This window comes from Cygnus atratus, chromosome 2, assembly GCF_013377495.2.
Source record: "Cygnus atratus isolate AKBS03 ecotype Queensland, Australia chromosome 2, CAtr_DNAZoo_HiC_assembly, whole genome shotgun sequence".
NCBI classification, from domain to species: Eukaryota; Metazoa; Chordata; class Aves; order Anseriformes; family Anatidae; genus Cygnus; species Cygnus atratus.
This window is the reverse complement of record NC_066363.1, coordinates 159531212-159646774: the sequence shown is the minus strand read 5'-3', so window position 1 is coordinate 159646774 and position 115563 is coordinate 159531212. Positions and strand designations below refer to the sequence as shown.

Genomic DNA, 115563 nt, shown 5'->3' with positions numbered 1-115563 from the left:
CTACCTGGGCAGCCTGCTCTAAGGAACCTGCTTTGGCAGGGGGGTTGGACCCGATGATCTTTCGAGGTCCCTTCCAACCCCGTCAATTCTGTGATTCTGTGATATTGAACAGTGCTGGCCTCACTGCCGAGCCCTGGCCTACACCGCTAGGGCCTTGCCTGCAACACCGCTCTGTGCCACTCAGCATAGCCTCTGCACCCAAGCAATCGGCCACTTTTCAGCCCACCCACTGTCCCTTTATCTATCCCATACTTTGTCCGCTTCTCTATGAGCGTGTCATGGGAGCAAGCGTCAAAGAAAGCCCTTACTAAAGGCTTTACTGAAGTTGAGCAGCAGCCACTGCTCTCCCCTCCTCCACTAAGCTGGTCACCTCAATTTAGAAGACGCTGAGGAGGCTCACGCGTGGACTTCCCTCTCAAATCGTGCTGACTACTCCCCATCACATTCCGGTTCTTCGTCTGCTCGACAGTGCTTTCCGGGAGGATTTCCCTTAGAACCTTCCCACGACTGATGTCAGGCCAACCAGCCTCTGGTTTCCCACACCTTCCTTCTTCACCTCCTTGAACACAGGAGCGCGGCGAGTCTCTTCCAGTCTTCGGAGCCTCTCCCACTCACCATGACCTTTCAAAGATAATTAGTAGTGGCCTCGCAAGGACACCACACAGCTCCCTCAGCATTCGTGGCTGCAACCCAGCAGGCCTCACGGAACAAGGCGCACCCAGTTGCACAGCCCCCTTCCTACCTTGCTTCATCTTCCTCAGCAACAAGCGCTACTCACCTCAGCAGCAAGCCAAAACCACCTCAGCCGAACGGGAACAGGCCTTGCCACTCGTCAGCCATGCCCGGGACCACCAGCCAGGAGGGGCTCACGGCTGCAGCCCGCGCACCATGCATGCCTCCAACTCCCTGCTGCAGGGACAAACCCTGCGTCTGACCATCAAAGCCTAGGCAGGGAAAGGGCCTCACCTTGGGCGCTCAGTGCTGAATAAGACCCCAAAAGCTCTGCCTCAGTCTCCCTGCCAAACCACTCCCCCTCAGCTCAGGGCTTGCAAGCTTTCAACGAGGCCTGGGAGGACAACGTCTGCTGTCGCAACACAGCTCTCCTCTGCTGATCAAACTACCACGCCACGCCTGCCGCAAGAAGAAAACACGCAGACTCCCTTCTCCCACCCAGGACCCTCCAAGCACAAAGGCCACCAAGCCACCGACCGATGCAGCACACCCAATGGGAAAGACGAGGAATAAACACAGGCGTAGGGAGTGGGCATTAAGGCAGGGAGGGAAAGAGTGCGATGCCAGTGCCAGCGCCTCACGCCCAGCACATCTGGGAAGCCCAGACCAGCCTGCATTATGGCGAAGCCAGCAAATAGGGCCCCCTCCTCACAACAATGCAGCCGCAAGCCGCACCGCACGAGTGATACGCCATGACCTCACTTCATAACAACCCACCTCTCTCATGCTTTGGCGCGTCTGCCGACTGCCCTCAAACGCACTCGCCATGCAAATCCATCCAAAGAGCCACCCTCACTTAAAAGCTGCCGCCAAGGCCACAGAGACACATCCTCAACAGAGAAAAGAACACGAGAGCGTTGTGGAAATGACAACATGCCCCACCTCATTACTTGCCAGGCTTTAGCATGTAAGAGCAGCTCACGCCAAATGCTGTCATGCGCAAAGGCTCTCTCGCCCCGCGGGCACTCACGGACCAGCATAAAAGCCGGCCCTGCGACTCGCACCCTCACACAATCTTCCGACGCCTTCTCCCCTGGCCCAACAAGGTGAGCCTGAACCCCGCTCCCCTCCTTCGCCCACCCCACCAGGCCTCTCTCTCCACACGCCCTTTCCCCTTAGCCTCAGCAGCCCTTCTTCCTCCCCCGCCATGCTCCCCACAACCCAGGCCTCCCCACTCTCTTGGCCTCCCCCAGCACTAACTGCTCAAGCCCCCAACACCCTCCGCCTTCCCAACACCCTCCGCCTTCCCAACACCTCACCTTCCCAACACCCTCTCTTCCAGGGACCCTCCACACCACAGACATGTCTGCTACGACATCTGCCGCCCTGCGGACCCACCCCGCTGGCTAACAGCTGCAACGAGCCCTGTGTCAGGCAGTGCGAGGACTCCGCGTCGTCATCCAGCCTCCGCCGTTGGTTCACCCTGCCAGGACCCATCCTCAGCTCCTTCCCAGAACACCGCCGTGGATCCTCCGCATCAGCTGCCGTGGGCAGCAACCTTAGCGCCCAGGGAGTGCCCATCTCCTCCGGGGATTCGGAGGCTTTGGCCTTGGAGGCTTTGGCTTCGGAGGTCTGGCTGCATCAACGGCGGAAGAGCCTGCTACCCCTGCTAAGGACCCACGCCAACCCCTGACAGAAGCTTCCAACACCGTGCAAGACAGCTCTCAGACTGAGGAGCAACCTCTGCGCGTTCATGGCACGCGGGCTCACAGCCGCGACTCCACTTTCCACAGCACAACAAAGCAAGCAAGCAAGGAAGGGGCCCAGCCCATGCGTCAGGACACATGGCCAAACATACCTCCTTCTGTTTTCTTTCTCCTTTATCATAGCACACCTTCTACGAGACTACACTGACAGCAATGCGCTATTGCTCACTAGCACAATCCGTAATGAGCACAAATCGGGAGACCGCTCCTCCCACCACGGTTAGGGAGACTTGGGGCGTCTGGGAAATCTGCTCTATGGCAAGGGACAATGTGTGGTCGGTTCGCCCCCCAGGCACACCTCAGAATGTGCACCTTCCCACTTGACGCTCCCTATTTTTTCATTTTTCCTCAATAATCCGCACTGCATCCCATATCCTCAGATGCCTCCTCTTCCTTTCTTCTCCAACGCTCTTCCAACTTCACCCGACAAAAAGAAGAAAAAGCAGCGCTCAAGTGGCCATTAGGGCCCAAGCCTCGGTGGTGTTCAAGAAGCATTTGGACAACGCTCTTACATAGCTCCTTGTCACTAAAATGGAAAGACATGATGGGCCACTCAGCAGACAATGAATTGCCCGCAGGTCACATACCAAGAGTTGCGTCAACAGCTCGGTGCTCAGGTGGAGACCAGGGAGGAGTGGTGTCCCTCTGGCGTCTCTAGTGAGGCCAGTATGATTTAACAGAGTTGTCCATCACACGGACACCACACATATGGTGCGAGACTCCTCGTGGATTGAGGATGCACCTTTGTGCCGTCGCTGACCCACCGGGTCTTCAGCTCCACAACCACGGCTATTTCTCTCAAGGCATGAACCAGAGAAGCAAGGAAGTGGGCTATTCCGTGATGTTTGGAAACATGGCCGACTTACATTCTACCATTCTCCCACTTCTTTCCTTGACTTGCGCTGTCTCGTATGTCTGGTTCTCTCTGCTGCTATGACGTGCTCACCAGCCAAACGCCACCAGGGATCGACTACCTCTCTGCTGCTCCCATCACAGGGCTGGAAGATTTCCGTGCTCCGAGAAAATCTTCTGCGCACAATGATGACGTTGTTGGTCACCCTACAGTGCATCCAAGACCCCCGGGGATGTTCCACTTGCTGCTCCTTCCTTTCCATGCGCTTTCCTCAATAAAGTTCTCAAGCATGCCAGCCTGACGCTCCTCCTCTTCCCTTCTTCTCCCAGTGCCCTTCCCACGTCTCTCAGTAAAAAGGCAAAGCTCAACGGGTCATAGGGGCACGTCGAAAAGGGCCACCACACCTTCCAGCACGTCACACAAGACCTGCACTTGACCAAACAAAGGCTTGGGCACGCTAAGGCTCTTCTGCACATGCCCTCATGAAACAATCTCTCCGTGTCAGCACACACTCGACTGCTTTCTCACCCAGCGCATTCTCCCGCATTGACAACAGATGCAGTCACAGAATTCCCTTCAGTTTGGAAGTAACCTCTGGAGACCATGTACTGCAAGCACCCTGCTCAAGCAGAGTCAGCTACAGCAGGCTGTCCAGGACCATGTGCAGTTGGGTTTCTCATATCTCCAAGGATGGAAATCCAAAACCTCTGCTTGAGGTCCACTGCTTGACCACCCTCACAGGGGAAAAGGCTTTCCTTCTCTTCCAAGGCAATTGCATCTCTCCTCTGTGGCGTCCACTCACCTCTGTCCTGGCAGCAGGCAGTAACTGAAAAATAGTCTGGTTCCCTTGTCTTCATTCTGCCCATCTGGGATTTAGAACAAGGAGGAGATTCAGCCTGAGCAGCCTTCTCTGAGGGTTGAAAACACCCAGCTCTCTCACCTTCTCCTCATATTGAAGAGGCTCCAGGCCCTTCAGCATCTTGGTAGCCCTGCACTGGAATTGCTCCAGCATGTCCGCTTCCATGTTCCACTGGGGAGCCTCAAACTGGACAAAGGACTCCACAAGGGGCCTCACCAGTCCTGAAGAGAGATGACGGAGCACCTTTTCTCATCGTGCTGGCAACGCTCTTCCCCATGCCCTCCTGGAGCATGGTGGCCTCTTTTGCCGCAAGGCTGCATTGCCGACTCATCGTCAGCTTGCTCTCCAAACAGCAACACAAGGTCCTGTTCGGCAAAGCTGCCTGCCACTCTGTCGGACAACACCATGTTCTGCTGCCCGGTGTTAGTCCTCCCCAGAGGCAGGAATTTGCTTTGCCCCTTCTGCAACTTCATGATGTTCCTCTCTGCCCTGTTCTCCAGCCTCTGCACATCATTCTGAATGGTGGCCCACGTTCATCACGTGCATCAGACGCTCCTCCCCGTCTCGGGTCATCTGCAGAATTCCTTCGGGTCACTCCATCCCATCACCCACCTCACTAATGGGGATATTATGGCCACAAGATAGAGCACAGGAAGTTCCGCACCAACATGAGAAAGAACTTCTTCACAGTGAGGGTGACGGAGCACTGGAACAGGCTGCCCAGGGAGGTTGTGGAGTCTCCTTCTCTGGAGATATTCAAGGCCTGTCTGGATGCCTACCTGGGCAGCCTGCTCTAAGGAACCTGCTTTGGCAGGGGGGTTGGACCCGATGATCTTCCGAGGTCCCTTCCAACCCCGTCAATTCTGTGATTCTGTGATATTGAACAGTGCTGGCCTCACTGCCGAGCCCTGGCCTACACCGCTAGGGCCTTGCCTGCAACACCGCTCTGTGCCACTCAGCAATAGCCTCTGCACCCAAGCAATCGGCCACTTTTCAGCCCACCCCACTGTCCCTTTATCTATCCCATACTTTGTCCGCTTCTCTATGAGCGTGTCATGGGAGCAAGCGTCAAAGAAAGCCCTTACTAAAGGCTTTACTGAAGTTGAGCAGGAGCCACTGCTCTCCCCTCCTCCACTAAGCTGGTCACCTCAATTTAGAAGACGCTGAGGAGGCTCACGCGTGACTTTCCCTCTCTAAATCCGTGCTGACTACTCCCCATCACATTCCGGTTCTTCGTCTGCTCGACAGTGCTTTCCGGGAGGATTTCCCTTAGAACCTTCCCAGCGACTGATGTCAGGCCAACCAGCCTCTGGTTTCCCACACCTTCCTTCTTCACCTCCTTGAACACAGGAGCGCGGCGAGTCTCTTCCAGTCTTCCGGAGCCTCTCCCACTCACCATGACCTTTCAAAGATAATTAGTAGTGGCCTCGCAAGGACACCACACAGCTCCCTCAGCATTCGTGGCTGCAACCCAGCAGGCCTCACGGAACAAGGCGCACCCAGTTGCACAGCCCCCCTTCCTACCTTGCTTCATCTTCCTCAGCAACAAGCGCTACTCACCTCAGCAGCAAGCCAAAACCACCTCAGCCGAACGGGGACAGGCCTTGCCACTCGTCAGCCATGCCCGGGACCACCCAGCCAGGAGGGGCTCACGGCTGCAGCCCCGCGCACCATGCATGCCTCCAACTTCACGGCATGCATGCCTCCAACTCCCTGCTGCAGGGACCAAACCCTGCGTCTGACCATCAAAGCCTAGGCAGGGAAAGGGCCTCACCCTTGGGCGCTCAGTGCTGAATAAGACCCCAAAAGCTCTGCCTCAGTCTCCCTGCCAAACCACTCCCCCTCAGCTCAGGGCTTGCAAGCTTTCAACGAGGCCTGGGAGGACAACGTCCTGCTGTCGCAAACAGCTCTCCTCTGCCTGATCAAACTACCACCCGCCAAGCTGCCGCAAGAAGAAAATACACAGCCTCCCTTCTCCCACCCAGGACCCTCCAAGCACAAAGGCCACCAAGCCACCGACCGATGCAGCACACCCAATGGGAAAGACGAGGAATAAACACAGGCGTAGGGAGTGGGCATTAAGGAAGGGAGGGAAAGAGTGCGATGCCAGTGCCAGCGCCTCACGCCCAGCACATCTGGGAAGCCCAGACCAGCCTGCATTATGGCGAAGCCAGCAAATAGGGCCCCCTCCTCACAACAATGCAGCCGCAAGCCGCACCGCACGAGTGACACGCCATGACCTCACTTCATAACAACCCACCTCTCTCATGCTTTGGCCGCGTCTGCCGACTGCCCTCAAACGCACTCGCCATGCAAATCCATCCAAAGAGCCACCCTCACTTAAAAGCTGCCGCCAAGGCCACAGAGACACATCCTCAACAGGAGAAAAGAACACGAGAGCGTTGTGGAAATGACAACATGCCCCACCTCATTACTTGCCAGGCTTTAGCATGTAAGAGCAGCTCACGCCAAATGCTGTCATGCGCAAAGGCTCTCTCGCCCCGCGGGCACTCACGGACCAGCATAAAAGCCGGCCCTGCGACTCGCACCCTCACACAATCTTCCTGACGCCTTCTCCCCTGTGCCCAACAAGGTGAGCCTGAACCCCGCTCCCCTCCTTCGCCCACCCCACCAGGCCTCTCTCTCCACACGCCCTTTCCCCCTTAGCCTCAGCAGCCCTTCTTCCTCCCCACCGCCACGCTCCCCACAACCCCAGGCCTCCCCACTCTCTTGGCCTCCCCCAGCACTACTGCTCAAGCCCCCAACACCCTCCGCCTTCCCAACACCCTCCGCCTTCCCAACACCCTCTCTTCCAGGGACCCTCCACACCACAGACATGTCCTGCTACGACATCTGCCGCCCCTGCGGACCCACCCCGCTGGCTAACAGCTGCAACGAGCCCTGTGTCAGGCAGTGCGAGGACTCCCGCGTCGTCATCCAGCCTCCTGCCGTGCTGGTCACCCTGCCAGGACCCATCCTCAGCTCCTTCCCCCAGAACACCGCCGTTGGATCCTCCGCATCAGCTGCCGTGGGCAGCAACCTCAGCGCCCAGGGAGTGCCCATCTCCTCCGGGGGATTCGGAGGCTTTGGCCTTGGAGGCTTTGGCTTCGGAGGCCTTGGCTGCATCAACGGCGGAAGAGCCTGCTACCCCTGCTAAGGACCCACGCCAACACCCCTGACAGAAGCCTCCAACACCGTGCAAGACAGCTCTCAGACTGAGGACGCACCTCTGCGCTGTTCATGGCACGCGGGCTCACCAGCCGCGACTCCACTTTCCACAGCACAACAAAGCAAGCAAGCAAGGAAGGGGCCAGCCCATGCTGTCAGGACACATGGCCAACATACCTCCTTCTTTCTTCCTCTTTCTCCTTTCCATAGCACCACCTTCTACGGCCGCTACTCTCTGCTGCAATGCCTTGCTCACTAGCACAATCCCTCGGGAGACCTTCTGGGGCTGCTCCCACCACAGGGTAGGGAGACCTTGGGGCTCTGGGAAAATCTGCTCTATGCAAGGGACATAGGCTGGTGGTCGCCCTCCAGGCACCTCAGAATGTGCACCTTCCACTTGACGCTCCCTCTTTTTCATGTTTTCCTCAATAAAATCCGCCTGCATCCCATATCCTCAGATGCCTCCTCTTCCTTTCTTCTCCCAACGCTCTTCCAACTTCACCCGACAAAAAGAAGAAAAAGCAGCGCTCAAGTGGCCATTAGGGCCCAAGCCTGGTGGTGTTCAAGAAGCATTTGGACAACGCTCTTACATAGCTCCTTGTCACTAAAATGGAAAGACATGATGGGCCACTCAGCAGACAATGAATTGCCCGCATGGTCACATACCAAGAGTTGCGGTCAACAGCTCGGTGCTCAGGTGGAGACCAGGGAGGAGTGGTGTCCCTCTGGCGTCTCTAGTGAGGCCAGTATGATTTAACAGAGTTGTCCGTCACACGGACACCACACATATGGTGCGAGACTCCTCGTGGATTGAGGATGCACCTTTGTGCCGTCGCTGACCCACCGGGTCTTCAGCTCCACAACCACGGCTATTTCTCTCAAGGCATGAACCAGAGAAGCAAGGAAGTGGGCTATTCCGTGATGTTTGGAAACATGGCCGACTTACATTCTACCATTCTCCCACTTCTTTCCTTGACTTGCGCTGTCTCGTATGTCTGGTTCTCTCTGCTGCTATGACGTGCTCACCAGCCAAACGCCACCAGGGATCGACTACCTCTCTGCTGCTCCCATCACAGGGCTGGAAGATTTCCGTGCTCCGAGAAAATCTTCCGCGCACAATGATGACGTTGTTGGTCACCCTACGTGCATCCAAGACCCCCCGGGGATGTTCCACTTGCTGTTCCTTCCTTTCCATGCGCTTTCCTCAATAAAGTTCTCAAGCATGCCAGCCTGACGCTCCTCCTCTTCCCTTCTTCTCCCACTGCCCTTCCCACGTCTCTCAGTAAAAAGGCAAAGCTCAACGGGTCATCGGGGCACGTCGAAAAGGGCCACCACACCTTCCAGCACGTCACACAAGACCTGCACTTGACCAAACAAAGGCTTGGGCACGCTAAGGCTCTTCTGCACTTGCCCTCTGAAACAATCTCTCCGTGTCAGCACACACTCGACTGCTTTCTCACCCAGCGGCATTCTCCCGCATTGACAACAGATGCAGTCACAGAATCCCTTCAGTTTGGAAGTAACCTCTGGAGACCATGTACTGCAAGCACCCTGCTCAAGCAGAGTCAGCTACAGCAGGCTGTCCAGGACCATGTGCAGTTGGGTTTCTCATATCTCCAAGGATGGAAATCCAAAACCTCTGCTTGAGGTCCACTGCTTGACCACCCTCACAGGGGAAAAGGCTTTCCTTCTCTTCCAAGGCAATTGCATCTCTCCTCTGTGGCGTCCACTCACCTCTGTCCTGGCAGCAGGCAGTAACTGAAAATAGTCTGGTTCCCTTGTCTTCATTCCTGCCCATCTGGGATTTAGAACAAGGAGGAGATTCAGCCTGAGCAGCCTTCTCTGAGGGTTGAAAACACCCAGCTCTCTCACCTTCTCCTCATATTGAAGAGGCTCCAGGCCCTTCAGCATCTTGGTAGCCCTGCACTGGAATTGCTCCAGCATGTCCGCTTCCATGTTCCACTGGGGAGCCTCAAACTGGACAAAGGACTCCACAAGGGGCCTCACCAGTCCTGAAGAGAGATGACGGAGCACCTTTCTCATCGTGCTGGCAACGCTCTTCCCCATGCCCTCCTGGAGCCTGGTGGCCTCTTTTGCCGCAAGGCTGCATTGCCGACTCATCGTCAGCTTGCTCTCCAACAGCAACACAAGGTCCTGTTCGGCAAAGCTGCCTGCCACTCTGTCGGACAACACCATGTCCTGCTGCCCGGTGTTAGTCCTCCCCAGAGGCAGGAATTTGCTTTGCCCCTTCTGCAATGTCATGATGTTCCTCTCTGCCCAGTTCTCCAGCCTCTGCACATCATTCTGAATGGTGCCAACGTTCATCACGAGCATCAGACGCTCCTCCCCGTCTCGGGTCCTCTGCAGAATTCCTGCGGGGTCACTCCGTCCCATCACCCACCTCACTAATGGGGATATTATGGCCACAAGATAGAGCACAGGAAGTTCCGCACCAACATGAGAAAGAACTTCTTCACAGTGAGGGTGACGGAGCACTGGAACAGGCTGCCCAGGGAGGTTGTGGAGTCTCCTTCTCTGGAGATATTCAAGGCCCGTCTGGATGCCTACCTGGGCAGCCTGCTCTAAGGAACCTGCTTTGGCAGGGGGGTTGGACCCGATGATCTTTCGAGGTCCCTTCCAACCCCGTCAATTCTGTGATTCTGTGATATTGAACAGTGCTGGCCTCACTGACGAGCCCTGGCCTACACCGCTAGGGCCTTGCCTGCAACACCGCTCTGTGCCACTCAGCAATAGCCTCTGCACCCAAGCAATTGGCCACTTTTCAGCCCACCTCACTGTCCCTTTATCTATCCCATACTTTGTCCGCTTCTCTATGAGCGTGTCATGGGAGCAAGCGTCAAAGAAAGCCCTTACTAAAGGCTTTACTGAAGTTGAGCAGCAGCCACTGCTCTCCCCTCCTCCACTAAGCTGTCACCCTCAATTTAGAAGACGCTGAGGAGGCTCACGCGTGACTTTCCCTCTCTAAATCCGTGCTGACTACTCCCCATCACATTCCGGTTCTTCGTCTGCTCGACAGTGCTTTCCGGGAGGATTTCCCTTAGAACCTTCCCAGCGACTGATGTCAGGCCAACCAGCCTCTGGTTTCCCACACCTTCCTTCTTCACCTCCTTGAACACAGGAGCGCGGCGAGTCTCTTCCAGTCTTCCGGAGCCTCTCCCACTCACCATGACCTTTCAAAGATAATTAGTAGTGGCCTCGCAAGGACACCACACAGCTCCCTCAGCATTCGTGGCTGCAACCCAGCAGGCCTCACGGAACAAGGCGCACCCAGTTGCACAGCCCCCCTTCCTACCTTGCTTCATCTTCCTCAGCAACAAGCGCTACTCACCTCAGCAGCAAGCCAAAACCACCTCAGCCGAACGGGGACAGGCCTTGCCACTCGTCAGCCATGCCCGGGACCACCCAGCCAGGAGGGGCTCACGGCTGCAGCCCCGCGCACCATGCATGCCTCCAACTCCCTGCTGCAGGGACCAAACCCTGCGTCTGACCATCAAAGCCTAGGCAGGGAAAGGGCCTCACCCTTGGGCGTTCAGTGCTGAATAAGACCCCAAAAGCTCTGCCTCAGTCTCCCTGCCAAACCACTCCCCCTCAGCTCAGGGCTTGCAAGCTTTCAACGAGGCCTGGGAGGACAACGTCCTGCTGTCGCAAACAGCTCTCCTCTGCCTGATCAAACTACCACCCGCCAAGCTGCCGCAAGAAGAAAACACGCAGACTCCCTTCTCCCACCCAGGACCTTCCAAGCACAAAGGCCACCAAGCCACCGACCGATGCAGCACACCCAATGGGAAAGACGAGGAATAAACACAGGCGTAGGGAGTGGGCATTAAGGCAGGGAGGGAAAGAGTGCGATGCCAGTGCCAGCGCCTCACGCCCAGCACATCTGGGAAGCCCAGACCAGCCTGCATTATGGCGAAGCCAGCAAATAGGGCCCCCTCCTCACAACAATGCAGCCGCAAGCCGCACCCCACGAGTGATACGCCATGACCTCACTTCATAACAACCCACCTCTCTCATGCTTTGGCCGCGTCTGCCGACTGCCCGCAAACGCACTTGCCATGCAAATCCATCCAAAGAGGCACCCTCACTTAAAAGCTGCCGCCAAGGCCACAGAGACACATGCTCAACAGGAGGAAAGAACACGAGAGCGTTGTGGAAACGACAACATGCCCAACCTCATTACTTGCCAGGCTTTAGCATGTAAGAGCAGCTCACGCCAAATGCTGTCATGCGCAAAGGCTCTCTCGCCCCGCGGGCACTCACGGACCAGCATAAAAGCCGGCCCTGCGACTCGCACCCTCACACAATCCTCCCGACGCCTTCTCCCCTGCGCCCAACAAGGTGAGCCTGAACCCCGCTCCCCTCCTTCGCCCGCCCCACCAGGCCTCTCTCTCCACACGCCCTTTCCCCCTTAGCCTCAGCAGCCCTTCTTCCTCCCCACCGCCACGCTCCCCACAACCCCAGGCCTCCCCACTCTCTTGGCCTCCCCCAGCACTACTGCTCAAGCCCCCAACACCCTCCGCCTTCCCAACACCCTCCGCCTTCCCAACACCCTCTCTTCCAGGGACCCTCCACACCACAGACATGTCCTGCTACGACATCTGCCGCCCCTGCGGACCCACCCCGCTGGCTAACAGCTGCAACGAGCCCTGTGTCAGGCAGTGCGAGGACTCCCGCGTCGTCATCCAGCCTCCTGCCGTGCTGGTCACCCTGCCAGGACCCATCCTCAGCTCCTTCCCCCAGAACACCGCCGTTGGATCCTCCGCATCAGCTGCCGTGGGCAGCAACCTCAGCGCCCAGGGAGTGCCCATCTCCTCCGGGGGATTCGGAGGCTTTGGCCTTGGAGGCTTTGGCTTCGGAGGCCTTGGCTGCATCAACGGCGGAAGAGCCTGCTACCCCTGCTAAGGACCCACGCCAACACCCCTGACAGAAGCCTCCAACACCGTGCAAGACAGCTCTCAGACTGAGGACGCACCTCTGCGCTGTTCATGGCACGCGGGCTCACCAGCCGCGACTCCTCTTTCCACGGCACAACAAAGCAAGCAAGCAAGGAAGGGGCCAGCCCATGCTGTCAGGACACATGGCCAACATACCTCCTTCTTTCTTCCTCTTTCTCCTTTCCATAGCACCACCTTCTACGGCCGCTACTCTCTGCTGCAATGCCTTGCTCACTAGCACAATCCCTCGGGAGACCTTCTGGGGCTGCTCCCACCACAGGGTAGGGAGACCTTGGGGCTCTGGGAAAATCTGCTCTATGCAAGGGACATAGGCTGGTGGTCGCCCTCCAGGCACCTCAGAATGTGCACCTTCCACTTGACGCTCCCTCTTTTTCATGTTTTCCTCAATAAAATCCGCCTGCATCCCATATCCTCAGATGCCTCCTCTTCCTTTCTTCTCCCAACGCTCTTCCAACTTCACCCGACAAAAAGAAGAAAAAGCAGCGCTCAAGTGGCCATTAGGGCCCAAGCCTGGTGGTGTTCAAGAAGCATTTGGACAACGCTCTTACATAGCTCCTTGTCACTAAAATGGAAAGACATGATGGGCCACTCAGCAGACAATGAATTGCCCGCATGGTCACATACCAAGAGTTGCGGTCAACAGCTCGGTGCTCAGGTGGAGACCAGGGAGGAGTGGTGTCCCTCTGGCGTCTCTAGTGAGGCCAGTATGATTTAACAGAGTTGTCCGTCACACGGACACCACACATATGGTGCGAGACTCCTCGTGGATTGAGGATGCACCTTTGTGCCGTCGCTGACCCACCGGGTCTTCAGCTCCACAACCACGGCTATTTCTCTCAAGGCATGAACCAGAGAAGCAAGGAAGTGGGCTATTCCGTGATGTTTGGAAACATGGCCGACTTACATTCTACCATTCTCCCACTTCTTTCCTTGACTTGCGCTGTCTCGTATGTCTGGTTCTCTCTGCTGCTATGACGTGCTCACCAGCCAAACGCCACCAGGGATCGACTACCTCTCTGCTGCTCCCATCACAGGGCTGGAAGATTTCCGTGCTCCGAGAAAATCTTCCGCGCACAATGATGACGTTGTTGGTCACCCTACGTGCATCCAAGACCCCCCGGGGATGTTCCACTTGCTGTTCCTTCCTTTCCATGCGCTTTCCTCAATAAAGTTCTCAAGCATGCCAGCCTGACGCTCCTCCTCTTCCCTTCTTCTCCCACTGCCCTTCCCACGTCTCTCAGTAAAAAGGCAAAGCTCAACGGGTCATCGGGGCACGTCGAAAAGGGCCACCACACCTTCCAGCACGTCACACAAGACCTGCACTTGACCAAACAAAGGCTTGGGCACGCTAAGGCTCTTCTGCACTTGCCCTCTGAAACAATCTCTCCGTGTCAGCACACACTCGACTGCTTTCTCACCCAGCGGCATTCTCCCGCATTGACAACAGATGCAGTCACAGAATCCCTTCAGTTTGGAAGTAACCTCTGGAGACCATGTACTGCAAGCACCCTGCTCAAGCAGAGTCAGCTACAGCAGGCTGTCCAGGACCATGTGCAGTTGGGTTTCTCATATCTCCAAGGATGGAAATCCAAAACCTCTGCTTGAGGTCCACTGCTTGACCACCCTCACAGGGGAAAAGGCTTTCCTTCTCTTCCAAGGCAATTGCATCTCTCCTCTGTGGCGTCCACTCACCTCTGTCCTGGCAGCAGGCAGTAACTGAAAATAGTCTGGTTCCCTTGTCTTCATTCCTGCCCATCTGGGATTTAGAACAAGGAGGAGATTCAGCCTGAGCAGCCTTCTCTGAGGGTTGAAAACACCCAGCTCTCTCACCTTCTCCTCATATTGAAGAGGCTCCAGGCCCTTCAGCATCTTGGTAGCCCTGCACTGGAATTGCTCCAGCATGTCCGCTTCCATGTTCCACTGGGGCGCCTCAAACTGGACAAAGGACTCCACAAGGGGCCTCACCAGTCCTGAAGAGAGATGACGGAGCACCTTTCTCATCGTGCTGGCAACGCTCTTCCCCATGCCCTCCTGGAGCCTGGTGGCCTCTTTTGCCGCAAGGCTGCATTGCCGACTCATCGTCAGCTTGCTCTCCAACAGCAACACAAGGTCCTGTTCGGCAAAGCTGCCTGCCACTCTGTCGGACAACACCATGTTCTGCTGCCCGGTGTTAGTCCTCCCCAGAGGCAGGAATTTGCTTTGCCCCTTCTGCAATGTCATGATGTTCCTCTCTGCCCAGTTCTCCAGCCTCTGCACATCATTCTGAATGGTGCCACGTTCATCACGTGCATCAGACGCTCCTCCCCGTCTCGGGTCATCTGCAGAATTCCTGCGGGGTCACTCCGTCCCATCACCCACCTCACTAATGGGGATATTATGGCCACAAGATAGAGCACAGGAAGTTCCGCACCAACATGAGAAAGAACTTCTTCACAGTGAGGGTGACGGAGCACTGGAACAGGCTGCCCAGGGAGGTTGTGGAGTCTCCTTCTCTGGAGATATTCAAGGCCCGTCTGGATGCCTACCTGGGCAGCCTGCTCTAAGGAACCTGCTTTGGCAGGGGGGTTGGACCCGATGATCTTTCGAGGTCCCTTCCAACCCCGTCAATTCTGTGATTCTGTGATATTGAACAGTGCTGGCCTCACTGACGAGCCCTGGCCTACACCGCTAGGGCCTTGCCTGCAACACCGCTCTGTGCCACTCAGCAATAGCCTCTGCACCCAAGCAATTGGCCACTTTTCAGCCCACCTCACTGTCCCTTTATCTATCCCATACTTTGTCCGCTTCTCTATGAGCGTGTCATGGGAGCAAGCGTCAAAGAAAGCCCTTACTAAAGGCTTTACTGAAGTTGAGCAGCAGCCACTGCTCTCCCCTCCTCCACTAAGCTGTCACCTCAATTTAGAAGACGCTGAGGAGGCTCACGCATGACTTTCCCTCTCTAAATCCGTGCTGACTACTCCCCATCACATTCCGGTTCTTCGTCTGCTCGACAGTGCTTTCCGGGAGGATTTCCCTTAGAACCTTCCCAGCGACTGATGTCAGGCCAACCAGCCTCTGGTTTCCCACACCTTCCTTCTTCACCTCCTTGAACACAGGAGCGCGGCGAGTCTCTTCCAGTCTTCCGGAGCCTCTCCCACTCACCATGACCTTTCAAAGATAATTAGTAGTGGCCTCGCAAGGACACCACACAGCTCCCTCAGCATTCGTGGCTGCAACCCAGCAGGCCTCACGGAACAAGGCGCACCCAGTTGCACAGCCCCCCTTCCTACCTTGCTTCATCTTCCTCAGCAACAAGCGCTACTCACCTCAGCAGCAAGCCAAAACCACCTCAGCCGAACGGGGACAGGCCTTGCCACTCGTCAGCCATGCCTGGGACCACCCAGCCAGGAGGGGCTCACGGCTGCAGCCCCGCGCACCATGCATGCCTCCAACTCCCTGCTGCAGGGACCAAACCCTGCGTCTGACCATCAAAGCCTAGGCAGGGAAAGGGCCTCACCCTTGGGCGCTCAGTGCTGAATAAGACCCCAAAAGCTCTGCCTCAGTCTCCCTGCCAAACCACTCCCCCTCAGCTCAGGGCTTGCAAGCTTTCAACGAGGCCTGGGAGGACAACGTCCTGCTGTCGCAAACAGCTCTCCTCTGCCTGATCAAACTACCACCGGCCAAGCTGCCGCAAGAAGAAAACACGCAGACTCCCTTCTCCCACCCAGGACCTTCCAAGCACAAAGGCCACCAAGCCACCGACCGATGCAGCACACCCAATGGGAAAGACGAGGAATAAACACAGGCGTAGGGAGTGGGCATTAAGGCAGGGAGGGAAAGAGTGCGATGCCAGTGCCAGCGCCTCACGCCCAGCACATCTGGGAAGCCCAGACCAGCCTGCATTATGGCGAAGCCAGCAAATAGGGCCCCCTCCTCACAACAATGCAGCCGCAAGCCGCACCCCACGAGTGATACGCCATGACCTCACTTCATAACAACCCACCTCTCTCATGCTTTGGCCGCGTCTGCCGACTGCCCGCAAACGCACTTGCCATGCAAATCCATCCAAAGAGCCACCCTCACTTAAAAGCTGCCGCCAAGGCCACAGAGACACATGCTCAACAGGAGAAAAGAACACGAGAGCGTTGTGGAAATGACAACATGCCCCACCTCATTACTTGCCAGGCTTTAGCATGTAAGAGCAGCTCACGCCAAATGCTGTCATGCGCAAAGGCTCTCTTGCCCCGCGGGCACTCACGGACCAGCATAAAAGCCGGCCCTGCGACTCGCACCCTCACACAATCCTCCCGACGCCTTCTCCCCTGCGCCCAACAAGGTGAGCCTGAACCCCGCTCCCCTCCTTCGCCCGCCCCACCAGGCCTCTCTCTCCACACGCCCTTTCCCCCTTAGCCTCAGCAGCCCTTCTTCCTCCCCACCGCCATGCTCCCCACAACCCCAGGCCTCCCCACTCTCTTGGCCTCCCCCAGCACTACTGCTCAAGCCCCCAACACCCTCCGCCTTCCCAACACCCTCCGCCTTCCCAACACCCTCTCTTCCAGGGACCCTCCACACCACAGACATGTCCTGCTACGACATCTGCCGCCCCTGCGGACCCACCCCGCTGGCTAACAGCTGCAACGAGCCCTGTGTCAGGCAGTGCGAGGACTCCCGCGTCGTCATCCAGCCTCCTGCCGTGCTGGTCACCCTGCCAGGACCCATCCTCAGCTCCTTCCCCCAGAACACCGCCGTTGGATCCTCCGCATCAGCTGCCGTGGGCAGCAACCTTAGCGCCCAGGGAGTGCCCATCTCCTCCGGGGGATTCGGAGGCTTTGGCCTTGGAGGCTTTGGCTTCGGAGGTCTTGGCTGCATCAACGGCGGAAGAGCCTGCTACCCCTGCTAAGGACCCACGCCAACACCCCTGACAGAAGCCTCCAACACCGTGCAAGACAGCTCTCAGACTGAGGACGCACCTCTGCGCTGTTCATGGCACGCGGGCTCACCAGCCGCGACTCCTCTTTCCACGGCACAACAAAGCAAGCAAGCAAGGAAGGGGCCAGCCCATGCTGTCAGGACACATGGCCAACATACCTCCTTCTTTCTTCCTCTTTCTCCTTTCCATAGCACCACCTTCTACGGCCGCTACTCTCTGCTGCAATGCCTTGCTCACTAGCACAATCCCTCGGGAGACTTTCTAGGACTGCTCCCACCACAGGGTTGGGAGACCTTGGGGCTCTGGGAAAATCTGCTCTATGCAAGGGACATAGGCTGGTGGTCGCCCTCCAGGCACCTCAGAATGTGCACCTTCCACTTGACGCTCCCTCTTTTTCATGTTTTTCTCAATAAAATCTGCCTGCATCCCATATCCTCAGGTGCCTCCTCTTCCTTTCTTCTCCCAGCACTCTTCCAACTTCACCTGACAAAAAGAACAAAAAGCAGGGCGGAACTTGTGATCAGGTCCTAAGCCTGCTGGTGTTCAAGAAGAATTTGGACAACGCTCTTACATAGCTTCTTGTTACTAAATCGGGTAGACATGTATTTGATATTTTAGAATAATTGCTGAAGATGACGCAGTGAGGCTAAATAGTTGTCCAACTGTTTAGAGAAGGTTCAGTGTTGAGGAAACTTTTAGGCTCAGATACGGAGGATATGCAATGAAGTATTTACATGATGTTCCTTTGGCAACAAAGCCTGTAACCTAGGTATTGGTAACACCACGTAATCTTGGTGTGCTGACTCTAAGAGACATAGTATGGAGAGTGGGGCAGAGCGAATACACTGGCCAGACTCTGTGACGTCCCTTCAGGGATTCGGAACCGGACGGTATTGTGGAACTGACAGACTGTATGGGCAGCCCTGACTCTAACTGATAACCAAATTATGGCCTTTTGGCGACCTTATAATCTCATTATAATTCCAAACACACCTCCATCCCATAGGGTACCCACCTCCAAGGTGTGAGTACCCTTCAGTGAGCATGTGCCCTGCATTTCTGAGCTCATACCTTTAAAAAAAGGTTTAAAAAAATATACCAATCACAACAAAGACTGTATGACTAGAGTCACTGATATACCACCTAAAAGTAAAAAAAATTGTAGAAAAATAGACTGGGATCAGTTGATGCACCGAACCTGTCTTTCCCCCCATAGTGTGGAAATTGCCTATTGGGTGAGATTCAAACTCTCGCTTATACTGAGAGCTTCGCCAGGAAACCTAACATTGTCCATAGAGTTGTTTCATAAGTTAGCACAGGTGTAGTTGGTTGTGTTTGTCATAAAATTGGTATTTGCACATGCTTTGCAGACAATGTATTTATCTCCGGCAATCCAAAAGAACTTGTACTCCTGTTGCTTCAATAAACTTCACCAGTCATTTACTAGACTGAAAGTGTATTGTGCTATTTGTGAATCTGTGACCATGATTAATGCGACTGTGCTTATAGTGCTGAATGCACTAACTCTGCATCCGTGATCGTGATAATTCAATATACATTGAATGTAACTGGACTTATAGTGGCAGGCAGCTTTGCCGAACAGGACCTTGAGTCAGTGATGTAGCCTTGCGGCAAAAGAGGCCACCAGGCTCCAGGAGGGCATGGGGAAGAGCATTGCCAGCAAATTGAGGAAGGCACTCCGTCATCTCTCCTCAGCACCGGTGAGGCCCGTTGTGGAGTCCTTTGTCCAGTTTGAGGCGCCCCAGTGGAACATGGAAGCGGACATGCTGGAGCAATTCCAGTGCAGGGCTACCAAGATGCTGAAGGGCCTGGAGCCTCTTCAATATGAGGAGAAGGTGAGAGAGCTGGGCGTTTTCAACCTGCAGAGAAGGCTGCTCAGGCTGAATCTCCTCCTTGTTCTAAATCCCAGATGGGCAGGAATGAAGACAAGGGAACCAGACTATTTTCGGTTACTGCCTGCTGCCAGGACAAATGTGAGTGGACGCCACAGAGAAGAGATCATAGAATCATAGAATCATAGAAACACAAGATTGGAAAGGACCTACAAGATCATCTAGTCCAACCGTTCTCCTATCACCAATGCTACCCACTAAGCTATTAAACCATACCTCGTTGCACCTCGTCCAGGCGCTTCTTAAACAGTGCCAGAGATGGTGACTCCACTACCTCCCTGGACAGGCCATTCCAGTGCCTGACAACTCTTTGAGAGAAAAAGTTTTTCCTGATATCTAATCTAAATCTCCCCAGGTGCAACTTGTGGCCATTTCCTCAAGTCCTATCATTAGTTATCTGGGAGAAGAAGCCGACACCCTCCTCATCCCAGCTTTCCTTCAGGAAGTTGTAGAGTGCAATGAGATCTCCCCTGAGCCTCCTCTTCTCCAGACTAAACAATGTCAGCTCCCTCAGCCATTCCTCATAAGATTTGTGCTCCAGACCCCTCACCAGTTTTGTTGCCCTTCTCTGGACACGTTCCAGGGCTTCGATGTCTTTCTTGTAGTGAAGGGCCCAAAGATGAAATTGCCTTGGAAGAGAAGGAAAACTTTTCCCCTGTGAGGGTGGACAAACAGAGGAACAGGTTACCTATGTGTAGTGGGTTTATGTGGCAAGGTTTTGGTAGCAGGGTGCTGCAGGGGTGGCTTCTGTGAGAAGAATCCAGAAGCTGCCCCATGTTAGATAAGGGCCAGTTTCATCCGCATCCCCCATCCGGGACTCACTGCTGCTGCTCAGAGCCGAGCCAATAAGTGATCTTGTTTGTGCCTCTGTGAGAGGCCTCTGTAGAACCCCTCTTGGAACAACTCCAGGCTGGAGCGGGGCCTACGCAGGAGCAGGTGATCTGGCAGGAGCTGATACCCATGTGGCACCCATGTTGGAACAGTTTGCTTGTGATCGATGGACTCCATGATATGGACACATATTGGAGCAGTTCTTGAAGAGTTGCTGCCTGCGCGCAGCCCATGCAGGATCAGTTCAGGAATGTCTGCATCCCATGGGAGGGACCCCACTTTGGAGCTGGGAAAGAAAGGGAGTGAGAGAGCAGTTGTGGTGGAGCTCAGCTGCCCACCTGAGTAAAACCACCACAACAGACGATTAATTTTTGGGTCCTCATCCTTGGAGATACTGAAAACCCAACTGCACATGGTCAGAACAGCCTTAGTGTACTGTGGGAGTCCACTCTTCTCCTGCGCTTGACATAAGTGTGGCAGAGGCTTATGAACCAGAATAGGCCTTCCTCGACTGGCACGAGTCCAAGGAAGGTACTCTTCCTTGACATCAGAGTCGAAAAACAGTTTGACTACGTGTCAATCACTTTATCTTATAAATATAGCAGCCAGAGAAAAATGTGGTGGAGTATATTTTTCTCCAACTCAGCTATGGTTTAGGATTAACTAATGTTACATCAGTCCTCCATTGTCAATGGGCAACAGGTATAAAGGGTGAATACAGTCAGGCACTCTCTGATCTTCTCTCAGACCCTGCAGCCTGGGCTCTGGAGAGTACCAGCACTGTACATTCTAGAATACCAAACTTGCCTTATCTGAACCGTAGCCAGGATGGAAAATTACCGTCAATCATCTTGTGGTCCTATAAATAGTAGTCCTAAGCAAAGAACCCCATGAGCTCTCCAGGGGTTGCAAACTCAATCTCTCCCTGAGCTGGGATGCCTCACAGCATACCCCTGAGGGAAAGTGCATCTCAGGGCTGACTCCTTGAGGAACAACCTCAGATGCAGACAAACACCAACAAGGAATTAGGGTGAGTAATTCACTCTTGGGAGGTATTTTGGAAGCGCATGACTGAATTTAAACACCCCCAAGAACCCTGCAGTGAGTCTCAGCTGAACCTTGCCATTCTTGAGCCTTTAAGTCACTGTTTCTATTGTAGCAAATCCCATTAAAATAATTCTGTTAAATTCTCTGGTGATCAAAGGCTGATTAACAGCTGTTAAAAATCATACCATCTGTACCTCAAAAGTATAAAATAAATCCTAAATTGCTGCTATATTAAAGCAGTGTAAAATCTAATTCCACGACATGTGCCCAAGCCTTAGTTTGGTCATCTGTATGTATTGGATGACGGGCTGGAAAACCAGCTGGTGCCCACCGGTGTTGTTGGTGATGACATCTTTGAGAGGGGAGGTTCAGTGGCCCTTTACAACCCCACCTGATGGCCTCTTGAGCAAAGCTTTAGTAGCAGGTGAAGTGGAAAGAGCGTTGGGTTGAAAAAAGGAAGACGACGAATGTCAGGATGGGATGCAGGTAGATTTTATTGAGGGGAAAAAAATAAAAGGAAGGAGCACCAATAAAAGCGCCAGGGTCTGAGGTGCTATTAGAGTGACCACCAGCTGCTGTCCCTTGTCTACAGCACATTTCTCCAGGGCACTGACAACTTCCTGTGCTTTTGAGAAGAGTAGCAGAGATGGGGTCAATCCATGGTGGCATTTGGCTTATGAACCAGTCATAGCAGCAGAGAGTAGCGGCTGTAGAAGGTGGTGCTATGGAAAGGAGAAAGAGGAAGAAAGAAGGAGGTATGTTGGCCATGTGTCCTGACAGCATGGGCTGGCCCCTTCCTTGCTTGCTTGCTTTGTTGTGCTACGGAATGACGAGCCACGGCTGGTGAGCCCGCGTGCCATGAACAGCGCAGAGGTGCGTCCTCAGTCTGAGAGCTGTCTTGCACGGTGTTGGAAGCTTCTGTCAGGGGTGTTGGCGTGGGTCCTTAGCAGGGGTAGCAGGCTCTTCCGCCGTTGATGCAGCCAAGACCTCCGAAGCCAAAGCCTCCAAGGCCAAAGCCTCCAAAGCCACCAGAGGAGATGGGCACTCCCTGGGCGCTGAGGTTGCTGCCCACGGCAGCTGATGCGGAGGATCCAACGGCGGTGTTCTGGGGGAAGGAGCTGAGGATGGGTCCTGGCAGGGTGACCAGCACGGCAGGAGGCTGGATGACGACGCGGGAGTCCTCGCACTGCCTGACACAGGGCTCGTTGCAGCTGTTAGCCAGCGGGGTGGGTCCGCAGGGGCGGCAGATGTCGTAGCAGGACATGTCTGTGGTGTGGAGGGTCCCTGGAAGAGAGGGTGTTGGGAAGGTGGAGGGTGTTGGGGGCGTGAGGAGCGGTGCTGGGGGAGGCCAAGAGAGTGGGGAGGCCTGGGGTTGTGGGGAGCGTGGCGGTGGGGAGGCAGAAGGGCTGCTGAGGCTGGGGGCAGAGGACCTGTGGAGGGATAGGCCTGGTGGGGCAGGTGAAGGAGGGGAGTGGGGTTCAGGCTCACCTTGTTGGGTGCAGGGCAGAAGGCGCTGGGAGGAGTGTGTGAGGGTGCGAGGCACAGGGCCGGCTTTTATGCTGGTCCGTGAGTGCCCGCGGGGCAAGAGAGCCTTTGCGCATGACAGCATTTGGCGTGAGCTGCTCTTGCATGTCAAAGCCTGGCAAGTAATGAGGTGGGGCGTGGTTTTTGATCCTGCAACACTCAATTTTCATGTCCTCCTCTTGAGGACATGTCCATTTGGCAATGGCGGCACCTTTTACATCAAAGTAATTATTAGAGGCCAAACGATTTTTCTTGAAGGTGCATGTCAGGGCGAGCAGAAGACGTGACCCAAGCATAGGAGAGGAGCGGTGTTTTCAGTGAGGTCATGGTGCTGCTCTCATGTGGTGTGGTTGCGGCTGCATTGTCAAGAGGGGCTTCCTGGATGTGCTGGGCATGAGGTGCAGCCACTTCCTTTTATGACAAGGTTACCCATCTAATTGACCAAAGGAAGGCAGTACATGCTGTTTCTTTGGATTTCAGCAAACCTTTTCATACTGTTTCTCACAACATCCTCCTGGACAAAATGTCTGGCACGCAGGTAGATAAATACATAACACAGTTGGTGGACTGTTGGCTGACTGGTCAAGTTCAAAGGGTCATAGTAAAGGGCGTTACATCAGACCTGCAGGGTCACTAGTCACTAGTGAGGGTTTACCAGGGCTTCATTTTGAACCCAGTTCTCTTTGATGTTTTTGTAAATGATCTGGATACAGGACTCAAATGCATACTAAGTAAGTTTGCAGATGATAGGAAATAAGGAGTTGCTGTTGTCTCCCTCAAGGGTGGAGAGGCTGTGCAGAGAGATCTTGACAGACCACAGGGCTGTGCAATCACCTATCACATGAAGTTTAAGAAGACTAAGTGCCAGATTTAGCACCTGGTACAGGGCACCCTGGCTATATGTACAGAATGGGGGATGAGATGCTGGAGAGCTGCCCTGCGGAAAGGGATCCGGGGCTCCTAGTTGACAGTAAGATGAGTATGAGTCAACAGTGTGCCCTTGCAGCCAAAAGAGCAAACCATGTCCTGGGATACATCAAACACAGCACTGCTTGCTGGTCAAGGAATGTGATTGTCCCGCAGTATTCTTGTTGACATGCGTCTTTAGCAGGGATAGAATACTTCCACAGCTCAGGTGGAAACCAAAAAGGTTGCACACGTGAATGCTGATGGAGCTCCCTCACGTCTTTGTGAGGCAATTCTCAATTACCCGTCAAATATCACAGGATTTGTGAGCGGTTCCTAAGGCCTAGAAGTGAGTGATACCACTCCTTTCTAAACACAAGGCACTTATTGGTCAGACAGTAAACATTTGAGACAATACATATTTGTGCCTCTAATTTTTTTCACTCCAAAGGAGCAACTAGTTTCAATGGACACATCGTCAACAGGAGGAAATGAACAGGTAGAGTTGTGGGAAGGACACCACACCTCACCTCATTACTTGCCAGGCTTTGGCATGCAAGAGCAGCTCTTGCAAATGCTGTCATGCGCAAAGGCTCTCTCGCCCCGCGGGCACTCAAGGACCAGCATAAAAGCCGGCCCTGCGCCTCTCACACTCACACAATCCTCCCGACGCCTTCTCCCCTGTGCCCAACAAGGTGAGCCTGAATCCCGCTCCCCTCCTTCGCCCGCCCCACCAGGCCTCTCTCTCCACACGCCCTTTCCCCCTTAGCCTCAGCAGCCCTTCTTCCTCCCCACCGCCATGCTCCCCACAACCCCAGGCCTCCCCACTCTCTTGGCCTCCCCCAGCACTACTGCTCATGCCCCCAACACCCTCCGCCTTCCCAACACCCTCTCTTCCAGGGACCCTCCACACCACAGACATGTCCTGCTACGACATCTGCCGCCCCTGCGGACCCACCCCGCTGGCTAACAGCTGCAACGAGCCCTGTGTCAGGCAGTGCGAGGACTCCCGCGTTGTCATCCAGCCTCCTGCCGTGCTGGTCACCCTGCCAGGACCCATCCTCAGCTCCTTCCCCCAGAACACCGCCGTTGGATCCTCCGCATCAGCTGCCGTGGGCAGCAACCTCAGCGCCCAGGGAGTGCCCATCTCCTCCGGGGGATTCGGAGGCTTTGGCCTGGGAGGCTTTGGCTTCGGAGGCCTTGGCTGCTTCAGTGGCGGAAGAGCCTGCTACCCCTGCTAAGGACCCACGCCAACACCCCTGACAGAAGCCTCCAACACCGTGCAAGACAGCTCTCAGACTGAGGACGCACCTCTGCGCTGTTCATGGCACGCGGGCTCACCAGCCGCGACTCCTCTTTCCACGGCACAACAAAGCAAGCAAGCAAGGAAGGGGCCAGCCCATGCTGTCAGGACACATGGCCAACATACCTCCTTCTTTCTTCCTCTTTCTCCTTTCCATAGCACCACCTTCTACGGCCGCTACTCTCTGCTGCAATGCCTTGCTCACTAGCACAATCCCTCGGGAGACCTTCTGGGACTGCTCCCACCACAGGGTAGGGAGACCTTGGGGCTCTGGGAAAATCTGCTCTATGCAAGGGACATAGGCTGGTGGTCGCCCTCCAGGCACCTCAGAATGTGCACCTTCCACTTGACGCTCCCTCTTTTTCATGTTTTCCTCAATAAAATCCGCCTGCATCCCATATCCTCAGATGCCTCCTCTTCCTTTCTTCTCCCAACGCTCTTCCAACTTCACCCGACAAAAAGAAGAAAAAGCAGCGCTCAAGTGGCCATTAGGGCCCAAGCCTGGTGGTGTTCAAGAAGCGTTTGGACAACGCTCTTACATAGCTCCTTGTCACTAAAATGGAAAGACATGATGGGCCACTCAGCAGACAATGAATTGCCCGCATGGTCACATACCAAGAGTTGCGGTCAACAGCTCGGTGCTCAGGTGGAGACCAGGGAGGAGTGGTGTCCCTCTGGGGTCTTTATTGAGGCCAGTATTATTTAACAGATTTGTCCGTGACCTGGAAAGCACACATATGGTGCGAGACTCCTCCTGGACTGAATACACGTCTTTGCACTGTCGCTGACCCACTGGGTCATTAGCTCCATGACCACAGCCATTTCTCTCAAGGCATGATCCAGAGAAGCACAGAAAGGGGCTGTTGTGGTTTTATCCAGCTGGGCAGCTGAGCTTCAGGACTGATGTAACATTAGTTAATCCTGAATCATAGCTGAGTTGGGGAAAAATATACTCCACCACATTTTTCTCTGGCCACTATATTTATAAGATAAAGTGATTGACATGTAGTCAAACTGTTCTTCAATTGTGATGTGATACATCATTTTCCCATGAGTTATTTCAATAGGCACTTGTTTTAAGGAGGTACCCACCTTTCTTTTTGGTCATGGATTTGCCAGTCAAGGAAGGGTCACATCAAGGCCTGTTCTGGCTGATAAGCCTCTGCCACACTTATGTCAAGCGCAGGAGAAGAGTGGACTCCCACAGTACACTAAGGCTGTTCTGACCACATGCAGTTGGGTTTTCAGTATCTCCAAGGATGAGGACCCAAAAATTAATCGTCTGTTGTGGTGGTTTTACTCAGGTGGGCAGCTGAGCTCCACCACAACTGCTCTCTCACTCCCTCTCCTCAAAGGGAAACGGGGTGAAAACATGATGAAAAGCGCTCAAGTGTTGAGATAAGGGCAGGGAGATCACTCAGCAATTACCGTCATGGGCAAAACAGACTCAGCATAGGGAGATTAGAGAAATGTATTACCTATTATTAACAAACTAGAGAAGTGAGAGACAACAAAAACAAACTAAAAACACCTTTCACCCATCCACCCTCTTCCACCTCCTCCCCGCTGAGCGATAAAGGGGAATGGAGGAATGGGGGCTGCGATCAGTCTGTAGCACTTCATCTCTGCCAATCCTTCTGGGTCACTCTCTTCTTCTGCTCCAAAGTGGGGTCCCTCCCCTGTGTTGCCATCCTTCCTGAACAGATCCTGCATGGGCTTCCCACAGGCAGCAGCTCTTCAAGAACTGCTCCAAATATGGGTCCATACCCCCAGGTCCATCACTCATGAGCAAACTGCTCCAACATGGGTCTCCCATGGGCTGCACGGGGACAGCCTGCTCCACCAGGGTCCTCTCCACGTGCCGCAGGGGAAGTTCAGTTAAATATGCTCTCACAGTGGTACAAACAACATTGCTTATTCACAGAATCACAGAATATTAGGGATTGGAAGGGACCTTGAAAGATCATCTAGTCCAATCCCCCTGCCAGAGGAGGAACACCTAAATCATGTCTCACACGAACATGTCCAGGAGGGTTCTGAAAGTCTCCAGAGAAGGAGACTCCACAACCCACCTTGGGCAGCCTGTTCCAGTGTTCTGCCACCCTCACCGTGAAAAACTTTGTCTTGTTTTTAGGCGGAACCTCCTATGTTCCAGCTTATACCCATTGCCCTTTGTCCTATCATTGGGTGTCACTGAGAAGAGCCTGGCTCCACCCTCCTGACCTTGAACACTTCCACAGCTTCTGTGGGCAACCCGTTCCAGTGTCTCACCACCCTCACAGTAAATCATGTCTTCCTAATAGCTAATCTAAATCTGTCCTCTTTTAAAACCATTATGTTTTGTGCTATCACTACAGGCCCTGGTAAAAAGCTCTTCTCCATCTTTCTTATAAGCTTCCTTTAATACTTACAGGCCACAATGAGATCTCCCCAAAGCCCTCTTCTCTCCAGGCTCAACAAACACTATTCTCTCAGTTTTTCTTTTTAAGAGGTGTTTCAGCCTTCACTTCATTTTTGTGTCCCTCCTCTGAACCTGCTACAATAGGTCCATGTCTTTGTTGTGCTGTACATCCACTTAACTTTTTCGCTTAACTTTTTAACTTAACTTTAACTTAACTTTTGGTTAGGCCAGAAGTGGCTAGGCAGTTGGACTGGATAATCTTTGAAGGTCCCTTCCACCTGAGCTATTCTATTCAATCCCACTCCAGGCTCAGCAAAGACAGAGAAATGGCCTCACCCCATGACACTCAGCCCCCCCAAGAGACCACAAAGGCCATCACTCACCGGGCTGCCATTCCTGTAGCTGGCATTCCTCCTCGGGCAATGCCACCAGCCTCTGCCCCAGCAGCCACAGCCTGCCCTCAGCAGAGCTGGGCATGCACAGCCCCAGCAGGCAGCAAACAACCAGAGCCTGCCAGTCATGGGGCACCTGGCAGGCCCCAGCTGCTGCAGAAGCCCCTGGAATCTTCCAGAAGCTTCCAGAAAGTGCCCGTCAGGACCCCACAATCAACACCCCCCATAAAATAAGGACGTCTTCACCAAACTGTCTGCCAAACAACTGCTGGGCTGCAGTGGGGCAAGTGAGGAAACAAATGACTAGAAATACCGCTGGAAAACAGACAAAATGCTGCGTGTACAGGTATTAGGGAACTCAGAAGGGTTAAAGAAAGGCAAATTGCCCCATTTAGATAACACCCCAAAAGCTGCAGTCAATACCTCAACACACACTGTTCATTTTGGCTGTGCTGCAAGATGCCAGGGAGACCTGTTCATGGTCCTGTCATGATTCCCCTGTCATGGCCTCCCTTTGGTGTCCAACTGCCTAGGAGTCTCCATGACACCGTGTCCCCTCCATGTGGGGAACCAAGGTCATCTTCACGTGGTCCCCCTTGCTGTGAGGACCCTCCTAAAGCCATGCAGGGTGCCCATGTCTCCACCCCCTTGCCATGGAGTCCTCAGCTGACCAAGCATAGGGTCTTTGTTCCACCATCCACCCCACTGCGTGGTCCCCATTCTGCCTACATGGGAGTCCCCAGGCCTTGGTCACTCCTTGCTACAGGGTCACCAAATGATGTTTTGGGGGGTTGCCCAGGTGACCATCTCCCTCTTTGTTGCATAGTCCTGCAGCGCCCTGTGCAGAGGATCCTCAGGCCACCAACCTGCCTCGTGCAAGGTCTCTGGACCACCTGTGCAGGGGGCCCCAAGTGTGAGAAACAAAGTGGTGTTTTCGCAGTAGAATGTGTTTTTGCAGTGGAAAATTCCACTAACCTTGCATAGTCAAAAGTGATTGTGCAGGCCTGACAGTGGCACAGCAGTGGGGAGTATGTTAAGCAGATAAGGAGAAGGTCCCAATGTCCCAAAACAAGGAGGATAGCTAAGAAAAACAGGATGAGCAGTGTGAAATCAGTAAAACCAAAAATCACGGGCCCTCTGGTCATGAGAGAAGAAGAAAAAAAAAAAAAAAAAGGAAAAGGAAAAGGAGAAATTAACGCTTGGTCAAATAAAATTGGACATATATCGTATAGTAATAAGCGTCAAGTAGTTTGTGAACCTGTAGTGCTCAGCCAGTGAGGAACCAGGGGAGGAATCAAGCGTTGGGTAACAGGGACTATAATGTTATGATATACTTTTCCTGTGTACTCCTGCTTGCAGGATGCCCACCATTGCAACCGCGAATAAAATAGCTTCACAGAAGACCCTGTCTGAGAAAATTACTGAGGTTTTTTTTCTCACACAAGTCACCATCCTTCTGCCCCAGCGTCCCCAAGGCACCCCCAAGGCACCCCTGCAGGAAGCTCCCAGTCACCATCCTTCCCACTGAGGGGTCCCCAAGGCATCGTATGGGATACCGGGGACCAGGCGCAGAAATAAGACCCTGCTCTGCTTTGGAGATGGGACTCCTGTGGGGCTGCATAGGCAAGAGCTAGTGGGGTGAAGGCACTTTCCCTTGTGCCACCTCCCCATGTTGGGTACTCAAACATTGATCTCTGAGTACTACCACCTCCACCCCCCATCCTCCCCCCAGTTGCCCATCACCGATGCCGTTCACTTTTTCTTCTCATTTCTTTTTTCTTTTTCTTTTTTGGTTTTTGCTCTCTGTAATTCCTGCTGTGCAGGAAGGCTCCTGCAAAACAGGTGAGCTGTGGGGTGAGACTTGCAGTCTCCAGGGCTATTGGCAGCACTGAAATATTCATCAAAAGCAGATTTAGAGAACCTCTCCGCAGCAGCTGGAGTCCAGAGCGCTGGAGAGTTCGGCACGCAGCTGCAGTCGGCCTCATTTCAAAGACGAAGCTTTTGCCTGGGAACAAAGGCCTTCCCTGAAATCAAAACCAAGCGTCACCTGCCTCGGAGCCAGGCAAAGAGAGGAGGAATGGGCTTGGATCTGTTTGGCGTTTTCATGCAGTGATTTAGTGCAGATAGCTCATCTCCCCTGGAGACATGCCTCATTGGCCTTGAGGGGTTTATTTCAGTTCATCTTCTAGTAATCTCTATTCAATACAAGGGAAAAAAAATAAATCTTAATACCTGCTCTTACGAGAGAGAGTTGTTCACCTTGGAGTTCTGCCAGCTCGACGTCAATCCTTGGACTGGAACGGGTGCAGATCTCGTCTCTCTGCAGCCCTGTGACACGCCTGAGCAGCCAGGCCCAGCGGGATGTCTGCCTCATGCTTCAGAGGCTGTCTGAGCCCAAACTTGCTCCAGAGCTGCTCGTTTTGGGCACAGTCAGCTCAGACGGGTTCAGGGAGCGCTTGGGAGGAGGCTCACAGCCACATTGTCCTCCACCCAGATCCCCCCACCTCCTGGCAGCATGGATGGACCAGCGCATGCTTCCCTCCCATCCACCCGCTCGCCAGCGGCCTCCAGGGAAGCCAGAGGCGAGGTCGCCTTGGCTGTTCCCTGCCCAGCCTGGGTGCTCGCTGTACCTCATCCTTAGGAGACCCCAAGCCAGGCACGCAACAGGAGAAACCTGCTGGAGCAGGTCCACCTTCACCCTCCTGAGCTACAGGTGGAGTGGGTGGCACCTCTCCCAGTGTCTGACTCGCGTTGTGACTCTCAGCCGCCCCAAACCTCGTCGCAGAGTGGTCACAGCCTGCAGCCATGCGGGGTCTTTCCCTCGTCTCCTTCTAGAGGACTGGACTCGGCAGGGCCAAACGCGAAGTGGTGGCGAGGGCACTAGTGCGCAGCAGCTGCTCCCCGCAAGCCAGGAGTCTGCAAGGAGTTGGATTTATACCTTTTCCCAGCCCAAGTCCAGAAATGCTTCATTTGAATTGCGATTGCTTCATATTTCATATGCAGAGAAACCTCCCATCATTAGCAAGAGCAAGGACGGGGCGGGGGTTGGGGGTTGGGTCTGGGAAAAGCCGTGGCCGTTGTTCCTTGAATCATCGCTGCGAGCTGGCTTCCACACTGGGGTGGGCAGCATCTGGGCAGCTTGTCTCCGTCTGCCCCGCTTCCCTGGGAGGAACGGGGAGGGCAGAGGAGGGCTGGAGCCGAAACCAGACCAGTTGGAGAGAAATAGGTCACCCACAAGGAAGCTTCATTACAGAAATGAGGTAGCAGGCAAAGGCAGTGGCTCTCCAGCTGCTGCTGGACCCGACAAAGCTACCCAAGGTTTACCCTGGCTGCTGCGATGTCTCTGGTTTGTGCCACCCAGGAGACCTCTCTGCTTGAGCTACGGGGTCTTCTCCACACTTTCATACTCGACAGATCTTGCTAGATTCTACCAAAAGCCCAGGTTTCAGAAACAAGAGAGCCTGCCCCATCCCGTGCGGTCAGTGCACGTTTACACCTCTCCCTGTGATCTTCCCTCGCTGCCCTAACATTGCTTCCAGCACTGCCATACTTAAACCCAGCGCCGCGGTTGCTCAGGAAGGCGGCGGTGCGGCGGGCGGCTCAGCGGTCCAGGCGCCGGACTGCAGCTCCAGCTGCACGTGGCGATGCCTTGGCAGGAACAGGAGTTACCCGTGATTACTCTCCGAAGCCCTCGGGGTACAGCAGGAAGCCGTTCTCCTCCCACAAGCACCTGGAGAACCTTCCTTGGCCTTTTTTGCATTTCCCTGGCTCGGCTAATTTTACCACAAGCCACCGGCTGCGGCGAGCTGGAAGCGTGGCTGCAGCTGGATGTGGGGCGGCTGCGATTCATCCCCCTGCCTTGGGCTGGGGCAGGTGGAGGGGCCGCGCAGAAAACATCGGAATGAGGTTTTTTACTTGGCGTCTGGTGGAGGATGAAAGAGGTTTGCAGGGCAAACGAGGCACTACCTTGCATGGCGAGGCAGCTTCACCCCTCAATGCCTCTTCACGGGCTCCAGGTGTAAAACCAGGCAGTGCATTTCCTGGGGGAAAGAGCAGCAGGGCTGGAGTGGCTCCCAGGAGGGGGACGTTGGAGTTGGGAAAGCCCTGGGAGGGCTGGGGGGCTGCTCTGAGCAAGGTGAGGGGCTAATCCCCGAACGTCCCACTCCGTGAAGTGTCACCGCTGCTCAGGGACAAGCGGTGGGACCCCTTTCCCCAGAAATGCCTGTCTGTGGAGCCACCAGACGCCCAGGTTTGTCCTACAGCCACTGCCGTGTCCCTTTCCTGGGACCCTTTTTGGGCAGGCAGGACCCTGTGGCCGTGGGGTCAGGCTGGGACTCACCCGGCTAGGAGAGAACACAACACAGGACAACCTGGACAAGATGACATCCTTTGGTGTGCCGGGGAAAAAAAATAAAATAAAAAAAATTAAAAAAAAGCCCCAGGAAGGGGGTCCCCAAGGAAACTGCTTTTCCTCAGACTTCCCCAAAGGAAAAAGGCGTGTTCCTCTTCCAGGGCTCACCCAGTAGAAAGAAGGAGGGGGAAAAGGAGTAAAAAGCTGAGACATCTTATTACTCCTCCACAAGGGGACCACGTTTTTGGAAGAGAAGTGGCAATTCCTGGCTGGGTGTCCCTTAGTCCCGTTCTTCAACGTTTTAACCGAGAGCAGCGCAGGGCCCTGCCTTCGCTCAGCCGAAATCCCAAAGGACGAGCCAGTTTGGAGGGGCTTTAAAACCTTCCCCCGAGCCACCAGAAAGCCCTGCTGGGTTTTAATCTCCGCTTAAGTGCATTAAAGGTGGTTAAGCCTTTGCTCACTGAAATCCCTTTTTTAAGAGCTGGGCGAGCCCTTGCTTTGGGGAGGAGGGGACGGAGGCTGCGCACCCCTCTCCCCCGCACCGCTGCCTGGTGGAAAGAAAGCCCAGGACGAGGACGCGGGGTGCTGCTCGTGCCCCCCCAGAACGATGCTCCCACTGGACCCCAACCTTCTGGCGAGGGGGGCTTTGCACAGCGGCCCCAGCTCGGGTGCCAGCTCCAGGCCAGGGCACCCCCCGGGTGCAATCTGGGCGGTGAGAGCTTCGGGGCAAGCAGAGGAGCAGATTTGGGGCTCTTTCCTAGGAAATCGCTGGGGTCCTGGAGGCGAGACCTGCTGGGGGGGGGGTGAGGTTACCCCAAAACCTTCAGCCGGGTGCCCTGGAGGGGGGGGGGGGGGGTTCAGGGCACCCTGCGTCGGCTTGCGGGGTCCCCTGGGCAGTGCCGCCCCGTGCGCAGCGGGAGCGGGCGCACGCGCGCGGGTGTGCACACGCGTGTGTAGGCGGGCGTGCACACGCGTGTGAGCTGGTGCGTGTGCCTGCGGCCAGCTGCCACGCCCGCGCGCGCGGTCACGTCTGTGCGTGCACCCAGCGGTGGTGTCACCGCGTGTAAGCGCGCGTGAGCGCCCGTTTGCACGTGTGCGTGTGCAAGGCTCTCAGACAAGCAAGGAGCCGCGACGCCGGCCCCCAAGCTGTCCCCTCCCGTGCAGCCGAGGGACACCGATGCCGGCTCCCCACCCCCCCCCCCCCCCAACCCCGGTGCCCGCCCCCGCCGCGGACTCCATTTCCCGAGGAGCCGAGCGGCGGCGCCCGGTGACGGCCAAGGAAGCGCGGCCGGGCCGAGCCGAGCCGAGCCGAGCCAGGTGGGGACCCCTATAACGGGGGGGCTTCCCCCCCCCCCCCCCGAGGTGGGGGTACCCGGGGTTGGGGAGCACCCCCCCCACCCCCCCCTCCGGGTGGGCTTGGGGAATGGAGCCCCCTCCCCGTGCCGGGGGTGGGGGGGGGGGGTGGTGATGGGGGGGGGGAGGTCCCCCCAACACGGGCTGGGATGGGATCCCCTAAAATAGCGAGGGGGAACAGTTGGGGGACCCCCCCCCCCTAAGTTTGTGGGGGTTGGGAGTAGAGGGCACCCCCCCTCTGGAGGGTCGGGTGGTGCCACAGGAGTGGGGGCACCCCTGGGGTTGGGGGGGGGGCGGGAGCAAGGAGGGGAAAGCCCCGAAGGGGGGGGTCCGGGGGTGCCCCACAGCTGGAGCCCCTGACACGGTGTGGGGGAGCTGCTGGGGGAGGGGGGGGCTGCATGGGATTTGGGGTGCTGGGGGGGGCTGTGGGGAGGGGCAGCACTAGGATTGGGGGTGCAGGGTGGGTCCGGGAGGGATTTGGGGTGCGGGAGGGGGCAGCTCTGGGATTCGGGGCGCACAGGGAGGTGTGGGTGTGCAGGCCTGGGATTTGGGGTGCGCTGGGGGGGGGTCACATCCCCACGCTTCGGGGTGCAAGAGGGGGGGGGGGGGGCGGCACGGCTGTGGACTCAGCCTCGCCTACGGCCCCGCAAACGTTTCCGGGAGGCCGTGCCGTGCCGGTGCCGCGTGGCACCGTCTGGTCGCGTCCCGCTGCCACCTGCACACGAGCCCTCAGGCCACCGCCCGGTTCCCATTAATTAGCGACTACAGCTGACGAGTTTCTGCCGCCGCCCCCCCCCCCCCCCCCCGGGAGCGTCACCGCCAGGCACACCGCTTTCGTTTTCCTATTTTGCTTTGCCGGCAGAAGCAGCTCGAAGGCAGAAGAAATAATCCCAGCGGCTCGTCCGGCTGCGCTGGTGCCGGTGCCAGGGTCGGGGCCACCTCGGTGGTCCCAAATGGTGCCCCCCAAGGTGGCCCTGCCTTAGCCCCCCCCCCCCCCACACCTCTCCCCCATGGCACAGGGCTGGGGCCATGACGGAGGCGGCGGGGCCAAAGTCCAAGCGCATCCTGGTGACGGGTGGCACCGGCTTGGTGGGCAGAGCCATCCAGAAGGTGGTGGCTGATGGAGAGGGGCGGCCGGACGAGGAGTGGGTCTTCGTGTCGTCCAAAGACGCCGACTTAACGTGAGTCTTGGTGACCCCCCCCCGGGGTGCTCCTTTTGTCTCACATCCCGATGAAGCCCACGATCTTCCCCCCGCCAGGAGCGCTGCAGAGACCAAAGCCCTCTTCGAGAAGCACAAACCCACCCACGTCGTCCACCTGGCTGCCATGGTTGGGGGCCTCTTCAAAAACATCCGCTGCAACCTGGATTTCTGGGTGAGCACCTGGTGAGCAGGCAGTGTTGGGGTCCCGCAAGGCCCTGCCCACCCCGAGACACAGCTTATTCTGTCCTGGGGCCGAAACATCTGCTCTGGTTGCTGTAGTCATTAACGCACCCTACAGAGTGCAGGGTTTTGGGGTTCCCCCTCCAGCTCCACCTGCTGAGGATGCCGCTGACAAATCTCTCTCTCTGTCCCCAGAGGAGAAACGTCCACATCAACGACAACGTCCTGCACTCGGCCTACGAGTGCGGGGTGCAGAAAGTGGTCTCCTGCCTCTCCACCTGCATCTTCCCGGACAAGACGACGTACCCCATCGATGAGACCATGGTGAGCGTCCCCATCCCCCTGCGCACGGGGATGCAGCCAGGTCCTGGCACGGCCTTGCCGATCACCACCCCTTTTATCCAGCCCATCCGTGGGCAAAACCTCACCTTGCAGCACTTTTGGCCTCTCTGAGGTGTGCAGCGGGGTCAAAACCCACACCAGCTCCCCACATCCCAAATACTGCATCGAGTTTCCGACCCCGGGACACGCAGCTCCCGTGGGGTGAGGCGGGAGGTGGCCGCTGCTGAATTCCCACCGGGTCTCTCTGCTCTCCTGTCCCCAGATTCACAACGGGCCACCCCACAGCTCCAACTTCGGCTACTCCTATGCCAAGAGGATGATCGACGTCCAGAATAGGTGCGGGGCCACAGGAGAGCCATCCTGGTGCCAGAGGGCTGTGAGCATCCTATAAATATCAGGGCAGGGGAAACCTCCAGGGCTGCCTAATGGGGCTGGGGAGATACCTGAGCTCGGCAGCCAGAGATGCCAGGGGCAGTTGCCGTGCTTAGCCAGGGGACACGCTGGGAGAACCCAAGGATTGCTTTGTGGGGATGGCACCGAGACCCGCTCACCCCATGCTCTCGCCCAGGGGCTATTTCGAGCAGCACGGCTGCCGCTTCACCGCCGTCATCCCCACCAACATCTTCGGGCCGCACGACAACTTCAACATCGAGGACGGCCACGTGCTGCCGGGGCTCATCCACAAGGTGTACCTGGCCAAACGTGAGCGTGGTGGGGCATTTTATGGGTTGGGTTTTTTTTTTTTTTGGTAGGGGTAGCCGTGGTCTGGAGTACAGGTCTGATGCTCTCCCTTCTCCTACAGAGACCGGCTCTGCTCTGACCGTCTGGGGCACCGGCAAGCCCCGGAGGCAGTTCATCTACTCTCTGGTACGTGTGGCCCTAGGGGAGCACCTTTGAGGGGGGCAGCACCGGGATCTCAACACAGGCTGAGCCCTCCTGGGTTGTCCTGGGGCTGGGGAGGCTGCGAGAGGGCTGCGGGAGCAGCCACCCCCCTAAAAACCATCTGCTCCTCTCTTCAGGATCTGGCCCGGCTCTTCCTTTGGGTCCTGCGGGAATACGAGGAGGTGGAGCCCATCATCTTGTCAGGTGAGAAGCAGCTGCCCCTTTCTAAGAGGGGAAGGAAGGGGGAAAACGGCCTCAGCTCATCCCCGTTCCCCACAGTGGGCGAAGAAGATGAAGTCTCCATCAAGGAGGCGGCGAATGCGATCGTGGAGGCCATGGACTTCAGGGGAGAGCTCATCGTATCCTTTAGGGCAGGGCTGGCGCAGCAAATGGGGGCACCCCACATCCCACCAGGGACTGTGGGGTCGCAGTGGAGCCCCCACAACGCAGATACCGGGGCAAAGCAGTGCCCGGATCATCCCCAGCCAGGATGTAGGGGGGGCAGAGCACAACCTCACCCCCCCCAGCCTCCGAGTTTTCCCCATTTCTTTTCCCTTAATCACCCCCGTGCCAGTTTGACACCACCAAGGCGGACGGGCAGTTCAAGAAGACGGCCAGCAACGCCAAGCTCCGGCGCTACCTCCCCGGCTTCCAGTTCACCCCCTTCAGACAAGGTGAGAAAGGGGGCACGCGCAGCCCCGGCATTGCCTTGGGGGTGCCGAGGGAAAGGGGTACGGCCACCCCATTGCGCCCCCATCAAAAAAAACAAAACACACCCTACTGACAGCCCCTCCTCTCCTTCCCCAGCCGTGCAGGAGACCTGCGCCTGGTTCCGCGCCAACTACGCCAGCGCTAGGAAGTGAGGGAGCGGCGCCCGCACGCGCATCCTCTTCGACTCAGGGTTGTCCTCTGCTGGGGCAGAGGACGGGGCTGGGGGGGTGACGGTGACATTTCCCAAGCAGGAGGGGGACCAGGGTCCTGGTTACGCTTGAGGGTGAGCGGGGACAGGGAGGGGGAAGAATGAAAAAAAATAATCAAGTAGCATCTTACGTAGAAAAGCCTAAGGAAAAGGCCCCGCGCTCAGGTAGGGGGAAGGACTGGGGACCCCAAAAGTGCTGGTGGGCCCCAAATGGGGCAGTAGCAGCCACCGTTGGCCCTGTTCCTCCCCCGGGGGCAGAGGCTGGCAGCTCCTGCTGGGCTGTAACAGGCTACGCTGCTAATTACGTGTAATTAGGCTGTAATAAAGAGAAGCTGATCAGGGCTGTTCCTGCAGCACAGGAGTGGTTGGTGGTGCTTCTGTGTGTGGGACAAGCACAACGGGGTGGGAACGGCCCCATAAATCCCAGCATGTCCTGGGGGGGGGAAGGAACCAGAATGGGGAAGGCTCCAGACATAAATAAAGCTAGCATTTATTAAAACGTGCAAATAGCATAAAACTGGTGGGACGAGGAGTATCCACCCCACTGGGCTCAAGTGGGAGCAGGAAGGCACGCGCCAGGGCGAGCCCAGCAGTCCTATACCCACCCGAGGGCACCCACAGGGTGCTGAGCACAGCTCTGTGTTCTCCACCCGCATCAGGAAGAGACAAAATTGGGTTAAACTCCCCCCCCGCCCCCCCCGCGGGGAGGGGAAAAGGGGTCAGAGGCGTGGGGACCCATCGGCGTGGAGGTGGCAGAAGTCCTGCCCGGGGACAGCTCTCTTCCGACACCGCTGCCCAGCCCTGGTGAGCCCCCGGCACGGGGACCGTGGGGACAGCGAGGACCTAAGGGAGGAGACGGCCATCAGCACCAGGGCCCCAAGGGGCACCCAGCCGTCAGGTTGGGTCGGGTCGCTGGTGGTGACACCAGCCCCAAAGTGTCCCTGGAGTCAGAGATGTCCCCTGCAGGCAGTACTCACGCGTTGCTGCTGGCCAGGGACTGGCACCGGCTGTAGGGTTTGGGCTCCCAGCGCTGCCCAGCTCCGTGACTTGGTTCCAGCATCACCTGGCCGGGGAAGAAGAGGTTTGGCAGGGCGCAGAGATGATCCCCGGTGACCCGCTTGTGCTGCGGGAGATGTCCCTTTTCCCCCCCAGGGTCCGGGTGGTAGCGGGCAGGATGAGCGCCTTGGTCTGCAGGATGCCCCCCTCCACCCAAAAGCCCTCCCTGGGCAAGTGCTGCAGGACCAGGACCTCTCCCAGCAGCCCAAGGGGTGTCCAGGGTCATCAAAACAAGGACCCCCCATCCTTAGAAGATCCTGGCCCTAACGGGAGAGCCAGCAGGCCCCCAAGGAGCAGGGCCCATATCCCACAGCCGCCCCCGGCTCAGGCTTACCCCACACGAGGTCCTTCTGGGGACGGGGTGCCCGGGCGAAGCGGCCAAGCTCAGCTTTGTCCTCCAGCCGCCGGGGGCCAGCGATGTCCTCCCTGCTGCGTGGGGGTCCCCAACCGTCACTGGGGGCTGCTCCAGGCACGAGGGCTCTGCAAGACACGGCGTGGGTGGTGACGTGCTCCCAGCACCGCTGTCCCAGGGTGGCGGATGGGGTCACCCTAGGGTGGCACAGGTACCACCAGGGTTGGATAGGACGCACCATGGGGCTCCTCGAGGCACCCCCCCCCCCCCCCCCCGAGCTCTCACCTTGCAGGCAGCTCATCTCCATCCTGTCCAGCTCCTCCTGCAACAGCCCCATTTTGCAGCCCCTGTGAAGGAAGGGGGACACCCCGAGCCCCGTCATCTCTGCGGCTCATTCCTCAGCCCCGATCACGATGGGGGACCCTTCTCCAGCCACCCACCACCACCACCAGCCTCTGGGACAAGGCGCCCAGTGTCACAGGGAAGCCCACCAACACACACCCTGCGCCCTTGGGTACCCACAAGCCCACCCCCCAGGACCTCTGCTCCTTTAGGAAGGAGAGGACAGCCCAGCTGGATCCGAGCAGCACCCAAGGGTGCCGTGCCCGTCCCCCTGCCCCGTACCTTTCTGGGGTGGAGGTGAGGTGATGGCGAGGCTCAGCCTGGTGGAGCATCAGCCGAGCAATGCGGCGGGCAGCCGCCAGCACCCAGTGCCCTGCAGGGAAACAAGAGGGTGGGAGAAGGCAGAGCGCCCCAGCCCGTCCCCACACGGGCTGCAGCACCCTGGGGTGGCTCAACCCCGCCGTGTGCTCAGCCCGCATCCCCCCACCCATCCCCCAAAAAATCCATCCCCACCTGCCACAGCCAGGCCCAGGAGAGCGGCGAGGGCCGGGAAGCCGATGGGTCCAGCGCCACGGAGCTCGCCGAGGGCGCTGGAGCCGACGAGGAGGAGGAGGAGGGCGCGGGGCGGCGCGGGCGCCTGCAGGAAGGCCAGCAGCAGGGCCAGCAGCAGAAAGTAGGAGCCGTGCAGGACGCAGGTGGGGACGGCGCCGGGGCTCAGCCCTGCGGGATGGAGGAGCAGGGCCCGGCGTCGGCACCCAGCCGAAGCCACCCAGCACCCCCGCGCCCCTCGCCCCGCTCACCGGCCCAAGCGAGGGCGGCGTGGAAGCGCCGCAGGTGGCCCTCCACGCCGCTCTGCACGCTCCGCACGCCCTCGGCGGCCGCCAGCACCAGCCCCAGGCTCCGGTTGAGGCGCTGCAGCGTCCCCGCCACCTCCTCGAAGTACCGGGCCGCGCGGCTCCGCTGGGCCAGCAGCGAGGCCAGGTCGCTCTCTACGCGCCGAGGACACGGGGACGGGGTGAGCATCCCTGCCAACAAGCTGAGGGGACGAGCCCGCCGATGACGGGGGGGGGGGGGGGGGGGGGGGCATCCCAAAAGGGATAAACACCCGGGACGTGGGGTCGCCGTGCTCCCACCTAGCTGGGCGGAGACGTCCCGAGCTCTTTCCTGCACGCGGCGGAGGTCGGCCAGGATGGCTCGCCGCCCGTCCCGCAGCCCCTCGGCCTGCGCTGCCAGGCTCCTGCTGATGTTCCCTGCGCCAGAAGCCGCGTTGGTCCACGGGGTGCGACGGGGACGCGTCAGCCCACCCGGCCAACAGCTCTTACCCACGCTGCGTGCGACTCCCTCCACGAGCCGGGCCACCCGGCGCTGCCCGCCGTCGACGAGCCGCTCCTCCAGCGCCCGCTGCCGCAAGCCGCGGCGGATGGAAGCCTCCATCCCGCCCTGCTGCCCCGCGAGGCGCTCCTGCTGCTCTTCCAGCACCCTCTGCCCGCTCAGCGCCGCCCGCCGCAACCCCTCGTGCCCCTCCTGCCCGCGGGGAGGACACGAAGGGGGGTGACACGGCGGCCCCACAGCCAGCCACCCACCCCGTGCCCAACCCCGCCACCGCGCACCTTGAGCGCCCGCACGGCGTCGAGCTGGTCGGAGGCGGCGGCGGCCACGGCGTGCTCGGCGCGGCGGCGGAATCCCAGCTGCCGGGCGGCGTAGCAGACGGCGCGGGCGCGGTTCGAGACGACGTGGTAGGCGCTCCAGGTGTCGGGGTCCATGGCGGCCGTGCAGCTCGCCAGCGGCTGGGGGGGCGTCGGCATCACCCCCGCCACGCGTAACACCCCCCCCCCCCCACTTTTCATCCCCATAATGAGCCCCCCGGAGCCAAATCCCCCCCCTCCAAAAGCGCTCGGAGGAGCGAGAAGGGATGCTACGAGGAGCAGCGCGGGCTCCAGGAGCCAGCCCCGAGTGCAATTTTTTTTTTGGGGGGGGGGGGGGGGAACTTCAACAGTACGCAAGGATGGAGGGGCCAGGAGCAGAAATATGGCATCACGGGGAATGGGATAAATGGGAGTGCTTTACCCCGAAACGAGGGCAAGAAGGCAACCAAAACAGGCTGGGAGCAGCTCAGGATCCTTGCTGTGGGGTTGGGCACCGCTATAGGATTTTTAGGGGGGTGGGAATTGGGGCGCGCCGCCCCCTTACCATCTCCGGGGTGCAGGGGTAGGTGCGGCGGCCCTCGGCGCCGGCCTGGCAGTTGAACAGGGCCACCCCCAGCTTGGCCACCTCCTCCTCGCTCAGGTCGGCGCAGGACGAGCGGAGCCGCGCCACGACCTGGCGGCGGCGACACCGGTGTCACCGGGACCTGGCACCCGTGGGTGCTCCCTCACCGGGAGCCGGCACCCGTGGGTGCTCCCGGACCAGCCCGGCTGGGAAACGGGGCAGGGGTGGTTTTTAGGATGGCAATCAAGAAGCAAAGCAAGAGACGGAACCAGCGCTCCGCCTTCACCCCGAAAGTGCCACGGGAGGAGGGGGGGGGGGGGGGGGGGATGGCCAGCGCCTTTCCCCAGGGCACCCCAGGGTGGCTCCCCAAGGTGGGGGGGGGCCCAGGGTCCCCCCCATTTCCCGACCAAGGGGACCCCCGTGGCCGCACCTGGCGGTGGCAGGAGTCCAGGGGCGACAGCTCCCACTGCGCCCCCTCGGCCTGGAAGCGCTCGTCGCCCGTCGTCATCTCGAGGGGGACGCCGGGGGGGCTCGGCGGTCCTCGGGGGGGGGCCCCCCCCTCCTGGGGAGGGGTGCCGAAAGCCAGCCAGCCCAGCAGCCCCCCGGCAGCGGGGGCGCAGAGGAGGAGCAGAGCCCAGCAGCGACGGGGGGGGCAGCATGGCGGGGGTCCTGCAGCACGAAAAATAAGGGGGGGGGGGGGGGGGGGGGGTGCACGGCAAAAAGCTGGGGCAGCCCCCTCCCCAAATCCTGGGGGGCGTGCAGCTGAGCCCCCCCCCAATAGGGGAACCCCTCCCCAATAGGGCAACGCCCCCCCCAACAAGGGAAACCCCCCCCCCAAAAATAGGGGAGCCCCCCCCCAATAGGGGGTACGCCCCCCTCCAATAGGGGGAACGCAGCCCCCCCCAAAAGGGGACCCCCCCCCAATAGGGGATGCTCTCCCCCCCCCCAAAAGATGACTCCCCCAATAGGGGAAATAGGGGAACCCCCCCCAACAGGGGACCCCCCCCCCAAAGGGGAAAACCCCTCCCCCCAATAGGGGGAACCCCCCAGCACCCATAGGGTTACAGGGCAGGGTTAGGGACTGTCGCCCCCCCCGTAGGGTTGGGGACAGCCCCCCCACGTCCCCACCACCCCTGGGGGGGGGGTCCCCAACCTTCGCCCCCCCACCCACGTGGCTCCCCCGCACCTGCGCACATCCCAAGCCCCCCCCCCCCACTGGTCCCGCCTCTTACAGCCCCGTCCACCAATCAGCGGGGGGGGGGCGGGGGGAGCCCGACCAATGGGAGGGCAAAGGGGGGGGGGTTCCTGGGGCGGGGGGGGGTGCGGGTTCGGGATGGAGGCGGCGGAGCTGCGGGTGGGCTTCGTGGGCGCGGGGCGCATGGCGGGGGGCATGGCCAGGGGGCTGCTGCGGGCAGGTACGGGGCCGGTGCTGCGGGGGGGGGGGGGGAGGGACACGGGGACAGCGCTGTCGCCTCCCCCCGGGGTGGCCCGGAACTGGGGGGGGTGGGGTGGCGTGGGGACATGGGGGCGTGGGGACGTGGGGACATGGGGGTGTGGGGACATGGGGCGTGGGGACATTGGGGCGTGGGGCCTGGGGACCTGGGGTGTGGGGATATTGGGGCGTGGGGACCCGGGGACGTGGGGACATTGGGGCGTGGGGACATTGGGGCGTGGGGAGCCAGGGATGTGAGGACATGGAGATGTGGGGACATGGAGATGTGGGGACATTGGGGCGTGGGGACATTGGGACCTGGGGACGTGGGGACCTGAGGCATGGGGACATTGGGATGTGGGGACGTGGGGACCTGGGATGTGGGGACATTGGGGCGTGGGGACGTGGGGACCTAGGGACATAGGGACCTAGGGACATGGGGACACTGGGACCTGGGGACATGGGTACCTATGGATATTGGGACCTAGGGACATGGGTACCTAGGGACATGGGGACCTTGGGATGGGGGGACATGGGGACATTGGGACAGGGGGGATGTGCGGATCTAGGGATGTGGGGGATGTGGGGAGCCGGGGACGTGGGGTGTGGGGACATGGGGTGTGGGGACATTGGGATGTGGGGACGTGGGGACATTGGGGCGTGGGGACATGGGGACCTAGGATGGTGGGGACATAGGGACCTAGGTACATGGGGACATTGGGATCTGGGGACATGGGTACCTATGGACATGGGGACTTTGGGACATGGGAACACTGGGAAGTGGGGACTTTGGGACATGGGGACCTTGGGACGTTGGGGCGTGGGGACATGGGGACCTGGGGGCGTGGGGACATTGAGACCTGGGGACATGGGGACCTAGGGATGTGGGCACATCGGGACCTTGGGACACGGGGACAGGTCTGTCCTCCTTGAGATGTCCCTGCCCCATAGCATGCTGAGGGGGTATCGGGGTGGTCCTGGCCTCCCCCAGGGGTCCCTACCCCCGTAGTGTGACACGGGGACATGGGGACAGCCCTCTCTGTGCTCCGAAGCCAGGAGGTGGCCCCTGCGTTTGGGGCCACCTCGATTTTGTCACTGTAGTGTGGCAGAGCGGGATGTCCCCAGCCGTCCCCGTGGGGTGCCTGGGCTGACCCACAGATGGAGACGATCAGGCCCCCATCATCCCATGTCCCCCAGGCTGATGGGGCTGGGGCCAGAGCAGCGCGTCCCCACCACGCTGGGGTGGCCCCACTGCTGCGGGGCCACCCCGGCCGCTCACCCCGGTCCCCGTTGTCCCCCAAGGGAAGGTGCCAGCCAGCAGCATCCTGGCCAGCGCGCCCTCGGACAGGAACCTGGACGCCTGGCGGGTGAGTGGGGCCCCGGGGACGGTGACAAACCCCTCGGTGGTGGCAGGAGGCACCTTGGGGTTGTGGTTTTGGGGTTCCCTTTCCCCCCTTCGCGAAGCTTTGCCTCGTCCTTGTAGGGGTCCGGGTGAAATTAGGAGGTGGGGGGGGGGGGGGGTCCCGAGTGCCCGGCACGTGGGGACGGGGAAGGGGGGGGGGGGGACGGGACACGACGCTGCCGCGGGGTCGCGGGGCTGTGACGCTTGGCCCTGCCCACGGGCAGGATTTGGGCTGCCGGACCACGCACTGCAACCTGGAGGTGCTGCAGGAGAGCACCCTGGTCTTCCTGGCCACCAAGCCCCACATCCTGCCGGGCGTCCTGCAGGAGATCCGGCCCGCCGTCGGGCCCCACCACGTCGTCGTCTCGCTGGCGGCCGGCGTCACCCTCCAGAAGCTGCAGCGGGTGAGTGCACCCTGACACCCCTTTCCTCGTCCTCCCCCTTTCCTCGTCCTCCCCCTTTCCTCGTCCTCCCCCTTTCCTCGTCCTCCCCCTTTCCTCGTCCTCCCCCTTTCCTCGTCCTCCCCCTTTCCTCCTCCTCCCCCTTTCCTCCTCCTCCCCCTTTCCTCCTCCTTTTTTCTTTTCTCTTCTCTTCTTCCTCATCCTGCCTCCTCCTTCCGTTTTCCTACTCCTCCTTTTTCCCCTCCTATTTTGTTTTTTTTCCTCCTCCTCCCCCCTTTTTCCTCCTCCTCCCCCCTTTTTCCTCCTCCTCCCCCCTTTTTCCCCTCCTTTTTTTTTTCCCCCCCTCCTCCCCCCTTTTCCTCCTCCCCCTTTTTCCTCCTCCCCCCTTTTTCCTCCTCCCCCCTTTTTCCTCCTCCCCCCTTTTTCCTCCTCCCCCCTTTTTCCTCCTCCTTTTTTCTTTTCTCTCCTCTTCTTCCTCATCCTGCCTCCTCCTTCCGTTTTCCTACTCCTCCTTTTTCCCCTCCTATTTTTGTTTTTCTCCTCCTCCTCCCCCCTTTTTCCTCCTCCTCCTTTTTCCCTCCTTTTTTTGTTTTCTTTTTTCCCCCCTTCCTCCCCCCTTTTTCCTCCTCCCCCCCTTTTCCCTCCTCCTCTTTCTCCCTCCCCCTGCCACCACCTTGCGGCCAGTCCCATGACTCCGTCCCCGCCCAGCTGACACCCCCTGCGCCTCACTCCCCCGCCAGCACCCACGGGCGACGCCCAGAGGCTCAGGACCCCCCAAAACGCTGACACCCCTCTCCCGTGCCCACCTCTTCCCCAGCTGCTCCCCGCCGGGACCAAGGTGCTGCGGCTCATGCCCAACCTGCCGTGCGTGGTGCAGGCGGGGGCCATGGTGTTCGCCCGGGGCAGCGGGGCCAGCGACGAGGATGCCGCCCTGCTCCAGAACCTCCTGACCTCCTGCGGGCTCTGCGAGGAGGTGCCCGAGTCCTACATCAACATCCACACCGGCCTCAGCGGCAGCGGGGTCGCCTACGTGAGTGCCACGCGCCGCCGCGCTCAGCGGTGGCGGAGACCCCGGTCCTCGTAGGGTCGGGGCCCCCTTTTCTCCCCTTCGGTGCTTTGCCTTCCCCAGGTGTACCTCTTTGCCGAAGCCCTGGCCGAGGGGGCCGTGAAGATGGGGATGCCGGGAGGCTTGGCCAGCAGGATCGCGGCCCAGACGCTGCTGGTGAGTCGGTGCCGTCGCTCGGGGGGCTCCCCGCGTCCTTCTTGTCCCCGCGGTGCCCCGGCTCTGTGGCGCCTGCCAGGCTCGGTGCAGGCTCTTGATGTCACCGGCTCCTCCGGGAGCCAAAACGGGGCGGGGGGGGGGGGGGGAAGCCAGGAGCGAAGGTGGGAACGGGGCGGGGAGCAGGGCTGAGGGGGGATGCGAGGGGTCCCCACGCAGCATCGGGTGCCCCATCAGCGCCGTCAGAGAGTCAGGGCTGAAGTTTCAGCCCAGGATAAGCGCGGCATCACCAAAGGGTGGCAGGTCGAAGGAGGTGCCGCCTTGCCTCCTGCCTCGGTTTCCCCTCTTGGGAACAAAGCCACGCTGGGAGGGGGGGGGGGGGGGGGGGGGGGCAGATGCTTCAGCACCTTGTCCCCCGGAAAAACTGGGGGAGACGGGAGGATGCTGCGGTCCCGCGGGCAAAACGGAGGTTGGGAGGAGGTGGGAACGACCCCTTCCTTTGATCCTCACCCCCCTGAGCCGCCCCGCACACCCTCAGGGCGCGGCAAAGATGATGCTGGAGACGGGGGAGCACCCGGCCAAGCTGCGCGGGGACGTCTGCACGCCCGGCGGCACCACCGTCCACGCGCTGCACCAGCTGGAGAAGGGCGCGCTGCGCGCCACCGTCATGAACGCCGTGGAGGCTGCCACCAAGCGAGCCTGCGACGTGGGCGAGGACTAGGGGCCGGGTTGGGGACGGCCACCTCCGTCCCGTCCCCCGGTGCCAGGGACCAGAGCTGCTGCTGCTTCTCGTCCTCCGGCCGTGGTGACCCCAGACCAAAGCCCTGCGGGGACCTCGAGCCCTCGGGAGAACCTGGCCGGAGGTGGGAGGTGCCCACGCGGCTGGCCACCGCTGCAGGGCTGGGACCCAATAAAGGTGGGCAGCACGGAGGCAGGCTTGGCTCTTTCTGGTCCGTTCGGTCCTTCGGTGCCTTTTTTTTTCCTTGGGGAGGCGACAGCAGTAGGGTTTGTGCCACCCTGAGACGCTGGGACATCAGGCATCGCAGAGTCGGAGTGGCTGAGGGTGGGTGGCACCTCTGGGGCCACCGGGTCCAGTCCCCAGCTGGTGCCCAGCACCACGTCCAAGCAGTTTTTGGAGATCTCCGAGGAGGACACTCCACCGCCCACCCTGGGCAGCCTGTGCCGGTGCTGCGGCACCCGCGCGGCACAGAAGTGCTGCCTGGTGGTGACGCCACGCTGGCTGCGTGCCGGGATGGCTGCTGGCACGCGTGGCACTGAGACAGGGATGGGGAGACCTGGCTTTTGGGGAGCAGGGCCAGGATGAATCATAAAATCACAGAATACCTCAAGTTTACGACCTGTGAGGACTCATCAAGTCCAACTGGCTGCACCAAGGGCCACCCAAAAACCAGACCCCGTGTCTGAGAGCGTTGTCCAAATCCTTCTTGAACTCCAGCGGGCTCGGGGTCATGACCACGTCCCTGGGGAGCCTGTCCCAGTGCCCCACCACCCTCTGGGTGCAGAACCTTTCCCTAACACCCAGCCTGACCCTCCCCTGTCCCAGCTTCGGTGGGGCTGGAGCTGATCCTGAGCCGCAGCGCCCAGTTCTTGGTTACACGTGGGCACCGGTGCCCGGTCCTCTGCTCTGTTTCGGGGGTGTGGACACAAGAAGGGGGATTAGCTGCAGCCTGGCCATAAAAAAATACTCGGAGCTCGCCGCTTCGGTGAGGATCCGACCGTTTTGCAAGCCCTGATGAAGCTCCCGTCTCCTCCAGATGCAACTAGCGGGAGGTTTGTGGGATGCTTTGAAGATGAAAGGCGCCTTCCTGGCAAAACACCCAGGTGCTGAGCACCCCCTCCGGGCTCCTGCTGCTTTGATCCATCCCCGGGGAGGTGCCGCAGGCGGGCGAGAGGCGGCTGCGCCCCTTCTTCCACGGGCAATAGTGGCACGAGCCAAAAAAAATAGCTTAATTTTCCAAAGTCATCCACTCTGCTTCACTGGTCCTTGCTGGGGTTACCTACCAGCAGGCAGCAGCCTTTATCGTTCTGCTAAGTCGCACAAAAATGGTTTAAATTACATTAATTAAAATATATATATATATATATATATATATATAGCAGGTAAATTATTGCCACTACTTTGCTGGCTTTGCCAGTGGAGGGAAACACAGCCTGGCCTCCACCAGTGTCCTCCCAGTTGGGTGCTCGAAGTCAGCCACAGCTCAGGTTTTAGGATGTTTTAGGATGCAAACCTGGAAGGGAGAAGCACAAAACGGGGCGGACTCTACGCAATGTGCTGGCTTGGAGCCTGGCAGCGGCTGAAATTGGGAGGCTGGCTGGGTTTGAAGAGGAAAAATAGCTTATTTCTCCTGCAGTCCGAATATTGACCTTGGTTCCGCAGCAGTTTGGGGATGGGAAAGGACAAACCCCAGCTGCAAACCCCAATTTTGCATGCTGCTTCTCGCTGAGGAATGAGACCAACGGGGAACGTAGGGAGCAGCAAGTTAACTGCTCGATGCCAGTAACGCAAAATTCCTGTTTGATGCCAAGTTCTTTGAAGCTGCGCATCCACCTGGAGGAGAAAATAGGGTTTAAAGGCCACTACATCCACTTTATTAATTCTCGGTCTCAGCCTATGGGGTTGTACTTGCAAACAGGGCTCGGAAGAAAAGGCTGCCCCCAGCCCGGAGCGTTTTGGGGACAGACGCGGCGTTTTGGGCACCGAGCGAGCCGTGCTCGGGAGCGCCAGGAACACGGCGGAGCGGCAGCTCCGAGGGACCAGTTACAAAAGACAACCTCAGAGCGGGAATAAAAATCCATTTAATCTCCGTAAACTCTGAAATCATGAGACAAAGACCCGATAAGTAGAAACACCCATCCCGCCTGCTGACACAGGGCACGTCAGCTTGATTTTTTTTTCTTTCTTTTTTCAATAATTTGGCTAAGTAGGGCTAAAATTTTATCAAAATCAGGTCGAGGAAAGAGCTGCTCAATTCACATCCCATGCCTCCGGTATTTCACGACAGCTCCGGGAGCCGTTCCTGCTCCCATCTCACACAAGACACAGGGCAAAACAGGAGCCTGGACCCCAAAACTTGGTTTTACGAGGGCGCTGGGACGGTGGTACGTGTTCAGCAGGTCTCTGTGGTCCGGGTGCTGCCGTGCTGTCACGGGAGGGCTGCTGGTGACCCTCACCAGGGGATCTGCAGCTTGCCGGTACCCCACCGCGTCCCTGTCCCAAGCCAGTGCATGACGAAAGTTGTCTTAAAGCAGCCCCAAATCTCCCCGGTTTCACAGGAAACCGTTTTGGCAGCGGAAAGGGCGTCACCATCCCCTTTAGGGCAGCACCCCAGGAGCGGTCCTGCCGTCTGCCTGAAGATGTGAGGACACCGAGGCGATGCTACCCTGTCAGATCCTACACCCGCATCGCCTCCCCGCAGGATCTGTCCTCCCCAGATCCCATCCCCTTCCTCGAAGACCCTCTGCCACGACCCAGCGCATCCGTCTTCAACACTGCTGTGGGGTAAGAAACATCCCAATCACACAGCTGCCTGCTCCGAGATGTGGGGAATTACAGCGTGGAAATGCAGCTTGCCCCACGGTGCCGGCTCCTCAGGGCTCTCTCCGTCACCCTGTTTCCCCACGGGGGCAGCACAGACGCCACCCACCCCATCCCCGTGGTGCCCGCGTTACCCAGGGACCATCCTGCTCAGTCTCACGGGATTAAAAAAACAGCACCTCCTAAATGAGCTTAGGGTGAGGAACGACCCTCGAATATGCGACGCATGGAGGGTGTCGCACAAAAAAAACCCCGTTAGCCCTAAAACGTGACTCCCCCCCCGCCCCTTCAGCCACGGTAACCCACGGGTGTCTGGGCCTCCTGAACTGCCCGTGCCGGAGGGGAGCTGGCACCTCCGCTGCCAGCCCTGCCAGGACAAACGGGGTGTCCCCAGCCCCACGGGTGTCCCCGGGGAGGCGAGGAGGTCGGTAGCCGACGGGTGGCCGGCCGCCCTGCCCTAGGGATCGGGGCTGCCGGCGCGGTGCAGCCGCTGGGCCATGCTGATGAGGGAGCGGAGCTGCACCAGCTTCAGCGGCCCCACTTGCCGCGGGTCCTGGCCCTCCAGCCAGCGCAGCGCCGTCTCCAGCCCTCGGATGGCTTCCCGGGCCGTGGGCAGCAACGGGGGGCCCTCTTCCCCGAGCCCGCCAGCCCCACTGTCCCCTTCCACCAGCCCCATCTCCGGCAACCGCTTCTTCTTCCTCCTCCTCCTCCTCCTCCTCCTCCTCCACCCCACAGCCTCCGGAGCCTTCCTCCTCGGCGTCCTCATCCCCATCGTCCTCCCCCGTACCCGGGGCCGTGTCATCCAAGTGCAGCCAGTCGGCCACCTCCTTGGGAGCCAGGCGCTTGTAGGCCAACGCGGCCAGGTGGGTCAGGTCGCTGAAGACTTTGCTGTCCCCGCCGCCTTCCTCCCCGGCCGGCCGGTCTCCTCGCTCTTCCTCCCCAGGCTGGGGCTCGAAGGCGGCGCGCAGCCCCAGCAGCCAGCACTTCTCGATGGCGCCGGCGGGGATGAGGTCCCAGGAGAGGCCGGCCAAGTAGAGCATGTCCTTGAGGAGGAAGGACCGCACGAAGTCCACGGGGCCCCCGGCGCTGCCGCCCCCGGCCGCGCCACGAGACGGCCAAGCGCAGCAGCTCCCGTTTGTAGAGCTGCTTGAAGGCGGACACCACCCCTTGCTCCAGCGGGGCCGGGATTCGGGCCACCCCCTCCGGCCGAGCCGTTCCCGGCCGGGCCCTTGGAGAGGAAGAGGGCGCGGATGGAGCCGTCGGGAGTCTGCAGCTGGGGGAGCTCCTCGGGGCCGCCCCCGGCGGGCGGCGTTGGGGAGCTGAGCAGCAGCACGGCCTTCTGCTGCAGGCAGCTCCGCCGCAGGTAGCGTTTGACGCCCGGCACGAAGTCCTCGAAGAACCAAGCCCTGAGGAGAGCCGGCCCCAACCTGCCTCGGGGCTGTAGCGATAGCAAGCGGGGAATTTGTCCTGGTTGTGGTGGCGGAGGCTGGGGGGGTCGCGGAGGCCGCCGACCACCAAAGGCTTGAGCTTGTGGGAGCCGGTCAAGTTGGCGGCCAGCAGCACGGTGACCCGTTGGCGAGGAGCCGGCCGCCGCCGCGCCGCCTGCCGGGCAGCAGCTTCCAGTAGAGCCCGGTGACGTTGGCGTTGTAGATCTGCTCATCGCCGTAGCCCCCGGCGTCGGTGGCCGGGGTCGGCGGCGGGGGCTCGGGGCGGGCGGCGGGCGCCCGCTCGTGCTCGGCGGCGGCGGGGAGGCCGCCCTCGCCGTAGATGCGTTGGCTGGAGATGCCGTGGCGCTTCTGCCAGCGCCAGAACCAGCCGTGGCTGGCCTTGAAGGTGCACTCGGGGCCGTAGATCTGCCGGGCGAAAGCCTCGGCTTGGGCTTGGATGAGGGGCCCGGAGAGGGGGACGCCGTGCTGCCGGAGGGCGAGGAACCAAGCGTAGACGGCTCGGTCGATCTCCTCCTCGTTGGCCAACCTCATCTTCTTGCGTTGGGTGCCCACCTCCCCCCCCAGCTGCTCCAGGAACCAGCGCAGCTTCGCCTCGTCCTTCAACCAACCCCGCAGCGTCCCCCCCGGCACCCGAAAGCCCGGCACACCGACGCCTGCCGCTCGCCTTCTTCACCCGCTCGATGGCTTGCAGCTTGGTCCTTGATGGAGTACGCCCGCCTCAGCGCCATCTTCACCGAACCCCCCCCCCACCACCACCCCCCCCCCCCCTCCCACCACCGCCCCCTCCCCGACCCCCCGCCATCGCTGCCGCCCCCCTCGGACCCTTCTCGCCCCCCCGAGCCCCCGACCCCACCCTCTTGGCCCCCCTGCCCCCCCCCCGAGCCCCCTGCCCGGCTCCGTCCCCCCCCCGGGCTCGCAGCCGCCCCCGCCGCCATGGGGCTGCGTTATAAGCGGGGGGGGGAGGGGGGGGGGAGGGGGCGACCTTTGTCTCCGCTCCCAGCCCCGAGCCGGCCGGCGCCTAGAGCGCATGCGCGCTCCCTCTCTCCCCCCCCCCCCCCCCTTCCCTCCCTCTCTCCCCCCCCCCGCCCCGGCGCGCTGTTGGACTCTTCCCCGCTATCCCTCCCGTGCTTCTGGGCTGTACCAATCGCACCGCGGGTGGGGGTGGGGGGGGGTGGGGGGGAGCGCCTCGCTTTTTTCCTTCCTCCTCCCCACCCTCCCTCACCGCTTGGCAGCCCCGGCCTAACCTCGCACAGTTAAAAACAATCTCAGCCGTGCGCCGCGCTTCCCGCTCCGCGCCTCGCGTCCCGCTTCTTCGCCCCTCCCCTCCCCTCGGCCCCCACCGCCCCCCCCCCCCGCCGCCGCCGCGCGTGGTTCGCGCCGCGCCCACAACCCCCCGCGCGCCGCGCGCGCTGCCCCCTTTTGCCCGGCGGACGCCGAGGGGAGCGGAGCGGAGCCGCCCGCGCCCAGCGCCGCCGGTGAGTGCCGCCCCCGCGATCCCCTTTTTCCCCCCTTCACAGCGCCTCTGGAGCGCCTTCGGCTTCTCCTGGCCCCCGGGGGGCGCTGCCAGCTGGGCCTCATCCCGTTTTCAGGCCGGGGGAAGGGGTTTTGGGGGGGGCTTTTCCTTCATGGGCAGCGAGCTGTGGGGTCCCCTGAGGTATTTGGGGTCCCCTGAGGTATTTGGGGTCCCCTGAGGTATTTGGGGTCTGTTCCCCTCGGGCTGCCGCAGGGAAGGGGGTCATTTGGTTTTCTGTCCCCTGCGGGGTCTCCTCCCTCTTTCTGCCTCCACAACGGGGGCGTCCCCTGTGTCCCCCCCCCCCGGTATCTGTGGGGTCCCCCCTGCCCTCAGAGCCCCCATGGAGGGGTTTTGGGGCGTTTTTTGCCCCTCGGGTTGTGTTTTCTTTTCTCAGAGGGGTGTGCGCTGCCCCTCCCCAAATCTCCGAGCTCCTTTCCCTTCTTACATCAGCTCTGCGAGCTCCCCCAAGCTTCGGCTGCTTATCACCACACAGCACCCCCCCCCCCCAAAAAAAAAAAAATACCCCATTTCTCCTTCCAGGCTGATTGAAGGGAGGTTTTAGGGCTCCCCCCACCTCTGTTTAGTCCCAGAGCTGAGGGAGGAGGTTGTGAGAGCCCCCAGCACCTGTGCCCGCGGGATCTGCTCAGCTCGCCTCGCCCTCTCCCCCTGCTCCTGCTTTTCCTTTTTTTTTTTTTCTCCCCCCCCCCCGGAGCTCAGGAGGAAACCCGGCTTCAGCCCCTCCGCTTGGGGAGCAGGCAGAGCCGAGGGGGGGTGCGTGTGCAGAGGCTGCCGCCGTGCCCTCTTGGGGTTTGCAGGGAATTGCAGCAGTAACTCAAGGTGCTGAGGCTGCTGCCCTTCCTCTTGCCATCCTTCTGCCCCTCCTGCTGTTCGCCAAAAACCGGCACGGGGCTGTTCTTCGATATCCGGACTGCCGGTGCTTTACGATTGATCGTAACCTGACGTTCACAGCCCTTTTTGTGCTCGGTACCGAGGGGAAGACGCCTTTGCTGGGCCGTCCGGCTGTAATCCTGTCCTCTCCTCTTCTAGGTGTGCCCTTTTCCTCCCTGACTTTGCAGGTACGCCTTTTTTTTTTTTTTTCCCTGTTCCTCTTACCGTCGACTGTGCTGTTCCGCGTGACGGTGGCTGCTTCTCCCCTCTCTTCCCCTGCTGCTGCTTTCCCAAGCCCTCGATTGGGTTTTCATCAGCAATTCGGCCCCGTTGTGGCCGGGCGAGCAAAAGAGTCGAGGTTTCTGGCGGCTGAGGTTGGTGTCGTCGTCGTTTCCCCGTGCAAACGTTTGCACGGAGCTTCCTCTTAGAGCAGAGGTGATCCGACAAGGGCAGAGACGATCCGGGGAGTGAAACCAGCGAAAACAAACAAACAACAAAAAAAAAACCCCGTAGCACGCAAGCCTTAGCGCTTCCTTTCGCTTCTGCTCCCTGTGTCGACCCGGTGCCCGCGTTGAGGAGGGGGTGGGACCGCTGTGAGGTGCCACCGGCCCCCCCCCCGGTGCGAAAGCAGCCTGGTTTTTTTTTCCCAGCCTCGGTTCTCTTAACTCGCTCTGAATCACCGGCGAGGGGGGGGAGGAGCAGGAGGGCTGCTGTTTGCCTTGCGAGCAGGTAGGTACGGGGCGGACGTGGCTCAGATACGGAGCGGTGCCTCGCCGAAACGAAGCCTCCTGCAGGACTGCGGCAGAAAGGGGCAGAATCGGGCCTGTGGGCCTGCTCCTTCCCCTCCCGCTGCCTCCTGACACCCCTCTGATGCGATTCGTGTCTCTGGGGAGCTGCAACAAGCGCTTCTACAGCAAAAGGACGCGTTCGCTGTACGGCCCTCGCGTCAGGAGGGACGTAACGTGCTCCTGGACAGAAGAGAAGGACCAGCTTCTGCTAAACCAGCCCACGGAGTTGACCAAACTTTCTCTTTTTTCTTTTTTTTTGGCTGCAGCCGCAGGGTGATGCGTCGTGCGCCGTGGTTTTACCTAAAAAGTAGCTAGATTTCAGGGGGATAACGCCGCCAAATAGCTTAAGCCCAAAGCTCGTGACAGGACAACAACAGAGGGGGTTGACAGAAGGACAATAGGGACCTTTTCAGGGCCTGTTTTTCACTTCGGGCATTGTCCTGCAGCGCTGGAAGATTTGTTCTGGCTCCAAACACCCGGGAAGTGGTGAGCGGGCAACGAAAAACCCTTCGGGCTTTTTGTCAGCTCTTCAGGAGTTTTCGGGGGATGTTCGCCCGAGATGCTTCGCTACCGGGGAGCGTTTGATATTTGGCGTTGAGGAATGGGAATAATAGAATTTGGTTTTCCGTCGTAAAGTCACTGGAGGAGGAAAACTGTCGCGGGTCTTGGCTCTGAGCGTTCCTGGGCTCGAGGCACCTTGCTCAGCTTTAAGCTTTTAAAAATAAAACTCCGGGCGTTAGGAGTCCAAGCTTGCCTGTTTCAAATTTGCTCCAAGACCTCTGAGGAGCTGACTTCGTCCCTTCAGATGAATGCAGAGCAGAAATGGTGGTGTCGTCTTATTATTTCTTTTTCCTTTCTTGTTTGTAAACTCATTGGAAATGGGGTCTTTGGTCCCGAGTGAGCCTCAGCTTTGGCCACCACGGGCACACGCGGGTGCTGCAAGCGTCTTGGGCGTGCCGATGCCTCCTCTTGGTGGCGCTTCCCTCGGCGGGGCCCTTCCCCGGCAGTAATCTCAGGAAACCGCAACCCTTTGAATTCCTCCGAGCTCAATCTGCTGGGGAATCCGTGGTCGCTTGGGCTTGGGGTTTGTGCTCCCGTGCAGAACCAACCAGCTTCGCGTGGTCCGTGACCGGAGAATCCGCGTCTTGCTGGGCTGCGGAGGTGTGGCCTCGTGGGCACGGCTCTGCCTGGTAATTCTGGAAGGACTCTGCGAGCTCGCACGCGTCCTTTTGAGGATTTCTCCGAACAATTCGGCTGGGCGCTGGCGTTCGATTTCCATCTCCTGCACGAATTGCTGCGCGGATTGCTGGCTCGAAATGACCGCAGTCGTGCAAATTCCTGACCTGGCACTCCGATTCTTAAATCTTCGGGATTTCTTCAAGGGTTTGCTCTTTGCCCTTACTTCCCTTAAACCGGGGGACCCGAGCTTCGCTTTGTCACCTGCTCGAGGCAGCTGTGACAATCCTGGGCGCCTCAGAAGGCCCCCTGTCATCACTGGGAGCTCTTTTGCGTACGTACTTCTTAATTGTTGCTTAAAATTGAAGGTAACTGCCTGGCTGTGGTGGTGCCTGATGAAGGTGCGTAGTTCTGGCGAGTTAGCCAGCTGTAAGTTTAATTAAATATGTTATATTATACGTTATTGGGGGCAGCTAACTATATGTTAATGCATTTGGCTGTTGTTTGTGTCCTTGCTGATGAGCTGCTGCATCTCTAGTGCCTGGAAATCTCTCTAACTCTTTGTTTTCTCTTAATGCTGTCGTAGGAGCGAAAAAAAAGTAAGTACGTCCCGTGGCCCTGTGCCTTCAGGGGAATCGGGGGAATAGAGACGCTGGCCTGGAGCTTTCACTTTGTTCCTTTGTTGCCTGTTCTCCCCGGGGTAAACCAGATGACTAAAATGAGAGTTACAGAAGTGTAGAATATCCCGAGTTGGAAGGGACCCGTAAGGATCGTCAAGTCCCTCTCCAGGTGTGTTTCAGGTACAGCTCGCAGATGTCGCCTCGTCTTGGCGCTCCCCTCCAAGAATCCCGTTTAAATCGGTACACTGGTAACTTAAGCTCATTGCTTCACTAATTTAAACTGCATTTTTTTTTTTGAAACGAAGCTTGAAAGGCGAAGGTCTGTAGTTGGAGCAGCGGCCAGCTGTCTTTGCCCGTCTGTCACTCCCCGGGCTCGAGGCTTGTAAAACCTTCCCGGACCTGCTGGAACCCGCGAGCCATCGCCGAGTTCTGGCCGATGTTTCCTTGCTACGCGGGTTTTATTTGGCAGCCTGGCACAGATAAAGGTGGAGTTGCGAAACCTGCAGCTGCCCGTAGCTAAAAGGGGAGCTGGCTTACGGGCACTTGGCCTCCTGCTTGTTTTTCACCCAGGGATCTGACCGCGCAGCTGTGCTTGGCAGGTAGGGAGCTACCCGCTCGTTAGCGACGCGAGCGGTAAATTCTGTGCTTAAAATTGGATTCCCTTTACCATTTCCAACAATCAAAGGTGTTTCCTTTACCATTCCCAGTTATCTGCATATACTGGAAGCTGCCTGGTTATTTTTCTCCCTCTGAAGCCTGACGAGGGCAGGAAAACCCAAAGCACGAGCAATGGTGGTTTTTTTTTATACGAGCAGCAGATTTTTTGCGTGAGCTGTGTTAACGATCTCCAGCTCTGGGTCACTTCTGCTTCGCCGGCAGCCAGGCTTTTGAGCCAAAATTGTGTCACGCTTTTTCCAGCAGCTCCCCCTGCTGGCTTTCTGGTAGCAAAACACAAATAGCCGTACGCAATGACCTCTAAAAATACTCAGAAATTAGGACAGCTTTTTTTTTTTTTAGCACGCCTTCCCAAATCAGTGCCTGGTTGACAGTCCCTAACAGGTAATTAAGGGCTAACCTACTAACCTGAAGCAATTTCTTACGTACCAGGGCTTTGAACGGGACCCCAGCGGCCTTATCCTGGCGGTTGCCTCCCAAAAGGGAAGTTTGAGGTGCCTCCAGCCCGCGCCTTTTTATTTTTAAGTCGTTGTATGGTGACGTGCGGAGTAGCCCTCCGAACAGCGCACGTGTTTGAGGAGGAATCTGATGCCTCAGAAACGGGGCGTGGTTGGAGGCGGTTTCGCTTCTCCGAGCTACGATTTATACCAAAAAAAAAAAAAAAAAACCAAAAAACCTAAATGCTTAGGCTCTTAAATGCGAGTGATAACGGCACGATGGCTTTTGTCGGCTCTATATTAAGAGGTCGCTGAAGTCTGCATGCCCTTGCTTTGCTTGATTTTGCTGCGACTACATTGTTGTGCTTATCTTTTAACGCTGCCCCTCTCCGGAAGATGAGGACGAGGAAGCCTCCGTGCCCGGTGGAGAAAGTGTGGGTGGACAAACACAAGTACGACGAAGCCGAGAGGCTGCACTACGAACGAGAAGCGACGCTGGCGGCCGCCGCCGCCGCCCCCGAGGAGTGCCCGGAGGTGGAGGCTGTGAACGGAGTCTGCAACGACGACCCCGCCGAGGGTGAGCTCAGGGGGGACCCGAAACGAGGGAGGAACGGGAAGAAGCAGAGGAAGAGGAAGCGCTCTCCGAAACCCAAAGGCGCGGCCTCCAAGGCGGACTCGGTCCTGAGCGGTTTGTCCGCCGACCGCGTGTGGTTTGAGAAGCCCTTCTACGACCGCGCCGAGAACTTGTACAATAAAAAGAGAGTGGATTGTCAGAGCCGGGAGGCGGCTGAGACTGAGCTCGCCGCTGAGCGGCCCGCGCCGAAAGCCGTCCAGGATGCCCCCAAGCCACGGATGCTCGCGGCAGCCCTGCCCTGCTCCCACGGCAGCCTGAGCGCCTGTCACCACCTCGTTCAGGGTGTCTGGGTCAACAAGGTCGACTTCGATAAGGCCGAGAAGGTGTTCGTCGAAAGGTCTCGGCTCTTCGTTCCTCCGGGCGTCCTCGCCCTTCCCTCCGTCCCGCCCAACGCTGAGAACGGCGGGCCGAGAACGCCGGACGAAGGCTACGGGACGGCCCTGCCGACTCCCGCCACGCCGAGCTCGGCCCCAGACGCCGTCAGCCCTGCTCCCCTCGTCACCGGCTCGCCGGCCTCCCCCCGCCAGACGGTGAACGGTAAGCCGCAGGCTTCGAGCTTGCGGGCTCTCGTGGCGGAGGTGTGGTTGGAGAAACCCCTCTACGACGGTGCCGAGAAGAGCTTCTACGAGAACATGTTCGACGGCCCCCCGCCAGAAAAAGCCGAGCAGCGGCAGCAGCGCCGCTGCCCCGAGGCCTCGAAGGACCCCCGGGAGGACGGGAAGAACCCTGGCGCTGGGCAAAAAGAGGGCGCCGAGCACCCGGAGGCCGCCAGCAGCTCTCCGCCCCCCTCCTCCTTCTTCCTGCACGAGGACAGCGAGGCCGTGTGGCTCAGCAAGCCGACGTACGACCGTGCCGAGTCGCGGCACTACGCGGCCGAGGCTCTGAAAGCCTCAAGAGAGGGCGTGGAGGGGCCCCAAGCCCCGCTAGGAAAACCCTCCCGGCCAGCTGCTAAAGCTTCGACTACCCCCGCGCCAGGAACAAAGTAGGAGAGGTTTCTTCCGGGGTAACCCCCCAACACGCGCAAAAGCCGAGGGGTCAGGAGTGGGCCGAAGGCGTTTGTTTGCGCGCGTGGAAGGCGCCTGCGGGCAGGGCGACGGGGGAGGCTCCCGGGAGCCCCTCGCCTCGCGGAGGGGGAAGGCTGCCCGGTTAATTGGTTAGGAAGTGAGCTCTGCGAGCTGCTGTTCAGTCCGGGAGAGGGCTGGCGGCGTTGCAGAGTTCGCTAGGGTTTGTTTGAGAAGTTTTAAGGTGCAGTGACACAGACGGGTGGTTACGGGACACCTTCAGAGCCTTCGACCCTGTCCTAATTGGGGTAATTTGCTCGTAGCTGGACAGAACTAGACGTTACGCCTTCCGCCCTTCCCCAGGAAAGTCGGGGGGGGGTAAAATGGGCGTAACTTGTCCGTAACTGGGATTCTTTCTCCGTGATCGCGGCGGGCAGCTCGAGCAGGGTCTGGAGGCGTTGAGTGCCGGGAAGGGTTTCGAGGTGGAGGACCTTGACCCGTTGAAGGAGGGCGGGTGAGGAGGGCGCGCGTTTCACGGGGGAGATTTGGGGGTTCGAGCTGGCGAGGAGGGGGCTGGGGGCTCTTGGTGCCTTCCCTGTCGTGTGGTATAGCCTGGTAGTGGTGTGAGCGGGTTGTGGTGCTTTGTTCTTGCTCCCACCGCCTTCTCGGACCGGTGCTGGGTCCGTAGCTGTCCCCTGGCTTGAAATGACGGGAGGCACGGGGTCAGGAGCCGCCTGCCGCCGAGAGTCGCCTCGCTGGCGCGCGGCACGGGCCGCTTGGCGCGGCGTGTTCTCCGCCTTCCGGCTTCTCCTCCTCCAGCGGGACGGGGCACGTTTTAGCAGCAGGCGCGGTCGTGCGTCGACCGTCCCGTAGAAAACCCCGCTCTGCCAGCTTCGCTGCGGATTCTCCCAGCCCCATTGCAAGCTGCTAACCTGAACCGCTTCGAGCACCTCACTTTGTCGTTCTTTGTGTGTTCGTTTTTTTTTTTTTTTCACCTTTTCTTTTCCCTGCAGAAAAATGGCAGTCGAGTTCCTCGCCCACGAGAGGATCTGGTTCGAGAAGTTCAAGTATGACGACGCCGAGCGGAGGTACTACGAGCAGATGAACGGGCCGCTGGGCGGCTCCTCGCAGCAGCAGGTAACGGCGCGCGTGGCCGAGCTTCAGCAGCCTGCCGGAGCGCTGCGAGCTAGCGCAGAGCGGGCAGAAGGACGTTACCCGCCCGGGCGTGCACTTCGCTGTTAGTTCCGCCCTGGGTTTTGCTTTTTCCGAGGGCCGAGAGGCTCTCTGAGCCTCCTGTCTTCCGTCCCGGAGCAACTCCGCTTTTCCCGGCGGGGGTTTGCATCGGATATACGAGGTGATGTTTGAAGGGAGGCGCCGGGACTCCACAAAGAGGCCAGGAGTTACGTTCCTCCCGTTGTGCCCCCTGCGATCTTAAGACACGTCGCAGGACCGATGAGCTGCGGGCGGGGGGGAGCAGGAGGAGCGGGAGCACGCTGCTGCTGCAGCGCAGCCGGCCTAAAGTAGCTCCCCCCTCAGGTTTTAGTCCCAAATGGTTCCCGTGGAAAGTGCGAAGCTGCCGTAACCTCCTCCTGCGATCCAGAGGGCCGCTCGCTGCTCACGCGTTGAGCTGGTTCTGTGGAAGAGCTGCTTAGGGTTTTACGCGGCCGTCCTACGGGGTGGTTAAGGGGGAGCTTCTCGCTTAGTTTCTAGGCGCCCTCTGCCCGCTCCCGCTGCTAGGGTAGGGGTGGAACGGCGTGCGGGGCGCTTGCCTAAAAGCTGGAAGCTTTAAGTGCCCGAGGCAGGTGTTAAAGAGCAAATAAACGTCCGCAGTAATCTGAGAAGAACAGTTAGACTCACCTCGTGCCCCATCAGGAGCTCCCAGTGAGGAATTCAGGCCTCTGAGAGGTGGCGTGGAGGCTCCCATGGAGATTCTGCAGCGGTCTAGAGGTAGTAGCGTAGAGGCAAAAAAAAAAAAAACAAACAAAAAGCCCCCGGTCCTTAAAACCTGTCTGCAGCTCGGAAGTGGCCGTCCGCCTGCAAACGCCCAGGCTGCTGCGTGGGCTACGCCACAGGGGCTCGCGGACGGTCTCCCGTCCCAGATCTTCCTCGTGGGGCTGCAGGCTGGGAGAGGCGAGGAGCGGCGGGCGCTGGATCACCGGAAGGGACCCTCCCCCGTTCTTACCCTCACCTCATTTTTTTTTGTTAACTCCCCCGACCGCTTTCCCGCGTTTCCTATTTTTGTTTTTTTTCTGAGAAAAAAAATCTCGGTTCTTTCTGCACTGTTTGCAGGAGAACGGAGCCAGCACGATCCTACGCGACATTGCCAGAGCCAGGGAGAATATCCAGAAATCGCTGGCCGGAGTGAGTACCCGAGCTCCCTCAGCAGCTGGCTACCCGCAACCATTTTTAGCTGTGGTGCATCTCACGGGACTCCACGGGGGACCCCGTCGTAGATTCGTGGGGCTTAGTTTTCAGTTAGAGGAGAGACCTGAAGGTGCGCGGCGCTGTGTACCGCCGGCGTAGCTCCATCCGATCGCTGCCAGGGCTTCGAAAACGAACCGGGTTGGGGCGGGGGGGGGGCAAAATTCTTCAGCTGTGCATTTCTCGGCCTCTTCTCCTGGTGGAATGCTGGTTTGTTCCCGCAAGTCTTACCTACCGAGCAGCAGGTCGCTTAAAATAACCCCGCTGGCGCAGCGAAGCACCGAGCTGCCCCTGCGTTTGTCTCTTTCGGGGTACACTGAGCTGCCACCTTCTCTCTCCTGTCTTGCTTCGGGTTAGGGTATGCGCAAAAAAATGGCGTCTTCCCTCTGCTGCAGCTAGGGAAATCAGCCCGGCTGCTGGCTCACCGTCCCATAAAAGCCGAGTACTTTCTGGAGGGGTTTGGGGGCTGAGTTTGTGTCGGTTTGCTGGGCAGCACTGTTCGGAATTTTTTTTTTTTTTTTCCAGACGAAGCTGGCAGCGGAAATGGAAGAGTGGGGCTGGTTTTATGGGTGAGGAAGGATGAGGGGAGGCAGAGTAGGGCTGACGTGTCTCGATTTCTGCCCTCTGGGTACCTGTACGGACCTTCCATGAGGCCATCCATCCTTCGTCCGTATCGATCTGGCCTCACAACTCTCTCGTTGGGGTAGTCGCGCATTTCTAGCTCAGCACCTTGACAGGGAATTGAGCACTTCTCAAGGGGGATATTTCACGTTCCTCCTTACCACGAGCCGTAAGGAAACGTGGATTTGGGATGAACACAAAGCAGTTGGGCTATAATCGCTTTCCCTGCGGTGATCTCACTGTGCCTGCTGAACTTAGTAACATTTAAAAAAAAAAAAAAAGAGGAGGAAAATACGCAGAAGGTTTCTAACGCTAATTTCTGACTTCAGCATCGGTATTTCGGCCAGCGGCTTAGGGAAAATAACACCCTGTTTGGGCGTTCGGTAGAATTTACCAGCCCCTGTCCGAGATTTTAGCTTGGACTTGAGGCAAATACGTGGGGAATTGAGCTCCGTCTCCAACAGAGCTGGAGGACTTCAGGCACAGAAAGTGTTGAAGGACTCGAGGAGCTTTCCAGACAGCAAGGTCTAGCATCTGCTGCCTCCTCCAGGAGCAGAGGCTGGGCGTGGTGAGTAGGGCCAGGAAACCGAAATACAAACGAGCTGGCCTGCCCTGAAGGCATGTCCCTCGTCTTGCTGGTTTGCCGAGACCAGGCTCAGCCCGGGGACTTCCTTGTCCTGGCCTGCACCTCGTGCTGAGCGAGCTGCTTCGTGTGAGAAAAATTTGGGATGGCCGAGTCCTTTTGGCCAAGCCCTTTAGCAGGGAGGACTGCGGGAACTGGCAAAGCACCAGGCTAAAGCCAGGAGAGAGCTGAGGGTCAAGTCCTTCGGCCCCCGGGGGTGTTTGTTGGGGCGGTTAGCACTGAATATCACAAAATTGTTCTGCCTTTTTTTTCCTTTCCTGCAACGAAGGCTCAGTGGGTTTGGGGATTTAAGGCCAAGATTGAGCAGTGGGGCCTCAAATTGGGAATTTGGGGCGCTGCAAAAAGTGGCTTTGGATTCCCCGGTGATGGCTTGGAGGGAAAGCATCGTGCGCCTTAATCCGTATCGCTGCTGGGGGCACTCCAAGCGTGAACCTACTTGGAAAAGCCAAGCACGTGGCAGCAGTGGCCTCCTCCTCCTCGATATTTTATGATCCCATTTGTGCCTTACACGACCTCCCAGAGGCTCTGCTTGCTTCATTTTTTTCCACACGTTGCCGCATCTCTCAGCGACCTGAAGCAGTAAGCCACAGCTGGATCTTCTCTGCTCTTGTGAGGGGGGTTAGAAGAACTGGGCCGTTGAGGAGTAAAGCTGAGACATCACGGCTTTGAAGCTTTTTTTTGTAGCTTTCATTTCCGAAGGATTGTTGCTAACCTTGGACAGCCGTGTGCCGTAGGGTGAGCTGGGATTCAGAACACGATTAACCTTCGTTTTCAGGTCTCAGAAGGCCAGGCTCGAGCTTCTGAGCGTGCGGAACGATCTTGCAGCGTCTTTTCGTAGCCAGGATTTCGTCTTTGCACCTGACTAGGCAGAGTCACGGTCAGGAATGTAAAGACGAAGTGAGGAGACGTGGTTTGAGCATGATGGGAAGGTGGGAGCTCAGTGCTTTTTTTTTTTTTTCTTTTTCCCCCTGCGAAATTCAGCCGAGGCTGGTTTCAGACCTGCCTCGCCTGGTTCGTTTTGTTCTGAAACGTTCGCCGGAGCGCTCCAAGGCTCGAGGCAGCGCTTCTGTACCTCCACGAGGAGAGCGCAAAATTCTCGCGCTCGAAACGTTTGTTTGCACGTTCCCTTCCCTCCTGCTTTGCGTGGTCACCGTCCGCTTCGAACCATCACCCCAGGCCGCGTCTGCTGGGTCGCTAACGCTTTCCCAGGGCAGGTTTTGGACGCGCGCGGTTCTGCAGCTGGTGGGGGAAGAGATCTTACAGGTGGGGACCTGAGGCGCGGGAAGGATTCGCTTGCCTGAGATCATCACCGGCAAGTCCAACGGAGCAGGTGGCTGAACTCTCGCTTCCCGAAGCCCTCCCGTGGGGCTGTAACAGAAAGGACGGCGCCGAAGCTCTGCTCCTCCCTGCTCTGCCCCGGCTCCCTCTGTTCCAAAGCCTCTGCGTTCGTGCCTGCCCCGTGTGTGGGTTTCGGACGGGAAAAGCTGCACGCGCGCTCCTGCTGTTGCAAAAGTGCTTGGGGGCCGCGTTCAGAAACGCGTCTGTGTGCACGTCCTGTAGGAAACCAGCCCGGATCCGTCCGTCTGGTCCCTGAAAGCCTGCCCTAGCCCTTCATCACCGTCTCCCAGCGGTTCGCTTTGCTTTGTCTGATGATGGCCGAAGCTGCTGGTGTTTCCAGAGCTCGGGTAGAGCCGACTGGGCTCAGAGCTCAGCTAAGGCTGGCCCGAGGGGAGAGGTGTCGGACTCCTGCCTGCGTGAGGTAGGTTTATTTTCTGAAGCCGTGAGCGCTTTGTGAACAGCAGAGAGGAGAACCTACACGTTGTCCAACCTACGCCAGCTTGTAAAGTCTGCGTGCTGGTTGTAACTGGTTTACTCAAACGAGGGGAAAGGGCTGATGCCTCCGGGTACTTCTTGGAGCGAGGGAAGAGCCAGCCTTCCAGTTTTGTCTCTTGGTTAGGCCTGACAGAACAAGGAGGAGCTCTTAGCTGTTGATGTCCAGACATAGGTTTGCCTTTCAGCTGATATAAAAAAAAAAAAAGTGTAACCTTTGCCAGTTTTCCTTAAAGTGCGTCTTAGAGGCGCACTCCAGAGAGGGCCGGGTGTTGAAAGCCTCTTGAGGCTAAGAGAGTAGTTTCTATTTTCTGGCCGTCGTAAGCAAGAAAGTTCCCAGGGTTTTAATTTGCTTGGGTGGCTCAATTCGTGCCCCTTGTGTCCTGTGGGGGTCCCTGGCGTGTTTCCAGGCTTGCTATGCAGAAGATTTTGAGTAGGTTGCAGCGCTACGCAGCGTATCGTGTGAGATCAGCTCCAAAACTATCGCTTAAGCTTGGGGGGGAAGACTTCAAGAGCCCCCCCCCCCCGTGAGATAACGCACAGGACGCGGCTGCAGTGATGCTCTGGAACTCCGCCACCTCTGGGGTTTTGGAATTACTGTCCCCGATAAAATTCGCAAAGGCTTCCGTCGAGCTTCCTCTTGGCACAGCTGACTCAGAAGAGGAACCAGCTCCCGGCTGCGTGTAGGAGAGAAGCACGGCGGAGGGGAAGCCCAGCTTCCGCTGGGGGCCGCATCTCCGCAAGCTTCCGACGCCCTCAGCTCAGGGCAATGCCCACGGTTTCTCGCGGGCCCCTTTTTCGGGGCCGGTGGGAGCGTGGCTCTTCGCAGCGTTCGTGCCGCCTCGCCTCCAGGTTTATGGTTAAGTCGGCGCAGGGAGGATGGCAAGGGAGCTGGTTCGTGCGTTGCAGAGCTCTGCGCGACTCCGTGAGTGCTGTGCAGCGCTACACAAGCCGCACCTGCTTTAATGCACGGCTGGGTTCTCATCCTAGGATCTTACACTGCTGGAAAAGCCTGCTGCGGTCAGACGGCGTCTCGTTTCTGTATTCCTCCTTGCTGAGAGCAGCTTCGTGTAGAGCAGGGTGCTTCAAAGTCCTCTCGTCATGCTTCCGAGCCGCTGCTGCAGCCTTTCTCGGTAAAATTACAGTGATCTTTGTCCTCAAACCCCTAAGTGACGACTACCCAAGGCTGGCGGGTTCCTCTCGAGCTGGAGGCATCCTGCCAGGCCGTGGATGTTTGTCCTGCGGGGTGGAGCAGTGCTGGCCTGCTCTGTGCGACTCCAGGAGGGCTGACAAGCACCGAGGGGCTGCCCCTGCTCGGCTCCGCCGTCTCCGAGGGGTTTGGTTAGCGGCCGCGAGGCTGGCGAGACTTTGAATTCTTAAATATTAACGTAGAAGAGAGATGCGGAGGCGCAGCTGGGCTCTGCGGCAAACGCTCCTGCTAAATCCCAGAGCCGGGGAGGAAAAGCAGGCTGGGGGGGGCGTTAATTCAGCAGCACTGAAGAGGCGTAGCCGAGTTGCAACATCTTTAACATCCGCAGTTGCGGGTTAGCTGGTCAGAAAGCCTACGGAAATGTTTGTGTCGGGCCCGAAAATGCGACCGGAGCTTCGAACCGCTGGCTACCTGCGATGCTTTGCCGCTCAGCGGGATCAGCAGGCTGCTTTCGGGGGGGGGGGGGGGGGCGTGGAGGAAAGCCTCAGCTGCTCGCTCTCCGCAGGTGGCAGCTCCTCTGTGTGCTGGTCGTCAACCAAGGAGCGCTGTTTTGGGCCAGGGATGGGTGCGACTGTGGGCAGAGCTCAGACTTCGCACCGAATTAACTCGGACCCTGGCCCCGATCATCGATTTCAGCGCGGGCTGCCCTGCTCCTCTTCGGGAGAGCACGCGCGGGTGCTAACTGGAGACTTGCTGGGAGCCGTGGTAGCTTCCCACGGCGCGCCGCGGGAGCGCCTGCGTCTGCTGCATCTCCGATCCTAGAGGTGCAGACGCGCCTCGGACCATGCTCCGGGCGTCTTCTTCTAGCTCTGCCTCCCAGCTGAGTGCGTTCCGCAGGCTCTGAGACGTGCGGCAAGAAGACGGATGGTGGTTTGGTTTTTTGTTTTTTTTTTTTTTTTCTTTTAAGCGGGCTTCGGTTGGCGTGGTGCTGACTCGTTGCTTGACGAGATCTCGCCTGCATGCGGACCCGCGTCCTGCGCTCGAGCCGCCTCCAGCATGAGCGAAACGCTTTTCTGTCCTCCTCGGTGAACCAAACCTCCCCCCCCAAATCTTCTTGCCCTTTCCAGCAGAAGACAGCCCCGCGGAGCAAAGAAGCTCCCGCCCGTCAAAAGAGGCAGTCGGGCCGCTCCACTGTAAGCCACCTGCGTGCGGGCGGAGCTGCTTGAGGGAGCTGAGAGGAGGCTGCAGGGCAAGGGCAGCGCTGCCCTGGAGAAAATTCTGACCCTTGGTCCTTCCCACGCGGAGCACCTGTCCTTCCACGCGCGGTTGTAGCTCACCCTATAACAGGGGCTTGCCAGCCCAGGGGATTTAGGGGCCGGAGACTCTTGCGTTCCTGCGCCCGTGTCGCTGCAGAGGCTGCATCCGAGGTGGATTTCGCGGTGCTTTTTGACATCTTGGTCCCCGTCCCTTTTTGGGTGGGTGGAGGAAGGTCTCCGACCTTCCTGCTCGGGGCACCTCCCGCTGCTCCCCGTGTCCTGCAAAGCCCTGCACCTCCCATAGCTGCTTTCCTGGTGCCCCTTGTTCCTTTTCCTTCATCTGGAGTGACTGCCGAGGTGTATCAGGAGCACGTCGGCTCTGACGGAGCCACGTTAGTTACGTGCAGGGTGCACTTGAAAGAATAGAATTTCTCTCTGTCGTGTTCCCTTAGAAATGGCACTTAGAGCACGAAGGGCTGTATTTTCTTCCCTTTCGCTGATTTCAAACAGCAGATAAGGGCTTGTTTTAAAAAGAGGCCCTTTTTTGCTGTTAAATACTTTTGAAGCTGAATTGCTGCAATTGTTCCCTCAGGATGGGTTAAAATAAGTTTAATTCGCTTTGAGAGGAACTGAAGGCCGGACTGGGGTAAGTGGGAGTGCAGAAACGCTGTGATCTCTTTCCAGCTTCCCCAGGGACTTGCTGTCTGACGTTAGGCAGGTCGTTAGGCACTGACGTTAGGCCTGTCGGTTTGACCTCGGTGCCAGGAAAGCTCATGGAGCAGATTATCTTGAGGGTCATCACGCGGCACTTGCAGGGCGAGCAGGCGATCAGGCCCAGTCAGCATGGGTTTATGAAAGGCAGGTCCTGCTTGACGAACCTGATCTCCTTCTATGACCAAGTGACGCGCTTGGTGGATGAGGGAAGGGCTGTGGATGTGGTTTACCTTGACCTCAGTAAGGCTTTTGACACCGTTCCCCACAACATTCTCCTCACGAAACTGGCTGCTCGGGGCTTGGACTGGCGTACGCTTCGCTGGGTTAGAAACTGGCTGGATGGCCGGGCCCAGAGAGTTGTGGTGAATGGAGTCAAATCTGGTTGGAGGCTGGTCACAAGTGGTGTCCCCCAGGGCTCGGTACTGGGGCCGGTCCTCTTTAATATCTTTATCGATGATCTGGATGAGGGCGTCCAGTGCACCCTCAGTAAGTTTGCAGATGACACCAAGCTAAGTGCGTGTGTCGATCTGCTCGAGGGCAGGAAGGCTCTGCAGGAGGATCTGGATAGGCTAGAGCGATGGGCTGAGGTCAACTGTATGAAGTTCAACAAGGCCAAGTGCCGGGTCCTGCACCTGGGGCGCAACAACCCCAAGCAGCGCTACAGGCTGGGAGATGAGTGGTTGGAAAGCTGCCTGGCCGAGAAGGACCTGGGAGTATTGGTTGATAGTCGGCTGAATATGAGCCAGCAGTGTGCTCAGGTGGCCAAGAAGGCCAACAGCATCCTGGCCTGTATAAGAAACAGTGTGGCCAGCAGGGCTAGGGAAGTGATTGTCCCCCTGTACTCGGCTCTGGTGAGGCCGCACCTCGAGTACTGTGTTCAGTTTTGGGCCCCTCGCTACAGGAAGGACATGGACGTGCTCGAGCGAGTCCAGAGAAGGGCGACCAAGCTGGTGAGGGGTCTGGAGAACAAGTCTTACGAGGAGCGGCTGAGGGAGCTGGGCTTGTTCAGCCTGGAAAAGAGGAGGCTCAGGGGCGACCTTATCGCTCTCTACAGTTACCTTAAAGGAGGCTGTAGAGAGGTGGGGGTTGGTCTGTTCTCCCACGTGCCTGGTGACAGGACGAGGGGGAATGGGCTAAAGTTGCGCCAGGGGAGGTTTAGGTTGGATGTTAGGAAGAACTTCTTTACCGAAAGGGTTATTAAGCATTGGAACGGGCTGCCCAGGGAGGTGGTGGAGTCGCCATCCCTGGAGGTCTTTAAAAGACGTTGAGATGTAGTCCTTAGTGATATGGTTTAGTGGAGTACTTAGTGTTAGGTCGGAGGTTGGACTCGATGATCTTGAGGTCTCTTCCAACCTAGAAATCTGTGTCTGTGTCTGTCTGTTCCTGTGCTCCGTGCCTCAGTCCATCTGTAAGAGACAACCAGCTGCCCTTCTGAAGGAGCTTAGCGTGAAACTCAAACCTTTGCGTGTGCTTAGTGATCCGAGGCTGCGGGGAGCGACTTCATCCTCTGCTCATCATTGCCAGCTGAAATTTCCTCAAGTTTCACGCTTCGTTATGTAGCGCTTGTAAATTGCCTTCAAAGCCTTCGGATAAAATGGCCTTGTTCTTAGACTGGCTCTTGATTTTGCTTCTTTCCCGAAGGCTTGACTCTTTGTGTCACTGTTTCACGGGAGCAGGTGAACAAATCAGTTTCATCTCGGTTTTCCTCCTTGCAGAGCGCAAGCACCACCTCCTCTGGGCCCGCTGACCAAAATGAACTTCTTTCCAGAATTTCTCACCTGGAGGTGGAAAACCAAAACCTTCGCAGTGGTAAGTAGGAGACTCCTGTGGCGTGAAAGCGAAAAAAAAACAAGCCGAGCGGGGTCCTGCTCCTGTGGGTTGTCTCCTTTATGGACCTTGGTGAGCACATGCAAGTGTGTTTACAGGCTTCCCTCTGCCTGGAGCAGCTGGTGATCTTAAATCCCGCTTTGAGCAGGAGCAAATTTGTCTTGAGAGCCTACAAGCTAAGATGCTCCCCCCACACACACACACACCTCTTCTTGCAGTTGTTGCAGATCTTCAGATGGCCATCTTCAAGTTGGAAAGCCGCCTGAATGCTCTGGAAAAATCTACCTCCCACCAGCCCTCCCCAGTTCCACCGACCCAGGTGAGTCTCAGCCAGGTGCTCTTCCTGAATGCTCTCCTGCCTGGCTGCTGAGGATGAAAAGATGCTTGTAGTTGGGAAGAGCTTGTTGCTGCTTTCCTAGCAGCTTTGGCAGCTGCCTCGTCATCTTTCCCTAACTGGTGTGGGTAGAAAGAAGACAAAAAGGCGGTTTTTCTGCCCCAAGACAGAAAAACTGTGTTAGAGGTTTCAGCGGAGGAGAGCTGATACAGATCTGTGGAAGTTCGGAGCTAACAGGTATTTGAGAAGGATTTAGCCCATGGTGCTGTAGGTTTCTCAGCACACACCAGGTGAAGTGCCACTGTTACAATAGATGAGCAGAACTGGTGACTTTTCCATTTTTATTCCTTTTTTTTTTTTTTTTAACAAATCTCACCTGTTAGAATGTATTTAATACGAACAGGAGAAAGCTGTGGGAGCTAAATGCCCGGCACCTCTTTAATTCTTGTGGCGCGTCGGAAGAGCTGAGGCCACTGGAAGCACCTTGGTTCTGTAGGAAGCTTACAGAGCGTGAGGGCCCCTCCTTTGGTAGGGATTTATTTTATATCTGCGGACTTGCAGCATCCTGGTAAGGGTGTGCTTGGCACTCGAGCGGAAGGTGACAATCTGCTCATCTCCAAGGGTCTTCAGGGCAAGATGTGGTCTCCTCTAGACAAGCCCTGGCCTTGGGGCGTGCAGTAAGGCTGATTTGTAAGGACAGGTTCCCAGCCGCTCTCCCCCCCGTCACGTTCTAGATGTGTTGAACCACTGAGTCCTTAAGAGAAGGGTCAGCTCTTGGCTGCGTGGTATTTTTTCCTCTATGAATATAAGTACAGCTGTGTTGGGATAGCTCAGAGGCGTGTCTTTAGCAAGGCGGGCTTCTGTTCCTGAGTTTTTGCTGAGTGCTGCTGTGATACAACTTCAGGCTGATTTCCCCCTGTTTTTTCCTTAATGCAACCTTAAATCCACGTCGACCTGATGAAGAAAGTGGAACCATTCAGCGTTCCCTCCAAGAAAGTGGAGCTGCCATCTGCTGCGCCTGCAAAGAAAGCTGAGCCAGCTGCTGCAGAGGAGGACGATGATGATGATGACATTGACCTTTTTGGCAGTGATGATGAAGAGGAAGACCAGGAGGCTGCCAAGGTCCGGGAAGAGAGACTGCGTCAGTACGCAGAGAAGAAGGCCAAGAAACCAGGCCTTATTGCCAAGTCCTCCATCCTTCTGGACGTGAAGCCGGTGAGTAAGAGCTCCCGCGTGAGGCCGCACGTCCCGTGCGGGAGGCTGTAAATCCTCTCACTTGCACGTCTGCACTGGCTGGGGAAGATCTAACCTGCACGTTTCCAAACGAGGGTTCAGAGCGAGGTGGGGTATCGCAGCTGGGATCTGCAGCATTTGGGCTGCTGCTCTGGTCCTCGGTCCACGGCAAGTTCAGGCTGTTGCCTGAAGGATTCCTCTGACCAGGACTAGCACCTGTCTTTGAAGAAAGGACATTGAGTTAAAACCAAAACCAGATAATGTCCTAAAAATGAAAATGAACCTGTTTTTGTTAAATTGTCACAGTAGAACCGAACTATGGGCTGTCTAGTGCTCCATTTGCACAAGAGAGATGCCTTTGGTAGAAGTCACTTTAAAATGAGTGCTTCGAAACAGGGAGGTTGCTGCAATAAGAGTCCCCCTTGCATCTGCAGCGCCTGGAGGCAGAATTGAAGCAAGATGTTTTGTGGCATTGCTACCGAGTCAGGTTTAGCTCGTCTAACCCCTTCAGCTAATTCTGGTGAAAATAATAGCCCAGAAAGGGCAGACTGTATCAGCTGAAATATACTGAGAGGAGGAGGAGTGTTAAATGTTAACTGTTGGGGTCAGACTGCACACAGATGTGTTAAAACAACTACGTGCACGTTGGCTATCTCAGCTTAGCCAGTCTGATTGAGGAGGGCACCTTAATTTTTGTGTTGAGGGGCTGTTGTGCACCCCCATTCAGCTTGGGCTGGAGGAGATTGCAGAGTCCTCAGTCGCTGGGCACCTCCTGGGGCTAACGGTGACATCTAGGAAGACGTTAAAGTTCCGACTTTGTGCCCCTGCAGTGGGATGATGAGACTGACATGGCGAAGATGGAGGAGTGCGTCCGGTCCGTCCAGATGGATGGGCTCGTGTGGGGAGCCTCCAAGCTGGTCCCGGTAGGCTACGGTATTAAGAAGCTCCAAATCCAGTGCGTAGTGGAGGATGACAAAGTCGGGACAGACATCCTGGAGGAGGAGATCACCAAGTTTGAAGACTACGTAAGTCTTTTTGTGAGCTGGGAGGTGCCTAGCCTGCGGGGTCGCTTCTAACTAAGGTTTTTAACAGACTTTGCCAAACGCGGGTTTCAAATAGAAAACTCACGGTGTCCGCCTGCTGAGATAGTGGTGTGTCGCGTGTGTCTGTGTGTACGTGCGTATAGTTCATGCTGATTGACGTAGATGCCTTGCAGGTACTTTGCAGAGCCATTTTGCGGGCTCTTGCTCCTTACCACCCAGCCTTACTTTGAGGAGCCCCTGCTTTTACGCTTAGCCTAGGCAGCACCAAGGTACAAATGCGTGTGGTTAACCCTGGTGGTTGGGGCTGGAGATGTCTCCATCCCCGTCCTGCCTTCGCTTCCATGGAAATAGAAGCAGGAGCTCCAGCTCTGTGCCAGGTAATACGCAGGTTTAGTAGCGCTTCCTGCCTCACCACTGGGAGAGGGAAGCAGCAGGCCACATACCTGTTTTTATTCATTTTCCTTGCATATTTTTTTTGCCTATATTTACAGTAAATCAGGAACTGTTGTTCTTAGGCGTGTCGCGAGATACTCCTAGTGTGGATGTTCCTCACCAGCTGGACTGTCTAAAGATTCATGCAGTAATGAGCACAGTGTGGTGGTGTCCTGTTGTGACTGGTGGTACAGGATTATTAAATAACAGTCCATGAAGGTGGCTCTTAGCACAGCTGGGGAGCTGGCCTCAGAGCCCTGGGCTATTATGCTTGGTCTGTTTTTGAATAGAACTAGTGCACGCTGTGAAGAAATCCCCGGTGTGAGTGTTTTCTTCGTTGTGTCTGAAAACACCTTGGTGACCTCTAGCTGCTGCTCTTGTTCTGTTGCAGGTGCAGAGTGTGGACATCGCTGCTTTCAACAAGATCTAGAAGCAAACCTGTATCCTCTCTGAAACTGTAACTAATAAAGATCAAGGAATGCAGATTGTATGTTTTTCTCTCCTGAGTGTAACTTCCCCAAAGCGATGCGTTGGGGACTTTGGGGGTTTCCCTTCCTTGCTCCTTTCATAAAAGGAAAAGACCTCGAGATGGGCTGCTTGTGTTTCTGTGTTGGAATGAAGGTCTACTACTACAAAAAATGACAACAACAAAAACCCACACTGGATTTCCTCTCTCATTTTCTCCTTGCTGCTTTTTTTTTTTTTTTTTACCCTGTGCAGGTCACTTCAGCTGATCCTTTGGTTCATGAGGAGCTGGGGCTGTGCTGAGTGTGGTCAGTGGAAAGGGGAGGTGACGTTTCTAACCGTAGGCCAGAGTCCTCTGTCACGGTGCCAGAGTCCAAGGTCCGGGTGCAGGCTGCACAGCGCCAACGCGGAGCAAATGAGAAGCACCATGGGGCAGCGCTGCGAGCAAAGGATGAAGTCACAGCAGCCTCCAGCAAAGTGGTGCTGACTCCGGTTCCAGCTTTCCTGGCTGGGTGCAGTGCCCTGTAGTGATGTGCAGGTGTCTGCGTGTGGTGTCCCTGGCCTGTGCTGGCATCCTGTGTTGTCATGCCAGGTGTGCCCCGTGCTTAGTGCTAGGATGCCCCTTGTGCATGGCACTGGGTGGGTGCAGTGTGTCCTCCGTGCCTGGGGCCCTGTGCGTGGTTGTGTCAGGTGCTGCTGTCCCCAGAACCTGGAACACTCGGTGTGTCACGTGCCACAACCCTGGGGGCCTGGTGTCATGGGTGCTGCTGTCCCCAGAGCCCTATGGGTTTGGTGTCCCGTATGCTGGCACATCTGGTGTCCTGTGTGCCACATGTGCCTGTGTCTGGATGGGCTCGGGCTCCTGGGTAGTGACACTTTGGCTTCTGTTCTGTCGTCCCTGGAGCCCCACACGCCTCGTACTGGATGTTCAGAGTCCCAGGCGTTGTCATGTCTGATGTCCCGTATGTCTCGTCCCATGCGCTGCTATCCCCAGAGCCCCATGTCCTGAGTGCTGGCCCACCTGGTCCTGTGGGTGCCTGGTGCTGCATGTACCGTGTCCCAGCTGTGTGGTGTCACACATGCTGCCTTCCCTGATGTCCTGTGTGCTATACCCTCCATGGTGTCCTGTGTCCCATCACTGGTGTCACTTGTCCCATGTGCGATATGCTCCCTGATGTCCTGTGTCCCATGTGCTATATGCTCCCTGATGTCCCGTGTCACATGTGCTATATGCTCCCTGGTGTCCTGTGTCCTATCCCTGGTGTCCTGTGTCCTATCCCTGGTGTCCCGTGTCACATATACTATATGCTCCATGATGTCCTGTGTCCTGTCGCTGATGTCCTGTGTCACACGTGCTGTATGGTCCGTGATGTCCTGTGTCCTGTCCCTGATGTCCCATGTCACATGTGCTATATGCTCCCTGGTGTCCTGTGTCCTATCCCTGGTGTCCCGTGTCACAGATGCTATATGCTCCCTGATGTCCCATGTCACACGTGCTATACACTGCATGATGTCCTGTGTCCTACATGCTGCCATCCCTGGTGTCCCGTGTCACACATACTATACACTCCATCATGTCCCATGTGCTACCCCTCCTGCTGTCCCGTGTCCCCTTCACGCTGTCCCACATCCCATGCTCCGCCTCCCCCGGCGTCCCACATCCTTCCACGCACCATGTACCCTTGTGTCCCCTGCCCTATGCACCGCCATCCCCCCTGGTGCCCGCTGTCCCCCCCCCGCAAGCCACCACTTTCCCTCTCGCCCTCTGCCCGCCCCGTGTCCCGCCAGGCCGCGGCTCCCAGGCTGCCCCGCGGCCTGCCCCGGTTTGTGGCGGCCATGGCGCTGCTGACGGACCTCTACCAGCTCACCATGGCCTACGGGTACTGGCGGGCCGGGCGGCACCGTGCCCCCGCTGCCGCCGAGCTCTTCTTCCGCTGCGAGCCCTTCCATGGCGCCTTCGCCCTGGGCACGGGCCTGGCCGAGGGCCTCCGCTTCCTCCGCGCCTTCCGCTTCTCCGCCGCCGGTGCGTGAGGGACGGCGATGGAGGCAGACGGGGACAACCGGGGTCACCTCCTCTTGGGGTTTGGGGAGGGGGGGAGCGGGGGTACGGGGTGGGTTTGGGGAGGCGGGTGGCTGTGGGGTGGGTGGGGTGGGGGGGACGGGGACGTGCCTCAGGGGGAAAGGGGGCTCCTCACAGGGAGCGGGGCATGGCTCGGGGGGACTCGAGGGAAGGGGGGCTGAGGTGGGGGGACGGGGACGTGCCTCAGAGGGTCTTGGGGGACAGAGGACCCGGGGGAGAGGAGTGGGGGACAGGGACAGCTCTGAGCGGGACCTGGGTCCTCAGAGGGGTGTAGAGGGGGGACAGGGGTGTGACTCAGAGGGACAGGGGGCTCCTCAGGGGGACTTGAGGGAAGGGGGACTGAGGTGGGGGGACAGGGAAGCGCCTCAGAGGGTCTTGGGGGACAGAGGACTGGGGGGGGGGGGGGCGGGGGACAGGGACAACTCTGAGAGGGATCTGGGTCCTCAGGGGGACGTAGAGGGGACAGGGACGTGCCTCAGAGGGACAAGGGACTTGTCAGGGGGACCGGGACATCACTCAGAGGGACTCAAGGGAAGGGGGGACTGAAGTGGGGGGACAGGGGCGTGCCTCAGAGGGTCTCAGGGGATGGGGGAGTTGGTGGGGGGGAGGGGGACAGGTACAGGGACATTCCTCACATTCCTCAGAGGGATCTGAGTCCTCGGGGGGGGGGGGGGCGTAGAGGGGACAGGGATGTGCGTCACAGGGACACGGGATTTCTCGGGGGACTGGGACATTGAGGGACAGGAGGCTGAGGTAAGGGGGACAGGGACATGCCTCAGAGGAACTTAAGGGGCAGGAGACCTGGTTGGGGGGATCCCCCATGGGACCTGAGGAGGGGACGGAGATGTCCCTATGGGGGACGGGGCTCAAAAGCACTGCAGGACCTGGCGGAGGGGCAGGGACAGCCCTCAGTGGGACAGGGGGACCCTTCAGAGGGACCTGGGGGACAGGGGATTTCAGGTGAGGGGGCAGAGATACCTCTTAGAGGGACTTGGGGAGCAGGGGGAACCCCCAGCTGGACCTGAGGTGGGGACAGGGAAATCTCTCAAGGGGACAAGGAGACTCCTCAGGGGGACCTGGGGGTACCTCTTAGAGGGACCTGGGGACAGGATACCTGGCGTGGGGACACAGGGACATCCCTTAGAGGGAACAGCAGACCCTTCAGAGGGACCTGGGGGATAGAGGGACCCCTCAGAAGGATCAGGAAGGGGACGGGGACATCCCTCAGAGGGACAGAAAGGTAGGGGTACTCTTCTGACGAACCGGGGAGGGGGGACCAGGAGACCCCTCAGTGGCACTTGGGGTTCCCTCAGAGGAGCCTGGGGACCAAGGGGACACTGGTACACCCCTTGGAGTCCCTTGGACAGCCCCTCAGAGGGATGGGGGTTTGGTGTGGTGCCCTCTGAGGGGTGGGGACGGGGTCTGTGGTCCTGTCCCTGTGGGCTGAGGTGTCCCTGCCCCTGCAGACATCGCCTACCTGCGCTCGGTCCTGCCCAGCACGACGGAGGACGCCTTCTTCGATTACCTCTGCACCGTGGACGCCTCAGAGGTCACCGTCTCTTCCGTGCCAGAAGGCTCCGTCGTCTTCTCCAGGGTGGGACCTGGGACCTGGGTTGAGCCTCGTAGGGGCACCGGGGCCGCCAGCAAACAGGGCTCGGCCACGTCCCCATGTCCCCAAGTTCAGCCCCAGTGCATGCAGCCAGGGAGATGTCACCACTGCTGTCCCCGCAGGTCCCGCTCCTGCAGGTGAAGGGGCCGCTGCTGGTGGTGCAGCTGCTGGAAACCACCCTGCTGTGCCTGGTCAACTACGCCAGGTAAGGGCCCCTCCTGCTTTTTGGGGGTGCTGGGGACCCTCTGGCTGCAGAATGCATCCAGTCCCGCTGCACCAATTGCCCCTGCACCTCGTCCGTGTCCGAGCTAAGCGGCACCCCGAGAAAATCACAGAATCACAGAATCACCTAGGTTGGAAGAGACCTCCAAGATCACCGAGTCCAACCTCTGACCTAACACTGACAAGTCCTCCACTAAACCATATCACTAAGCTCTACGTCTAAACGTCTTTTAAAGACCTCCAGGGATGGTGACTCAACCACTTCCCTGGGCAGCCCATTCCAATGCCTAACGACCCTTTCGGTAAAGAAGTTCTTCCTAGTATCCATTTTGTCCCTTTCGCTCCCAGCCTGGTGGCCACGAACGCCGCCCGCTTCCGCCTCCTCGCTGGCCCCGAGATGAAGCTGATGGAGATCGGGCTGCGTCGCGCCCAGGGGCCAGACGGCGGCCTGTCTGCCTCCAAGTACTCCTACATCGGGGGTGAGTGGTGCCCCGCAGCGCCGCGCGGTGCCGCGGCCGTGCTGTCACCCCCCCCCACACACACACCCCCCCCATCCCTCCTCGCAGGCTTCGACTACACCAGCAACGTCCTCGCGGGGAAGCTCTACGGCATCCCGGTGCGCGGCACCATCGCCCACTCCTTCATCATGTCCTTCACGTCGCTGGCGGAGGTGCAGCCCAGGGTGAGTGGTGCCGCGGGAAGGGGACGGGGATGGGATGTCCCAGCTGTGGCCGTGGGACCTCGTGTGTCCTCCTGACTGCTGGTCCAGGTCCGTGGAAGGGAAAGGGGGATGCTGTGGGACGTGCGTGGTGCCGGGACATCCTGGATGTAGTGCTGATGTCCCCGAGCAGGTCCTGCCACCGCTGGCGGGCGGGGAGCCGGTGGATCTCGCAGCCCTGGCCGAGTCGTGGCTGCAGCGGGTGTGCGAGCTGCTGCACAGCCCCCCCGAGAAGGCCAACCGCGGCGAGCTGGCCGCCTTCGTGTCCTACGCCATCACCTTCCCGCACAACTTCCAGGGGCTGCTGGACACGTACTGCGTCATGAGGTGAGGACGGATGTGTCCCTTGCTGCCCCCGGGCTTGCAGGAGGAGCTGGGGGAGAGGGCAACTCTTGAAACACCTCCTCGCAGTGTCCCCGTCCTTCGCTGTCACCTGCCGCAGGTCTTTGTCCTCCTGCTCAGCTTGCCCTTGGTCCTTGGCCCCCGTCCGAAGAGGCCGTGGGCACTAATCCTTCTCCTCGCCCCCGTCAGGAGCGGCCTGCCCAATTTCTGTGCCGTGGCGCTGGCCCTGCACCAGCTGGGGTACCGCGCCATCGGGGTGCGCCTGGACAGCGGGGACCTGGTCCAGCAGTCCAAGGAGATCCGGCGGGTGCTCCGAGCCTGCGGCACCACGTGAGTCCCCTGAGACGGGCAGGGAGCCTGCAGAGAGCATCCCCTGCCCCGGGTAACCAGCACCTCCTCCATTGTCCCTGGATATTGGGGTGGGTGCCCTCCCTGCTCGAGGGGGTGCTGGGACACCTTTGGGTGCTTGTAGGCTCCCAGGGTGGCTGCGAGCAGAGGCAGGCTTCCCCCCAAAACCCGGGGCCACCCTTCTGCTCCCTCCCCAGCTCCTCACCTTCCTTTCCAGCTTCCAGGTGCCCTGGTTTGGGAGCATCCCCATCGCCGTGAGCAACGACATCAGCGAACAGAGCCTGGAGAGCTTCATCCGGGAGGTGAGGCAGCCGCTGGGGCTGGGGCACGAGGGGTGGCAATGGGACTGTCACCGTCCTCTGACTCATTTTCTCCCGCATGAGAGCAGTTTCCAGGCTGGAATGAGTAGATTTTTGGGTGGGCCGGCCAGAAACCAGGCATTTTTGGGCAGAGCAGCCTCTGACCTGCTCCGTGGCTCTGGTTTTAGCATGTTTTTTTTTTTTTAAAAAAAAAAAAAAACAGCGGCAGGTTGGGCTGCTGATGGTTGTTGTCTTCTCTGCTGCACCAGGGGAGCGAGATCGACGTGATCGGTGTGGGGACAAACCTGGTGACGTGTCCCCTGCAGCCGTCGCTGGGCTGCGTCTACAAGGTAGGAGTGGCAGCTCGGCCCCGCTTGGCTTGGGGACAGTTTGAGGTGTTTTGTTGGTTTTTTTGTTTGTTTGTTTTGTTTGTTTGTTTTTTTAATGATTTATTCGGTTGTTTTGCCTCAGTGGCCTCCCCAGCACACAAGGGGACACGGAGCTCTGCACGGCCCTTGGCACCAGCTTTGTGTGGCAAAGACAAGGAGCCCGTCCCCATACCGTCCTCTTCTCCCGCAGCTCGTGGAGGTCAACGGCTCGCCTTGCCTGAAGCTCACGGAGGAGGAGGAGAAGATGACGATCCCCGGGATTAAGGCAGTGTATCGGCTCTACGACGACGCCGGTGAGCTCTGCCATCTTGGGCGACCCACTGCGGTGCTGCCCCATTGATCCTAAATCCTGATTGCCCCTAAATCCTGCCCCCGGCGTTGCGAGCACCCGCTGGCCCTTAACCCAGCACCCCTGCAGGTCACCCCTTCATGGACCTCATGGCCCTGGAGGACGAGCCCGCACCCAACGCAGGGCAGGAGCTGGCGGTCCACGTCCTGGGGAGGAGAGGAGAGGCCACCAAGGTCAGGCCCACCGCCGTGGAGCCCCTGCATCGCACGTACTTCAGAGACGGCCAGGTCAGGGGCGGATCTGCCCCCTCCGTGGGCTCAGGGTGGTGGTGGTGGGCCTGGCCACGCAGCACGTGGGGCGAGGAGACCCCCTCAGCAGTGTGGACAAGGCACAGCTCCTCTGGGGACGGGCCAGCTCCCTGGGAAATTCGGCTTCCCGGCGGAGGGATGAGGTTGTGCCCCATCTGAGACGGGTTCCCCTGGGTTTTCGGAAGGGTCTGTGGGGTCTGGGCACGCAGGTGGAGACGTGATTCGTGGCTGCTCTCAGCCAGGTGGCTCTCACCGCAAAGTTTTGGTGCTTCTGCTGTGAAAACCCTTAAAGGTTTCTGCATGAAAGACACCGGCCTTGATTCAACCGCTACACTGAGCAACTGTCCCACGTGGGGACGACCTGCCAGCTGCAACGTCGCTGTTGCTGAGGCGTCCTTCCCTCTTTGGGTGAAGGACCAGAGCGAGGTGGTGGCACCACGGCACCAGTTGCTGAATCGAGGAGTCACCTGGGGCCGAGCTGTCCTTGTCCCCATGGTGCTGGTGCCACCGCAGCCCCAGGTTTTTCAGGAGTGGGTCCGGGTGGCAGCCCCTTGTAGGGACGCTCCTTTATCTCCATCCTACAGGTGTGCGAGGTCCTGCCCAGCCTGCCGGAGGTGCGGAGCCACGCGCAGGCGTCCCTCAGCCAGCTCAGCCCCGCTCACCGCCGGCTCCGCGAGCCGCAGCCCTACCCGGTACGTCCGCCGCTTACCGGGCGCGATCGATCCCGGTCCCATCCCGAACCTTCTGCCCTGGTGAAGCCCTTGGGCTCCTGCAGCGTCCCTGAGGACGCTCGGTGTCCCCTCCCGCACCAGGTGGCCGTGACGGAGAAGCTGCACCTCCTCCTCGCAGAGCTGCGGCAGGCCAGGCAGTGAGGGGGTCCCCGCGCGCCCCCCGCGCCCTGCCAGCCCCCACCTGGGGCCAGCGCTTCCGACGTCCTCTTTGGAAGGCCAGGTGATTAATTGGGAATTAATGAGGCTAATGAGGCTGCTGCTCTGCGGATCTCCTCCGATCCGAGGACCGTGCCGGGACTGGAAGCGCTCCCCGCGGGCCCAGGTGCCCACGGATGGGGCAGGCAGAGCTGGGAGGTGGCGGGGCCGCCACGTCCTGGGCTAGGACACGGCCGTAACGGGCGCCGTCACCGCATTGCCTGGGAGCTCCCTTCCTTCCCTGCCCACCCCGGCGGCCCTGCCACCCCTGTGCCTTCTGTGGTGGCCACGCTGCCCGCCTCGGTGGCCTTACCAGCCCCGTGCCTTCTGCGGTGGCACGGGGCACTTCTGCGGTGGCATCTCCAGGCCACGGCTGCTTCGTACGTCACTTGAAGGCGAGTGAAATGCAAACACTAAACCAGGCTGCAAGTGGCCCCAGCCTCTAGCCGAGCCAGAAATGCCTCCGCAGCTGCCCCCAAATGAAGCAACGCCGCTGCTGCGGCAGCTGGGGACCGTCCTCGTGTCCCAGAGCCCCCGGCGAGGCTCAGCGGTGGCACTAAAGACCGTGCCGAGAAGGTTTCCCACCCACGGAGCCGTGGCAGATGCACTTTGCCCTTTCCACCCTAAGCTTTGGGTCTGTGGCCATGGTTTTTACCTTTCCGTTTTGTACGAGGTCTCCCGAGCATGGAAACTGGTTTCAGGTCGACACCCCCGATCTCTAACCTCGATTCTTATAGAGGAAGCGTGGCACTAAGCCCTGCCCTTACCTTGTCCACAGCACAAAACAAAATAAAAGCCTTACGCACCAGTGCTGCGAGCCACGCTGCGTGGCTGCCCCACTCCTAAAAAAAAACTCTCCTTCAGCTTGAATGTTTAATTCATCCCCTTTCATTTCACTTCGTGGTGTATATTTGAATAAAACTGAAACGAGAAGCAAGTGTTGAGCACTGACAGCAGCTGGGGGTGACCCCAGCACATGTTCACATCCCTATTTTGTGGCATCCCGTAACTAATTCCAGCAACAGAGCCTCTGGCGTGGCAGCTGGAGCGCATCTCACCTGGGGGGGCAGGCAGGACAGATGAAGCAACGTGTGGTTGAAGGCTTTTAATCGAAAGATAGTCAAGAAACGTTGCATGGAACGGACAGAAAGTGCAAAGAACGAATGAAGTGCCTTCCTGAGATGTGTGTGTGCTCCTCTAATCCTGCCTGAGCTTGTAATGAAGACGTATTAGAAACTTTCCCTTGGGATTTTGAGCCTGAAAGGGCACAAGGAGGGCACCTGCTCCTCATTCCCCAAGTACCGACCCCAGTAGCTTGCACCCTCTCCCAACAAAAGGCTTGATAGGAGATGCTTTATTTTTTTCTCTCCATTGCTTAGATCCTTGCAGCATACGTTGATGGGGAAAAAACCGAAACGAAACAAAACAAACAAAGACAAAATATTGCCTGATTGCGTCCCGTTTCTAAAAAAATCCATCAGGCTGGAGCACAGCGCTGCCGTGGTACAGCTGGGCCTGCGCTCTGTAAGGCACTGTAACTTTGCACTTTAAAAGAGGAAAAAACCACTTTTTGTTATTAAACCTGCGCACACTGCTCCTGAAAAGAGACTGGCCTGGGTTCCTACACGATAACGAACAAAAAGTACCACGGAACAGACAAGAAAAGACAGCGAGACTGCCCGTGAGGCTCAGAAACCGGGTCACGGCCTTAGGGTCACAGCATTCCCCACCCTTGTGCACCGACGTCCGTGGCTCTCCTACATCCATCGACCCACCAGAGGGTGGGAGCTTGTGGGAGCTTAACTGGACGGCAGTGTTCACAGAAAAAAAAATGTTATTAAGCTGGGTTCATCACACTGCATCCATCCCTCGAACCTGGCTAAAACAGCCCACGGCACTGAGTCCCCAGCCAGCTTCCCGCTGCCCTGACAGCACCTGCTTAACAGCAGACGACTCGTAACTTGCAAAATTTAAACTATTTAACTTAAAGGATACCCCTTCCCACTCAGAGAGCCTCATCCTTCCTGCTGCCGTGGCAAAGAAAAACGTAAAAAGTGCTCCTTCTTCCATTTTTGCCCTTGAAATTGTTGTTGCTGTTTGGTACAGATCTCAGAAGTGGATGCAAAGATGGGACAGCAAGTGAGAGAAGGGATGTCAGAACGCCTCCGAACCCATAGCAATAACGTAGGCTTCACAAAAAGATGGCAGCGTACCTCATGCTCACCTGCTGTTCCTCTGCTCCATTTTTTTTTCCTAAGTTTGTTCCTACAGAAATATCTGTTTTCGAGCATATTTGCAGCCCACGACATCCCCCGTTAACCTCGTGGTGGAAAATAAGGGACGGCGGGTAAAAGTGCCAGAGGTATTAGGGCTGGATAAGGGAAGTGAAGACAGTTCAGGGACCCAGCTTTGGGTGTGGGCTCACATCCCAGACCCCAAGGAAAGCCCTGCTCCTGACACAGCCACGCGGCTGCTCCTGGTTCTCACCCCACGTGTCCACACGAGGAAGTGCTGCGCAGGGCGAGGCCGTGGTTTTCTCTCGGTCTTTGCAGACCTGAGGGTAACTCCTCGAGTTTTGATTCCAGATGCTGGTCCTCGGCGTGGGAGGGAAAAGGGTGTGGGGAGGACCCTGAGGTAGGGCAGAGCTGCCGAGTACCTGCGGAGGAAGGAGGTAGGAAGAAGGAAGGTAGGAATGAGAGAATTTGAGTGTAAAGAATTCCGAGTCCAGGCCCGCAGGAAGCACCAACTCTCTCTCGATAAAGCCTGGCGCAGGATTTACAAACCCAGCCAGGCTCCCGTAGCTAGCCTGACAGCAGACACTGGGAGAGGTAAGAAGAGGCAAGAAGAGGCAGAAGTGCAAGCTCGGTGCACCCAGACTCTGGCTGCTTTCACCCGTTACAGGCTGCGGGGCCACCCCAAGCTCACGTCTCTGACGCCAGCCCCAAGACGGTGTCACTTGTAAAGCGCCATCTTCTTGCTCTGATACATGTACATGTAGGCGTCGCAGAAGAGGCGTTTGGCCACCCCGTCCATGTCCCGGGGCTGCTCCAGGGCCAGCACAGCCAGCGGCAAGTCCAGGTATTTGGCAACTTCGGGGCACAGCGTCACGGTGGGAATGTTGAAGCCGTTCTCATCACCTAAACCAGGGAAAGGGAGAGAAGTCCAAGTCCAGAGCGTGGCCCAAAGGACGAGCACCCACAGCTCAAGCAGTTACCATCGCACCTGGCAGCGAGTCAAAGCCTCAGCTGGGAGATCTGGGGGCCAGCACGAGGCAGGAGAGGAGCAGCCAGTCCCTGCTGGCTCAGGAAGTCCCCAGCCTGAGCACAGCCAGGGGGCGAGAGCACCAGGAGCAACCCTCAGACATCCTTGGCCTGGTCCCGCTCTTCTCTGGGGTCGGCTTAAATGGCTACTGGTGGCACTGGGATCCTAATTCATGTATGGGGGGCAGGGGAAAGGGCCGTCCTTTGTTACACGAAGCTGTGATTCCCTAGCACCCTGCATTCTCTCCAAGAGCCTCGTGCTCCTTTTAGGCACGGCGCAGAACCTCCCTGACGCTGCCCCGAGGCAGAGCAGCACCCGCACCACTCGCCCGACACCGTGCACCACCCTCCTGGCCCCCCTCAAAGCACCAAGCCCCCCCGCCGCGTCCTCACCGTGCCTGTCAGCCATGCTGTCGAAGAACATCCAGTGCTCGTTCTCGGGGCCGTACTTAACGAAGGAGACGTAGTGACTGGTCTCAATGCAGAGCACGGCGAAGAGCTCCATCTTCTCGCGGGGGACCCGCTGGCTACCCTGGGGGCTCCGGCACTGAAACTCCTCTGGGACGTGCAGCCTGGTCGGCTTGTGGGCTTTGCGGCGGTAGTGGGAGTGAACCTGAGGGAAGACGAGCGGGTGGCAGCGCTGAGCGGGCAGGGCTGAGCCCGGCCTGCTGGAAAAAGGAGCGTGCAGGGCTCAGACCTCCAGTTTGTGCTCCACTCGTCTGCCTTCCGCGTGGCTGAGTCCCGCCTGCGTGCCAGGGAACAGCAACGCGTTGGCAGGCTGACAGCAGGAAGGCGAGAGGGGAGCCCGCCACCCTCCGAGAGGGGCCAGAAAACTGTAACGGTGCCCTCATGGGACAGCGTGGAGGACCCGGCACCCGGTCTGCGCAGGATCGGTGCTTGCTGAGGCTCTGTGTAACGCATGAGGGTTCAACGCCACGTCCCGCTCACGTGGCTGCTTGAGTTGGTGGGACTGAAGCTCAGGAAGGAGCCCCTCTGCGCCCAACCTGACCAGCTGCAGGGGCAGCGAGGGGCACGTGGGCATTTTGGGGGGTTTAACCTGCTGTCGGTCACCACGGCAGATGTCACGAGCACCCAAAGAGACTGAATACCTGTTTGGAGCAGGTGCCGCAGAACTGCTTCAGGCCCGTAGGCGCAAATATCTTGTCCTTGAAACACCCCGAGCACTCCAGGGTGGCGACGTCGCCACACACGCAGCACTCCCTGGGACCTGCAGAGGCAAAAGGGGTGAGAGGCTGCATCTTCTCTCAGCCTCACCTGGAACCCCGCAGAATTGAAGCGTTCAGGGGACAGGAATCACACCACGATCCCACCTCAGCTCCTGCTCACAACCTGAAAAGACGAGACCCCGTCTCCTGGCTACTCGCAGTCCCGGACGCCAGCTTTACCACCGCCTAACGACTTACTGTCGAGCAGCAGATCGGTGATGTCCAGCTCTAAGGAAGGGATGATCTTGCTGAACATTTTGTATTCCTTTCCAAATCGCGGCATTTGGATGATGAAGCAAGACGGGATCTGGAAAAACGAAGGCAAACGAGTCACTGTCCCAGAGGAGGCAAATCCCAGAGACTTTTGTCTTTGTACTGCTCCTGGGAGGAAAGACTTTCTGCTCAGGTTATCCGTGAGAACTGAGAGCAGCAGGGAAAGCACGCCCCTCTTCCCAGGTCAAACCCCCTGAGACATCTCTCAGGTCGTAGCCAAGCATCCTGCTGCTTTGCAGTGTGAGGTGTAAGGCACACCAGATCCACTGGCAGGCACAGGCATGGTGGAGAAAGCAAGAAAAAGGCAGCAGATGGCAACGAAGACGGAAAGGAGCTGGGCTCACCTCCACTAGCTTCTGGTCGTAGGTCAGGAAGGAATGTTCCACTAACTGCTGTACATCAGGAACCACCAGGTCCTCCTGTTTGTCCATAAATATCTGGTAGCAGTAACAGTCCAGTCCCTCGTGGCCTCCGGACCTGCAAGAAGCGGTCACGGGGCTTGTTTACGGGGTGCCACAAACATCTGAGCTCTCAGGGGACGACTGGTTTTGTCCCGTAAGAGTTTCTGGGCCCAAGGCAGTAAGGGCTGCTAGGCGTAAGGCTGACACGAAGCACTTTTTCCACTCAGAAATACTGAATACATGTCCCGAGAGGAGGGGATGAGTGTCGCTGTCAGTCTCACTCTCCAACGCAGCGGGACATTCTGCTCCTACGAGCATAATGTGGTTTCCCCTCTCACCTTGATATTAAAAACATTTTGGTATTTTTAGACAAACTGCTAATGGAGCACGACCAGCAAACTCCTTCTCAAATGAAGGATCTTTTCATAACCGCACGTACAAAACCCACAGAGCAAGGCTTCGGGCATTCAGAAGGTGAGCTGTGAGCAGCTCTCCCACCAGCCCTGCACCCCTGAACCAGCAGAGAAAGGATTTCCTTCGGATGCCCCGCTGCAGGGGAGCTGCAGCACAGAGTTCCCTTTGTGCTCAGCCTTTCCGAGCGCGCCACAATGTGAGGCTTGGCTAGCGGCCCCACAAACGAGCACAGAAATCGAACAATCCCCTTCTATGCTTCCGAACAGCCCAGTTATTTTTGGCTTCCTCCAGCCTCTCATCCTCTTTGTAGAGTCCTGAGAAACTGGGACTGCATCCACGGGCTCCCTGTTTGAGAGGCCGTAGGATCGGAGCCAGCCTGACAGCCTGGACACATCCCAAACGCATCCCAGGGCTGTCGGACAGCGCTGGCTCCGCGCCGGAGACGGACTCCACGTTTCTCAAGCCACTGCTGTCTTTGCCTAAGGCTGGCACGAGCTTTTTCAGCATTTTCCAAAGGCGGCACCTCCACGGAGAACTTGAAAGTGTCTTTTCCCGGACGGCCCACCCGGGACGAACTGACAACAAGCAAGATCACGGACTACAGCTAATGGAGAGCAGAAGAGAGCTGAGCACAAATCCCCGAGCTGTGCCCCCACGGCCTTGCTGAGAAGGTGCAGGTAGCACCTGGTGGTTGTGAGGCGAAGAACTCATGAGCCAGGCCTCGGGGAATTGCATCACTGGGACACGGGTACTTACTGCAGTTTCAGGAGCGGCTCTATTCCCAGGATCTTCTGCATTATGAGGCTGAGGAACTCCTCGGGATCTGGAAGGGCAGAGAAAAGCACGGGTCACTCCACGGATGTTAATGAGCAGCTAATACCAGGAGTATGAATTCAAAGAGAAGTCAGGGACGGCTGCGGAAATTCAAGAAACCAAAGAGTAACTAAACCGTCCCCGGCTAAAATAAACACACAACAGCACAGACCCACAGGTGCCGTTCAGTGATGAGATACCCGCTGTTTCTAGAAGAATCAATGCCACTTGTTTGCTGTCTGGGAACCCAGAGCTTGTTGCAGTGATGTTTGGCACAATCTGCTTCGGTGTCATAAGCTACACAGAACTTTGCTGAGCACGGACGGGGACGTAGCAATGGAAATCAGAGAGGTGGGCTCCAGATGTAGGCGTTTTCTGTCTTATTTTAACCAAACTAGTGTCTCTGAGGAGCCCCAAATCACTTATCGGAGCTCAAAAGAGAAACTGATCTTGGCAAAACGATAAACCACGCTGGATTCTGGCAGGGACACCAGGGACGGATTTATCAGGGCGAATTCAAAGTATAAAGGTCAAGGAAATCTCCCTTATTGAAATTCTGCTCACAGGGTTCATCCTCTCCCCTCCTGGCAGCAGCTGCCACCAGTTAGGAGGTGGCGGAGAGACCCAGCAATCCTCAGCTTCCCAGCAGACAAATGGCAGGGGAGAAGCACGGGGAGCTCTCGAAAGCTGAAAACATCTCACGCGCCCGTTTTTACACAAATGAACGGCACAGCTCGCACACCGACGCACGTGCACGGGAGAAGCACACAATTAAGCCGTCAGCTTGGTGCCCGGGTGAGGCAGCACACACTGCAGCAGCCCGGGGAAGCACGTCACCTTTCTCAGCGTTGGTAAAGCTCGAGCATTTGCCCTTCTCGGTTAACTGCTCCCTAAGGTGCATCACGCTCCGAGCCTTGACGAAGCCAGCCCTAGAAACAAGAAGCAGCCACAGATGATCTCTCCGGTGCACTGAAAAATCGCAGCACCACAGAACGTGCCGGGGTTGTATTTCTGCAGGCAGCGCAGCCCCAAGGAGGGCGCTAACGTCTTATCCTTACGCAGAAGCAGCTCTCCGTGCCTCTCCCACACCTAGCAAGGGAGGACGAGAAAAAACTGCTGTCTTTAATAAAAAGTCCAGAGAACTCGGCTCTCATGCCGTGGTTTATCCCCATCCACCCTGGCACTGCCTGCTGCCTTCGGGGCCGTTGATGAAAGCAATGCCGTTGCTTCAGCAGGTCCAGGGTTTCCCCACAGAGGCGGTCTCAGGGCCAGCAATCCCCCCTTCAGTCCTTTCACCAAGAAATGCAGCTCACAGGGCTTCCTTCGGAGCAGGGGAAGCTCACACGCATGCAGTTAAGTGCTGGGACAGCATTACAGCGAGGGGAAGGGAACAACTGGAAGAGCTGGAGTATTCCCTCGTACTATACTCACTTTCGGAGGGGATTAACGATCTCCTCCCGCAGGATGTCCTGCACGTTCCTGTCACACAGCGTGAAAGGCGTGAAGAGCATGGAGTCCAGCACGGACGTGCAGGAGAAGAGGCTGGGAAGAGAGAGGGCCGGGTAAGTCTGACGGGTTTGCAGCAGCAGTTAGAACCAAACCCTTGTGCTCGGTGACAGTCGGTGGCTTTTATTTCCAGCAACCCATGCATGCTGATTACAGAGGGGTGAGTGACAGCGCATCTCCACAGTGAGATAAACCACATCTGCCTTAACGAACACTTGTTGTAAGCAAGGAAGCAGCTCAGAGAGAACGAAATCTCGTACTTTGCAGCCAAAACCGCTCAGGGGGGCACCACTGAGGCTTTTCGGCTCCAAAACAGTGCTGCACAGTGAAGCTGGGACTTCCCGGATGGTTTCTTTGAAATATGTTGCCAGCCACTGCCTCCTCCAGTGACAGAATCAGCACGGTCCAGTTCGGAGAGCTACGGTGTCTCACCACCCTGCGTGACAGACACACGGTGCCTTAGGTACTCACGAGGGTGCCTCAGTGCCTGAGGACCTCAAAGGTTAGGAGGGAGAGCAGGAGGCAGCACGCCTCGATGCTGCATCCCCACGCAGTTATTTTCTGGTCCACGCCAAATTTCCAGCCACCCGGGGAGTCCTGGGAAGCGCTGCGGCGCAGGGCTCTGCCCAACCACAAAGTAATTGCTTAAGAAAACGTCGCCGCCCGAGCAGGCCCTTACCTGAAGAGAGCTGCATCCATGTAGCAGGAGTTGCAGTGGCCTTGGATCCCTTTCATCCGCCCTCGCAGGACGGACACCGCCTCCTCATTCCTGAGGGGGGGAAAACTGACGGGAGCGTGGGGAAGAGCTTCCCGCCCGCCTGCAAGAGAAGCGACACAAGCAGCCCCCTTTAGCTTCCCGCCTCGTCGGGCTCCGTCCTGCCCTTCCCCAGCGCCCCAAAGGTCTGCTCAGGGGCCAGCACAGCGCTGTTCTGCGCCGCTCCTGCTGGGACCGAACCGCGCTGGGATGGGAATCGGTCTCTTCGGTCATTTGCCTGCTGGAAACGGGGACGAAACCTGCCCTTCCTCCCCGGAGCCATGCCCCAGCAACCCACATCGCCTCCGCCACTGCTACGCCAAGCACACCAAGGACAAAAAGACAAGCAGGCTGGCGCTGCGTTACATGCAAGCTCTTTGGAAAGACCTTTAAAATGCCCTACGTCATTTTAAATCCTTTAAACCGGCCCACGTCCCATCAGCCACCCTAGAAGATGACGTCGATTTCTCAGTCTGGTGTTTTTTGGTTTCTTCAGCGTTCTCCCCTTACAATCCCATCTCCTCTTTTCAGCAGGTCCTTAGGACAATCCTCCCTGTCCCTGTCCCTAGTTCCTGGGCAGTCCCTACGGGAATCCTGTCTTTTTGTTTGCAGTGATCTCATTTACAACTTCTCGGCGGCTAGTTCACATCGTCTCCTCCGCTTTGGAGGCATTTCTTCCTGTTTAAATGACAACGCTGACCTGTTCTTTCCTCTGTCTTCTTGTCAACGTGTTAGCACATCGAACTCTACGTTAAAATGGATTTAACACGCTCACTTTCCAAACTTCCCTTTATTTCTCAGTCCCCAGGCACCATTACCTCCTGACAGCCTGGCCCCAGGCCTGATTTACCCACTCCTGCTCTCCACAGCCACGTGCACAGCCTGCATTCACGCAACGCTTAACGGATGGCACCGTGGCTAGGCCCTGTAGTGAACAAGTGTTACAACGTTCAGGTCTCGGCAATACGGGACCTTTCCTTCTGCCTTGAGAGCCACGGGAAGAAGAGCCCTAGCCTACCTGCAGCACTCACAACGCCACGCAAAGACTTGCTTTGGGCCTCTTTGTGGTTCTATGAAATGTCAGGAAGCGACAGCAGAAGCCTTTGGATTAGAAGGGACCTTAAAGATCGTCCAATTCCAGCCAGCCTCCCTTCTCCCACAAAACCCACGCCACAGAAGCCTCATTTTTACAGCTACCCTCAACACGTTGCCCTACATCCAATGCTTTCGCCCACGGAATTCCAGCCTCTCCTACCCTGATGTTAAATTCCTTCCCACCTCTCACACCCGCGGGGCGTTCCCTACAAAGGCCACCGCGGCAACGTCACCATCCTTAAAACCAGGAACACTGCAAGGAAGCAAGGAGGACGAAACCGCCGGCCAAGACACCGCACACAAGGCTCCTCTGTAGCCTGCTTTGTCCCAGCACGGCACCGTGCCCCCTCTCCCAGCGAGCTTACCGTCGTCCACGAGGTTCAGGTCGCCGCCGCGCGAACACTGGAAGCGAACGTCAGGCTGGCAGGACTGCAGCTTCACGAAGAGGCCGCGCTTTGGAGCGCAGTGGAAGTAGTATTTGCCCAGCCACTCGCCAGCAGTGACCCCCTTATCTTCATCCTGGGGGAAAGAAAACATCGAGGGGTAACACGAGAGCAGGTTTTCTGTGAGGCAGGTGCGATTTCCCACGCGGCCATTTAAGATTTTAAGAGGTGTGTACAAGCTTGGTGCTGCTTCGCTGGCTGTTTTCACTCACTCTGGTTATATTTTAAACTTATTGACCCCACTTGCAGGATTCACGATTATTCTGCCCCACGCTCCAAGAACTGCTCCTGAAGACAGCGAACCAGGGGGCGCGCAGCCCTCCCTGCGTCAACCCACCCAGTTCATTCGGGATCAGGTGTGCTTGCCCTCACAGCCCAAACTCTGACGCGTCAGAGGCCCGTCTCTGCTCAGGCCGTGAAATACAGTCACGAGCTGAAGGTCCCCAGAGAGAAGAGCGACCACGATTCGCGCGTTTTGATTTGCAACCTCGCAGCGAGAAATACTGATAGAACATCCCGAGTTGGAAGGGACCCACGAGGACCATCGAGTCCGACTCCGTTTGCTCCTTACCAGTTCAACTCCTGCCATTTTGTGCTTGATCTGGGGTAGGTACCCCAGCCAGCGGATGATTCCAAACACCTGATTTCCCTTGTCCAAGGTGATCTGGACCATGGAGTTCACCTCCAAGGGGGGGTTCCCACTTTCGCTCTCCTCGCCGCTCTCGCTCGCCTGCCGTTTCACTTGCTTCGAGTGTCCCAAGCCCACGTCGGATTCGAATGTTGAAAAAACACCTGGGAGGCAAGGCAGGACGTCAGGAGAGACAGGAAGGCAACGCTTAATGACAGACACCTCCGGATCTCGTCGCTGCCTTCCTAATAGCAGGTCTGTTTTGAAATTACACACCGGCTGTACAAGCACAAAGCCGATCGCCAGGGCCGCAAGGTGTAATTCTCAGGAGGCGTTTCGCTGACACGGCCAAGCTGGTCTAACAGCTTGCTGAGGCCGGGAGGAGGCGATTCCACCCCTCGTTTCCTTGCTCCCCCTGGCCCCGGAGCTAACGCAGCCCTTCGCAGAGCCATTTCGGGCCTATGAAACGGCGGAGGGGTGTCTCCAGGTTATTTGTCCTGCCTTTAGTGAGATTAATCAATGGAAAGTCTAACGACAGCTCCCCTTGGTCTGGCCCTGCCTTCTGCACAGCATTTCTTGACGTCAACAGAGAGCCCACTGATCTGTTGGCTTGCCCAGTGACTCACAGCACCACTGCTGGCGTCTGTGCCTTCCCGGGATCGTTTGGCATCAGCACGAGGCTCTGCTCCACCTTCTACAGCTAAATTAAAGACTCTTTAGCCCGCGGAGCTTTCTGTCCTAGGAAATACTTATGTGCTGCGATCAGAATCTCTCTTCTTCTTCCTGATAAATGGGAGACTCAGCTCTAGGCGCCTAACGCAAAGCACGCTGCAACGAACTCGAGACGTTTCTACGGACCTTTCGAGCCTCCTGATTTAATTAGTTTGGGCCAGGTGAAGTTTTTTTGGACCTTCAGCTCACGGGCAACCCGCAGAGAGGAACTAAACGCTGTCTCCGTGAGAACACGCACGGTGTAGACACACCTGATGACAACCTACTTTGAGAAAGCAAGTTTTCCTTCACGACGGAGTCCATAGGGATTTCTCTGAAGATGTCAGTTGTTCCTTCTTCTTCCTGAAAGGCGCAAAGAATACATCAGCTAAGTGGCTGGAACACGAACCAATTTTTCAAACAGGCCCGAAGAGCCTGCACGCAGCCTCACGCCCCTTTTGGACGTTGCTTCCGCCCCTCTTTAAGGCCTCGCTGTTATACAATTTAAAACCAGCGGGGAAAAAAACCCACGAAAGATAAAGAGGAGAAGGCAGCAAGGCTGCTCTTACCGGGCAAACTTTGACGAACCACTGGGATCCCTCCCTGTAAACCGCCATCGCTATTCCCTTCGTCAGGACCTCGTCCACGTAGAAGCTAACTGCGTCTCCCACCTTCACGGGCACCACCTCCTCCGCTTCCACTTTGGGCTTCTGCTTCCCGTAGTCGTTATCCGGGGCGGGAGTAAACTGCACTCTGCTGAAGGGCAGGAAGATCCCGCAGCTTGGCTTACACTTGAAATATTCGGTGCCGTGGTAAGATCCGTCGCTGCGCCCTCTGCTTTCCCCCTCGCCCTGAAAAGACGCCAGAAAGGCTCGTCGCGTCGACGAACGGAAGGGGAAAAGCAGCAGCTTCCTTCTTTTGCCCGCTCACCTGCAACTCCACCCCGAAGAAGACCGGGGACAAGGCGGCCGAGGCGCTTTTGTGAATGCTCCCGACGTAGCGGATGACGCCAGGGAAGTGCTGCCGGTCGATCTCCGCCGTCACCTTCTGGCCCGGCACGGCTCGCAGGGCTGCTTCGAGGCTCAGCCTCTCCAGGAAGCAGTCCAAGCGCTCGCTGGGGCTGCCGACGCCCAGGAGGAGGGCGGCCACCTCCTTGCGCACCGGCTGCAGGATTTCCACGTTGATGGTGACGGTGGAGCCGTCGTCCAGCATGACGACTTTGAGGAAACGAGCCGAGGGCCGGTCCGCGAAGCTGCGCAGGTAGCTCCTCTCGCTGCAGAAGCACATGTTCCCGGATTTGAAGTACTTGCTGCCGTAGGCGCAGTCTTCTGTCAGGATGTAGTAGCAGTTGCCGTCCCCTACCGAAGGCAGGAGGCTCATCGTCGTTGCCCTGAGTCGTGAGAAACAAGAGAGTCGTGGCAGGGACGACACACGGGTGCCGTTGCAGGATAATATCGGGTTGGAAGAGGTTTCGGGAGGTCTCGACCCCAGCCCTGCGCTCAGGCAGCTTCCTCAAGCCCTCGTCCGTCTGAACTTTGAGTATCTTCACCGGCACGAGACCGCACAGCCTGTCCTGTTCTCAGTTCCAGCATCAGACCGCCCTCCCGGTGAGGAAACATCTCTCGGAACCTACCCCAAATTGCCCCCGTTCCTGCTTGTCCCCTCCCCGCACGCCCGCGGGACGTCGGGCTCATCGCATCGTTAAGCCCTGCCTTCTTCTGCAGCTTGCTTGCAGGTAAACAGGCGAGCTTCTGCCTCTTTCAAATCCCCCCAGAAAGCCACTTCTGGTCTGCAAACAGAGCTCCTCAACGTTGCCTTACAGCAGGTAAACACCCCAAACGCCCGCAGAGCACGGAAACCACCTCGGTACTACCTTAAGATCCTCAAGATCGCCACTTTAAAAGCAAATACGTCTAAATCAACGAAATATCTGGGATAATACAGTACGTTTTTGCCCACAGCCTTTCGGTCAAGTCCATCACGTTCATGTAATTGACCCCTCTCCGTTTCCCAGCTGACTGACAGCGCACTGAAACGGGACCCGGGCTTCTTGTTCTAACATTAAAAGGGACGTTAAAAGGGACATTAAAACTTCACAGCAGAGCGAGGAGGAATCGAGCAGCCGCGTTACGGGAAGTGGAAGCACTCGCCGCGGCAGGAAACGTGAAGGCGGCTGCTGGACAGAAAAATAAACGAGAGGGCCGCAGGCAGAGCCGGAGCTGCACGGCTCCGCGGAGCTCGGCACGGCTGGGGACCGGGCAAGAGAGTCTGGAAGTATCAGGGGGGAAAAAAAAATAAATAAATAAATCACCGCTGGCGTCAGAAAATCGCCCGATGCCCGCTCACACGCCGGAGGTTTCCTGCTGGTTTGCGCCCTGGCAGCTTCCCCCAGGGGACGTCTCCCTTTCTCTCCCACTGCCTCGCCCCCGCGGGCGGGGAGGCGGCTCAGGCCCCGCATCCAGGCACCCGAGCCACCGAAGGCACACGGTGCGCGGCAGGCCCCGTACTTCCCGGCCACAGCCCTCGCCGCTGCTTTACGGCCCTGCTCAGGGAGCCGAGAGTCGACGTCTTTGTCATTTTAAGGAGGAGAATTACGGAGCTACCCCACGTCGCGTCCGACGCCGGAACGGCCAAGCACGCCTTCCACTTTCGGGGCCTCTCTTCGACCTTTTTAAGTCCTCTCCCCGCCGCTAAAATAATAAAATCTCCCCCTGAGCTAACTCCTGACAGCGCAAAGAGGGAAACACGACTAAATGAAACGTCCTCCTGATCTCCCCAGCACTTGCGGGTCACTCCCAGGGCGACAGAAACGAGCACGCGTTCACAGCAGCGCGTGGCGCTTGGGTCTTTCGGGTCTTTTCGCTGCCCCACCGCAGCAGGAGGGGACAGCGGCACGGTGGGGACAGCGGGGGGGGGGGGAAGGGTCCTAGGTGACGGGGACGCGAGGGCCAAGGGGATGGGGACAACGGGGACGTGGTGGCGGGGAAGCACCGGGGGAGCTGGGGGCGCCCTGGTGGGAGGAGGGCGAATGGGGCACACGGCACTGGGGGGGGGGGGAGGTGCCACGCAGGGAGGGTGGGCTGCCACCCTGCTGTCCCCAGGGGTCCCCTCTGTCCCCCTGCTGTCCCCAGGGGGTCCCCTGTCCCCCCGCTGTCCCCAGGGACCCCTCTGCCACCCGTCTGTCCCCAGAGGCTCCCTCTGCCACCCTGCTGCCCCCAGGGGTCCCCCCTTTCACCCGCCTGCCCTCCAGGGACCCCTCTGTCCCCCGCAGATCCCAAGGGTCCCCTGTGACCCTCTGCTGTCCCCAGGGGTCCCCTGTCCCCAGGGACCCCCCTCTGTCCCTCCACTGTCCCCAAGGGCCCCCCTCTGCCACCCACCTGTCCCCAACGGCCCCCTCTTTCACACTCCTGTCCCCACGGGTCCCCTGTCCCCCTGTTGCCCCCAGGGCCCCCCCTCTGCCCCTCTACTGTCCCCAAGGGCCCCCCTCTGCCACCCCCATGTCCCCAGGGGCCCCCTCTTTCACACCCCTATCCCCAAGGACCCCTCCGCCCCCCTGCTGTCCCCACGGGTCCCCTGTCCCCCTGCTGTCCCCAGGGACCCCCTTTGCCTCTCTACTGTCCCCAAGGGCCCCCCTCTGCCACCCCCATGTCCCCAGGGGCCCCCTCTTTCACCCACCTGCCCTCCAGGGACACCTCTGTCCCCCCTGCTGCCCCCAAGGGCCCCCCTCTGCCACCCCCACGTCCCCAAGGGCCCCCCTCTGCCACCCCCGTGTCCCCAAGGGCCCCCCCTCCGTCCCCCTGCTGTCCCCAAGGCCCCCCCCTCTGCCACCCCCCTGTCCCCAGGGGTCCCCTCAGCCCCCCCGGGGACGCCTCAGCGCGGCCCCAGCGATGCCTCCCGGTGTCCCCCGGTGTCCCCGTGTCCCTCCCCGGCCCCGTGTCCCCGCCCCCCCCCCCCCCCGCTCCTCACCGCCCCCGGCAGCGGCCCCCGAGAGCGGCGGCGAAGCCGGCGCAGAGCGGCCCCGCACGCCGGCACTTCCGGTCCGCCCCCGTCACAACCACCGCCGCCGGGCGGGCAGCCAATAGGAAGCGGCGGCGGAGCCAGGGGTGTCCAATCAGGGCGGAGGGGGCGGGACCGCGCCGCCTTTAGCCCCGCCCCGCCCCCTCGGGGGTGCTGTGGTGCCATGGCCCCGTAGCCCTGGGGCCCCATAGCCCCGTGTCCCCATAGCCCCGTGTCCCCATAGCCCCGTGTCCTGTGTCCCCATAGCCCCGTGTCCCCATAGCCCCGTGTCCCCATAGCCCCGTGTCCTGTGTCCCCATAGCCCCGTGTCCCCATAGCCCCGTGTCCCCATAGCCCCATATCCCTGTGGCCCCGTGGCCCCGTATCCCAGTGTACCCAGGGTCCTGTGTCCCCATAACCCTATGCCACATGGTCCCATAGCCCTGTGTCCCCATAGCCCTGTGTCCCCATGGCCCCGTATCCCTGTGTCCCCATGGCCCTGTGTCCCCATGGCCCCGTATCCCAGTGTCCCCAGGGTCCTGTGTCCCCATAACCCTATGCCACATGGTCCCATAGCCCTGTGCCCCCATGGCCCCGTATCCCTGTGTCCCCATGGCCCTGTGTCCCCATGGCCCCGTATCCCAGTGTCCCCAGGGTCCTGTGTCCCCATAACCCTATGCCACATGGTCCCATAGCCCTGTGTCCCCATAGCCCTGTGTCCCCATAGCCCCGTATCCCTGTGTCCCCATAGCCCTGTGTCCCCATGGCCCCGTATCCCAGTGTCCCCAGGGCCCTGTGTCCCCATAACCCTATGCCACATGGTCCTATAGCCCTGTGTCCCCATAGCCCTGTGTCCCCATAGCCCCGTATCCCTGTGTCCCCATAGCCCTGTGTCCCCATGGCCCTGTATCCCTGTGTCCCCATAGCCCTGTGTCCCCATGGCCCCGTATCCCTGTGTCCCCCTAGTCAGGTGTCCCCATAACCCTATGCCACATGGTCCCATAGCCCCGTGTCCCCATGGCCCCATATCCCTGTGTCCCCCTAGTCAGGTGTCCCCAGGGTCCTGTGTCCCCATAACCCTATGCCACATAGTCCCACAGCCCTGTGTCCCCCTGGCCTGTCCCCTGTGTTCCCATGGCCCCATAGCCCTGTGTCCCCATGGTCTTGTGTCCCCATGGTCTTGTGTCCCCATAACCCTATGCCACATAGACCCATAGCCCTGTGTCCCCATGGCCTGTCTCCTGTGTCCCCATGGCCCTATGCCACATAGTCCCATAGCACTGTGGCCCCATAGCTCTGTCCCCTGTGTCCTCATGGCCCCATATCCCTGTGTCCCCATAGTCAGGTGTCCCCAGAGTCCTGTGTTCCCATGGCCCTGTGCCACATAGTCCTATAGCTCGGTGTCCCCATAGCTCTGTACCCTGTGTCCCCATGGCCTGTCCCCTGTGTCCCCATGGCCCCATACTCCCACAGCCCTTCGTGCCACGTCCCCACGTCCTCATGTCCCCATAGCCACGGATCCCACGTCCCCACAGCCCTGGTGACCCTGCCTCCGCTCACACATCCCAGGCCAAAACCCGCACCGGGGTGACCCCACCGCTGCTGGGACACGTCACAGGGACACCAAAGGGGCAGAGGTCCACCCCCTTGGGGACACCACCCCCTCGGGGACATCCCCCACCCCGTGACCCAGCGCTGGCAGAGTTGGGGAACCGGACCACGGCAGCGGGGTATAAATATTGGCTAAATAGATTTATTTTCATACAAAGAATACACAGATCCTCCCCCCCCCCCCCCCCCATGGGGGCACCCCGACCCGGGGGACACCCCGAGATGTCCCCAGCCGCTGTCCTGGTGTCACGGGGACCAGAGGTGACATTTTGGGGACGTCCCTGTCCTGCGCGTCTTTTTGGGGCTCCAATGGATTCCCTCGTTGGCGTTTTGTTTAGGAAATGCCCCAAACAGCGGGACTTACCTTCAAGGAGCGGCAGGATCTGTCCCCGTCCCCAGGTGACCCCAGGGACGTCCCCATCCCCAGGTGACCCCAGGGACGTCCCCAGCCACCCCAGGGCTGCCTCGGTGCCCGAATTTACCAGGCGCCTGCAGTGGGCACCTCCCCGCTCTCCTGCGCTGGGGACATTGTCCGGATATTTTGGGGTCCCCCCCGTTTCCTTGTGCCCCTGCCGGGGACATCTCTGGACATTTTGGGGTCCCCTCGTGCCTTAATACTGTGCTGACACAGAGCCCCCCCCCCCCCCCCCCCCGCCATATGTACAGGCTGGATAAAAGAAGAAAATACAGATATTTATAGTGGGGGGGGGGGGCGAAACATGCCCCGCTGCCCCCAAACGTCCCCCACGTCCTCATGCCCGTGCCCCCCCCGTCCCCAGGAGGGAGGTGGCAGGACGGGGGTGGCTGGTCCCGCCCCATCCTGGACCAACTGGGGACCGGGAGAGCTCTTCCGTGCCTCAGTTTCCCCATCGGTCGCAGTGCTTGTCATTCGCCCCCCCCCCCTCCCCCCCCCGAGGGAGGTGGGACGCGGGATGAAGAGGTGGCCACCCCACCGGCGCCCCCAGGGGACACGGGGGACACGGGGTGGCACCGAGGCATCTGAGATTTACACCGGAGCGTCCTCCGACGGGGAAACATCACAGGCAGACCAACGCAAAGCTCCCTTTTTCTCCCCAGATTTGTCACACCGCTGTCGCCCCGGCCCTGGGACCTTCGGCACCCGGGGGGCTCTGGGGGCTGGTACGGGGAGGAGGAGGTCCGGATCCGGCCCCCCCCCCCCCCACCTCCTCCTGTCCCTCTGCAGCAGGAGAGGAGGTGGTGGGAGGCAGCGGGGGGGTCCACGAGGGGCTGGTGGCCTTGAACCCGCCTGGCTCAGCTGCGTTTGGTGACCAACTGCCGGTCCCTCTTCTTCTTCTCCATCAGCCTGGGGTGGAGCAGGGAGGTGGCGTTTAGGGACCCTCCTGGAAGGCACCTCCTCGAGTAGGGGGGTCCAGGGCAAGCCGGGGGGGGCACTCACTTGCGGTTTCGGACTTCGGTGAGCTCCATCAGCCGCTCCTGGGCCGCCCGCAGCTCGTCGAGGCGCTGCTGGTAGCGGGAGTCGCAGTTGTTGGTGCGCTCGTAGCTGGAGACCTGGCTGGAGAGCTCGCTGGCGCGGTCCCGCAGCTGCTGGATGGATGAGTAGAGGTTCTCCTCGTCTTCCTCCTGCTCCGACACAAGGGGATGAGGCTTTGGGAGCGGGTGGGGGACACCCCAGGACTGCTGCGGGTTGGGAGAACGAGGATCAGGGGTTCCCAGGTTGGCCCCAACACCTGCCTTGGCATTGATGATCTCGATGTGGATGAGGAGGGCGGCGAGCTCCAGGTCCTCGGTGTAGCTGTTCTTCAGCGGCACGGACCGGTAGCCTGGATACGACACCATGGCAAGAGCTCAACCTCTGGCAGGGTCCCAGCCCCTCACCGTGGCCGTGGTTGGGTCTCCAAGGGGCTGAGGTTGATGAAGATGATGGTGTGGATGGAGGGGGCGTACCTGTTTTGAGACCCTTGACGGGGAAGGTGGCTTGTGCCAAGAAGTTGGGGTCGCTGAACATGTCCTCCTCGTACACCACGAAGCGGAGGAAGGCAAACTCGGGGTTGTTGATGTCAAAGACAAACTGCTTGAAGAGCCACACGGGGTTGAAGCCGTTGTCGGCTAGGGGGTGAGGACAGAGCAAGGCTGGACACACGGACAGCACCAGCGCAGCACCATGGCTCCCCCATTAGTGGGAGATGCTTTTCCCCTTTGCTCCTCGTGAAACCCAGCCCCAATGGGACCCCGAAGGGCGTCCTGATGTCCCCACCTGTCCCCAGGACATAAGGGCTGAGTGGGGGCATCGCCTGCATGGACCCTCACCTACGACGTCCGTCTTGTTCTTGCTGTTGTCGTACTCAGAGCCACACACCTCCACCTCCACAAAGGGGCACACGATGCTCCTCCCGTTCTTGGGCAGGTGCCGGGCACCGAGGATCTACAGGAGGAAGAGGAGGAGGAGGAAGAGAGTGAGGTCTGGCCATGCTGGCCTTGTGGTCAAGGAAGGACTCCTCGGGGTAGCCCTGTGGCTTCGCTGGTTTGGGCTTGCCAAAAGCTTCACGGCCATCATTAACCACACCACACCTTATTAATGACCTTGGGCTGGTTTTAGCCGTATCCGCAAAATGATTTGAAAAACTTTTGCTTTGTCCATGCCGTGCCCAAGAGTCAGATGCCTACGAACCAACTCATCCCAGCTGTATCACCAAAAGGACCCAAAGGTTGGGTAAGGTGCTATTTCATCTCACTTTCACTCAGGTTGTGCTCCGCTCTGTGCAATTGTGGGGTTCTCCCCCTGGAAAGATCATGCCACATGCAAGAAAGACCGACAGACCTAACAGATCATGGGATACTGAGCTCCACGAAGCAAACATGGGTCTGAAACATGTAAAAATTGACCCAAAACCCAGGAAGAACCGTGCCCCCATCTTGATGGTGACCACCTTGGAACGGACTTGCCATCCTTGCCCACTTGCCTGCAGCTGCACTGTGATGGGCTCCACGATCTTCAGGCTGTTCTTGTCAAAGGGGTCGAATGTTTCGTCCCTCATGATGTCGGGTTGCAGGACGTAGCCGCTGCGACCGCCGAGCATGAAGAGCGCCTGGTTCAGCTGCATCGGCTTGTCTGCGGCCGGGGGACAGAGCAGATCTGAGCCACGGGGCTCAGGGACCCCTTAGGGTCCCCGGGCAGAAGGTCCCTGAGCCCTGGCAAGCCCCCTGCTGAAAGCCCCCAACCCTGGGTAGAAGGATTTTGCACAAAACAACCAAGGGATATCCCCATCAAGGTGGAGACAAAGGTTGGAGAGCTCATCCAAACCCCCTCCAGCCATGAGACCGGTGGCTAAGCCACCAGGAATGTGAATTTTGGGGTGTCCTGTGGTGATGAGGATGATTTACCGGGCGTCTGGAAGTTGAGGGCCACCAGCTGGCTGCCGCAGATCCACATGGGCAGCGGGTCGTAGTTGGAGGAGTCCAGGCGCTGCCCTTTGGGGTAGATGCGGCTGAGCTGGCGCCGGTTGTACTGCAGGAACTTCTTGCCCTTGCTGCGGTTGGCGTACTTCTCCGCCTTGGTCTCCGGGAAGGAGGACATGTCCCGGTAGCACGCCTTGTCCGTCCCAATCTCTGAAAGCACCAAGGTGGCCATCAGAGGAGGATGTGGGGTTCTCTGGGAGCCCTGTGACCGCTCAGTTCCCCTCTACCCGGCTCTTCCCCTCCTGATCCCATCAGCCCCTTTCCCCAGCTCTTACTGTCCTCATCAAACGGCACCGGGCGGCAATACACGACCAGCTCGGAGAGCTCCAGGGCAATCTTCTTCCTCCGCTCCATGATCTTCCCCTCTTGCATCTGCACAAGGGAAAACAGGATCTGAAACTCTTTCTCTGCAGACTGGGGACCATCCATCAGGCGACGGGGATGTCCACCACTGTCCATTGTACATCCATCATCTGTCCACCACGGGATAGGACATCCCCCACCATCCACTTCTGGGGATGGTCCGTCTGTTGGTGTCCATCCACCATGGGAAGGGGACATCCACCACCACCCGGCGTCCATCCCCTGGGGACGAGGATGTCCCCCCCCACCGGCTGCACCCCAGTGCCCCTCACCCTGGCGTCGGCGTTCTGTGTGGCCTCTCGGATCTTGGCCACCCACTCGCTGAGCTCCTCCTGCGTGTCCGCGGCCACGTCCAGGGACTGGGCTGCGTGGGACATCTGCTGGGAATGGATGGTGAAGACAAATGGTTTGGAGCTCCTCCCGTCTTTGGAGATAACTATAAGGACATCAGAGGGGGGCTTTACTTGAAGACATTCCCAACGGATGGCTCTGTGGAGCAAACGAAACCTCAGCGGTCCTGCTCCTGGGCCCCCGCCAGCCCTCCCCAGCACCCTCTTTGAGGGTCCTCCCCTGAATTGCAAATGGACAAGAAGCACAAGGTGGGCGAGGCAAACCCAAACACCCATTAAACTGTGGTCAGTCCCTGAAAACATGCTGGAAGTGAAAGCAGCAACCCAAAATGGTCTCTTTTGACCCTTTTTATAATGAGTGGTTTCAGCTTTTCACTCTGAAATGCATTTTCCTTTGAGCCAGGGGTAAAATATCCCCCCCAAACCATCCAGACCTCTGAATCTCTTTGAATCCTTCCAAAATCAGCCAAATCCCTCTGAAATCAGCTCTAGATTGCCCCCAGCACATCATGCCAAGCACAAGGCCCTTCCTTCTCCCTGGTTGGACATTTTTGTCAGCCGTGCCTCATTCCAGAGCTGCCAGCACCCATCAGCAAGTGGTTCACCACCAGCCACCCCCATGCGTGTGATGAATTTGGAGAGCCTCAGTGCATGGTGCTGAGCTCCAGCTTGGGGCGTGCACCATCCCAGGACGTCCCCCCAGGCCTATTAGGGACGTGGTGGGGACACTCACCTACGTGGCAGGATGGCACGTCGATGAAGCCCTTCAGGAAGTTCCCCAGGGGGCTGTTTTCTGATGACTGCAAGAGAGGAAGGAAGAGGGAGAGGTAGGTGGTGGCCGAGCCTCCATCCAGCCCTCCAAACTGGCCAAGTCTGAGCAAAAGTCAAAAAAAAACACAGCATGGCTGGGGCCTGGAGCACCCCACAGCCTCCAGATAAGAGTCCGGGCTGGACTGGTGCTGGAAGCATCTCAGGTGGCTTTGCTCTCAGGTGCGTTGGAGAAAGGAGGTGACATGGGGACATCACACTCACAGCCTCATCCTGCTCCTGCGCCTGCGTGCTGACGATCTCCTCCACGTAGTTGGCCGGGAACCACAGCTGCTTCTTGCCCCCGTAGTCCCCCCGCCACCTGCAAGGGGTGAGAGGATCAAGGCAAGCGGACAAATTCTGGGGGGACAGGGGTGTTAACGCCACATGCGATGTCGGGGAGCAGTCGGAGAAGGAAGGGAGGGGGACATAAAAGAAGGCTGTTAAAACCCACCACAGGAAGACCCGCAGGAAAACCCACCGCCCCTGCCCACCATGATGCTGCCCAGGGCACTGGACCACCCTTACCAGCCCCCGTCCTGCTTGTCGACGTTGTGGATGATGGCCTGCTTGCAGAACGACAGCTCGTCCTCCCGCTGCGCTTTGTAGTCGTAAAGAGCCTTCACCGTGCACTAGGCCACCAGGGAGAGGGACACACGTGTCACCACCCAGCCTGGGATGCCCAGCTTGGGGATGCTGATGGGCAACACTGCCTGCTCAGCCCCCACAATGATGCACGGGGGCTCTCATGACCCAGGGTTAGCACTCTTGGGTGCCCGACCCCCCAAACAATATCCCTCAAAAGCCCACGCCAAAAGTGAGACGTGTTAGAGAGGACAAGAGGTGCCCATGGTTCCATGCAACCACCACGTTCCTCTTCTGGGTTCCCAGTGTTTTCTCCTGTTTCACTCGAGGGGTTTATCCCCTGACTTTCCCACACATCCTGGAAGAACCCCCTTTGGGTTAAGTCTTCCCATGTCTGATCTTAGGCTGAGGGCTGTTTTGCTGCAAAAGGGCTTTGAAAGCACAGCAGTGCTGGACCATGGGATTGTAGGGTCACAGGGAAGGGACCTCAGGGCTCCTGCAGGGTCAGCTCCGAGACCAGCCTGGTTCTGAAAATCTCCAAGGATGGAGACTGCACCAGCTGGGAAATGACCCTAAAGCTGCTCTTTTTGGGTTCTCCCCAGTGCAAAGGGTCCCATCAGGGCTTCCTTGCTGTTGTGGCAAACTTTTGCTAGGTTTCTGGCTGGGCTTCCAGACCTGTCCCCTCCCCACTGTGATGCTGGAGCTCAGACTGTCCCCAAGTGATGGGGATGTGGGAAGGTTCCCACCAGCTCCAGCATTGCTCAGGGGGCAGAGAAACACAGCAAAACATCACAGCTTCTCAGGTTCACGGTGGGGGATGTGGTGGGGGAACCCTCCAGGAGCCCCAGCACCAGAATCACCATGTCCACCACCCTGCACCTTCTGGGGACACCAGCTCAGCCTCTTACCCTGGCCATCGGCATTTTGTTGGCCTCCACGTAGAAGTGGGGTGTCCGCACCTCGTACAGAGCTCCATAGTCCAGCTCCTGCAAGGACAGACATCAAGGCAGGTCACCTGGCCGTGGGGACACTGAGGGAACACTGAGGAAGCTGGGCCACCATGTGTGGACCCAATATTCCAAGGGCCCAATATCCCTTTAAAACTCATCAAATGGGACTTATGTTTGGCACAGACGTCCAACCATAGCCAGGGGCAATGGCAGTAGATTACAGCTTGGCTAGTTTGGGTTGGACTTTGGGCAAATTTCCTTTGCTGTCCAGGAGACTGGAGATCTTCCCACCTTGATGGAGATGGGGATGGATTGCATGGCACAGAGCCCCCGTCCCCACTGTCCCCACCACTGGGAGCACTCACGGTGGTGCCCATCTTCTCCAGGGTCTCCTCGTTGATGGGGTAGCGCAGCTTCATCTTACGGTACAGCGGGTGCTTCTCGTAGTAGCTGACGAGGTCCACGAGGCTCTCAAACTCAGCCGAGCTGCCCAGCATGAAGAGCCGGCCCTCCTGCTGGATGCGGCAGTGCTTGATCTTCCCCTCCGCCCTGGGGCCAAGAGAACCAGGGGGGGGGGAGCCGTGAGGGGTGGCCGGACCCCAGCTCAAAAAAGGGGGGATGGGCAGGAGGTAAATCGGTGTGGGGTGCTGCTGGTGTGACAGCCCTGAGGACGTGGCTTCGCCGTCACCGCAGCCAGGGCGTCCCTCCCATGAGAGCAGCATGCAGACGTAGTAATCCCCACAGAAGCCCAGAGTGATGGAGGTTGGAGGCACCTCAGGGCCATCAGGTCAACCCCCACCACGGCAGGGTGCCCAGCCCCGAGGCCTGGTGGGTTTGGGGGGCCCCCGAAGAGGAGCCCCCAGCCCCTGGTCCCAGCCCAGCAGTGCTGCCTGGGGGCCAGGGGGAGCCTCCCGGGCTCCAGGCTGGGCCTGCGGCCTCCGCTGCTGGCCCTGGGCCCCCCTGAGCAGAGCCCGGCCCCGGCCCCTCGCACCTCCCTGCAGGGCTGCAGGGACGTGGGGGAGCTCCCCCGGAGCCTCCTCCTCTCCAGGCCGAGCAGCCCCAGCTCTCGCAGCCTCTCCTCATGGCAGGGGGGCTCCAGGCCCTGCCACCTGTTGGGGCCTTGTGCTGGGCTCTCCCCAGTGTGCCCAGGTCCCTCCAGTACTGGGGGTCCAGTGCTCCCCAGTGCCAGGGTGGCCGCACTCACCGGAAGGAGATGGCATAGGAGTTGGGCTCGCTGCGCTTGCGCACCAGGAAGGCTCCGTCCCGCGGGACTCGCATCAGCATGTGCTCAGCCTGCAGGCGCGTCAGGCTGGCGTGGTACCACCTGGGCAGGCACAAGGAGGAGGCAGAGGGCTGGCAATGGCATCCCCGCGTCCCAGGGAGCATCCCAAATGTGACACCAGCTGTATCAGGGTCAGCACAGGGAGGGATGAAGATGGTGGACCCAAGGCAGGACAAGAGATGGAAAGAGATGGTGGACCCAAGGGTGGCACGAGTGGTGGAAGAGGATGGTGGACCCAAGGGTGGGACAAGTGGTGGAAGAGGATGGCAGACCCAAGGGACCAAGGGCCAGGTTTCACACTCACTCTTTGCTCTCGTGGGCGTTGGGCTGGGGCACAGGGTCAGTGAGGCGCATCTCGAACTCATTGCAGCGGAGCGGCACCTCGCGGTAGTGGCAGATGAGGCTGTAGAGGCTGTCAAAGACCAGGTTGTCCGTCAGGTAGAACTTGGTGGCACCAGCCTCCTGCCGCGAGTGGATCCGGCAGTGCTGCACGCGGTTTGACCTCCTGCCATGGGGGGACAAGATGGGAGCGAGTCAATTCACATCCATGACCACACCATGTTGCGTTTGGGGCTAGTCTTGGTCAGGGCACCACAGAATGCTCAAAAAGGCGGCTTTTCCCTCAAAACTTTATTTCTGCCTCCAAACTGGGGCCTGCTGGAGGCAACCACCAGATGCCTGGTGGCCTGGGGAAGGTGTGATCCTGCCTTCCACCCCATGGGGACCAGACCAGGCCTCCTACCAGAAGGAGAGGGTGTAGTCGCCCACGAAGGTCTCGCTTTCGCGCACCAGGAAGGTGCCGTCCTTGCCGCCCGTCTCGGTGCAGTACTCGTGCAGCAGCTTCTCGGCAATCTGCCGCCCATCGCGGCCACCTCCCAGCTTCCCATGGAACCACTTCTCCGTGAAGTGCAGCTCGTTGTTGTTGAACTCCTGCAAGTCCATGCAGAGACCAGAGACACCCCAAGGTCAGTGTCCTCCTGAACAGCCGCCATTGACAAGGGTATTGCCACCCTCTCCCCATTGTTGTGGAAATCCTGCCCCCCACGCACCTCCTTCTGCTCCACCTCCTCCTCGTCCTCATTGAACTGGTAGCGGGACGTTTCCTCTGAGTAGTAGATCTTGTTGCTCGTCAGGACAAAATAATGCGGGCTCCAGGTCTGGGAGGGAGGAAGAGCATCACCAAGGCAGGAAGGATGGTGGCATGGAGGCATGGGGGCATTGAGACCCCCATTTCTGCCTTGCATCCCTCTGCGTGGCATTGCACCAGTACCCCACACCCACCCCAAAGCCTGGTGCTCTCCCCTGCTAGGGCATCCCCATCTGACAGGTCCTGTTCTGCCCCCAGCCATCAATGGCAGAGACACTTACGTGGTCGATGGGGTCTTCGAGGTAGAGGATGCCATTCTTGATGGAGTTGCTGATGTCGTTCTCTGAGTAACTGGCAGTGGAGACCTCCTCATACAGGTTCCCTTCGACCAGTTTTTTGTGCTGGGGACAGGCCAGGAATGGGAGCTCAGCAGGGGGCATGGTGTCCCCATCATGCTGAGATCCCAGCCCTAAGTACCCACAGGTCCACCGTCACCACCACCTCCCATTCCCCGCAGATCTCTCCTTGCACAGAACCCTCACATCCCACTGCCTGCACATGGAGAGAGATTGCTTCTAAAACCCAAGATGTGGGGCTGTCCCTCCCAGCCCAATGCAGTCCTTGTCCCTCCTGCAAAGAAGGGCTTTGGGGTGGTGCCTGGCTCCACACCTTGATTAGGATCTTCTTCTTGAGCTGGGTGGGTGAGGGCAGCTCATCAGCATTGATGTCAACTGGCTTGGTGAGCAGCATGTCCCCAAAGACCTTCTTGAAGTGTGAAGCCATGTTCCTCTGCTGGACGATGCTGCAGTGGTCTTCAATGGAGAGGATGATGGGGAACCTGGAGGAAGCAGGTGGGAGAGGTGGCTTGGGATGAAGATGAAGGAGAGGGGGAATTTGAGCTGCGGTTGCCTGCCCAGCCCAAAATTGGTCTGTTCTGGGGGAGCCAGGGCTTACTCGGATGTGACAAATGCGTGCTCCTTGATGGTGTGCAGCACATCCAGGAACTTGATCTTGGAGGTGAGTGTGTGGCCATGGTAGATGATGGGGAGATCATCCGGGCCATCCCAGCAGTCCACTGAAGGGGGAGACACCTTGGTTAATGCATACTGGCCACCAACTGTGCACCAGAACGGTGTTTTTGGGACCCCAAAAGACATTGGAAGGCTCCCCTCTCCCTTTTGCCATGGGGTGGGTGCGGGGGATGGTCCATCTGATACAACGTGGGGTGCTGGGGGGGCTCTGCATCACTGCAGAGTGCTGGGGGGTGCGGGTGGGACTCACACTCGATACAGCGGCAGCCCATGCGCAGGCAGCGGGCGTACGCCTCCAGGGAGGACTCGCTGGAGAACTGGTCCCCTGTCAGGTACCTGTGGAGGAGCGAGAGGGATGCTCAGCGGCTGGGGCTGCCCTGTCCAGGAGGGGATGCTCGTGGGGGTCCCCGAGGTGAGCCCACCCCATCCTTACGTGTTGTGGGAGGAGGAGATCCAGTACTGGGACAGAGGGTGGTTCATCTCCTCGGGCACCACGCGCTCGTACTTGGGGTCCATCACCATGTTCTCCTTGGAGAAGAGGTAGGTGAGGAACTGGGGGTGGAAGCAGAGAGGTCAGAGCTCGCTGGGGATGAGGAGGTCTTCCTGGGCAGGTGCCGCACGGGGCCACCCACCTCATCCAGCTGGAAGGAGGGGTCTGCTGCATCGCTGGAGCCATCCTTGAGGTAGGAGCACATGTAGTCCCGCACCATGCCCACGTCGCTGGCCCAGGGCTCCTGGGGTGCAAACACGGCTGCCGTTACGGGGGGAGCCAAGGCGTTGCAGCAGCTGGGCTGGGGCATCCCATGGGAGTCCTCGAGACTGGGACCGAGAGGGGTCCCCGAGGGGTCTCAGAGGGCAACCAACCTTCTGGTCGTGCAGCAGGAACTTCTGGAAGTCGTAGAGGGAGACCTGGCAGAGCTCGGGGCGGTCCACATTCCTGGGGCGCAGAGGGGCCGTCAGGGGAACTGGGTGCAGGAGCTGGGGCAGACCCCACCGCTGCCCACCCACGGCTCAGCCCCTGATGTCCCCATCTCCGGCCCTGCTCCTGCCCACAGCAGAAGCTGGGAAAGGGGCTTGGGAAAGAGTAGCCCAGGGGCAGCCTGAGCTGCTGGGTGTCGGTGGTGCAAACACTCCCAGTGGCACCCCATGACCTGGGAGAGGTGGGCTCGAGGATGCCCAAGGATGTGGGGAAGCAGGCGGCGGCAAACTATGTCACTGCATCCCCTGGCACTGCAGCCTGTGCCAGTGCCTCACCGCCCTCAGAGTGAAGAATTTGAGGTGAGCATCCCCCTTCTCGTTTCTGCTCCCATCTCCGTTTGCATTCCCACTCACATTCCTGCTCACGTTTCCACTCCCATCCTTTCTCCCACCCCTTCTCCCATCCCTGCTCCCATCCCCTGCCCCTCAGACCACGCTTCCTTCCCCACTCCCCGCACCCCACGCCTGCGCGGAGGGCACTGGGCGATGCTCCAGGGATGCATGCATCCACCAGGACCTCCTCTCTCCCTGGGCTTGCCCACTTGACATCTCCCACGCTTGGTGGTGGGGCTGGATGAGAGCCGTGGGGCTCCTGGTACTCACCGCAGGGGGAAGGAGAGCTCCAGCTGCTCGATGACCTGCAAGGCAAAGGGGAACGGGGCTGAGACTGCCGGGGACGCACTGCGAGGTATGGATGCTCAGGAGGATGGATCGCGGCTCTTACCGACTTCTGCGCGTCGAACATCAGGTTCTTGTAGAACTGGATGAAGTGGGAGAAGGTCATCTCGTTCCTGGCTTCCACCTCCTGTGGGGCAGGGTGTGAGAGAGTGGGGCTGGTGTAGGGACATCCAGTGACAGCAGGGCCGGCTCCAGCCCTGCTGCGGGGACTCGAAGCCCCGCTCCCCACAAAGCTGGGGGCCTTACCACGAGCTTGTCCCGCAGGAACCTCATGTTGGGCACGCGGTAGTTCACCTGGGGCAGCATGGCCTTCAGGTCCTTCACCGTGATGCTGCGGGAGGGTGAGCTGGTGTCAGGGCACCGACCGGAGCCACTGGGACCCCAGGGGACCCCCACAGAGGACGGAGCCCCCAGGCTGACCCCAAATCTCAGCACCAGCCCTGGCTCTGGCCTGGGGTTCCCACTCTGCCGGGCTATGGATCCCTGCAAGGGCACAGAGCTCTCTAAATTTTTAGAAGAAGCATTTTTGCCCTTTTTCTTTATAATTTAGAGGGGTCTGGTGTGAGCGTGGGAGTCCTGAGCAGAGGGTCGGGGACAGGGACTCTGCTGCTGGGCATCTGTCACATCTGGATACCATAATTATCCCTATCCCCATCTTCATAATTAAGTCCACATTCCCTTGCTTTGTGTTTTTTGTTTGTTTATTTGTTTTTTACTATATCAATATGATGTTTATGGGGTGCATTAATGGCCCATCCCCTCCTGGTGCTGCAGCAGGCGTGGGGACATTGGGGTCCCTGCGGTCCCTACAGCAGCAAGGAAGGGACCTGCACTCCAGATTCTGTTTTCAGGTGCCTTTGAGCACCCCAAATAAACCAACACTGCCTCGCCCCACATCCCCTGCTCCCAGCCTCTGGATTTGGGGCACTGCTGGGAGGATACAGCCCCGTCCAAGGCCAGCAAAGCCTTCTGGTTTGCAGGGTGAGGCCAGGGCGTTGCGGCATTTTGGCATTTCCCAGTTTTCACCCTCTGGTAAAACATCCCTGGGAGAGGGACAGGCACATTTTGGCCGTTGTGTGCTGAAACCATTGGCTGCTTCCCCGCGTGGTGCTCACCTGCCTTCCCGCGACCGGTCCATCCCATCAAACTGTTTCCGCAGCCACCTGGGTGGAAGGGAAGGACAGATGGACAGCGCTCAGCCTGGGGAACCAAACCCAGGGGGGGTTCCATCCTTCCAGACCCCCAGATGGGGACGCAAGAAACGGGACCGACCGTCCCTCCTCACCTCTCGATCTGCAGCGGGGTCTGGGCTTTCTGGGTGTCCGCCACCAGCCAGTTGAGGCCCGTTATCCACAGGTTGATGTCCTCCTCGCAGAAAGCTGGAGGAGGAAGAGGAGGGTGGTGAAGTCGGGATGGGGAAGATGGGATGCTGGGCTGGAACTCAGCGCCCCCGGGATGGCTAGGGTGAGCGGGGACCACACACCGGCCACGCTGAGCGTCCGCAGCCTGAAGTCCATCCCGTAGAGGATGATGAAGCACATGGTGAAGTCGAGCTTACGGGCATCCTCGGGGTAGCGCTCAAAGTCCCGCGAGTTCTTCCCCAGGCGGATCTCCTTGATCTCCCGAATGTCAACTGCGGGGACAGAGGGACACGGGACTGTCCCCTGCCGCCCTGCCACCACGGACCCACGCGTGGGGCTCGGGGAGGCTGTGGGAGGTGGGACTGCGTGGAGACCATGTCTCCTCTGGGGAACCTTGTCCCCAGGACAGGACATCCCCGTGGTACTGCCCCACGGTGCTGGGATGGCACTGTGGGTGCTGTGGCCGTGTGTCCCCCTGGGGAGACGTCCCCACAGCCCTGCAGTGACATGTCCACTAGGAGGTGGGTGCCACGTGTCCTTCAGGGAGACGTGTCCCCAGAACGGGACATCCTGGTGGCACTGCCTGCTGCTGCTGGGTCCATGTGTCCTCCAGGGACCTGTGTCCCCAGGATGGGGTGTTCCTATAAGTGTCTGACAGCACCATGGGTACCGTGGCCACATGTCCCCAGGAAGGGGTGTCCCCACGGTGCTGCCCACCGCCAGTTTCCCAGCTCTGCGGGTGCCACGTGTCCTCAGATCTCAGCCTTTCCCGTCCCATCCCTACAGTCCCCCCAGCCACCTTCCCCTCTTCGAGACAAAGCCAGCCCTGGGACGGGCTGAGCTCGTCTTTTAATAGAAGACGTCTGCCCAAAGGTGGCAATTTGCAGCCCGGACCGCAGGGCGTTTCTTTCCTGCCGCGCTGCTCTCTCATTATCTCGCTATATAAAGCCCGACCGGCGGCAGGAGGGCTGGGTTTCCGGACCGTGGTCTTCCTCACCACCACACCGCCAAGGGGGGATTTCCATCCCCCGGTTGCGCACAGCGGACACGTCCGGTGGTGGGAGCAGAATAATAATATTCGGGTATCGATTCTGACACTCGAACCCATCCCTCTTCCCACGGGCATTGCTCCCGGGCAGCGTGAGGCTGAGCCTTGGCTCCGGAAAGGGCTTTGTGTGGCTGAGGGTGGCCGGACACCACGCAGGGTCATTGTCCTGCAGGAAATGGGTCATTTCCCGGAGAATTTCCAGCCCGGCTCCGGCTGCTTCCTACGTGGCGGTGGGGATGGGTGCAGGGTGCCGGAGCGGAGGGGTAAAAGCTGGACGACGTGTGGAAGGATAAGGGATGGGGGAGAAATCGGGCTGATTCAGTGAAAGCCGCAGGAAAAGAGGTGCGGGATAGTTTTTCTTGGCGGAAAAGGCTCCGGAAAACACTGGTGGCTTTATCCAGCCTTCCCTCAGAGGAACGCGAGCCAACTTTCGCGGGCCAGGGCAGGCTGCAAGCGCTCGGCAGCAAAGCGATGCTCAGGGGGTCTGCACCCACGCGTGTGATTTTGGGAAATGAAAGCTGGCTGCCATCCTCAGCACGCAGACCCGTGGCTCATGGCTAAAAACAAACTTACGGTGGTGTCCTGAGCTCAACTGGGTGGATATTCGGGGCCAGACACCCTTTTGTAGGATAGGAACTGGGTGTATGTCCCCAGACATGCCCATGGCAGGGCACGGCAGCGGGGTGAGATGCTGGGGGCTCTGCCGATGGGTGCTAACACAGCCAGGACCCGGTCTTGGCCCCAGCCTCCCGGCGAGGGAGCAGCGTGCAGCACAATGCAACGTGCTGGCGGCTTCCTGGAAACCACATCTGCAGCGGATTTGCAGCGATCATGGCAGAAGTATGTCTCCAAACTCCTCCCTGCATTGTCTCCGGGGTCCCGGTGATTAAAACACGCTGGAAGCCAGTTCCAGCTGCGAAAATCCCTTTTCTCTTCTCATGCAAAGTGAGCAGCACAGTTACAAAGGCTTTACATGTAGGGGCGGCGTGGCTCCAAGGTGGTGTAGGACCAGGGTCTGCCCAGCAGCTTTTAGCCATGATAAGAGCCTGGGAGTTTCCCGAATGCAGGAGAGGAAAGCAAACCAAGGTGGCTGGAGGGAATCGCAGGGCTGGGGAATGCCACTGGCCTGGGCAGTGCCACGGGGTGGTCGAGTTGTGTCCCCTCGGGGGTCGCCTTGGTCCTTCCTTTGGGAGCCCCTGTATGAAGGACCGGGCGGCCACATCCCCGAGGGCTGCCTGTGACGTTGAGGAGCTGATTTAAAACCTGAAATAAAAGATTTTTTTTCCCAGGCCAGAGGTGTGAAACCACGCCTGGGTTTTCTCCTCCCGAAACCATCCTATTTCTAATTGTCAGGTGTTAGCAAGGACGAAGGTGTGAGTCCCAGTTAGCCATCACCACTGCAAACCAAGCTGCGAACCACCCCTCCAAAATGTTTTTGGGGTTGCCAGGGACTGGAAGCAGTCTGGGAAGTGACAAGTTTTGGAGGCAATGCCAGACACCACGCTCTCCTGTAACTCTTAACCTCGAAGCTGTAGAGCATCTCCTTGCTGCTCTAGGGGACCCCATCCGCGTGGCCACGCTTAATGAACAGCAGCTTAATGAACCGTGCAATTAGCCTGCAGGGTGCGGGGCATCTCCAGCAGAACCAGGATCCCCATCCTGCCTCATAACAGAGACATCAGCTTTGTAGGATGTCTCGCTAATCCCTTCTCAAGCCGGGTGAGAAGAGAGGATTTGAAATGGCCCGGGCAGGCGTGAGGTCGGGCATGGGCTGGGAGCGAAGCTGAAGGTCCCAGAGCCTCCGAAAAATCCCAAATGGGGCTGGAGTGGGTTGGTAAAGGTGCTCCAGCCCCACGCCAGGACTGGGATTGCTCCCAGTCCTGGCTGGAGAAGCAGGTGGTGGGGTTAGATGGAAGAATTATAACATTTCTAGGGATTTTCCTTTTTTTCCCCCCTCTTGGATGACCGCAGAGGATGCTCACAGGCTCCCTGAGGGAGGTTTTGGGTTGTTGTGTGGGAGATGCCAGGCAATGATGGGGAAACTGAGGCAGGAGATCTGTGTCAAGGGGAAAGCAGCGCCGAGTTCCTGACCTGGCTGTGTGCGGTGCTCCCGAATAAAAACAAGGAGCCGGAAACGCGCTATTTCCGCAAGCAGGGAACGAGCTCTTCCCTGCAAAGGCCATGGGGGAACAAACCTGCAGGGGACATCAGCCGGCCACGGGGGACCAGCCGGTCCCCTCCCAATGTCCCTCTGTGCTTGGTGACACCCCGCCAGCTGGCGCTCGGTCCCCAAATCCCCTCTCCCCAAAGGGAGAGCCCAGGCCTTCCTCCCCTTGCCTTGCCCCTCTCCTCCTCCGTGCGTGGAGCTCAGCGGGGGAAATTTGCTTCCCCAAGGGCTCCCGAGCAGGTCGGGACAAGCTCGCGCCACGCTCCTGCTGCTCTGTCTGCGTCCCAGGGGGACGAGACGCTGCTGTCCGCCCGTGACGGTAGGGCTCAGGGTCACCCCAATCCCGTACTCAGCCAAATTTAAGGAGTCCAAGACTCAAAGTAAGAATTTACCAAGTAATGAGCAAAAAGGCACGGCTGGGTGTAATGCAGAGCCCCTCTAGGTGCCTGGTGGCTGTAGGGGACAGCCTACGAGACACCAGAGAATCCACAGGGCGATTTTATGGGTCCCTGCTGCCTCCAGTCCCCACCAGCCTGGACACCATCCAAATTTTGCATTTCAGCCCCATCTACGCTGCATGGGGCCGGGCCACCGCCATGACCACCCCACCCAGCTGCCTTCCCCAGGGGCCCGAGCACACGGTGGGCAGCGAGGTCTGGTGCCATTTTGGGGGTTAAAAACACCCCCAACAGGCAAGGTAGCAGATGGTCCCTTTACCCCCTTTGTAAGGAAAGGTATAAAACCCCAGGACTGACATGGCAGCAGTCCAAGCCCCGTGGCATTTTAGGGGCCTGGGGAGCTGGAATGGAGGAGGCGAGTGCATTTGCACCTCTGGGCGTCCCACCATGGCCAGGCTGTGGTAGAACATCTACCACTGTGTTCTACCGTGTTCTACCACCATGTTCTACCACTGTGGTAGAACATCGCATCGTGGTAGACCATCCCACTGTGGTAGGACATCCCACCATGGTAGGACATCCCAGTATGGCCAGGTGCCCCAAAGCCAGGCATCCCACCACATTTGGGCATCCCACCGGGGTAGAACATCCCACCATGGCCACGCACCCCACCGCAGCAGATCACCCCACCGTGGTAGGACATCCCACGGCGACCACGCACCCCACCAGCACGTCCCCAGCCGCTGCCACCAATACTCACTGTCCCCTTCCACCTTCTCAGGCGTCCGGCTCCAGATGATCTGCCGGGTCTCCAGCTTCACCTGGAAGGTCCTTCGCTCCGGCCTCTGCGACTTCTTCTGGTAGAACAAGGTGAGGACGGTGCCCATCTCCAGGCAGCGGAGGATCCTGCCCATGTCCCCCGCCTCCATCCTGCCGTCCTCCAGAAAGCCATTGACGCTGTTGAGCCTGGACACGGACATCTTCACTGCGTGGCCATCTCCCGCCGGAGCCGCAGAGCCGGGGTTGTCTCATGCATGAAGGGACGAGCCCGCCGGGAGGGAAAAAACGAAGCCTCCCCGGGGATTTGCTCCGAGCACGGGTTTCCTCTGCTGCCGACTTCCCCGGTGTTGGGGAAGGAGGGTTGGGCTGGAGGCGCCGCGACCTTCTCGCCGAGCGGCCCCGGCTCCGGCGTTGGCATCCAGCGGTGGCGGGGGCAGACGGGTGACGGCTTCAGAGCCGGAGGGCTACAAACCATCCGGCCACCGCAAGGCCTCGGGGACGGGGGCACCTTGGCGGGCAAAAAGAGGGAGAGGGTGGAAAAAATGCCACGGGAGCGAGCGCCCCGAAAAAAGCAAAGTCACCCCAAAAGCACCCGAGCGGAGCCAGGGGATCCCCGGCCTCCGTGCAAAGCGGGGAGAAGGGTGCGGAGGGGAGGCGAGGGGCTCGGGGTGCCCAGCCCAGGGTGTGGGGTCGGCGGGGACCCCCGGGGAGGGATGCGGGCGGTGGGTTTTTGGGGTGGGGTGAGGGGGGGGGGGGGGAGTTGCTCTCGCCGGTCGCCCGCTGCCCCTCTCCGCTCCTTAATTTCGGGCTGATGAAATGGACGCCCAGAGGAAACTGCAATCACACATGGCCGGAAAGAGATCAGAAAGGAATTTAAAAAAAAAAAAAAAAATGCAGGATCTTGGAGAAAGGAAAATCGCAGCGACGGAAGAGGCGGCTGAGGGTGACATCTAGAGGAAGCCGAGCCGGGGACGGGCTCCCGAGGGGGGTCCCCAGGCCCCACAGACAGCTGGGGGGCACCCCAGGGATGGGGCACCCTGGGGACGGGGTGGGTGCTGGCTTCCCCCAAGGGGGACATCGCAGCGGGGTCGGGGGCTGCAGAGGGTGGGGGGCTCCGTGAGCAGGGGGGGGGGGGGGGGGTTGGATTTTTTGGCACAGCATGGGCGCGTTAACGCAGGTGGTCCCCGTGCTCCTGCTTGCGGGAATTACTGCCCTGGGAAGGGTGAAATGGCAAAAAAAATCAGGGCTGGGGGGGAATCTGGGTGGAAAATTGGTGAAAAAAAAAAAAAAAAGGAGTAAACGTAGAGAAAAATGGCTGTGTTGGCTTCAGGTCTGGGCTGCCTGCTGCGCTGGACCAAAGCCCACGAGCAAGCAGGAGTCACTGCTGCTATGAGTTTTGTCCTGCCTGAAATTGGGCGGGGGTGGTGGAGGGGACAAAAATGGGGACGGAGAGCAGGGGGAAGGTGGGACAGGGGGACAGGGCTCAGCCTCACAGCCCCTGTTTCACCCCCCTGCCCGGTGCTGGGTGGGCAAAGACCCGGTGGTGCGATGGGGCCGCACCCCTGCTCATTTTGGGGGAATACGGGGGATTTTGGGGTGAAGCAGCCTATTAAAGGGGGAAACAGGCTATTTGGGGGGGGGGCGGGGCACACGGGACCTGCTGTGAACATGGACCTGTTTCGAGCCTCATTGAAGTCCCCCCAAAAGCCTGTATGGTCCTTAAATACAGG

General features: G+C 58.8%; 11 protein-coding genes and 3 pseudogenes across 30 annotated transcripts; 9 read left to right on the top strand and 5 right to left on the bottom strand.

Moving 5' to 3' along the window:
* Nucleotides 1-1667: 1667 nt before the first annotated feature.
* LOC118257943 (uncharacterized) lies at nucleotides 1668-7307 on the top strand (annotated as a pseudogene).
* Nucleotides 7308-11245: 3938 nt separating this feature from the next.
* Nucleotides 11246-12241, top strand: LOC118257942 (feather beta keratin-like; annotated as a pseudogene).
* A 4010-nt stretch (nucleotides 12242-16251) lies between these two features.
* Nucleotides 16252-17173, top strand: LOC118257941 (uncharacterized). Its single transcript, XM_035566406.1, has 2 exons — nucleotides 16252-16595; nucleotides 16828-17173. Exons 1-2 carry the CDS (start codon nucleotides 16252-16254, stop codon nucleotides 17171-17173), a joined length of 690 nt encoding a protein of 229 aa, XP_035422299.1.
* A 4764-nt stretch (nucleotides 17174-21937) lies between these two features.
* On the bottom strand, nucleotides 21938-22625 carry LOC118257926 (feather beta keratin-like; annotated as a pseudogene).
* A 1352-nt stretch (nucleotides 22626-23977) lies between these two features.
* Nucleotides 23978-24665, top strand: LOC118257940 (feather keratin 1-like). The gene is made up of 2 exons (XM_035566403.2): nucleotides 23978-24105; nucleotides 24320-24665. Exons 1-2 carry the CDS (start codon nucleotides 23978-23980, stop codon nucleotides 24663-24665), a joined length of 474 nt encoding a protein of 157 aa, XP_035422296.2.
* Nucleotides 24666-32986: 8321 nt separating this feature from the next.
* Nucleotides 32987-37110, top strand: GFUS (GDP-L-fucose synthase). The gene is made up of 11 exons (XM_035566372.2): nucleotides 32987-33188; nucleotides 34244-34405; nucleotides 34484-34598; nucleotides 34802-34930; nucleotides 35211-35284; nucleotides 35517-35650; nucleotides 35751-35815; nucleotides 35968-36034; nucleotides 36110-36189; nucleotides 36405-36504; nucleotides 36638-37110. The coding sequence occupies exons 1-11, from the start codon at nucleotides 33049-33051 to the stop codon at nucleotides 36691-36693; spliced, it is 1122 nt and encodes a 373-aa protein (XP_035422265.1). The 5' UTR covers nucleotides 32987-33048; the 3' UTR covers nucleotides 36694-37110.
* A 113-nt stretch (nucleotides 37111-37223) lies between these two features.
* On the bottom strand, nucleotides 37224-41281 carry LOC118257914 (protein brambleberry-like). Its single transcript, XM_035566370.2, has 12 exons — nucleotides 41138-41281; nucleotides 40690-40818; nucleotides 40110-40286; nucleotides 39822-40023; nucleotides 39633-39749; nucleotides 39300-39488; nucleotides 39013-39219; nucleotides 38782-38872; nucleotides 38443-38504; nucleotides 38140-38285; nucleotides 37727-37812; nucleotides 37224-37592 (listed from the first exon to the last, which is right to left on the bottom strand). Exons 1-12 carry the CDS (start codon nucleotides 41213-41215, stop codon nucleotides 37469-37471), a joined length of 1608 nt encoding a protein of 535 aa, XP_035422263.1. The 5' UTR covers nucleotides 41216-41281; the 3' UTR covers nucleotides 37224-37468.
* A 738-nt stretch (nucleotides 41282-42019) lies between these two features.
* On the top strand, nucleotides 42020-46091 carry PYCR3 (pyrroline-5-carboxylate reductase 3). Of its 4 annotated transcripts, none has more exons than XM_050708710.1 (6): nucleotides 42020-42122; nucleotides 43442-43506; nucleotides 43868-43945; nucleotides 44820-44972; nucleotides 45072-45164; nucleotides 45700-46091. In XM_050708710.1, exons 1-6 carry the CDS (start codon nucleotides 42041-42043, stop codon nucleotides 45880-45882), a joined length of 654 nt encoding a protein of 217 aa, XP_050564667.1. In that variant the 5' UTR covers nucleotides 42020-42040; the 3' UTR covers nucleotides 45883-46091. The 4 variants fall into 4 exon arrangements, with proteins under 4 accessions (XP_050564667.1, XP_035422268.1, XP_035422267.1 ...); XM_035566375.2 differs by having other exon boundaries at nucleotides 44760-44972; XM_035566374.2 differs by having other exon boundaries at nucleotides 43766-43945.
* A 1872-nt stretch (nucleotides 46092-47963) lies between these two features.
* TIGD5 (tigger transposable element derived 5) lies at nucleotides 47964-50899 on the bottom strand. Its single transcript, XM_035566369.1, is given in 7 exon segments — nucleotides 47964-49348; nucleotides 49407-49823; nucleotides 49825-49935; nucleotides 49937-50148; nucleotides 50151-50307; nucleotides 50310-50797; nucleotides 50800-50899. Coding segments are annotated over 7 exon segments (1653 nt in total). The 5' UTR covers nucleotides 50897-50899; the 3' UTR covers nucleotides 47964-49177.
* Nucleotides 50900-51531: 632 nt separating this feature from the next.
* LOC118257910 (elongation factor 1-delta) lies at nucleotides 51532-71894 on the top strand. Of its 7 annotated transcripts, XM_035566359.1 has the most exons (10): nucleotides 51589-51643; nucleotides 52729-52757; nucleotides 53220-53298; nucleotides 58914-59037; nucleotides 60190-60261; nucleotides 68251-68344; nucleotides 68581-68681; nucleotides 69660-69911; nucleotides 70760-70954; nucleotides 71796-71894. In XM_035566359.1, the coding sequence occupies exons 4-10, from the start codon at nucleotides 58918-58920 to the stop codon at nucleotides 71832-71834; spliced, it is 873 nt and encodes a 290-aa protein (XP_035422252.1). In that variant the 5' UTR covers nucleotides 51589-51643; nucleotides 52729-52757; nucleotides 53220-53298; nucleotides 58914-58917; the 3' UTR covers nucleotides 71835-71894. The 7 variants fall into 7 exon arrangements, with proteins under 7 accessions (XP_035422250.1, XP_035422249.1, XP_035422255.1 ...); XM_035566357.1 differs by lacking the exon at nucleotides 53220-53298 and having other exon boundaries at nucleotides 51532-51643; XM_035566358.1 differs by lacking the exon at nucleotides 53220-53298 and having other exon boundaries at nucleotides 51588-51643; nucleotides 52651-52757.
* LOC126913167 (translation initiation factor IF-2-like) lies at nucleotides 53311-58899 on the top strand. 3 transcript variants are annotated; one of them, XM_050708592.1, is made up of 3 exons: nucleotides 53311-54867; nucleotides 55120-55752; nucleotides 56662-58899. In XM_050708592.1, the coding sequence occupies exon 3, from the start codon at nucleotides 56662-56664 to the stop codon at nucleotides 57883-57885; it is 1224 nt and encodes a 407-aa protein (XP_050564549.1). In that variant the 5' UTR covers nucleotides 53311-54867; nucleotides 55120-55752; the 3' UTR covers nucleotides 57886-58899. The 3 variants fall into 3 exon arrangements, with proteins under 3 accessions (XP_050564549.1, XP_050564551.1, XP_050564550.1); XM_050708594.1 differs by having other exon boundaries at nucleotides 53311-55322; nucleotides 55459-55752; XM_050708593.1 differs by having other exon boundaries at nucleotides 53311-55333; nucleotides 55459-55752.
* A 526-nt stretch (nucleotides 71895-72420) lies between the features above and the next one.
* On the top strand, nucleotides 72421-79432 carry NAPRT (nicotinate phosphoribosyltransferase). 6 transcript variants are annotated; one of them, XM_035566368.2, is made up of 13 exons: nucleotides 72421-72461; nucleotides 75416-75543; nucleotides 75681-75763; nucleotides 76129-76259; nucleotides 76347-76462; nucleotides 76632-76825; nucleotides 77030-77170; nucleotides 77406-77490; nucleotides 77757-77837; nucleotides 77959-78169; nucleotides 78295-78452; nucleotides 79058-79165; nucleotides 79286-79432. In XM_035566368.2, the coding sequence occupies exons 1-13, from the start codon at nucleotides 72455-72457 to the stop codon at nucleotides 79343-79345; spliced, it is 1503 nt and encodes a 500-aa protein (XP_035422261.1). In that variant the 5' UTR covers nucleotides 72421-72454; the 3' UTR covers nucleotides 79346-79432. The 6 variants fall into 6 exon arrangements, with proteins under 6 accessions (XP_035422261.1, XP_035422258.1, XP_035422260.1 ...); XM_035566365.2 differs by lacking the exon at nucleotides 72421-72461 and adding an exon at nucleotides 73660-73892; XM_035566367.2 differs by lacking the exon at nucleotides 72421-72461 and adding an exon at nucleotides 73662-73892 and having other exon boundaries at nucleotides 78067-78169.
* A 1058-nt stretch (nucleotides 79433-80490) lies between these two features.
* LOC118257908 (ubiquitin carboxyl-terminal hydrolase CYLD-like) lies at nucleotides 80491-94973 on the bottom strand. Of its 3 annotated transcripts, none has more exons than XR_004781741.2 (16): nucleotides 94890-94961; nucleotides 91854-92313; nucleotides 91493-91774; nucleotides 91211-91286; nucleotides 90156-90376; nucleotides 89507-89660; nucleotides 87972-88110; nucleotides 87218-87328; nucleotides 86624-86715; nucleotides 85730-85796; nucleotides 84503-84635; nucleotides 84084-84192; nucleotides 83769-83887; nucleotides 83053-83272; nucleotides 81887-82536; nucleotides 80496-81770 (listed from the first exon to the last, which is right to left on the bottom strand). XR_004781741.2 is itself a non-coding variant. In XM_050708589.1 (16 exons), the coding sequence occupies exons 3-16, from the start codon at nucleotides 92301-92303 to the stop codon at nucleotides 82352-82354; spliced, it is 2358 nt and encodes a 785-aa protein (XP_050564546.1). In that variant the 5' UTR covers nucleotides 92304-92313; nucleotides 93235-93613; nucleotides 94890-94942; the 3' UTR covers nucleotides 81769-82351. The 3 variants fall into 3 exon arrangements, 2 of the variants coding, with proteins under 2 accessions (XP_035422243.1, XP_050564546.1); XM_050708589.1 differs by adding an exon at nucleotides 93235-93613 and having other exon boundaries at nucleotides 81769-82536; nucleotides 94890-94942; XM_035566350.2 differs by having other exon boundaries at nucleotides 80491-82536; nucleotides 94890-94973.
* A 2304-nt stretch (nucleotides 94974-97277) lies between these two features.
* On the bottom strand, nucleotides 97278-114671 carry LOC118257917 (1-phosphatidylinositol 4,5-bisphosphate phosphodiesterase gamma-1-like). 2 transcript variants are annotated; one of them, XM_035566376.2, is made up of 32 exons: nucleotides 113814-114671; nucleotides 109563-109712; nucleotides 109365-109458; nucleotides 109195-109242; nucleotides 108326-108410; nucleotides 108126-108206; nucleotides 108005-108039; nucleotides 107288-107360; nucleotides 107056-107157; nucleotides 106857-106975; nucleotides 106674-106759; nucleotides 106347-106467; nucleotides 106062-106230; nucleotides 105674-105793; nucleotides 105355-105462; nucleotides 105048-105235; nucleotides 104610-104810; nucleotides 104228-104347; nucleotides 103389-103572; nucleotides 102982-103059; nucleotides 102017-102120; nucleotides 101714-101810; nucleotides 101415-101481; nucleotides 100604-100767; nucleotides 100244-100340; nucleotides 99894-100118; nucleotides 99473-99621; nucleotides 98820-98934; nucleotides 98457-98618; nucleotides 98244-98332; nucleotides 97948-98132; nucleotides 97278-97854 (listed from the first exon to the last, which is right to left on the bottom strand). In XM_035566376.2, exons 1-32 carry the CDS (start codon nucleotides 114031-114033, stop codon nucleotides 97803-97805), a joined length of 3888 nt encoding a protein of 1295 aa, XP_035422269.1. In that variant the 5' UTR covers nucleotides 114034-114671; the 3' UTR covers nucleotides 97278-97802. The 2 variants fall into 2 exon arrangements, 1 of the variants encoding a protein (XP_035422269.1); XR_007707816.1 differs by lacking the exons at nucleotides 97278-97854; nucleotides 97948-98132; nucleotides 98244-98332; nucleotides 98457-98618 and adding an exon at nucleotides 100796-100820 and having other exon boundaries at nucleotides 100604-100711; nucleotides 113814-114546.
* Between the last annotated feature and the right edge of the window lie 892 nt (nucleotides 114672-115563).

Excerpts from the sequence above, each read along its gene's own strand:
- LOC118257941 (XM_035566406.1), top strand. The coding sequence starts at position 16,252 with ATGACCTCACTTCATAACAACCCACCTCTCTCATGCTTTGGCCGCGTC. Across the intron at positions 16,596-16,827 it reads TCCTCCCGACGCCTTCTCCC|TCCAGGGACCCTCCACACCA; the intron begins CTGCGCCCAACA and ends AACACCCTCTCT.
- LOC118257940 (XM_035566403.2), top strand. The coding sequence starts at position 23,978 with ATGCAAGAGCAGCTCTTGCAAATGCTGTCATGCGCAAAGGCTCTCTCG. Across the intron at positions 24,106-24,319 it reads TCCTCCCGACGCCTTCTCCC|TCCAGGGACCCTCCACACCA; the intron begins CTGTGCCCAACA and ends AACACCCTCTCT.
- GFUS (XM_035566372.2), top strand. The coding sequence starts at position 33,049 with ATGCCGGCTCCCCACCCCCCCCCCCCCCCAACCCCGGTGCCCGCCCCC. Across the intron at positions 34,406-34,483 it reads TCCAAAGACGCCGACTTAAC|GAGCGCTGCAGAGACCAAAG; the intron begins GTGAGTCTTGGT and ends TCCCCCCGCCAG. Across the intron at positions 36,505-36,637 it reads GTTCACCCCCTTCAGACAAG|CCGTGCAGGAGACCTGCGCC; the intron begins GTGAGAAAGGGG and ends CTCCTTCCCCAG.
- LOC118257914 (XM_035566370.2), bottom strand. The coding sequence starts at position 41,215 with ATGACGACGGGCGACGAGCGCTTCCAGGCCGAGGGGGCGCAGTGGGAG. Across the intron at positions 39,750-39,821 it reads GGGAGTCGCACGCAGCGTGG|GGAACATCAGCAGGAGCCTG; the intron begins GTAAGAGCTGTT and ends CTTCTGGCGCAG. Across the intron at positions 37,813-38,139 it reads CCAGAAGGACCTCGTGTGGG|GTGATGCTGGAACCAAGTCA; the intron begins GTAAGCCTGAGC and ends TTCCCCGGCCAG.
- PYCR3 (XM_035566373.2), top strand. The coding sequence starts at position 42,041 with ATGGAGGCGGCGGAGCTGCGGGTGGGCTTCGTGGGCGCGGGGCGCATG. Across the intron at positions 43,946-44,759 it reads CCCTCCAGAAGCTGCAGCGG|CTGCTCCCCGCCGGGACCAA; the intron begins GTGAGTGCACCC and ends CCTCTTCCCCAG. Across the intron at positions 45,165-45,699 it reads TCGCGGCCCAGACGCTGCTG|GGCGCGGCAAAGATGATGCT; the intron begins GTGAGTCGGTGC and ends GCACACCCTCAG.
- LOC126913167 (XM_050708592.1), top strand. The coding sequence starts at position 56,662 with ATGAGGACGAGGAAGCCTCCGTGCCCGGTGGAGAAAGTGTGGGTGGAC.
- LOC118257910 (XM_035566357.1), top strand. The coding sequence starts at position 58,918 with ATGGCAGTCGAGTTCCTCGCCCACGAGAGGATCTGGTTCGAGAAGTTC. Across the intron at positions 60,262-68,250 it reads TCCAGAAATCGCTGGCCGGA|AGCGCAAGCACCACCTCCTC; the intron begins GTGAGTACCCGA and ends TCCTCCTTGCAG. Across the intron at positions 68,345-68,580 it reads AAACCAAAACCTTCGCAGTG|TTGTTGCAGATCTTCAGATG; the intron begins GTAAGTAGGAGA and ends CTCTTCTTGCAG.
- NAPRT (XM_035566364.2), top strand. The coding sequence starts at position 73,706 with ATGGCGCTGCTGACGGACCTCTACCAGCTCACCATGGCCTACGGGTAC. Across the intron at positions 75,764-76,128 it reads TGCCTGGTCAACTACGCCAG|CCTGGTGGCCACGAACGCCG; the intron begins GTAAGGGCCCCT and ends TTTCGCTCCCAG. Across the intron at positions 77,491-77,756 it reads TGGAGAGCTTCATCCGGGAG|GGGAGCGAGATCGACGTGAT; the intron begins GTGAGGCAGCCG and ends CTGCTGCACCAG.
- LOC118257908 (XM_035566350.2), bottom strand. The coding sequence starts at position 92,303 with ATGAGCCTCCTGCCTTCGGTAGGGGACGGCAACTGCTACTACATCCTG. Across the intron at positions 91,775-91,853 it reads TCTTCGGGGTGGAGTTGCAG|GGCGAGGGGGAAAGCAGAGG; the intron begins GTGAGCGGGCAA and ends GCGTCTTTTCAG. Across the intron at positions 90,377-91,210 it reads GGAAAACTTGCTTTCTCAAA|GTGTTTTTTCAACATTCGAA; the intron begins GTAGGTTGTCAT and ends CTTGCCTCCCAG.
- LOC118257917 (XM_035566376.2), bottom strand. The coding sequence starts at position 114,033 with ATGTCCGTGTCCAGGCTCAACAGCGTCAATGGCTTTCTGGAGGACGGC. Across the intron at positions 106,231-106,346 it reads CACGCATTTGTCACATCCGA|GTTCCCCATCATCCTCTCCA; the intron begins GTAAGCCCTGGC and ends TGCTTCCTCCAG. Across the intron at positions 98,333-98,456 it reads CGTCAAGGGTCTCAAAACAG|GCTACCGGTCCGTGCCGCTG; the intron begins GTACGCCCCCTC and ends TGTCGTATCCAG.